The sequence below is a fragment of the Jaculus jaculus genome, chromosome 2 (genome assembly GCF_020740685.1).
Source record: "Jaculus jaculus isolate mJacJac1 chromosome 2, mJacJac1.mat.Y.cur, whole genome shotgun sequence".
In the NCBI taxonomy this organism is placed as follows: domain Eukaryota; kingdom Metazoa; phylum Chordata; class Mammalia; order Rodentia; family Dipodidae; genus Jaculus; species Jaculus jaculus.
Genome location: NC_059103.1, coordinates 4,493,055 through 4,594,815, shown reverse-complemented (window position 1 = coordinate 4,594,815; position 101,761 = coordinate 4,493,055). Strand labels below are relative to the sequence as shown.

The following is a 101,761-nucleotide window of genomic DNA, read 5'->3' as shown; positions in this document are numbered from 1 at the left end:
AAGCACAAAGGGGTGCTTGCACCTGGAGTTTGCCTGCAGTAGCTGGAGGCCTTGGTATGCCCATTCTCTCTCGCTGTCTCTCAAATAATAATTTTTTTTTTTTTTTTAAAGAGAGGCAGAGGTCAGTGGATCACCACGAGCTCAAGGCCACCCTGAGACTACACAGTAAATTCCAGGTCATCCAGGACCAGAGTGAAACCCTACCTCAAAAATAAATAAATAAATAAATAAATAAAAAGAAGAAAGAAAGAAAGAAAATCTCATTTCCTACTGCGCCAGACAAGGTAGCCGTGGCGACTTCCGGCCACACCAGCAGCTGGCCCACGTGTCCACTTCCGCCGGAAGCTGCGGCGCCGGTGACGTCACGGTGCCCCCTCGGGAGGGCCGGTGGGTGGTCAGACGGGCTCCCTGGGCGCTCGGGGCATGCGTGCGCGGGTGCGTCGGGGTGGGGGGCACCCCGACTCCATCCGGGCCGGGTCCAGCCGCGCATGCGCAGGAGCCCCGCGGTGGGCTTTGACTGGGGCTGCGTCAGCGACTGCGGTGGGGACTGCGACAGCGTCCACGGCGCGGCCCCTGCGCTGCTCGGCCCGCGGCGGGCACCCGTGCCCCGAGCGCCCATCCGGAGCTGCCGGCCGACTTCTCCGTGAATGCCACGGGGGTCGGGGGGGGGGGCGGTGCCGGATTCGCGAGGTGTCGCTGCAGACACGGTGTTGGGAAGGAGCATTGCGTAGGCAGGTGATCAGCTCTTCGCCTTTTCGCTTTCCGTGGGTGAGTAGTTTCTGGTTTGATGCACCTAGTTGGAGTTTTGGTCCAAGAAACCTACCTGCCAAAGGTCCATCTCCAGTTCCTTAACACGGTACGTCTTGACTCCGGTTCTCCCACTACCACCACCGCTACCCCACCCCGGGGTAGGCCCTGATGTCGTCGGCGACCTGCAGGGCTGCTTCGGAGGGCACAAAGCAGGATCCCAGGTATCCCAGGTGCAGAGTCGCCCCCCCCCCCACCCACCCACCCAGTGCCTGGTTCTGATGAGGTCGGCGGATTCCTTCAAGGTACTTTCTATTTTCAGCATCTGTGGGAGCAGGGGAGTCAGAGCATTTGTTGCTAGAAGTGGTGGTATACACCTGAAATCCCAACACTTGTGAGGCTGAGGTAACAGGAGTCTGAGTTCTGGGCTACATGTTGTCTCAAAACAAAAAGCGGGGGGTGGCTCGGAGGTTAAGTGTTCTCCCCTTGAAAACCTAAGGGCCTAAGGGGGCCTGAAACTGCCCAACTTGGAACCTCCAAATCCCCTGTGATGGGCGTGGCCACCCATAGACCCAGTCTCTCAAAGGGGAGCCGAGACCAGGGAATCACCCGGACTCAGGGCAAAACAGCAGCTGAAATGAGAATGGGTGGCAGAGCCATGGAGCTGGATACCCAACATTCTGTTTAGGCTACTTTAGGCGAGTCCCTGGGGCATTGCAAGGGTACATACATGTGCATACCCCCCCCCCACACACACACAGCGCATTACACTTACAAGCAAAACAAAATAAACAGATGAAGGCCTAGAAGATGGCTCAGCGATGAAAAATGCTTGCTTTGCAAGCCTGACAACCAGAGTTTGGATCCCTGGCACCCACTTGGAGCTGGTCACTAGGAGAGGGCGCGGCTGGAATCCCAACACACAGCAATGGCAGATAGACGCAGGGAGTCTTGAAGCTATGGACAGTGTTTGCAATAGCAAACATCAAGAGAGATACTGTCTCAAGTCCGCCGCACGCCTTTAATCCCAGGACTTGGGAGGCCGAGGTAGGAGGATGGCTGTGAGTTTGAGGTTATCCTGAGACTACATAGGGAATTCCAGGTCAGCCTGGGCCACAGTGAGACTCTACCTCGAAATTGAAGGAAGGAGGGGAAGGGAAGGGAGGGGGGGGGTAAGGGAAGGGAAAGAGGAAGAATGGAAAGGAGCAGAAGGAAGGAAAGGGAAGGGGAAGAAGGGAAGGAAGAAAGGAAGAAAGGGAGGAAGGAAAGAAAGGAAGAGTGAGAGATCCTGTCTCAAACAAGATGGAAGGTGAGGACCAGTGCCCCTGAAGTTGACCTCTGACCTCTGCACATGTGCTGTGCACACGTGCTCTCTCTCTCTCTCTCTCACACACACACACGCATACAAGTGACTGATGAAAGAATAACAACTTGTTGCTGTAGGGAAGGAACGAAGATGCCTTAGTAGGTGGAGGGGCCACAAAGGCAGACCGCAGTGTTTTTCTTGAAGACATACCAGTGAACATCCGGTGATCTGTGGGTGGACCTTGAACATGGGATGATCAAACCCAGGGCTCAGGTCCTTCAGGGAGGCTCACTGAAAGGCTGTTGGGCCTGGAGGCATGTGCCTGAGGGTCAGTGAATTCTGCTTTGGAAGCTGTTTCGACAGAGTTGGAGTCTGAAAATGCACCATGGACTGAATGCCACAATAGCACCTACTCATGCTCCTCTTGTTCCTTTGCAGCCCCAGGATGGAGTTCCTGATCCTCTTCCTGTTTTACCTGGTCTTCATACTGCTCTGTGTGGTTGTGATCTGCATTTGCTTTAATACCCATAGTTGGAAAGTCCTGATCCTCGGAGGAGCACAGGTAGCAGTGTTCCTTGGATGCCACTGAAGCTTGAATGCTGTGCTAGATACCCACAGGGTCAGGAGAACTCAGGGGGCCGGGGCAGAAAACTGGATAAAGTTTTGTCTGCATAGCGCCTGTGCAGTGTGCATGCGGTACATGCACGTATGTGTACACAGGCACATGTCTGGGGAGGCCGGAGGAGGATGTGAGGTCTTCTGACATGCTTCGGCCTCATTTCCCTGAGACAGACTCTCTCACTGAACCTGGAGTGTATTGTTTTTCCATTAGACTAGCCAGGGAGCACCAGTGAAAGCATTTGAGACAGCTTGGGCCACATAGCAAGACCCTGTTCCACACACACAGATTTCCTGACAGGGGAAAGAAGAGATGCTATTTAAATTCATTGGTTTGGTTCTGGGGAGGTAGCTCAGCAGTTAAAAGGCACCTGCTTAACAAAGCCTGATGGCCCAGGTTCAGTTCTCTAGTACCCACAGAAAGCCAGGTACAAAGTGGTGCGTGTAACTGGAGTTCACTTGCAGTGGAAGAGACTCTGGTGCACCTTACTGTCTTGCTGTTTCTCTCTCACAAATACATAAATATAAAAAATCAAATTCATGGCAGTTACAGCATATTCAGAACCTCTCTCCCAGATGGCTTGGTGGCTTAGGCACTTGCCTGCAAAGCTGAAGGACCAAGATTCGATTCCTCAGGATCCACATAAAGCCGGATGCATCAGGTGGCATATGTGTCTGAAGTTTGTTTGCAGTGGCTTGAGGCCCTGGTGTGCCCATTCTCTTTCTCTGCCTCTCTCTCTCTCTCTCTGTCTTTCAAATATCCCTGACTCTCAAATAAATAAATAAAAATATTTTAATTTTTTTTTTTTTTTTTTGGTTTTTCGAGGTAGGGTCTCACTCTAGTCCAGGCTGACCTAGAATTCACTATGTAGTCTCAGGGTGGCCTTGAACTCACAGTGATATTCCTACCTCTGCCTTCCAAGTGCTGGGATTAAAGGCATGCACCACCACGCCTGCCCCCCCCCCCTTTTTAAGAGAAGTTTTCATTTTATTTATTTGGGAGACATTAGAGAGAGGCAGATAGAGAATGGGCACGCCAGGGCCTCCAGCCACTACAAATGAACCCCAGGCACATGCACCACCTTGTGCATTTGGCTTTACGTGGGTACTGGGAAATCGAATCTTTGGTTTTGCTGGCAAGCTCCTTAACTGCTAAGCCATCTCTCCAGCCCTCTGTTATGTTTTTCTTACTGCTAAAAGTTATCTTGTCATTCTTAAGGGGTATGAATGTGAGCAGTGTCTGCCTGGACATGCTTGCCGGTTATAACTTGGGCTATATAAGCAGAAAGTTAAGCACTGGGTTGCTCATCTTTATTTGGGGGTGTCAAAGAACAGAATTGGGCCATGTAGCCCATGGAAGGAGATAGACTTGGGAGGAACTTGGGCCAATGCCCAGTGCTCCGGGAGTGGAGTCAGGGCCAGGGAAGGAGTAGCCTTCACTCTGGCATTCCTTAGCCCTCCGCCTCCCTCCTTTTCTCCAAAGACCGACAGGTACCATCTTTGCCATCAGGGTAGAAGTGAAAGTGAACATGGCTGTAGTCCCAGTGCTTAGGAGGCTGACAGGAAGGATCCCAGGAGTTCCAGACCAGACTGGGATACAGAATGAGATCATTTCTCAAAAAAAAAAAAAAAAAAAAAGATGGGGGCTGGAGAGATGACTTAGAGGTTAAGACACTTGCATGCCAAGCCAAAGGACCCAGGTTGGATTTCCCAGAGCTCAGGTAAAGCCAGAGGCGCAAGGTGGTGCACGTGTCTGGAGTTCATTTGTAGTGGCTGGAGACCCTGGCATGCATATTCTCTATCCACCTGACAAGGTGTCACAAGCGTCTAGAGTTCATGTGCAGTGGCTAGGGGCCCTGATATGCCCATTCGCCCTCCCTCCCTCTTTCCCTCTCTCTCATCTGCCTCTTTCTCTCTGTCTCTCTCAAATAGATATTTTTTAAAAAGTAATAAAAAAAAGATGGAAGAATTGTCTTCAAAGAAAGTCTTGAGTCTCTCTCACTTTGCTAATTTGCCCATATAAAGAACAAGACTTAGGGGCTGGAGAGATGGCTTAGCCATTTAGGCACGTGCCTGCAAAGCCAAGCCACCTCAGTTTGATTCCCTGGGACTTACGTAAGCCAGATGCACAAGGTGGTGCATGCATCTGGAGTCCGTTCGCAGTGGCTGGAGGCCCTGGTGCACCCATTCTCTCTCTCTCCATCTCCATCCATCCATCCATCCATCTCTCCTTCCCTGTTTGTCTTTCTCAAATAAATAAAAATATTAAAAAAGAAGAAATGAGGGGAACCAGAAATGAGACTGAGATTTCTTCTTTTCTTTCAGATATGTGCCTGTCTTGTTCCAGGACGCTTGCAGAGAGCTGTGCAGGGAGTTTATAACTACCTCCTCCACACACGGTACTCACACTTGATGTGCAACTCCTTGTTATCCCTGTTGCTGTTCTGTAGCTTCAGGAAGCTTGTGGTTTCCAGCATGCTAAGGGGACACATTCTAGAGGCTCCGCGAGTCCTGGGTGTGGAGCCTGTCTTTATGGAGTCTGCCACTTGTCTCTGGGGTTTTGACATGTCTGTTTAATTTATTTGTTTATTTACTTATTTGAGAGAGGAGAGAGAGAGAGAATAGGTATGCCACGGCCTCTACCTACTGCAAAGGAACTCCAGACACATGGGTTACCTTGTACATTGGGTCCTGGGGAACTGAACCTGGCTCCTTAGGCTTCTCAGGAAAGCACCTTAACCACTAAGCCACCTCTCCAGCCCTTGTTTTGTTTCTGAGGTAGGGTATCACTGTAGCCCTATAGCTCAGGCTGACCTGGAATTCACTGTGTCGTCTCAGGCTGGCCTCAAACTCACAGCGATCCTCCTACCTCTGCCTCCCGAGTGCTGGGATTCAAGGCACGCGCCCCCACGCCCGGCCCACATGTCTACTTTTATTTGTGTTTTGTTGTTATATTGGAGATTGAATTTAGGATTATATTATACTGGGCCACTGAGTTATGTCCCCAGCCCAATCTGTTAATTTTTTTTTTTTTATGAGAGTGAGAGAATTGGTGCACCAGGGCCTCTAGTCACCGCAGTCAAACTCCAGATGTGTGTGCCACCTCCTGCAAATCTGGCTTTACGTGGGTTCTGGGGAGTCAAACCTGGGTACTTAGGCTTTGCAGGCAAATTTTAATAATTGCTAAGTCATCTCTCCAGCCCCCCTTTATTTTCTTTTAAGATAGAGTCTTAGCATAACCCAGGCTCTCTCAAACCCTATTGTGTAGAGACTGGTCTCAAATGTATGACGTTCTCATGGCTGAGTGTCCTGAGTGCTGGGATTACGGCATGAGCCATTCTGCCTACCTCCAACGTGTGCATTTTTTAAAAAATATATTTTATTTATTTATTTGAGAGATTGAAGGAGAGAGAGAAAAATGACTTAGCAGTTAAGGTGCTTGCCTGTGAAGCCAAAAGACCCAGGTTCGATTCTCAAGTCCCCACGTAAGCCCAATGCACAAGGGAGCACATGCGCCTGGAGTTCGTTTGCAGTGGCTGGAGCCCCTGGCGTGCCCATTCTCTCTCTGTTTCTCTCTCTTTCTCTCTCTCTCTTTCTGCTTACAAATAAATAAACAAAATAAAAATAATCCTCAGAGGGGCTGGAGAGATGGCTTAGCAGTGAAGCGCTTGCCTGTGAAGCCTATGGACCCTGGTTTGAGGCTCGATTCCCCAGGACCCACATAAACCAGATGTACAAGGGGGCACACGTGTCTGGAAGCCCGGGCACACTCATTGTGTCTCTCTCTCACTCTCTCTCTGCCTCTTTCTCTCTGTGTTGCTCTCAAATAAATGAACAAAAATGATCCTCAAAGGAAGTGCTTGCTCTCGTTTACATTCCTCGCCTTTGTCTGATTTCTTCCTTGAGTAGCCTGTGAGTTAAGTGATGGGCGTGTGTGTGTCCTTCCCTCCAGCAACCGCATCTTCGTTGTCCTGCATCTGATCTTGCAAGTGTTGGTTTATGCTGAATATTCCTGGGAGATCTTTGGCTACTGCTACGACCAGGGGTTCACTGTATGCTCTCTCGTTATGCCCTACCTGTTGCTGACTGTGAATCTGGGCTTCTTCTTCCTGACTTGTATGGAAGACCCTGGTAAGTCCAGACTCTTCGCACAGACTAGTTAGTGATAGCTCAGTAGTCTGCAAAGTTGTTTACCCTCAAGATGACAGGAGCATCTGCATGTTATGTTTCCATTATTTGTCAGTTTTGAGTATATTCTAACTTTATTTTACTATTGGTCTTTAACTCATGGGTTATTTGAAAAGATTTTGTAACACACACTAGTTTAAAATTTCCTAATACACGTTTGTTTGTTTTGAAGTCGGGTCTGGCTGTATGTCTCAAGTTGACATTGAATTTGTTGTGTAGGTTAGGTTGGCCTTGAACTCATAAACCTCCTGCCCCTGCTTCCCAAGTGCTAGGATTAGAGGTGTGAGCCACTGTGCTGGTTCCACTCTACTATTTTACTTTATCTTTGTGAAATGTTCACTTAGTATATGTGTTAAGCTTTGGTTAAAATGATACTGCTCTCTTTGAAACTGTTTTGAGACTTGCATTATGCCTGGATATGTGATCTTTTTATATTTAATTAACTAATTTACTTATTTGCAAGCAGAGAGTGGTAGCGAGAAGAGAGAGATACAGAGAGAACTGGCACACCACGACCTCGATCCACTGCAAAAGAAGCCCAGACGCATGCGCCGCGTCATGCATTTGGCTTTACGTGGGTACTGGGGAATTGAACCTGGATCCTTAGGTTCTATAGGCCAGTGCCTTAACTGCTGAGCCATCTCTCCAGCCCCTAATTTTATGTTTTGAAATGCATTTATTATTTGTGAGCAGAGAGAGGAGGGAGGGAAAGAAGGAGGGAGGGGGAGAGGATGAGAGCATGCCAGGGGCTCTTGCCACTGCAAATGATACTTGCACCTGTGTGCATCTGGCTTTGTATGGGTATTGGGGAATAGAACCTGGGCCAGTAGGCTTTGCAAGCAAGAGCCTTTAACCCAGCCTGTGATCTTTTTTTTTTTTTTTTTTTACATGATCCATGTGAACCTGAAGAGTTTGTGTGAACCTGAAGAGTTTGTATTTTCTAGTTCTTGGGTTCAGAGAAACAAAAGTGCATGACCTCACATTTGTTAATTATAAAATATCCATACTAACTTGCTTGTTAACTGAGAATAGCTTTTTTTTTTTTTTTTTTTTTGGTAATTGCAGCTAAGAATGACCTCCTGCTTCTACCTCCCAAGTACTAGGGTGAGAAACTTGCACCCCTACATCTGTTTTATGTGGTGCTGGGGATTCGAACCCAGGGCTTCATGCATGCTGGGTAAGCACTCTACTAACTGAGCCACATCACCTCCCCTTGTTTATTTGTTTATTTATTTATTTATTTACTTATTTATATTTTTCAAGGCAGGTCTCACTCAAGCCCACACTGACCTGAACTCATTCTGTAGCCCTAGGCTGGCCACAAAGTTATGTCCCTACCTTAGTCTCCTGAGTACTGGGATTAAAGGTGTGAGTCACCATGCCTGATCTTTGCTATTTTTTTTTTTTTTTTTTTTGGTTTTTCAGGACAGGCTCTCACTGTGGTCCAGGCTGACCTGGAATTACCTGTGTAGTCTCAGGGTAGCAGTCCTCCTACCTCTGCCTCCCAAGTGTTGGGATTAAAGGCATGCACCACCATGCCCGGCTCTTTGCTATTTTTAATTAAGATATTAATTGCACAAAAGAATGTGTTTTATTGTTGTTATCTCAGTGATGGGAAGTTCAGACTTGTTGTGGTTTGCCAATATTTGCTTCACAACATCTATCTCTTACTTCTCTAGTGCTGTAGATTGTTTGGCAGGTGCTCTATCACTGAACTACATCTTCACCTTTCTTTTTAAATGTATTTTATTTATTTATTTGAGAGGGAGAAAGAGGCAGAGAGAGAGAGAGCGCTAGCAAATGGGCACGCCAGGGCCTCCAGCCACTGCAAACAACCTCCAGATGCATGCACCCCCTTGTGCATCTGGCTTACGTGGGTCCTGGAGAGTTGAACCAGGAACCTTTGGCTTTGCAGGCAAGCTTAACCACTAAGCCATCTCCCCAGTCATGCAACTTTCTTTACATGTTTTAAAGCAAAGCTACTTCATATGTATTTATTTATATATTTATTTATGTGTTCAATTTTAGAATTAGCTCAAGGTCAACCTTGTTTATGCAGCATATTTGAGGTCAGCTTGGGCTACATGAGGCCATGTCTCAGAGAAAGAAACAAAACCAGCCAAGCAAAGACACACATACACACAAAACATAGATATATGATTTATAAATATATAATTGATACATATTTATATGTAATTTATAAGTAAAATATCCCAAATAATAAAAATTTAAGTAGGTGAATTGTGCTTTTGGATTAGATCTCAATAATGCAGTAATGAAAAGTGAATTACATAAGATATAAAACATGGTCGTTTTAGTTGCCTTGTGTGTTGGTCCAGGTTTTAGAAATAGCCAGTCCAACCATAACATGTGTCCTTTCTTTTTCAGGTACCATAACAAAAGCAAATGAGTCAGTCCTTCTCCAAGCTTATGAATTTGATGAAGTGATGTTTTGGAGGAATGCGAAGTGCCCTACCTGTGACTTAAGGAAACCAGCTCGGTCCAAGCACTGCCGTGAGTGTGGCCTGCGGAGCTCTGTGGCAGTGCCTCAGCGCATACGGGGACTCTGTCATAAGTCTAAAAGCAGGTTGACAGACATGGTTGGCCCGTGCTGAACCTTTTTTGTTTCCCCCTTCTCAGTGCTGGGACTGACTGCAGTGTGTACCACCCATGCCCGGCTTTGTGGTATTTTCCTATAGTAGCTGACTGCTCTGGGCATAGCTGCCATCCCTTGCCCTGTGCCAGGGCATGTTGCCCATGAGACGCTTCTGTGGGTTTCTGTGTTTGCAGATTTCAGTCCTGACCAAGTCTTCTGCCCGAGTCTAGCACCACCTAACAAAATTAATATGTGAACCACATGTGTGATTTAGAACTTGCTAGTAACTACATTAGGAAAGAAACAGTCACATCTATCTCATTTAAGCCAACATACCTAAAGTAATTCTATTTTTGCCCTTGAGGTGCTGAGCATTAAATTCAGGGCCTCAAACATGCTGGCCAAGTGCTGTTCTGCTGACCTGCATCCCAGCAGCAAAATGTCATTTATGGGCTGGAGAGATGGCTCAGCGGTTAAAAGTGCTTGCCTACAAAGCGTGACAGCCTGGGTTCAATTCCCCAGTACCCATGTAAAGCCAGGTGCATATAGTGCATGCATCTGGAGTTCATTTGTGGTGGCAGGAGGATCTGGCGTGTGCTCTCGCTCTCTCTTGCTCTCTCTCGCTCTCTCTGCTTGCAAATAAATAATAAAAATATTTGAAAACAATGTCATTGACATGTAATTGATGTTAGACTATCCATGAGATAGTTCATGTTCTCTGTGTCATAGTGCCTTTGAAATCTTATGTGAGTTTTTATGTTTGTAGCACTTTTGATTCAGATATTAAATTCTCATTGGAAATCCTTTGCCTGTATTTAGATTTGTAAATTTTACCCATGGTAGAAAAGACTCAGACCCAAGCTATACGTAGACTTTACTTAAGTGTTATATGCATGTGGCATGTGTGTGTGTGTGTGTGTGTGTGTGTGTGTGTGTACTTGTGTTTAGTACAGAGGTTCTCGCCAGGGGTCTGCTTAAGTCACTTCCCACCGTCCTGCACTGAACCGGGAGCTCACTGGGCTGGCTGGACTGGCTAGCCAGCGGTCCTCCCAGCACCATGGCCTCAGGCACATGCTGCCAGGCCCCGCTTTGTACATGGGTTCTGGGGATCCATATTCAGGTCCTCATGCTTACACAGCAAGCACTTTATCCACTGACTCATCTCCCTAGCCTCCTGCATTTAGATAGTCTTCAAGGTTTTCCAACAGCTGAATAGAGAACCAAAACTTCTCCTGCACTGTGAACATTGATATTAACACAATTGGTGTAAAAGTTGACTAAAATGGAGGTTGGAGATTGTAGAACTCGTGCCTAGCCTGGGCAAGGCCCTGGATTCACCCCCAGCACCAGGAAAACAGGGAGAGTTCACTAAAATAGTGTGTCTGTCTGTGTCAAGTAAGTCCACTCAGCATTCACATTGAGTTCAGCTTGGCAGAAAACAAAACAAAAAAAAAGACTGTTAGCATCAACAAGGTGTTCAGATTTTTCTTGTTGCTGTATTTCAGTGCTAGTACCACATGGGGGGGGGGAGGTAGCTGCCCTCCTGCACACTGCACTTCTAAAAGCTTGGTGACAACTGCTCAGGGCTCCCTTTGCAGCAGTGTGCATGACCTCACAGTCCATCCTTCCTCTGCTGTGCATGGTGTGTGTGTGTATGTGTGAGAGGAAGAGAGAGACCTACTTCACAGTCCCTCCTTCCTCTGCCGTGTGTAGGGGGTGTGTGTGTGTTTGTGTGAAGGAGAGAGAGAGAGACAGACAGAGAGAGGGAGAGGGAGACCTATTTCGCAGTCCCTCCTTCCTCTGCAGCTGTGTGATGTCATGGTCTTGCCTTACTCTGCCAGTGTGTGGTGTGCATGTGACCTCACAGTCTGCCCTTCTGTAGGCGTGTGTGACCTCGCGGTCCCTCCTTCCTCCGCAGGTGTGTGTGACCGGTGTGTGCACCGCTTTGATCATCACTGCATCTGGGTGAACAACTGCATTGGGGCCTGGAACGCCAGGTACTTTCTCATCTACCTTTCCACCCTGACTGCTTCAGCCGCCACCATGGCCATTGTGTGCGCTGCGTTCCTGGCCCACCTGGTGGTGGTGTTGGATCTGTACCAGGAAACGTACATTGATGACTCTGGACACGTGCAGGCTTTTGACACAGTTTTTCTTATTCAGGTAATTTTGCAATGGGCTGTGGGCTTTAGCATTGGGGAAAATGTTTATTATCCCAGTAAAAACATGAAGCCACTTCATTTTAGTTGATAAGAAATTCACGTATAAAAGCCATGGACGCCGGGCGTGGTGGCATACGCCTTTAATCCCAGCACTTGGGAGGCAGAGGTAGGAGGATTGCCGTGAGTTCAAGGCCACCCTGAGACTACATAGTGAATTCCAGGTCAGCCTGGGCTAGAGTGAGACCCTACCTCAAAAAAAAAAAAAAAAAAAAAAAAGCCATGGAGATGTCCTTCTCAAGCAGGAGAAAGGCCCAGCTTCACCCCTGCAAGAGACAGTTTCACACTCCCACAAGCAAAACCATAAAACACAGTGCCTGAGGAACTGCAGAAAGTTCACCCTGCTGGGGATAAATGTTCTAAAATGACTCATAGTGGGCTGGAGAGATGGCTTAGTGGTTAGGGCTCTAGCCTGCAAAGCCAAAGGATCCAGGTTCGTTTCCCCACTACCCAGTAAAGCCAGATGAACAAGGTAGTGCGTGCATCTGGTTTGTCTGCAGTGGCTAGACGCCCTAGCATGCCCATTCTCCCTCTCTCTCTGTCTATTTGAACCTTCTCTCCAATAAATAAAAATATGTTAAAAAAAAGAAAAGAAATTCACGTAACAAGAACAAAAAACTCTACCCTACTTTTTTTTTTTAACTTTTTTTTTTCTTTTCAAGGCAGGGTCTCCACTGTAGACCAGGCTGAACAGTACTCTGCAGCTCTAGGCTGGCTGTCAATATTCCTCCCTCAGCCTCCCAAGGGCTGGGGCTAAAGGGGTGCACACCCCCACACTTGGCATTTTTAATGTTTCATTGACCACCTCACCTCCCCACATACTAAATACTATGATCATAATCCCCTCCTACCACCTTCCTTTGGCCCTCACTTAAAATTTCAGCCAGGCGTGGTGGCGTACGCCTTTAATCCCAGCGCTGGGCAGGCAGAGGTGGGGGATCGCTGTGAACTCGAGGCTACCCTAAGACTACATAGTGAATTCCAGGTCAGCCTGGGCCGGAGTGAGACCTTACCTCAAAAAATATGTATTATTTATTTATTGGCAAGTCAAGAAGAGAGACAGAGATTGACACACCAGGGCCTCCAGCAGCTGCAGACGGATTCCAGACAAATGCACTACTCTGTGCGTCTAGCTTTCCACGGGTACTGGGGAAACGGACTCGGGTCATTAGGCTCTGCAGGCAAGTGCCTTAAGTGCTGAGCCCCCACTTTTTTAAATTTAAATTTTCTTGTGTGTGTGTGTGCTAGGCAAATGCTCTTCTACTGAGCTACATCCCCAGATCCCTTAGCCCGTTTTGTAATCTGTGTGTGTGCATATATGTATGTATGTTAATATGCACACGTAGGTACGTAGAGGCCAGAGAACAGCCTAGAGTGTCATTCCTCAGGTACACCGTCCACCCCCTTTTTTTTTTTTTTTTTTTTTTGGTTTTTTGAGGTAGGGTCTCACTCTAACCCAGGATGACCTGGAATTCACTATGTAGTCTCAGGGTGGCCTCGAACTCACGGTGATCCTCCTACCTCTGCCTCCCAAGTGCTGGGATTAAAGGCGTGCGCCACCACGCCCAGCTCCATCCACCCCTTTTGAGACAGCATCTTTCCTTGGTCCAGAGCTCACCAATTAGGCTAGGTTAGCTGACTGGTGAACTCCGGGGATCTGCCCATCTACCTTACCCATGCTAGGATCCCGGGCATGTGCTGCCAGGCCTAGCATCTTACATGGGTGCTGGGGATTGGATTCTGGGCCTCTTGCAAGCATTTTTACCTATGGCGCCATCTGTACACCACTTGGGTTTTTTTTTTTTTTTTTTGAAACAAGATTTCAAGTAGCCCAAATTAATCTGGAATTCCTGGTCCTCCTCGCTTCCACTTCCCAAGCGCTGTAAATATTAGGTATGTGCCACCACACCCGGGAGCTTACTAAATTTCATTCACTGGGCACGGTGGCGCACGCCTTTAATCCCAGCACTCGGGAGGCAGAGGTAGGAGGATCGCTGTGAGTTTGAGGCCACCCTGAGACTACAGAGTGAATACCAAGTCAGTCTGGGTTCGGGCAAGATCCTACTTCAAAAAAACAAAAAAATATATAAAAAATTTGTGTGTGTGTGCATGTGTAGTGTATATATATGTGTGTCATTGTAGTACCTCATAGGTCTGCCTGAGGTGGCCGGAGTGGAACACTGGGTGTCCCGCTCCATCACTCTCCTGTCTGGTCTTCCTTTGAGCCAGAGTCTCCTTTTCCTGATTCCAGAGTTTGGGAGACTCGAACAGTTCTCAGGTCACTGCTCTGCCGTGGGGTTGGGATTACAGGTGCACATGGCCACGCCCGGCTGTTTATGTGACATGGGAGTCTCAGGCCCTCATGCTTGCGCAGGAAATGCCTATAACCGCTGCGACACCTCTGCAGCCCTATTTTGGCTGATTTTGAGTAATGTGAGCATTTACAAGTTCTGTGTGGACATCTGTTTTCATTTCTCTCCAAGTAGAACTGCTAGGTCAGATGGTGACTGATCACTTCCCAGCCAGTAGTCAAAACGCCTCCCATTTCCCTTCCCCACAAGCAGTGTTTGAGGGTCCCAGTTTCTCCACACCCTCACCAACACTTCCTAGTATGTGCTCTCTGTTTTGCTTTTGTTTTCTTGAGACAGCGGTTCTCTGTGTTGCCCAGGCTGGCCCACATTTCTCACTTCTCCTTTTCAGTCTCCTGAATGCTGGGAATACAGCTGTGTATCACCATGATCAGTTAGAATTTTTGGTATAAAAAGTGGAGACATCCTTCCTAATCACATCTGTCATTTTTTTTTTTTTTTTCCCCTGAGGTTATGTCTTGTTCTAGCCCAGGCATGGAATTCATTATGTAGTCTCAGGGTGGCCTCAAACTCACAACAGTCCTCCTACCTCTGCCTGCCAAGTGCTGGAATTAAAGGTGTGCACCACCGTGCAAAAGAACTCCAAATGCATGCGACACTTTGCGCATCTGGCTTTACACTGGTGCTGGGGAACTGAACCCACGTCAGCAGCTTTGTAAGCCAGCACCTCTAACCACTGAGCCATCTCTCCAGCCCCAACATCTGGCTTTTCTCTCATCAAAGGTTTTTATAGTCAGGTGTGGTGACACACACCTTTAATCCCAGCACTCAGGAGGAATGCCATGAGTTCGAGGTCACTCTGAGACTACATAGTAAATTCCAGGTCATTCTGGGCTAGGTGGCCCTACCTCGAGAAACCAAAATTTTTTTTGAATGTTTCTCTTTTCCTTGGAAAAATATTGAATTCTCTAAATTGCTTATTACAAAAATACATAAAATTTCAGTAATCTAGAGTACTGAGTAACATTTCAATAACACATTCCAAGGCCCAGGGTCTAATGGGGAAGAGGTGGTGGAAAGAATGTAAGAGCCAAAGAAAGGAAGGGTAGGACTCCTTACAACGTGCTCCCTCCAGACATAAAATGGCCTCAATATCCATGACCTCATAGTGCCTGACACTACCTACACAAGACCATCATAAGAGGAGGGAAAGATCATGACATCAAAATAAAAGAGAGGGGCTGTAGAGATGGCTTAGCGGTTAAGCGCTTGCCTGTGAAGCCTAAGGACCCCGGTTCGAGGCTCGGTTCCCCAGGTCCCACGTTAGCCAGATGCACAAGGGAGCGCACGCGTCTGGAGTTCGTTTGCAGAGGCTGGAAGCCCTGGTGCGCCCATTCTCTCTCTCTCCCTCTATCTGTCTTTCTGTGTCTGTCGCTCTCAAATAAATAAATAAAAAAAATTAAAAAAAATTAAAATAAAAGAGAGACTGATTGAGATGGGGAGGGGATATGATGAAAAATGGAGTTTCAAAGGGGAAAGTTGGGGGGAAGGAGGGTATTATCATGGGATTTTTTTTATAATCATGGAAAATGTTTAAAAAAATTGAGAAAAATAAATAAAAATTTCAGTAATCAAGGTATAATGTTTAAAGTGAAAAGTGAAGCCACGTGGGGGTACACACTTGTAATCTTGGCACTCAGGAGGAGGAGGTAGGACAGTCGGGAGTTCAGGGTCATCTTCAGCTGCAAAGCCAGTTCAAGGTCACAGTCTGAGCTACCTGAGACTTGTTTCAACAGACAAAACCAATAGAATGAAGAGAGTCCCCCAGCCCCTTCCATCCCACTTTACTTCCCAGAGGCCTCTTCTAGTGGGTGTGTATATCTGCCGGCAGTTTTTCTTGCACCTTCCCAGCCAGCTGCGTTGTTCTCCAGTAACAGCACAAGACCCTTCCCCTCTGCCTTCCTCACTGGCAAATACCACCATCTTCAGAATCAGCACTTAGAAATACACTTGATTTTGAATTGCTCTTTATTATTCCATGGTGTCGTCATCCCAGAATTTTAAATTTCTCTCTTGCTTGTGGATGGAGGTTCTTTCCTTTTCTTGTGGGGGGGGGGCAGGCCATGGGAGAGAAGGGAGAAAGACAGGGTCTCGCCCAAGCTGGCCTACACCCTGTGACCCTCCTGCCTTAGCATCCTGAATACTAGGGTTATAGGCCTGGCTCACCTGTGTCTTCTGAGACCAGAGGCTGTTAACATCACTGCCATGGTGAAACTCCTGGTACACGTATCTTTGTGCTTGGTTGTTTTAAAGAGGCATTGATTTGTCCATCTGGATTATGTTTGGATGCCTGAGCCGAGATCTACATCTACTCATCTTGAAAACAGCTAACTGGCAAAAAGCACCATGTCCTGAGCATGCTTTCTGTCCGAGAGAACACTTTGTTTATTCACAGGAAGTGCCTGCACATTAGGGTGCTTCCTGGGCCGGCATCACTGTTAACTATGGCTCCTATTTTGTTCTGTAAACAAAGCTGGTAATTTCTTTTCATTTAAATTTTTTGACAACTTCCATAATTATAGACAATAAGCCATGGTAATTCCCTTCCCCCATTCGCAACTCCACTCTCCATCATACCCTCTCCCCATCATACCCTCTCCCTGTCTCAATCAGCTTCTCTTTTATTTTGATGTCATCATCTTTTCCTCCTATTATGATGGTCTTCTGTAGGTAGTGCCAGGCAATGCGAGGTCATGGATATCCAGGCCATTTTGTGTCTGGACAGTTGCATTGTAAGGAGTCCTACCCTTACTTTGGTTCTTACATTCTTTCCGCCACCTCTTCCACAATGGGCCCTGAGCCTTGGAAGGTGGGATAGGGATATTGCAGTGCTGAGCACTCCTCTCACTTCTTCTAAGCACTATGTTGCCTTTTGGATTATCCCAGTGGTCACTGCCATCTGAAAACAGAAGCTTCTCTAACCAAAAGTGAGAGAGGCATTAACATATGGGTATGAACATTAAGAGAAGTGCTTACCGGGCAACTTGGTGAGCGTAATATATACATTTAGGCAGAAAGAAGCTGGTAATTCTGTATGTGGATTCATCCTTCGACCTCGTGAATGCTAGGCAGGTCACTGAGCTGTGCCTGGAGCCTACTGGTGGGATGTAGATGTAGGGTGGTTCACTACTGAGGTGGCCGCTCTGGCCTGTCCTTGGGCAGGATCGGGGCAAGTGGGTGCTGATGCTAATGTCACAGTGTATGTTCTAACATGGCGCCTTTTCTTTGCCCCCCCAGTACCTTTTCCTGAGCTTCCCCAGGATCGTCTTCCTGCTGGGCTTTGTTGTGGTGCTGAGTTTCCTCCTGGCAGGCTACCTGTGTTTCATGCTGTACCTAGTTGCCACCAATCAGACCACAAATGAGTGGTGTAGAGGTGACTGGGCCTGCTCTCAGCACTGCCCCCTTGTGACCCGGCTGCCACCAGCAGAGGCCCAAGTCTACCAGAACATTCACTCCCATGGGCTTTGGAGCAATCTCCGAGAAGTCTTTCTACCTGTCCTCCCCTGTTCCGAGAAAAAGACACAGTAGAACGGGAAGTGTTACTGCCTACTGAATATAGTAAACACTGAGTGTACATACAGACATTTCCTGTATGAGCATTGTTTGTTTTTGCTGTGTGTAGATCTGCTTTCGGTGGGTGGTGGGATGGGGGGGGCGGAGGGAACTAGGGTTACTGAGTGCTTGGTTTTTCCACTTAATTGTTCTCTGCTGGAACCAAGAACCTCTTGATCGAGAGAAGGCTTGTCCAAGGCTGGGTGGCAAGAAGACCCTGGTCTGTTGCTATACTCTGGCCACCTGGACAGTGAGGGCCTTATAGCCCTGTCCTCTGATGTGCAAGAGGGTCTCCAGACCTTGGGGTTGTGCTCAATTGCACCTCTTTTATGCCTTTCCCTAGTCTGCCTCTTTCCCCTTATGGATTCTCATCCGTTCAGGCAAGCCCTCCCCCCAGGCCTGGACCCCCACAGGCCTTCCTTTTACTTGGTACCTGTTCCTGAACTTGCAGCCTGGGGCCTTGCTTTCTCTGGCCTCTCTGGCCATATTCCTCTTCTATACCTGGTTTACAAATCCTAAAGCTAGGCTGGGGAAATGGCTTAGTGGTTAAGGCATTTGCCTGCAAAGCCTAAGGACCCTGGTTCAATTCCCCAGGACCCACGTAAGCCAGATCCACAAGGGAGTCCATGTGTCTGGAGTTCATTTGCAATGGCTAGAGGACCAGGTTTGCCCATTCTTTTTTTTCTGCCTCTTTTTTTCTCTCTCTCTCAAATAAATAAAATATTTTTAAAAATCCTAAAACTAAGCCAGGTGTGGTGGCACACACCTTTGCCAGCACTTGGGATGCAGAGGTGGGAGGATTGCCATGAGTTTGAGGCTACCCTGAGATTAATTCCAGGTCAGCCTGGACTAGAGCGAAACCATACCTCAAAAAACAAAAATCCTAAAACTGTGGCTGGAGAGAGGGCTCAGTAGTTAAGGCACTTGCCTGCAAAGCCTAACAACCCTGGTTTGGGTTCGATTCCCCAGTACCCACATAAAGCATGCTCGCTATCTTTAACAAATAGATAAAAATCCTAAAACTTGGGGCTGGGGTAATGACTCAGTAGTTTAAGGCACTTGCTTGTGAAGCCTGTACGCCCAGGTTCAATCCCCCCCCCCCCCGCCACCCATGTAAACCCAGATGGGCATGCATTTGCAATGGCAAGAGACCCTTGAGGACCCCCACACACATATGCGTGAACACATGCTTGCACAGGCGTGCAAATATATTTTGAAAGCCTCAAATTTCACTGCCAGCTAGTTCAGTGTAGATAGATGAAGTCCGTAAGAGTTGGCATAAAATAATGAGAGGTTTTTAGGATGTGAGGATTTTCAAGAACAGGAAGCAGGTGGGCAGGACTTTGCACGCTACTAACATTCCCACGGACCTCCTCGGCTGATTCTAGAAGCTTCTGGAGAGAATTTTAGAAACAGACTCCGCCAACAGGACGTGGGAGCCTTGGGTAAGAACGTTCTTCTTACCGGCCACCATCTGTCCTCGCAGTCCTCGGGTTCAGAATAGATCCAAACTCAATACCAGTCTTGCTGTGGCTGGCGGGAGACGCCGTGAAGACTTTACAAGTGGAGGCTCCAGATGCACAAGGTGGCACATGTGTGTCTGCAGTTCGCTTGCAGTGGCTGGAGGCCCTGGCGCACCCATCCTCTCTCTCTCTCTCTCTCAAACTAAATAAAGAAATAATAAAACAAGAAAGTGGAGGCTCCAGGAACGGGCACACGCCGGCGGGCGGAGCAAGCGGCTGGCACTCGTTCCGAGGAGGGCGGGGCCCATCGCCCGAGCGTCTCCCCGCCTAGACCGCGACGGCGCCGCGCCAGCAGGGGGCGCCCTCCAGGCAGCGCGCGGCGGCGGCCTTTGCTTGTCCCCTGCGGGCCGCCGTCGCCACCCGGGCCTTCCGCCGCCTTTCGGCTGAGCGGCGTCGGCTCCCGCAGCTCTGGGCAGCACAGTGTTCGCACTCCGGCCGTCGGCCGTCCGCCGGTGGCGGCCGCGATGGCCACGTGAGCGTGCCGGCAGGAGGTAGCGGCGGGCGGGCAGACGCCGCGGCCCAGCCGGCGTCCGGGAAGAGGCCGGGGCCGGGCTTCTTTGTCTCTCCAGGCGGCGGCGGCGGCGGCGGCGGCGGCGGGTCCCGGGACTCCCGGGCGGAAGTGGTGTCCCGGGCCGCCGCGGCCGCACGATGAGCGACATCCGCCACTCGCTGCTGCGCCGGGATGCGCTGAGCGCCGCCAAGGAGGTGCTGTACCACCTGGACATCTACTTCAGCAGCCAGCTGCAGAGCGCGCCGCTGCCCATCGTGGACAAGGGCCCCGTGGAGCTGCTGGAGGAGTTCGTGTTCCAGGTGCCCAAGGAGCGCGGCGCGCAGCCCAAGGTGCCTGCCGGCCCCGACCGTGCCCTCCCCGGCGGTGACAAGTGCGCGGCCAGCGGCCCGCCCCGTCCTCCCTGCCCCAGGCCCCTAACCTGCAGCCCGGTTTGCAGGCGTGTGACAGTCGCCCGTCAGTGTTCAAGGCAGAGACTGCCTGCTTAGCATCACTAAAGACCTGTTACCCAGAGTCCAGACCTTGTAGGTCATCCCTGGAGGTTACTCAATGATACCGGTTTTTCTAGTTTTTAGCAAACAGATGTGTTCTCCAGGGGGCCTGGGTTTCTGAAGGGTGAAGTACGCCCTGGGGAGTATAATACATTTCTTCCCCCCTCCCTTCCTTTTTTTTTTCTTTTTCTTTTTAATTAATTTATTTTTATTATTATTATTTATTATTATTTTTAACTAATTTATTTATTTGAAAGTGACAGACACAGAGAGAAAGACAGATAGAGGGAGAGAGAGAGAATGGGCGCGCCAGGGCTTCCAGCCTCTGCAAACGAACTCTAGATGCGTGTACCCCCTTGTGCATCTGGCTAACGTGGGACCTGGGGAACCGAGCCTCGAACCGGGGTCCTTAGGCTTCACAGGCAAGCGCTTAACCGCTAAGTCATCTCTCCAGCCCTCTTTTTTCTTTTTTTGAGACAGGGTCTCATTGTATCCGAGGCTGGCCTCGAACTCAAAATCCTCCTGCCTCCGTCTCTTTAAGTGCTGAGAATGCAGGCGCGCACCACACACACAAGCGGTCTGCTTGCACCCTGTTTTACTGTGTGAACTAACAAGCATGTGAAAGCTGCATTTCTCACAGCTTCTCCTGGGTTTGTTTTGCAGAGACTGAATTCGCTTCAGGAGCTGCAGCTTCTTGAGATCATGTGCAATTATTTCCAGGAGCAAAGCAAGGACTCTGTGCGGCAGGTTATTTTCTCAGCCCTTTTCAGCCCCCAAGGGAACAAAGCAGATGACAGCCGGATGAGCTTGTTGGGAAAACTGGTCTCCATGGCTGTGGCCGTGTGTCGAATCCCAGTGTTGGAATGTGCAGCCTCTTGGCTCCAGGTACTTACTGCTATGGAAATAACCTTCCTCTCTAGAGTCTCTGAAGGCAAGGTCGTCATTTAACTAGGTTTCAGGAAAGGTCTTTGACACATGCATTATAGCCTTGGTAGTGCCCCAAGCACTGATAACAGTACCCAGTCTCAGTTTTACATAGTATAGCAATTTTTTGTTAGTTTAAGTTAGGGTCTTGTAGCAAGGCATGGTGGCACATGCCTGTAATTCCAGCACTTGGGGAGGCAGAGGTAGGGGGATCGCCATGAGTTTGAGGCCACCCTGAGATTACATAGTGAATTCCAGGTCAGCCTGGGCTAGAGTGAGACCCTACCTTGAAAAACCAAAGAAAATAAAAATAAAATAAATAAAATAAAAAAGATAGGATCTTGTTATGTAGCTCAGGCTGGCCTTGAACTTGTGATCCTCTTGCCTCTGCCTCCTGAGTAGTGAGATTTTGCATGTGAGCCACCGTAACCAGCTTGTGGTCTTGTTTGTCTGTAATATTTGACTAGGTCTGGGTCTGGTGGGCTTGTCATTGCAGCTACACAGCAGATGGAGGCAGGAAGATTGTAAATTCAAAGGCTGGCTGGACTGCAGAGCTAGTTCAAGACTAGCTCTGGCAACTTAGTGAGACCCTGTCTCAAATTGAAAAGTAAAAAGAGGGCTGAAGGGCTGGAGAGATGGCTCAGCACTTAAAGGCACTCATTTGCAAAGCCTGCCTGCTGGCCCTGGTTCAGTTTTCCAGTACCCACCCAGGTAAAACCAGATGCATAGGGTGTTGCATACATCTGGAGTTCATTTGCAAGATTTCAATATGTCCTGGCCTCCTCATCTCTTCCTCCCCTCCCTCTCTCTTTTTCTGCTTGCAAAATAAACAAATAAAATATTTTTATAAAAAAGAAGGGTGGGGGTCTGGAGAGATGGATTAGTGGTAAGCGCTTGCCTCTGAGGCCTAAGGACTCCGGTTTGAGGCTCGATTCCCCAGGACCTATATTAGCCGGATGCACAAGGGAGCCCACATGTCAGGAGTTCGTTTGCAGTGGCTGGAAGCCCTGGTGGGCCCATTTTCTCTCTCTGTCTCTCTTCCTCTTTCTCTGTTGCTCTCAAATAAATAAATAAAGGCCAGTCTGTTGTGCATGCATTAAAAAAAAAAAAAAAAAAAAAGAAGAAGGTTGGCCCAGCATGGTAGCGCACGTCTTTAATTCCAGCACTTGGTAGGAGGTTTGCTATGAGTTTAAGGCCAACCCAAACTACATAGTGAATTCTTGAGCTAAAGTGAGACCCTACCTCAAAAAACCAAAAAAAAAAAAAAAAAAAAAAAGAGAAAGAAAAGAAAAAAAAAAAGAAGAAAAAGGCTCAAAGTTATAGCATGTATTCAGTGCCAGTAATATGAAAAAAAAAATGGCAGCAAAAGCATATTGCTGTGTGTGGCACACTGGAAATTGTTAGTGAAATCTGAACCTTAAGTCTCCCTAGCCTAATTTCTAGGGCATCCGGATTGACTGTTTTGCATTGGACTCCAGGATTACCTCTATTCTTCGACAATCTAGTGAAATCAAGTTTAGCAGAGTAAGTTTTCATTACCTCATGTGATGTCATGCTGGCATTTGGCAGAATGAAAGCAAGTGTCAACACAGGAAAAATGGTGGCTTGGTTCAGGATTTACTGCACTGGGGTGAAGGGCTTCCTCTTCCTTCTGAGGCAAGGCAGAGAAATTAGTGCTCTCTGTGGCTGCTACAGTGTGATGGGCTGCCTGGAAGGCCCTACAAGCATAAGTGGCGCCTTGGGACTACAATATCCTGAGCAAGTGATGTGGCCAGAGCTGTAGCAGGCAGAAGGCAGGTGAGGGCAGCGATGGAGAGAGTAGCGTGGTAAGGGGATTGTGGAAGGTACTGTCCTCATCGGTGTTCTTTGTTTTTCTTTGAGAGAGGGTCTTATGTAGCCCAGGCTGGCCTGGAACTTAATATGTAGCCTTGATTTTCTGATCCTCCTTTCTCTTGTCTCCTGAGTGCTGGGGTTACAGGCATACTGTACCACGCCCAGTTTGTATGGTGCTATGGATGGAACTGAGCTAAGAAAGCATACTACCAACTGTCCCTTTTTATTTTATTATTACTATTGTTTCTTATTTATTTATTTATTTATTGAGGTAAGCCCAACAGACTGGCCTTACTTTTATGTGAGAGAGTGAGAACTAGAGAGCGAGCGAGCGAGAGAGAGAGAGAGAGGGAGAGAGAGAGAGAGTGAATTGGCATGCCATGGCTTCTAGCTACTACAAATGAACTCAAGATGCGTGCACCACCTTGTGCACATGCGTGACCTTGTGCACATGCGTGACCTTGTGCACATGTGTGACCTTGTGCGCTTGTGTCACTTTGTGTGTCTGGCTTCCAGGGGACCTGGAGAGTGGAACATGGGTTCTTCGGCTTTGCAGGCAAGCACCTTAACTGCTAAGCCATCTCTCCAGCTGGTTTTATTTTATTTTGGGTTTTTTGGGGGTAGGATCTTGTTGTAGCCCAGGCTGATCTGGAATTCACTTTGTAGTCTCAGGGTGGCCTTGAACTCACAGCCATCCTCCTACCTCTGCCAACCAGGTGCTGGGATTAAAGGCATGTACCACTACACCTGGCTCCTTTTTTTTTTTTTTTTTGAGATAGGATCTTATAGCCCAAGCTGGTCTGTTAGTCACTGTGTAGTGCAGACAGGCCTCAAAGTCACAAGTCTCCTGTCTCATACACTCTGGTCCTAGGATTATAAGTATAGGCCACTGTAGCAGACAGCTTCAGGTTCGCTGAGATGAACTTCCAGACAGGGCAGTTGTGGAGGAAGGGATATTTATTGAAGCTTACAGATCCAGGGGAAGTTCCATAAATGGCAGAAGCAGCTGGCCTGCTGACAGAGAAAAGCACAAGCCAAAAGCCACACAGCACAGCACACTTCAGGAACTCCTGCAAGGCACACTTTGCATATCTTTAGGTTGAAATCTGAAAACTACCACCACACCTTAAGAGCCACCCAGTGAGATTGCCTCTAGCCAGGTGACTGCAAATGCAATCTACAAACAAACAAACAAACAAACTGAATATATTGGGGGCCATCTATTCAAACCACCACAGCCACCATGCCCAACCTATAACAAAGATAACAAATGTTTCTCTCATGTGATAGTCTACAAACTGTTATAAGTCTCTTCAAAGTGGTAGTAACTATTAGTTTCTGGCTGTGCTATCACACTTAAAATCCTGCAGGGTCACAATGACCTTTCCAAAGTAAGCTTCACAGGTAGGATTGGCAGGCATTGCATGTAAATATTGCAGGTTTGCAGGCCCCCAGGTCTCTATCATCAGCTGCCCTTGTAGTGCAAGAGCCGTCTTAAGCAGTAGGGTCTTCTCAGTGGATGTGTTCTGCAGAGGTGGGGCCGGGGGTGGATTTGGTCTGTGAACATCAGGTAATTAGCACCTGTTTCAAACATGATGTTGCCAGACTTCCCTCTAGAAGCAGGTCTGTCAGTTTGGTGGTCTTGCACTGTTTGTATGTACTTGCTACCTGCTGCCTCAGGACGCCTGTTATACTGATTATGGCTTCTCTCTAGCGGACGCCTGTGGTCTACTGTGTGAGACTCGCCAAGGCCCTTGTGGATGACTACTGTTGTTTGGTGCCAGGCTCTGTTCAGACACTGAAGCAGATATTCACTGCTAGCCCACGGTTCTGCTGCCAGTTCATAACATCTGTCACCGCACTGTATGACCTTTCATCAGGTAAACATGAAATGGGTTTCATTCACTCATTTATTTATTCACTCATTTTTACAGTGCTAGGAATTGAATCCAGGGCCTTGTATATGCTAGGCAAACACTCTACCTCTGAGGTACATCCTAAGCATCAGTTTTATTTTCCAGTGAATGCCTTGGCCATTTTTTTCTCTGCAGTGTACTTCTTTTGGGGGGGGGGGTTGAGGGTTGAGGTACGATCTCACTCTCGCCCAGGCTGTCCTAGAACTCACAGTGTAGTCCCAGGCTGGCTTCAAACTCATAGAGATCCTTTTACCTCTGCCTCCCAGTGCTGGGATTAGAGGCATGCACTACCACACCCAGCCTGCAATGTGCTTTTTAGTTTGGGTCCTAACCCTAAAGGTGTGGAACCTAGATCTATTCAATTTGCTTTTTTTTAGGCACTCCCTTGGGTGTCTCTAATTGCCTGAATGTGAATGATGCAACTGGTAAGCAGCCTAGAGCTTGATGAGATGGGTCCTTCTCTATAGACCTATGACCTGCCTCTCTGTGTGTGTGTATGTGTGTGTACATGTTCATACATGGGTGGGACATGTATATACATGTAAGACCAGAGATCAATGTCAAGTGTCTTCCTCAGTCACTCTTCTTTTGTTTATTTTTCTTTATTTATTTGAGAGAGAGAAAATGAGTGCACCAGGGCCTCCAGCTACTGCAAGTGAGCTCCAGATGCATGCGCCACCTTATGCATCTGGCTTATGTGGGTCCTGGGGAACCGAGCCTGGAGCAGGGGTCCTTAGGCTTCATAGGCAAGCACTTAGCCGCTAAGCCATCTCTCCAGCCCTCCACCTTAATTGTTTTTAGTTTCTCAAGGTAGGGTGTCACTCTAGCCCAGGCTGTCCTGGAATTCACTATGTAGTTTCAGGTTGACCTCGAACTCACAGCAATCCTCCTACCTGTGCTTCCCAAGTACTGGGATTAAAGGTGTGCAGGACCACGCCTGGCCTTCTACCTTAATTTTTGGTACAGGTTCTCTTTCAACCTAGAATTGACCAATTTGGCTAAAACTAGCCAAACAGTGATCCCTTGGGATCCTTCTCTCTCTGCCTTCATAACACTGGGATTACAGGCAAAGCCCACCACACCTAGCTTTTACTGGGTGCTGGAAATCTGAGCTCAGGTCCTCAAACTTACGTGATAAGCACTTCCACCTCTGAGTCGTCTCGCCAGCCCCTTTATGTTTTGGTCGAGACCAGCTCTTGCCGTGTAGTAAGCTCTAGCTTGGAACTTAACTGAACTCAGCTTCCGATTCATGATCCTTGTGCTCCTGCCTTCTGAGTACTGGGATTACAGTTGTGTACCACCTGCCTCGCTTTTATTTATTTTACCTCATTGTTTTATTTTATGTTTTTGGTTTTCTGAGGTAGGGTTTCACTCTAGCCCAGGCTGACCTGGAATTCACTATGTAGTCTCAGGGTGCCCTCTAACTCACGGCGGTCCTCCTACCTCTGCCTCCCAAGTGCTCACTTTTATTTTGAAAAATTCAGTGATGTTACATGACTAGTAAACAGATACTCATACAACTTCTCACCTAGGTTCAAGCATTAACACTTTGGTGTAAATTATGTACACACTCAGTCACCCCCAGCTGTTGGGAATCTGTTGCTTATATCGTGAGCAGGTGCTTAGCCGTGTGTCACCTAATGGGAGTGTTCTTCTACACAGTCCTTACACCATGGTCAGTGTGAAACTTCATCTGTGATAATTATGCCATGGTCACACTTGAGAGATCCAGTGTCAGTGTGATATTTGTGATAAAGCCTGTAGCTTTCCTTAATTGTCTCAGCCTTGTTGTTGTGGGCTTTTTGTTGTGGTTTTGTTTTGTGGCAGCACTGGGATTGGACCTAATGCTCTGCCTATGCTAGGTAAGCACTGTACCATCGATCTACATTCTAAGCTCTTTTTGCTTTTTTGAGACATGGGCTTGCCATATAGGTCTGGCTGGCTTGGAACTCAGTGTGTAGACCAAGCCAGTCTTGGAAATGATGATCCTCCTGCCTCTGCCTCCTGAGTGGTAGGATTACAGATGTAAGCCACCATACCCAGTCCTAAGCTCTTTTAAATATTTTTTTACTTTGAGGCAAAATCTGTCTGAGTTTCCTAGGCAGGGTTTGAATTTGAGATTTGAGATCCTTCTGTCTGTATTTTTTTTTTTTCAATTTTCAATTTTTTGAGGTAGGGTCTCAGTCTAGCTGAGGCTGACCTGGAATTCACTATGTCGTCTCAGGGTGGTCTCGAACTCACAGCAATCCTCTTACCTCTGCCTCCCAAGTGCTGGAATTAAAGGTGTGCACCACCATGCCCACTGTGTAGCCCAGGCTGGCATCAGACTTATAGTGTTCTGCCTCTGCCTCCCGGGTGTCAGGATTATAAGTATGTGCCACCACATCCAGCTTCAGTATTGGTTTTATTTATTTATTTATATATATATTTAGATATTTTGGCATATGTGTATGGGAGAGTGAGTGTTGTGTTTGCACATGTGTGTGCAAATGTGTGCTGTCTGTGTAACACACCTGTAGAGGCCAGAGGAGAATGTTGGGTGAGCTCTTTTTTCTCATCTACCTGTTTCATTGAGGTGGAGTCTCTTGCTGCACTTGGAGCTGCCAGTCAGTGAACCCCAGTGCTTCCCCAGGCTCTGTCTCCCACAGACTAGGCGTACAGTGGTATACCAATAGAGGCCCTTGGCGTGGCCAAGAGGATGTTTGGCTTCCAGTAGGTGAAGCTCACGTCCCCTTTTCCTGTCAGCAGCAGAGCTGTCTGGCCAGACTCCCAGTAAAGACAAACAGCATAGAAGGTGACTGGTTGGGGTCAAACTGGGGGAGAGGGCACAGAGCCTCTGGTACTCACTTTCTCTCATGGGGGGATTCCAAGGGTTGGGACTGGGCAGCTCGTTTTGTACTCTAAGTTCTTCCACATCTGTGTCCCTGTATGACCCCTCCAGTGCTGTGGGGCTCCCACCACACAAGGACCATGCTTACTGCTTTTCCGTGCGAGAAAGGAGAGCGGCTTTCTTTGCAGACCAGGCTCTGAGCCCAGCTTGCTCTTCTGTTTGAACTTTAAGTTCTTCCCTCTCTGCCCTCTACCCTTGCTCTCCCTGAGTAGTTTCTTTTGGGGGGGGTTAGTAAGTGTGATCGGTGTGTTTGGTGTGCACACGTGTGTGTGGGTATGCGTCCTGTGTGCACCTGTGCAGATGCCAGAGGAAGACGTCACGTATCCTCTCTGCCACTCTTCCACTTCATTTCCCTGAGACTCTTAACACTGAACCTGGAGCCCCCTGGTTTCTGGCTGGACTCGCTGACCAGGCAGCTCCAGCCCTTCAGCGCTGGGGTGCAGGCACGCGCCGCTCCGTGCTGGGGATGGCGCTCGAGCCCGCATGGCGGTGCGGTGCGGCGCGGCGTGCACCCTCACCCACGGAGCCGCCTCCGCAGCCCCGGCAAATAGCTTCTTCTCCTGGTCGGATGGCTGGAACAGAAGTTTGAGAGACTTCTGCAACATTTTCTATTTTCTGTTCAGTTCAGTATAGATCTCCACCGGCACTAGGATTGTATTCGAGTCTCCTTTTATTTGTAAGCTTTTTTCTTGCTTTTACACTTTTTTGTGCTCCTGAAACCTCATGCAGAAACAGTGTGGATACGCAGCTGTTCTCTACATTCTCCTGCTAATTCCACACTCTCCTGCTAATTCCACACTTTCCTTGGTGGGGCTGGTCTTGTGGCACAGAGGTACGCTTTCCTTCTCCTTGGCTTGCTCAGCAAAGCTGCTTCCTAAGAGCTGTCATTAGCTGGACGCTGTGCCCACATTTCCTCCTCCAGCAGCAAAGATTTGACTGCATCCAGATATCAGGGCTATAGTTCCTTCAGGCCATTATTTACTCAAGCCAGCAGGACGCAGATTGGACTTAACATTGACCATGAAGTTAACCCAGGGAAACACTGTAGCTAGTTTCTGAGACAGGGTTTGCATGCTGGTGACTCCTCTAGCCGCTCAGCACGGCGGGGCCAGACCTGGGGACCATCTTCACAGTGGTGAGTGATGTTGCCCTTGGGCACTTCTGGTAGTGAGAGCATTCTGTGGCAATCTGTGCCTTCCACCCAGAAGAAGAAAGCAAGCCACAGCCCCCTGTCACGGGACTGGTGTGGAGGGCCCAGCCAGGTCTGTGGAGACTGAGGGTTCAGTCAGTGAGTGTACATGCCACGTACATTCCCAGGGCACACCCGACTGGACTCATGCACACATTGCCTTCAGGCTGCTTCAGACATCTCTGCTGAGACCTAGGTGTATGCAGGAATCACAGATGTGAGCCTGTTGTTACCCAGACAGAAACTCCTGGGATCTGAGGGGCCAGGTGTCTATTACAGACCAGAGGGGTAGTGATTAAGACCAGACAGTGGGTTGTAACAATCTCTGGGGAGACCAGCTTCCAGAGAAAAAGAGCTGGAAACTGTATCCCAGCACAGGGAGCCCCATGCTGGCTTCCCATACTCTCCTACCTTGTTTTCACTGGAAAGGGACCTTGTCACCCGTAGCTTCCTGTGGTCTGTGAGATGCCCTCCTGGCATGCTGATCCCAGGGTGGGCAGTTTAGCCTGGTGGCCCCAAAGCCAGGCTGCTGCGGTCAGATCTGACCCCACCCCACCCTTCTGGTGAACCTAGGAACCTACTTAACATCACGGTGCCTCCGTTCCTCATCCTTCCTGTAGGACTAACCAGTGGAATTGTCAGGATTGTGAAAGGACTGACCAGTCCAACCAGAATTAGTGTCACTTGTGTCCTGATTTTCCAGGTCAAGCTGTTACTTAGACAAGGGCTCCGGCTCTGGGGCTCCGGTGGCCCTTGGCACTGACACAGGATAGACAGCACCTCAGCTGCTCTCTGAGGGCTGCAGTAGCTGTCACAGAACCTTGGAGGGAAAACTGAATGTGGGAAAGAACCTACCTCCAGGCAAGGATGAAGTGTGCTGCTAGTTTAGAACTTATTTAAATTGACAGCTGGGGGATATCTTCAAAGCATAATGGAATTTAGGGGAATTGTTGACTAACCACATATGCTCAGTCTTGACCTTGATCAGAAGGTCTTGGGCACTGGAGATACGACAGTGACTCACGGGGTGGGTATTCTAGGAAAAGGACCAATGTCTTGAGTGCCAGACTTAAATGTGAACTTAGGGACCATCCCTATCCTTTTTCTTATCCTGTCCCCAAGACCACAACCACTTCTGATTGCATGATCTCTTGTTTGCAGATGATCTCATCCCACCTTTGGACTTGCTTGAAATGATTGTCAACTGGATTTTTGAGGACCCGAGGTTGATTCTCATCACTTTTTTAAATACTCCAATTGCAGCCAATCTGCCAATAGGATTTTTAGAGCTCACGCCCCTCATGGGGCTGATACGCTGGTGCGTGAAGGCCCCTCTGGCTTACAAAAGGAAGAAGCCCTGCCTAACCAACGGCCATGTCAGTCACAAGGTTGCCAAGGACACAGGCGTGGGCCTGGACAGAGACTCGCACCTCCTGTACTCAAAACTCCACCTCAGCGTCCTGCAGGTCCTCATGACGCTCCAGATACACCTGACTGAGAAGAATCTGTATGGGCGCCTGGGGCTGATCCTGTTTGACCATATGGTCCCACTGGTCGAGGAGATCAACAGGCTAGCAGATGAACTGAACCCCCTCAATGCCTCCCAGGAGATCGAGCTCTCACTGGACCGTCTGGCCCAGGCCTTGCAGGTGGCCATGGCCTCGGGAGCCCTGCTGTGCACTAGAGGTGGGTGTCTTGCCTGCCAGGCCTCCTGGGAGAGCCACGTCCCTCTGACCCAGAGGGAAAGAGCAGGACCTCCTCAGACAGGCACCACATGTGCCCCTTTCTTTCCTCCGTTCCTCCTCATAAACACAAGGAAGGGGGATGGAGTTCCTGGATGTCCCACAGTCGCCCATCAGGGTCCTAATATCCCATAGACAGGACATCTAGTATCACCTGGTTCTCTGGGCCTAGGACTGTGGGCTCCCCAAGGACATGGGGAATCTTTCCTCTTGAGAAACCTTTTTTCCTGAAGTATTTTGGTTTGTTGGAGACAGCATCTCATAGCCCAGGATGGCCTAGAACTTACTGTGTGCCCAGGCTGGACTCAATTCCACGCCTCAGCCTCAAGTGCTGGGATGAAAGGAATGAGCTATAATGTAGCTGTGTTTGATTTTTCACAACTGACTGTTGCATGTGTCCCAAGCTGATGGTTGCTAGTGATGCGTTTCCCATCTTGCTCTCCCAGAATGCCTTGGGTGTTTGATCACTCAGCCAGAGCCCTGCCTTCCCATTTTTTCCTGGGCACTTTGCAAATTGTCACCAAGGCTTCCCCCTTTCCTCAGTGGCTTCTTCCATTTGGAGCTTGCAGGTTAAAGGGAAAACTGACGAGCAGGAGAGCCCAGTTTCTGTGGGTGTTGGGAGAGGAAGTATCAGGCGCTGTTGCCATCTGGCTGGCGCCTTTGAAAAAAGCTTAGGTGGACAGGTCCCCTGTCTTCAGTGTGTGCTTTAATCTCGTGTCTCCTTGATTGCAGATGACCTGAGAACGCTGTGCTCGAGGCTGCCCCATAACAAGTAGGTGCCCTCAGGCTCCTGGCTGGGCCAGCATTGCTGGGGAAGTGGGGGGTGGATGGTCAAGGAAGGCACACAGACCCCTTTGTCCCGGCTCCTTACGGGCAGATGGTACACAGGGCGCAGAGCTGTGGTGGTAGTCATGTAGCCTTACAAGCAGGTCTGGGTGGAGCATGAACACGACAAAGTGGCCTCTTGCCAGAGTCAGGGAGAATCCAAAGCACGTGCTAAGTGTCACTCGGAACTGCTAATCAGCGTGCCCCTCAGTCCTGAGGGAGGGCGGTGTGCTGACTCTCTGCTCTTGACACTGAGCTCTTCACTGTACACCATCACTTGGCTTTCACCACAGGGACCTGGTTTCTCAGTGTGCTGTCCTTTGCTGTGACATTTTGGCAGTCTCTTCGCCTGACTTTGAGTCTTGGTCTCTGAGAAAACAGTGGAGGGGTCACAGTGAAGGGACATGAAGTGCTTGTAAGTTTCTCATCATTGTCCCTGCCCCATGGGTTCCTGCGTAACCTCACTCACTGTATGAACAGAACAGGCTGGGGAGATGGCTCAGGGGACAAGGGTGCTTGCTGTGCACACGAGGGCCCGAGAGAGCCTAAGTTTGACTCTCCAGCACCCATGTAAAATGCCAGCTATGGCCCTGCATGCCTGATACTCAACCCTTTGTGGGGCAGGGACAGGAGAATCACTGGGGCTTTCTGGTCAGCCAGTCGGACACAAACAATGGCAGCTTCAGGCTCAGTGAGAGTCTGGGTTTCAAGACAGTAGTGCAGAAGAGACACTGCCATTCTCCCTTGGCCTCCCAAGGCGGGAGCACGCGGTGCTTATACCCGCACGCACACTGTGCATCCACAGCCACCACTACGCAGACAACAAGAACAGGGCACGAAGGGTGTCTCGCGGATTCTATAGTGACATATGTGTGGCCTCAGGCAAATTCCCTGCCACTTTACTTTTCTTATCTGAAAAATAAAACTATAGCTAACATCTCAGCTCCCCCTCACCTCTCCCCATGTCCAGGGAGTTCTGTGAGGATTAAGTGAGGGCAGACACACAAAACCTCAGAACAGAGTTTGCTCACACGCTTCTTCCTTAACCTGGGAGTTTCATGTCTGTGGTCTGCCCATAGAAAAGGATCTGCAAGTGGCTCTCTTGGGCCCTCATGTGCACAGCAAGCACCCTAACTCCCTGAGCCATCTTTCCAGCCTGTTCTTTTCATACAGTGAGGGAGCTTATGCAGGAACCCATGGGGGCAGGAACAATGACGATTTCCATGTCTGTGATCTGTCCTTAGAAAAGAAACAGGCGTTTCGTGCAAGTGCATGGTATTGGGAAGCCAAGCAGCCTTTCTTCCCAGGCCCAGGGGACTGGTGACTTGGCTGCTATACAGCACAAGGGGAGAACAGTGGGTAGCTGCTAAAAATAGCGATTGTGAGCAGTACAGAAAGTGATGTTTACAGCCAAAGACAGGCCTGCTGTGCCTGTGGGACAGGACTTCAGCAACAGGTCAGGCTGGCAACATTGCGGGTGTTCCCTCTTCACGTGTTGCTTGACAAGGAGGCTCTGGGACCCAGGAGTGGTTTGGCAGGTAGTAGGGAAAGGGAGTGTGACAGACAAGCTCTATCAGGAGGGTCACCACCACCCAGGGCCTGGTCCCCAGCTCCTGGCCAGGAAATCTGGGCAGGAGCAGAACACATGCACCACTGGAGGCCCAAGGTCGGCTGGGTGCTGCTTCATGGCGACCTGAGGATGGGCGACCTGTGCGGTGGTCAGGGACCCTGCCACCCAGCCCCACGCAGGCTCGCGCAGCACGCAGGCTCTGAGGCTGCCACGTCCTGAGGAGCTCCAGCTGCTCCTTGGCACTTTTCCTTCTGGGTGCTGAGAAAATTCCTTGGGATTTCACTGGGAATATTTTGAATTCTGATGGCTTCTTTTGTGTTGACTTTTCAATAGATTAGAAATTTCTGAAAAAGATAAATCTCAGGCAGGGTATGCAGGTTTAAACTTGTGCCCTCAGGTTAGCCTCTGTGGCACTCCTTAGGCTTATTTTTTAAAAAGTTGGAAATAGTCTGGTCATATAGCACAGTCTGGCTTGGGACTCAGGAGCCTGACTCAGCCTCCCAGAGTGCTAGGGATATAGGCATTCACCATCATGCCTGCCTGGCTTGTAAAATTTTGAATTCCTTCCTTCCTCCCTCCCTTCCTCCCTCCTTTCCTTCCTCCCTGTTTTTGTATTTCGAGTTAGGTTCTTGCTTTAGCCCAAGCTGTCCTGGAATTAGGCTCAGGCTGGCTTTGAACTCTTAACAGTGATCCTCCTACCTCAACCTTCCTAGTGCTGGGATTAAAAGCACGTACCACCGTGCCTACTGAATTTCTTAGAGCTATACAACCATAGCAATGTAAACGAAAAAGCCTTGTTTTTGTTGAAGCCCTTCTGTGAACTGTGGGGTGCCTTGTCAGTCTTTGACACCACCACGCTTTCCCTCAGGAAAGATCTGGACAAGTGGCCAGAGAGCATCAAGCTGATACTGAGTACTGCATGTCACACAGGCATTGTATAGCTTGTGGAACAGGAGGTTGGGGGTGAAGAAGGGAGATCTGCATTGGACCCCCAGCTCCATGGGCTGAGGAGCCACAGGTGTCATGTTGGGAGTGCTCTGTGCTCCGTGAGCCCGGTGTGGAGGTCATGTTCGGAGTGCTCAGTGCTCTGTGAGCCCAGGGTGGAGGTCACGTTGGGAGTGTCCACGTGCTCCGTGAGCCCAGGGTGGAGGTCACCTTGGGAGTGTCCACGTGCTCCGTGAGACCAGGGTGGAGGTCTTAGCACATTTCATGCTTGGGTTGTGGCTTTATTCTGCTGGGCTCTCTTCTCACTCTGGGCCTTGGCTAAACCTGGCTAGCCTGGGTCACCTCTCTGCCCTTCTCAAGCCTATTCCTCCTCCTGCGGTAGGTCCACATAGTGCGTGCCTCTTCCAGTGCCTCTCCTGACCCATGGCAGCATTAGGCTCCACCACATCCAGACCCAGGTACCAGGGGAAGAGCAGGCCCCAGGCCCTGCTGCGGCTTGACATTGTGTGCCAGCGCTCCTAACCTCTCTCCTTGTGTTTGCAGCCTTCTCCAGCTGGTGATCTCGGGCCCAGTACAGCAGTCACCCCACACGGCGCTCCCCCCTGGGTTCTACCCTCACATCCACACCCCCCCACTTGGCTATGGGGCCGTACCAGCCCACCCGGCCGCCCATCCTGCCCTGCCCACACACCCCGGGCACACCTTCATCTCAGGCGTGACCTTTCCATTCAGGCCCATCCGCTAGGCCCACCCCTTCGAGCCTCCACGTGGCAATGTGCCTTTGCACCTGAGTTGAGGAGCCCTCAGAAAGCAGTGCTGGCCCCGTGGGAGAGGACCCTCGGAGGCCGCGTGTGCCCCACCGGCAGGCAGAACCATCTTGGTACGGAAGTCAAAGTCACTGTCATCGAGAGCCTCCTACCTGGTCAGGTTACAAATCCAGATCGGATGGACGGAAGGGGAGTGTGAGCCCTGTGCGTGGAGTGTTGCGGGTGGTTTTAGCGACACCAGCCCCGTGACTGACGTGAAGTCACTCAAGCACACAGACGCGCACACTCTGAGCCTGCGCCTGGGGTGCTGGTGGGGAAGCTGGCCGCCAGTCCACCTGCCTGGCCTCGCTGGAACGAGTGTGTCTGCTGCTAGCTCGGGCTCTGCGGCTCCGTGAGCTCAGCGCAGGACAGCGGGACCACGCTTGCTCGCAGCACTGGGCACTGCTCAGGGACACTGTTGGGAATCCCCATCATCTCGGAAGAAATTCATGTGTTTGATTGGGGGGGTCTCTAAATTTCCCTTTCATATGTTCAAATAAATTTTTCTAAACAGTTTTACAGACTTTGTGGTTGTTTTGTTCTGTTTTTCAATGCTTGGATTCCAGCGCAGGGCCTTGCACAATTTAAGCAGGTGTTCTACTACTGAGCTACCTCTACTGTGGAATGTATGTAACAACTATAATAAATATGTACTATGGGGACTTTCCCCAGCAGTGATGAACATGCTATGGGCGAGCAATACGTTTTTTGTTGGTTTGGTTGGTTTTTTGAGGTAGGGTCTGTCTCTAGCCCAGGCTGACCTGGAACTCTAGTTCCAGGATGACCTCAAACTCATGGTGATCTTCCTACCTCTGCCTCCCTAGTTCTGGGATTAAAGGCATGCGCCACCACACCTGGCTACCACCCACATGGGTGCTAGGGACCTGAACTCAGGTCCTCAAGCATGTGAAGCAAGCGCTTTACCCACTGAGCCATCACTCAGCCCTGGTACTTCTTATGACAGAAGCTTTAGACAATGGCTCTGCCCTGAGCCAGTCTTCTCCCCCAGAGCACCCTAAGGCTGTTTGCTTCCGGCTGGTCATCTCTTCTCTTGAGTGCCAAATAGAGCCATCCAAAATTTCTTGATCTCCCTTAATATGTTATTGGAAGGAATCGGCTTTGAGTTCTCATGACTTTGTGGAGTAAGCAAAGTTCCGGGACTCTGTCACTATGGCTCTCCCTGCTGCGAGTGAGACGTGACAGACGGTAAGAACAAATAGCAGAAGATGAAAGCTGACGTGTAGGGAAGACACAGTGCCATCATAGGTTTACTCTATTCTTGGTGGCCTGGCGAAGTTGTGTATCTGTGTGATGCATGACATGTCTGTGTGTTTACGCTAGGGTGTCGGCATAGGAGTATGTTTAAAATCAAGATTAAGAGATCCCAAACATCAGGAATGTGAACTAAGGCAATTGGTTGCACGTAGGGGATACCCTTGATTGGCAGGGACAAGAGCCAGCTGCTTTCCCTGGGCCCCTGGAGTGTCAGCTGCAACTGAGTGGAGGAACTGCCTTCATCATAAAGTGCTTATTTATGAGACAGAGAGAGAGTGGGCATGCCAGGGCCTCTAGCCACTGCAGACGAACTCCAGAGGCATGAGCCACTATGTGAATATGGCTTACGTGGGTCCTGGGGGAGTCAAATGTGGGACCTTAGGCTTCATAGGCAAGTGCCTTAACTGCTAAACCATCTCTCCAGCCCTATTTTATTTAAGTGTGAAATTAGTGTGTGTGGTTTTTTTTAAATTGCCTTAAAGAAGCAGGTAATCCCAGCAGGAGTTCAGGGTCATCTTTTGCTGCATAGTGAGTTTGAAGCTAGCCTAGAGTACATGAGACCCTAGCTTAAAAACAAACAACAAAAACAGCCGGTGTGCTGGCACACTTGGAAAGCAGAGGTAGGATTGCTGTGAGTTTGAGGGTTCAAGGCCCCCCTGACTACATAGTGAATTCCAGGTCAGCCTGTACTACTGGGACTAGAGTAAGACCCTACCTTGAAAAAAAAAAAAATGAAGTCCATAAGACAAAATTTACTTTAAAGATCCATGAATCGTAAAGGTTGCTTTCTTTGAGATTGATTAAAGGATTTTATTTATTTATTTTTGGATTTTAAAGGTAGGATGTCACTGTTGCCCAGGCTGACCTGGAATTCACCTACGTAGTATCAAGCTGGTCTTGAACGCACAACAATCCTACCTCTGTGCACCTTCAACTCGGGAGGCAAAGGTAGGAGGATCACTGTGAGTTTGAGGCCAGCCTGAGACTACATAGTGAATTCCAGATCAGCCCAGGCTACAGAAAGAACCTATCTCGAAAAACCAAAAAAAACCAACCCTGTTCACATTAATACTCAGTACCTCTTCCTCCCACCCCAGCCCTGGGAACCCCTGATTGCTTTCTTTCTGTGGATTTTCCTTTTCTGGAGATTTCATGTAAATGGAACCATATAGTGTGCACACTTGTGTCTGATTTCTTTCATTTAGTACATAGTCAAAAAATTTTTTTTTTTCTTTCCGAGGTAGGATCTCGCTCTAGCTCAGGCTGACCTGGAATTCACTCTGTTGTCTCAGGCTGGTCTCAAACTCACAACTATCCTCCTACCTCTGCCTCCCAAGTGCTAGGATTAAACGTGTGCACCACCACACCTGGCACATTTTCAAGTTTTATCCACAGTGTAGCACATGTTTATTTCTTTTTATGGCTAAATCCACTGTATTGTAGAATGTGAAATCCCAAGAACTGGGATTTGAGAGCTGGCTCAGTGGTTAAGATGCTCACCTGTGAAGCCTAAGGACCCAGGTTCAACTCACCAGGACCCACGTAAGCCAGATGCACATGGTGGCACATGCATCTGGAGTTCATTTGCAGTGGCTAAAGGCCCTGGTGCACCCATTCTCTCTTTTAAATAAATAAATAAAAACAAAGAAAAAAAAAAGAATTGATCTTTTGAGACTCATGGATGTGTCCCAGCAAGAAATGGAAGCAGAGCTAGGCATCAACATTTTGTTCTGGGTGATGGAGAAGGAGAAAAAAAAAAGGATACAAGAAGGAGTAGTTAGGAAAGTGTTCAATGGAAGGGGAAGGGGAAGGGCAAGTGTTGGGAAGGCAAAAGACAATGGGGGGTGGGGATCATGATCAATATATATTATGTAAATGTGTGGAACGTGTCAATAAAAATTTTAATCAGGCTGGAAAGATGGCTTAGCAGTTAAGGTGCTTGCCTGCAAAGCTTAAAGACTCAGGTTCAACTCTCCAGGTCCCATGTAAGCCATATGCACAAGGTGGCAAATATATGTAAAATTTGTTTGTAATGGTTGAAGGCCCTGGCATGTCCATTCTCTCTCTCTCAAATAAATAAAATATAATAAATAATAAAAATTTAAGAAAGAGGGCTGGAGAGATGTCTTAGTGGTTAAGGTGTTTGCCTGCAAAGCCAAAGGATCCTGGTTCGACCCTCCAGGACCCGTATAAGCCAGTTGCACAAAAGGAGGGCACATGTGTCTGGAGTTCATTTGTAGTGGCTGGAGGACCTGGTATGTCAATTCTCTCTCTCTCTCTCTCTCTCTCTCTCTCTCTCTGCCTCTTTCTCTCAAATAAATAAGTAAAATATATATATATTAAATTTAAGAAAGAAAGCAGGCCTGGGGATGTATCTCAGTTGAAAGCCTATTTAGTGTGTGCAAAACTCTGGGTTCTACCCTTACCACCACATAAAATTGGCATGGTACTGCATACCTTTTATCCCGGCACTCAGGTGGAGGCAAGAAGATCAGAAGTTCAAAGTCATCTATACTACATAGTGAGGTTTGACTCCAGCCTAGGCTTCAGGAGACCCTGAAGAGAAAGAGAGAGGGGGGAAAGAAGAGAGGGAGGGAGACAGGGAAAGGAGAAAGAGGAGAAGAAGAGGAGAAAAGGGAATCGAGCCTTGAACCAGGGTCCTTAGGCTTCACAGGCAAGCGCTTAACCACAAAGCCATCTCTCCAGCCCTGTGTTTTATTTTTAAAAATATTTTATTTATTTATTTTCAAGGAGAGTGAGTGAGTGTGCAAGTGAGCCACTGCAAATGAACTCCAGATGCGCACATCACTTTGTGCATCTGGCTTTATATAGGTACTGGGGAATTGAACCCCAGGGTGTTATGCTTTGCAGGTAAGTGCCTTAACCACAGAGCCGTCTCTCCAGCCCCTGTGTTTTATTTTGAAATTTTTGTGTATGTATTTATTTATTTAAGAGAGAGAGAGAAGGAAAGAAAGAGAGAGAAAGGGAGAAAATGGGCATGCCAGAGCCTCCTGCCTCTGCAAACAAACTCCAGACACATGTGCCACTTTGTGCATCCAGCTTTACATAGCTACTGGGGAATCGAACCAGGGCTGTCAGACTTTGCAAGCACGTTCCTTTAACTGCTGAACCATCTCCCCAGCCACCACCCCCATGGTGGTTTTAAATCTGGTCAAATTGACTGTGAAGATCAGCCCTCACAAGGGCTGATCTGGTTTTCTTGTTTCCTGTGGTGACACTGCAGATCTTTAACACACTCGTGGTCATTTTTTCTGCATTCAGGACGGGCTGAAGCAGATGGAGGCTCCACTACCTTGTAGCTCCATATGGGATGCCCTCCTTCCAGTGCCACGATAGTAGGAGGTGGTGAGGGAGGTGGCATCTGACTTCTGTGTGCTTTGACCTACAAGTATCACAGGTCACTTCTCTCCAGAGTTCACTGGTCAAATTGATCAGTTAACTCTGATTTCATGGTTATGAGAGATAATAGGAGAGCACCTGGAATATTTACTGAGCACTAAGTCTCTATGGGAATGAACTAATCAAGAGAGAGAGAAGACATGGTGCCACTATGAACCTGGTCAGAAGCCTGTGGCTGGGGTGGTCATAGGTCCCAGTGTGGGGGTGGGGAAACCTATTACTGTTGTTATGCTAAATGGACAGGTTGTCAAACTGCCTCCTAAGTATTTACCTTTATACCCATAGATTAGTGCTGCTCTCAGCTGTGATCACGGGAGTCTGGTTTTTGCAGTGAGCAAAGGTTCATGCAGACAGGTCTAGCTTGTGAAAAGTGCTGAGAACAGTGACTGTTGTGTACTCTGCACTAAATGGGACATCACCCCCCTCCAAGACTCAGGGAACTTCACAGGCATGAGGGTGGGTGGACGTAAGAGCCAGAGGACGGGGAGAAGCGCTGTGGAACAGTCTTCTGGACAGGACATGGCTGTTACACTCATGTCCTCACAGCAGCTGAAGTTTCCTGCTCAAGACTGACCCCTTCAACATCCCATCATGGATATACAAGGGGCTCACAAGACTCCCAGCTCCTCTCAGAGGCGCTATTGACAGTTAATGGTGGCTGGGGTAGGGATAGTCACATGTCATCAGTGGTGTAGCCACTCATAAGTTGCTTGTACTCCTGTTAAATACCCCCCCCATGCTCATGCAAGCAACCCTAACTTAACTTGGGAGGTTACAAAAAGAAATATAGGGCTGGAGAGATGGCTTAACGGTTATGCGCTTGCCTGTGAAGCCTAAGGACCTGGGTTCAAGGCTCAATTCCCCAGGACCCACATTAGCCAGATGCACAAGGGGCTGCATGCCTCTGGAGTTCATTTGCAGTAGCTGGAAGCCCTGGCGTGCCCATTCTCTCTCTCACTCTCTCTTTCTCTGCCTCTTTCTCTCTCCTTTAATCCCAGCACTGGGGAGGCAGAGGTAGGAGGATCGCTGTGAGTTTGGGGCCACCCTGAGACTACATAGTGAATTCCAGGTCAGCCTGAGCCAGTGAGACCCTACATAAAAAAAAAAAAAAAGAAAAAGAAAAAAAGAAGGAAAGAAATATGAAAGTAGGAACGGGATTAGTTGGGAAGAAAATGAGGTTAAATGGGAGGGGGAGGGGAATATTACAGGGTAATGGGAGTGCATATGATCAAAATACATTATACACATTTATGAAATTGTCAAAATAAAAAAGAAGACACACCATGAGGAAAAAAGATGGCATTAGTGTGAGAAAATGTGATTGAGACAGGAAAGAAAGTTCTAGAATGACAGCAGTGAGAAAGCCCAAACTGACAGTGCAGTCTGCCCAAAGTGGATACAGAAAAAGAAGCCTCTGGAAGGCCGACTGCAAGATGCAATGTGGAACTAATAGGTAGTGCAGCAGGGTCAGCACTTGCCCAGCATGCACGTGGCCCTGGGCTTGCCCCCCAGCACCACATAAACTGGGTGCACTGGCTCATGCCCATCAGGAGATGGAAACAAGAGGATCAGAAGGTCAAGTTCATCTTTGGATGCGTAGTGAGTTTGAGGCAGGCTTGGTCTACGTGAGACGCTGTCTCAAATCCGTACCCCCTCAAACAGATTTCTGATCAGTTTGACTATGTGAAGTTTGACAATGTGAAGTTGAGACAAGAGGCATTTTTACAGCCAAAGAAAGACGTGAGAAGACTTACTAAGAGATTAAAGAATGAATCAAAGCAAAGAGAGAGAGAAAGAGAGAGAGGGAGGGAGGGAGAGAGAGAAAATTAAAGAGGGGAGTGATTGACATCAGACAGCTCTACAGAAGGAAATTAATGAAAAGACTTCACTAGGCTCAGCTGCAGAGGATGTTACTATGGGAACAGTAAACAGATTCAATCTGCATTGCAATCAAACTGTGACCACTCAAATGAACAGGTTAGGTGTACAGCCTCCCATGAAACTGCCATCATTTTAGACACCAGCTGCAAATTCCAAGGTCCCCAGGTCATTCACAGTTATGACCTACGCCTACAAACTTCAAATTTCCCATGATCTTTCTCAAGTTTAATAATTCATTAGGTCAACTCAAAGTATGCAGAAAAACACTTTGTCCCCACCTCGGTGTTAGGGGTCAAATATAGAACCTTGGACAAGCTTGGCAAGCACTCTGTAACTAAGCTTCATCTTTATTTACTCGTGTGTGTGTGTGTATAGTATGTGTGGTGTATGCGTGTGCAGATGTGCATGCCCCATGTCCATGCATGCAGAGGCCAGAGAATGTTGGCTGCTCAAATCCATTGCTCATCTGAATGTTTCTAGCCCTTACATTTTTCAAGGAAGGTCTCTCTATGTAGCCTAGACTGGCCTTAAACTTTCCATCCTCCTGCCTCAGCTTCTCTAAGTGCTGGGATAACAGGTGTTTGCCACCACGCATGGATCATGACTACAGTTTTGTTATAAGGGATACAAACATCAGGACCCAGGTTCTGGTATCCAGAGGTTTTTTTTGTGTGTGTGTTTCCATGTGGGGGTGGTGAGAATACATGTGGGTATATGTGTTTGCATATGTGTGTACATGTCTGTGTGTGTGCTTTCACTGTGTGCACATGAAGGCTAGATTGCCATCCTGAGGAACAATGTCCACTTCTTTTGTATACACAGTCTCTCACTGGCCTGCAGGCCACCAATTAAGCTAGACTGGGTGGCCAGTGAGCTTTAAGGAGCCCCCTGTCTCTGTCTCCCAGTGCTGGGATTACAGGTGCCACACAACCACACCTGGCATTTTACATGGCCACTAGGACTTGAACTCTGATCCTCATGCTTATAAGGCAAGCACTTTACCCACTGAACTGTCTCCTCAGCTCGAAAGTTTTTATTGGGATGTCATTACCATGGCATGGTTGTGTGAGTTATTGGCCATGTGGTGAAATGGAACCTCAGATATTTAGAGCAGATGGGTAACCCTCAGCTCACACTCTGACACCAGCCATATGAATGGCATCTTACTGGAGTGTGGCTATGTGGATGTCATCTCATTAGAGTATGATCACGTGGATGTCATCTTGTGGGGGTGTGGCCACACGGATGGCATCTCGTGGGGGTGTGGTCACACGGATGGCATCTCATGGGACTATGGCTGCACGGATGGCATCTCACGGGAGTGTGATCAGCCCGTGCTCTAGCTGTCTAGGCCTATTCTGGGTCTTCTTAGTAGCATAAACTCATGCTAAAGGTGTTCCTAATCCCAGCACTCAGGAGCCTGAGACAGGAAGATTGTCAAGAGTTCGAGGCCAGCCTGAGCTACCATGTGAAACCACCCCTCCTGTTTCAAACAAAACAAAACAAAACAGAGACTTTCGGGTAAGATGGCAGCATAGGAGCCATGCCAAACCAGCATGGGGAGGGATTTAAGCAAAACCCCAGCAAAATACACTCTTCTTCTGAAAAGTGAAGGAGTATAGGTTATTCTTAGACATAGCGGAGAAGCCAGGGAGACCACGATCCACTAGAAAGAAGGAAAACAGCTAGAGTCCCACTGAGGCACTTGCAGCTCACGATCCTCACTCCGCACCGCCAGGAGTGCCACCCTGCCAGGCATGCCAGGCGGCAGCAGCAGCAGAGACCAAGCAACAGATTTTTCAACTCCATCAGCCTTCTTGCAAAGTTAAGAAATCTGAAGGAAAGACAGCTGGGATTAGCTAAACAGCTACTGAAAGTGTGAGCAACTCCAGAAGTCCGAACTCTCCCATCCCCCGCCCCCATCAGAACCGCGCACCTCCAGCACTCAGCCCCCAGGGGCAGCACAGCCAGCAGAGCTGATCAGAGGTACAGCTGCCCAGCACAACACTGAGGGATCGAGGCGGGCACTCAGCATTGCTGAGATTGGAAGCCACCCCAAAAGAGAAACTTCTCTTTTCAGATGGCAACGACCACAGGGATGACCCAATAGGCAACATAGTGCTGAGAAGAAGGGACAGAGGAGTGTTCGGCACTGAAACATCTCACACCCTCCGAGGCTCAGGGTCCATTGCGGAAGAGGTGGTGGAAAGAATGTAAGATCCAAAGGAAGGGCACCACTCCTTACATGAAACTGTCTGGACAGAATTTGGCTCGCAGTGCCTAGCAATACCCACACAAGACCCTTATAATAGGAGAAAAAGATGATGACATCAAATTAAAAGAGAAACTAATGGAGAGAGGGAGGGGATATGATGGTGAGCAGAGTTATGAAGGGGAAAGTCGGGGAGGGGAGGGAAATACAATGGTTTGTTGTCTGTAAGTATAGAAGTTGTATATATGTAAAAAAAAAAAAAAGAGAGAGAGAGAGAGAGAGTGGGCTGGAGAGATGGCTTAGTGGTTAAGCACTTGCCTGTGAAGCCTAAGAACCCTGGTTTGAGGCTTGATTCCCCAGGACCCATGTTAGCCAGATGCACAAGGGGCACATGCGTCTGGAGTTTGTTTGCAGTAGCTGGAGGCCCTGCTATGCCCATTCTCTCTATCTGCCCCTCTCTCTCTCTCTCCCTCTCTCTGTCACTCTTAAATAAATAAATTAAAAAAAAAAAAAAGAGAGAGAGAGAAAAAAAAGGATACTCCTGCCATTTACCCCATCAAGATGTCAAGGACTTAGAAATTCTGTCAAAGAACCCAGGGCAAAGACAGACAAATTCTTTATTATGCAACAGCAGGTAGAGATAGAGGAGTATGCATGTGAATATGTGATTGAGTTATATCTTCATCTTCTAAGATATACTATTTAATATATTTTATTTATTTATTTATTTATTTATTTATTTATTTATTTATTTATTTATTTATTTATTTATTAGAGAGGGAGAGAATGGGCGTGCCAGGGCCTCCAGTCACTGCAAATGAACTCCAGACACATGTGCCACTTTGTGCATCTGGTTTACGTGGGTCCTGGAGAGTTGAACGGGCGTCCTTTGGCTTTGCAGGCAAGCACCTTTACTGCTAAGCCATCTCTCCAGCCTTAAGATATACTATTTAATATGTAAACAAAAAGTCAAATAGTAACATCATAAACATGTTATTTAAAACCATGAAAATAAATTCAGAAAAAATGGGAGTGGAGGGCTGGAGAGATGGGTTAGCGGTTAAGCGCTTGCCTGTGAAGCCTGAGGGCCCCGGTTCGAGGCTCGGTTCCCCAGGTCCCACGTTAGCCAGATGCGCAAGGGGGCGCAGGCGTCTGGAGTTTGTTGGCAGTGGCTGGAAGCCCTGGCGCGCCCATTCTCTCTCTCCCTCCCTCCCTCTCTCTCTCTCTCTCTCTCTCTCTGCCTCTTTCTCTCGCTCTGTCACTCTCAAATAAATAAGAATGAACAAAAAAAAAAAAAATGGGAATGGACTCAGAAGCAAAGAGAAATTCCTGTGGCAGAGCTGGACAGATGGATCAGTGGTTTAGGCACTTTCCAGCAAAACCTAATGACCTGGTATTCAGTTCCCCAGTACACACATAAAGCTAGGTTCACAAAGTAGCACATGCGTCTGGAGTTCATTTGCAGTGGTTGGAGGTCCTGGCACACCCATTCTCTCTGTCTGTCTCCTCTCTATCTCTCTCTCTGCTTGCAAGTAAATAATTTATTTTATTTTATTTATTTATTTATTTTTATTTATTTATTTGAGAGCGACAGACACAGAGAGAAAGACAGATAGAGGGAGAGAGAGGGAATGGGCGTGCCAGGGACTCAAGCCACTGCAAACGAATTCTAGATGTATGAACCCCTTGTGCATCTGTCTTACATGGGTCCTGGGGACTAGAACCTAGGTCCTTGGACTTTGCAGGCAAATCCCTTAACCACTAAGCCATCTTCTCCAGGCCCCAATGTTTTAAAAAAGGAAATTTCTGTGGCAGTGCAGATCTGGAGTCACAGCACTGGACAGGTGGAGACAGGAAGATCCCTGGAGTTCTCTGGCCATCTGTCTAACTTAATTGATGAGCTTAGGACACTTAGAGATTCTCTCTCAAAAGGAGATGAACAGTGTTCCTGAGGATGCCCCCACAGTTATCCTCTACCCTCCACACATATGTGCACACATATGCATGAACACCCGACATGCATACGAACACATGCAGGAACCACACACATATAAACACAAAAACTTAAAGGGACATAAATGAAGAGAAATGGTGGCTGTGGACAGGAGAAATACAAATACTCCTAGAAAAACTGTTGCTTCCAGAAGCCCCTTTACTATACATGGTAAGCACGCAACAGGCCTGGAGAAAGAGCAGAGCAAAGCCAAGGAGAATCATCACCTCCTGAGCCAAATCCAGCTGCTGAGCCAGCAGAACCAGATGCTTCTGGAACAGAACATGGAGAGCAAGGAGCAGTACCACGAGGAGCAGAAGCAGTACATAGACAAATTAAATGCCTTACGGAGGCATAAAGAAAAACTGGAGGAAAAAATCATGGACCAGTACAAGTTCTATGATCCTGCTCCAAAGAAGAAGAACCACCGGATTGGAGCCAAAGCCCTTGTCAAACTCATCAAGCCAAAGAAAGAAGGTTCTAGAGAGCGGTTAAAATCAACCACAGACAGCCCCCCCTGGCAGCTGGAGTCCCTCGATCCTTCCTCACCATCCGCCTCCCAGGCTCTCAGGTCACAGCTGGAAAACCCGAGGAGCGCGACGCCTACAACGGGCCTCTGGGGAAAGGCCCTGGGGATCTAAAACCAAAGCGAGGGTCCCAGTATGGAGGCAGTGTTGACCGCATGGACACCTCTGCTGACCCAGCTGTGAAGTCCTGGCCCTCGGAACCTGGTTCCCGGACTTTGCCCACCTCAGCCGTCACAGCAGTTCCCTCCGGCCCCACCCCACCCCAGTCTCCCGGCACCCAGGCCGAACCAAAGGCTCTAATTCCACTGATAACCTCTGTGAGCCGTCCGCCGAGCTTGAGGGCGCACAGCCCAGGCAGCAGGTGTCCCGGCCCGACAGCTTGGAGAGCAGCAGAAACGCGTCCAGCAGCAGCTCGCCCCTGAGCCTCAAGGGCTCCTCGGACCAGCTGCACAGCAGCGCAGACCTGATCCCCAGCAGAGACCCCACCACGCTGTCTCGGGATGCCAGTGCCCCAGGACGCAGTGCCTTCGGCCGCCATGAGTACCCCTCACCCCGGAATGGGCCGCTCCCCCAGGAGGGTTCCCAGAAGAGGGGCGCGGCCCTGCCCCATGGGGTGCGGTCCTGCTCCACTTCTCCTAGCAGTGAGATGGTCACCTTGGAGGAATTCCTGGAAGAGAGTAACCGCAGCTCCCCGACCCATGACACTCCCAGCTCCTGTGACAACCTTCTCAGTGACTACTTCCGGAAGGCTCACGACCCCCTGGCTGTGGGAGGCCAGTCCGGACCACCTACTAGGAAAGATGGAGTCAAGATGCCCACCAGCTTTGTGGCCCCCACCATCAAGATGGCAGCCAACACCTCCGAGGGACGACAGCTGAAGCCTGGGCATTATGTAAAGCCAAACTTCAGACCAGCTGAGGCAGAGATCCCACCCGGGGTCCCCCCAAGGCAGATCCAGCCTCCCCAGAGCCTGTCCCTGGGCAGACCCAGGCAAGCGACAGTGACTTGCCACATGCCTGTCAACCGCAGCGCATCTCTGAGCCGGGCCTTCAGCTTGGCCTCAGCTGACCTCCTCCGGGCCAGTGGGCCAGAAGCTTACAGACCAGAGTCCCCTCAGAAGCCAGGGGGTGCCCCTGAGGCCACAGGGGTCAGAGAGACAGGCAGCCACAGCCTGCAAGGCCCTGCGCCTCCCAACTCCCACAGCCTAGCCCGGGAGAGGACCCCCCTCATGGGTAAGGCTGACAGTACCTCTCCAGGCCCAGGTGCCCGCAGCCGGCCACCGGACACCAGGCGCTTCTCTCTGGCCCCCCAAAAGAGGAGAGGCTGGCCCTCCTGCAGCAGTGGGCTACTGCCCCAGCCCTTGCGACTGCAGGTGGCGCGAGTGGCAGCTCCCAGCTTCAGCACCTCTCACCTGCTGTGTCCCCAGCTGTCAGGACGAAACCCAAAATGCCACCACACCCAGGGGAGGTAGCCACCGTTGCCCCTGTCCGCCCGGGGCTCAGCGTCTCAGAGGGAGATGGGAGCTCGGGACAGGGCTGCGGTGAGGGGCTCCTAGCCAAGAGCCCTGGCAGACCTCCCGACTCTGCTCCGCATGTCAGCCGGGGCCCTGATGACTTTGGTCGAGGGGGCAGCCGCTCAAAGAGCACGCCAGCGTCCCCCGAGCCCAGTGGGGACCAGCAGACGCTGTGGTATGAGTATGGCTGTGTGTGACTTGTGTCGTGCCTCCGCAGCTGCGGAACCCTAAACTACTGGCGCGCCTTCTCGCTCTGGTTGCCTTTTTTCCCCCCTCGCCTGCGGTACCGGGAAAGGGTGTAGAATGAGGAATGGGGGTTCCCACACGGTTCTCCTGTTTGTCGACGGAAACACTGTGCCAAGCCCTAAGAGGATGATCCTCCTGGATATGCAACTCATCTTCTGTATCTCTGCAGCTTCCAGGAGCTGCCTCATGAACGAACCCACTTAACCCCAAAGCAGACACTATTTGACTAGGCCCTGATACAATACTGGTTTGCAACCTTTTGACCTCCGTTAAAGCGTGTGTTTATGCGTGTGCGTGTGCGTGTGCGTGTGCGTGCACGTGCACGTGGGCCGGGCTCACAAAACTAAGCCCCGACGGGTCTGGGAAGTCCACTGCCTCTTAGAGGCCATCACTCCTAGAAGCGCAGGCTGGCCGGATTGCAGAGATCCGGCAGGCTGTGGGTGGATCTTGCTGTTAGGTCCAGGAGTGCCGCCGTCCCATTCCAGAGGGCCAAGCACCTCCCTTTACCCAGGGCCGGGAGCCTTCGGTTCTGGGGACTGCGGTGGCACCTTGGGCCTTTGTCGTCTTCCCGCGGCTGGCTCCCAGGCTCTGCCAGGTGGGCTCTGGAGGCTGCCCGGGGACTAGCCTTTCTAGTTATCCCTGGCTCACGTTTCTACAAACACTGGATCTGCTCGGCAGAGCGAGGCCCCCACCCCTGTGCCAGCAAATGACTATTGCAAGCGTGCACAGTGCACAGGGGAGAGGGGGAGCGAGGCTGAGGAGCAGGCCTGTCCTGTGCCGTGGCAGCACCACCCAGCTTCCAGTGGGATGTTGTTTCTGGATAACTTTTGGGGGTAGAAACCAAATTTCTTTTAATATATACATTCACATATGAATATATATGTATATACCTTGGGGGTTCTATTTATGTTCCACTGGAAGTTTCTCTCTCTCTCTCAGGAATCTTATAGTCTGCTCTGTAGTGTATTTGGTCAGATTCCTGACAACATTAGTTTCTTGATGTAATGGTGCTTTTTCTGGGATGGACTAAACCTACCGGCACATTCTTACAGATTTTTTTTTGTTGTTGTTATTGTTGTTGTTTTGTTTTCCTCTCTCCTTTTGATTTAATGCGCTGAGAAGGAGATGGGGAGGCCTTCGGATGTTGACAAACAGGAGCGTTTGGAGGTTGGGTTAAACAGCCATTCATTCTGGGACACAGGGACAGGGCTTGAAATAAAACTGAATGGAACACACACACAAAAAAAAAAATGGTCAGAGTAGGGGTGGACCAAGAGGCAGCCCAGCACAAGTGTCCAAAGCCCTGATACAGGAGGACAGGAGAGTTTAGGCCACGGTGCATTAGAGGAAGCTGTCTGGGTTGTGGTTCTCAGCCCCCTGGGGCCGCTGCACATCAGTTTCCCAGGGGCATCCAGGCAACTGCGGGGCACGGTCTTGAGTGGCCGTGAGTGCGACATCCAGAAACACCCAGGAGACTGTGTCAGAGGACAGCTCGTTTATTTGTTGGGGAATGGGCTTATAAGCATTCATGTAGTGGTGGGAAAAGGTATGGTATGGGTCACAGGGGGATTGGCTATGTGAAGGCTGCTGGCTGATACCTCATTAACATATAGGGTTAGGGTAAGTGGGGGTACAAGTCACATGTCCATGGGGAAACTAAACCTAAACCCTTTAAGTCTTATCAGGATGTCCAGGTGCTTCAGGCAGGGGGTGGGGGAAGGGCCTCACTCCTGCCAGTCTCAAGGCAAGATTATGGGGGTCTAGGTATGCTGCAACCGCCTGTGGCCTGGGGCCCTTAGTTGTGCCTGATAGCTTAGGCCTGCTTAACCCTCAGTGGTCTGGGGCCCTCAACTGCCCGACACCGGATGGGGTAATAGAACCAAGGCTGAGGCTGCCTGGGAGAGGAGGGGCTGGCAGATGAAAAAGAAGTGGGGTCACATGCTTTGAAGATTAGAGAGCCCAGTGAATGTATCAGTGCTGATGGGAGAAAGCAAGCAGAGAGAAGGAGAGGTTAGAAAATTCCAAGACTGGGGAGGGGGTCCTTGAGGACTGTATTAGGGTTCTCTAGAGGAACAGAGTTCACAGAATGGATGTCTATCATATAGGGAATTATTAGGTAAGTTTACACGATGTGGACAGAGTTGATAGAATGGATATCTATCATATAGGGAATTATTAGACTGGTTTACATGATGTGGACAGAGTGGGTCCAACAATGGCGATCTAGCTGCTCAGTCTACAGGGCTGGATATGCTGAAGGCCTGTAGAATTTCTGGAAGGTGGCTTGTGTTCCATCCACAATGGAAGGCTGAAGAAGCTGAGTTCTGGTGCCCGTGAAAGATGTTATCAACAGGGTAGGTGCATCCACCAGCCAGGAGCAGGGCAGGCAGGTAGAGACACTGGTTTCCCTGGGACTTTTTTTAAAAAACGTATTTTTATTTTATTTTATTTATTTGTAAGTAGAGAGAGTGAATGGGCATGCCAGGACCTCCAGCCATTGCAAATGAACTCCAGATGCATGTAACACTTTGTGCATCTGGCTTCACGTGGGTACTGTGGAACTGAACTCAGGTCGTTGGGTTTTGCAGGCAAGCACCTTAACCACTGTGCCATCTCTTCAGCCTCCTCCCCCCACCCCAGGACCTTTTCATGTACAGGCTGCCCTGGGAAGGGCTGCCCACTCCGGGGACAGAATTTCTTCCTCAGTTAATCTTTCCAGGAAATGCTCTCACAGAGCTGCCCAAGAGGTGTGCCTTCTACTTGATTCCTGATCCAGTCGAGTTGACAATAGATATTAACTGTCACAGGACCGAGGTCTGTGGGAATTGGTCCCCAGCCTCCCAGGAGAGGGAAGCGCACACCTTGTCTACCTGCATGGACTTTGGCCTCATATTGTTGAATGGAAGTTCATCTCCACTTCACAGATGGAAGGTAATACCATGCCTCAGGTCCCTGCTTAGACGATGTCCTCATGACCCCAGATTCTTCTGCCTCCCAAGGCGGGTCCTTATCACTGCACTTGTGTCCCAGTGAGTCAGCTGTGGCCTTCTGAATCCCTTGTCCCTGCAGGGGGCTGCCGGTCCAACAATAAAAGCTCCAGGGTTTTTCAAGTAGGGCTGAAGGGCAAGCCTGAGAGAGCAGGAGGAAGCTGAGAGACAGGAAGAAAAGCCCAGCTGTGATCCTGTGAAGGGCTCCTGTCACCCTCCCCCGCCCTCGTCCAGGGAGGCATTCCCACTCCACCCCAGGGCAGCTCTCTTATTCTAGATCTTTGGGCTTCTTTAAGAGAACTATTTTTTTTTATTAATTTATTCATTTAAGAAAGAGAGAGACAGACAGAATGGGTACGCCAGGGCCACTGCAAAGGAACCCCAGATGCATGTGCCACTTTGTGCATATGGCTTATGTGGGTCCTGGGGAATTGAACCTGGGTCCTTTGGCTTTGTAGGCAAGCACCTTAATCGCTAAGCCATCTCTTCAGCTCAAGAGAACTTTTTTTTTTTTTTTGCGTATATGTAGTGTGCAAGCATGTATGTTCGTGTGTTTGTGTGTAGGTTCACGTACACATATACAAGCGTGTGGAGGCCAGAGGTTAACACGGGGTGTCTTCTGACATCACTCTACAGCTTTTTTAAACATTATGACTTATGTGTGTGTGCACACATCATGGTACATGTATGAAGCTCAGGCCATCTCATGGTACATGTATGAAGCTCAGGCCATCTGTCCTCTCCTTCCAAACCTTCTTTTGAGACAGGGAATCCCTTGCTTTTGCTTTCGCACGTGTGCCAGTCTAGCTGATCCATGAGCTTCTGGATTCTTCTGGCTCCCAGAAGCAAGGGTTGCTTTGTGTCCAGCTTTACATGGGTGCTGGGGAATTGAACATAGGCTGATAGGCTTGCAAGCTAGCGCCTTTGGCAGCTGAGCTATCTCCCTAGCCCTTCCCATTTATTTATTTATTTGTGACAGGATATCATCTTTTACTGAACCCGGAGCTCAAAATTTGCCTCCTTTAGCTAGCCAGTAAGTGCTAGGGGTCCACTTGTGTCTACATTCTCCGGGTTGGGACGACAGGCGCATGCCACCACACACATTTTTTAGGAGAGTGCTGGAAGTCCAAACTCAGGTCACCATGCTTGCATGCCAAGAACCTTACCAACCCCGTCACCAACCCAGCTCCTTCAAAGGAACTTGAACATCACTTTTTTTTCTTTCTGTTTTTGTTGAGGTAGGGTCTCGCTCTAGCCCAGGCTGAGCTGGAATTCACTATGTAGTCTCAGGATGGCCTTCAACTCACAGTGATCCTCCTACCTCAGCCTCCCAAATGCTGGGATTGGAGATGTACGCCACCACGCCCGGCTGAACATCCCTTTACATGTGAATTAAGAGAGGCCTGTGCTCTGGGAGTCAAGCTAAGTGAGGGGTTGGAAGGAATGGTTAGGTCAGGTCTCCCGAGAAGGAAAGCCCCCGGCCAAGGTAGGAAGTAACTTGGCATGTCCAGAAAGGAAGAGGGCGGGGGGGGCAGGCCACTGGAGAGGCCATGGTCCAGAAAAGTGGAGACAGAGTGAAAGGGGAGGGAGAGCCTGAACCCTTGGCTTTGTGGCGACTGGAAGGGAGCAAGGATGCAGAGAAACCCTGGGCAGCTGTCCTAGTTCATGAGGGTGGCACTGATGGCCCTGGCACAAACTTTTCACCTGTCTGTCCCGGCCGGCTTAGGGGTCCGGGGTGTGTCTGCTGACCTCTTTATTAACTGCTCATCATTTAACTGAGTGCCAATTAGCCACCACTGCCACACTGAAACCGTGCCTACGCTTCAGAGAGGGGGACAGAGACGTGCCAGGGCTGAGCATGCCCACCCTGCTGCGCGCAAGCAGCGACAAGCAGACGCGCGCGCTGGGGATGCAGAGCTGCGCGCATCACCGGCCCCGGGCGCCGCTGCTCCTCCCGGTCCTCCCGCCTCCTCGGGATCGGGCGAGCGGCCGGGCCCCGAAGGGTTAAGCCCACCGAGCTGGCGGCGGCCTAGAGCGGCGGCGGCGGCGACAGCAGCGGGCGGGCGGGCGGGCGGCGGGGGCCGGGGCGCGGGGGCGCGGCCGGCGGGCGGGCGGGCGGCAGGGGCGGGGGACAGGATGCGGATGCCGGGGGGACTTCCTGTGCCGGCCCCCCGCGCCCCCGCCCCGGCCCGGCCGCTGCCCGCACGGACGGACGCACGCACGGGCGGGCGGGCGAGCGATCGGGTGGGGGGGACCCGGCCCGGCCCTGGCGCCCGCCCCCCGCCCCCCGCCCTGGCGCAGGCCGCCCGTGGGCACCGGGCACCTGTGGCCCGCCGCCGCCGCCGCGGACCCGTGTCGCCCGGTCCCCATCGGGCCGACCTCGGGCGCGGGCCCCGGGGCCCTGCTGCGCGCGATGGGCCCCCCAGCCCAGCCCTGAGCCTCCCGTCTAGGTCCCTTGCAGCAGTCTCCACCAACTTCTACCTGGGAAGTCCACTCTGCCCCTTTTTCTTGGCCCAGGGACACCTCGGCAACCCTGACACCGAAGACCCTCCGGAGTGCCCAGAAAGGTCCCCCGGGGTGGCCAGTGCCTCCCGGGCTCTTTCTGGATGGAGGCGCCTCCGGAAGGAGCCGGCTGAACGCCCAGCCTTGGCCTTCACCTAGCTGTCTCTGCTGACCACACCTCCCCCAGCGCAGAGGCTGCCACAGGCGGGAAATGCTGTACCAGGTGAGGCCCAGGCTGAGCCCTGGTGGACTCTGGGACTCCTGTCTCAGGACTGGCTTCCAAAGGCCATGGGAGGGCCTCGATGTGGGGTTCCTTCTGCAGCGTGGACGGGCCTTCTGGCGGCCCTTGAACATGGGTTACGCTGCTTGGACGACTGTCTTCCTTGGGAGATGGTTGGCACCTGACACGTGTGGCCTTGGAAGGCGTAGGGGAGCCTCCGGAGCCGACCCTGGAGACCAACAGGATTGTCTGTGCTCTGGAAGGGGACAGGGGGATACGACATAGCTCATATCTCTTTTATCCAAGAACACCCCTGGGTGTTCCTGGGATGGGGACTTGAGCTCAGGTGCGTCTCCCACCTGTTCTGTGCAGGAATTGGCTTCAGCAGTTCCCATCTTCCCTCTGAACTGCTTTTTAAAATATTTTATTTATTTCAGAGAGAGAGAGAGAGAGAGCAGGTAGAGAGAGGGAATGGGCGCACCAGGGCCTCCAGCCACTGCAAACGAACTCTAGATTCTGCTCCACCATGTGCAGCTGGCTCACGTGGGTCCTGGGGAATCAAACCTGGGTCCTTAGGCTTCGCAGGCCTTAACTGCTAAGCCATCTCTCCAGCCCCATCCCACCCTCCCTGTGAATAGCTGTCTTCTTTCCTCTCAGCACAGCCTGCTCCCGGGGATCCTGGTGTGACCTCCAGGATGGAGCTGGGCCCGGCCACAGAGACCTTCGTGTTGGAGCTTCGATGTCTTGAGGATGGAGGCCCAGGACCTGACACGCTCTCGGGTGAGGACTGGGGTTGCAAGGATTTCTTGAGCTCCAAACTGGCACAGCCAAGGCCAAGGCAGAATAGCTCCTGTGTGACTGGCAGCCCACCACCCACTCACCCCTACCAGCCTTCGCTCCCTCAAGCACTACCCAAAGTTTGCCGATCTTCTGAAGTGGCTGTCTGGTGAGGTCCCACTGGCGAGGAGTGCCTGAGCATTACAAACAGCCTCAGCCTTGACTCCCACACCTGGGTGGGCTCCAGTCTGCTTTTCAGGTGTCCCCTGCAGGCCGGTGGACTTCACTTTCCTCCCACCTGTGGCTGACTAGAGCTGAGGGGCGGAAGGGTCCTCCTCTGTGTCTGCTGCCACAGACACTGGCTCTGTGGCTCCCCCCCCCCCAAAGGTAGCTCTGCCTTCTCTTGTCCACTTTTCCTCCACATCTGCTCCTCTCTCTCTCTCTCTTGCTGGTACTTCCTATGGTACTGCCTGTTGCCCTGAGTGCGCCCTCTGAGACCCACACTAAGGGAATATTCTAGGGCAGCCAGCTCACAAAAGCCACTTTCCTAACCTGTGCTGTTCATTTATTTAAAACATTTTTATTTATTAGAGAGAGAGATTGAGAGAGAGAGAGAAAATATGCATGAATGAGAATGAATAGGCTCAGTAGGACTGCATACAAACTCTAGTCGCATGTGCCACTTTGGGCATCTGGTTTTACACGGGTACTGGACCCAGGTCGGCAAGCTTTGTAAGCAAGCGCCTTTAACTGCTGAGCCATCTCCTAGCTGTATTCTGTGCTTTTATTCTTTTTTTTTTTTTTTTTTTTGAGGCAAGCCCAACAAGCTGGCCTTTTTTATTTTATGAGAGAGAGAGAGAGAGAGGAAATGTTGCTGCACCAGGGCCTCCAGCCGCAGCAGTTAAACGCCAAACACATACGCCCCCTTGTGTGCATGTGCGACCTTGCATGCTTGTGTCACTGCTCCTGGCTTCTGGCGGGACTTGGAGAGTCGAACATGAGTCCTTAGGCTTCACAGCCAAACATTTTAACTGCTAAGCCATCTCTCCAGCCTTTGTGTGTGTGTGTGTGTGTGTGTGTGTGTGTGTGTGTGTGTGTGTGTGTTTAATTTATTTGAGAGATGAGCAGAGGGGGAAGGAGGGGCCACTGCAAACGAACTCCAGACGCATGTGCTACCTGGCGCAGCTGGCTTACATGGGTCTCGGAGAATCAAACCTGGGTCCTTTGGCTTTGCAGGCAAGTGCCTTAACCACTAAGCCATCTCTCCAGCCCCATTCTGTGTTTTTTTTTTTTTATTTTTTATTTTTCGAGGTAGGGTCTCACTCTAGCCCAGGCTGACCTGGAATTCACTATGGAGTCTCAGGGTGGCCTCGAACTCACAGCGATCCTCCTACCTCTGCCTCCCAAGTGCTGGGATTAAAGGTGTGCGCCATCACGCCCGGCCCCATTTTGTGTTTTTTAAGAGTGCCAAGTGACAGCCTGGAACAGGCTTGAACAATTTGGAAAGGACCAGGGAAACTGGAACATGCTTGTAACCCCATCATTCATAAAAGTGAGGTGGGCCAACTGCAGCCTGGACTATATAGTCAGTTTGAGGCCAATCTGGGCTACACAATGAGACCCTGTCTTTAAAAAAGAAAATCAGGGGGCTGGAGAGATGGCTTAGCGGTTAAGCGCTTGCCTGTGAAGCCTAAGGACCCCGGTTTGAGGCTCGGTTCCCCAGGTCCCACGTTAGCCAGATGCACAAGGGGGCGCAGGCGTCTGGAGTTCATTTGCAGAGGCTGGAAGCCCTGGCGCGCCCATTCTCTCTCTCTCCCTCTATCTGTCTTTCTCTCTGTGTCTGTCGCTCTCAAATAAATAAATTAAAAAAAAAAAAAGAAAATCAGGGATATTGGAGGGGACAGATGGGTGATCTGTGGATTAACCTAGTATACTTCCCACAAATTTAACTCTAGAGAATATACAGGTTAGGCAACACCTAACTATATGGCTATTTAAAAACAGTTTTTAAATTTTATTTGTGTGTGTGTGTGTGTGTGCGCGCGCTCCCACACGTGTGCACAAGCCTAGGTCTCTTGCTCCTGCAAATGAATGCCAGATGCTTGCACCACCTTTTGTATCTGGCTTTTCCTGGGGGCTGAGGAATGCAAGTGGGACAAGCAGGTGCTTACAACTGCTGAGCCATTTCCACATGACGACATGGCTACCAAAATGTCTGTCTTTTTTTTTTTTAACTGCTCACCCCAGGAAGTCAGAGTGGCCAGGTCTTCAAGCTAGAAATAGGATTCACACAGAGGTGGGATGTGTCCCATTTGCTCTCTGTTGCTCTCAGAGAAGCTAGGAATGGAGGTAGAAGAAGAGATGAAGAAGAGGTGTCTGGGAGACATTGAACTTACTATAGAGACAGGTTTTCTTAGCACCTTTCACCTGCTATCTCAACTCCCCACTCAGCAACTCATTAAAATCATTTGGGCTCATTGACTAATGCCTAGAAATATTTTCTGAAATATAATCACATAAATCCTTTAAGTAATTTCCCTCCCTCCCTCTCTCTCTCTCTCTCTCTCTCTCTCTCTCTCTCTCTCTCTCTGTGTGTGTGTGTGTGTGTACAGATGTGCATGCCCCTGTGCACGTGCGTGGAGGACAGAGGAGGATTTCTGATGTCCTTTGCTGCTCGCACAGTATTTCCTTGAGACAGAGTCTCTCATTGAAACTGAAGCTCACCATTTTCTGGTTAGACTGGCTGACCAGTGAAGCCCTAAAATCCCCATTTCCATACCCCTCAACACTGGGGTTGCAGGCTTATGTGGCTCTACCTGGCTCTTATGTGTGTACAGAGTGTTGAACTCAGCTCCTCTTGTTTGTGCAGCATTTGCTCTTAACCACTGAGCCATCTTCACAGCTCCCTGCTTTTTAAAATTAATTAATTAATTTTGAGACAGGGTCTCACTAGGTAGCCCAGGCTGCCCTCACTCTCACCATCCTCTTGCTTTAGCCCCCTAAGTGCTGTGAGAGGCATGTGTCATGACATGACACTTAGTTTATCCTGTTTTTTTAAATATTTGTTTTATTTATTTATTTGACAGAGAGAGAAAGAGAATGGAGACACCAGGGCCTCCAGCCATTGCAAACACACTCCAGACGCGCACGCCCCCTTGTGCATCTGGCTAATGTGGGTCCTGGGGAATTGAACCTGGGTCCTTTGGCTTTGCAGGCAAATGCCTTAATAGCTAAGCCATCCCTCCAGCCCTATCCTGTTTTCATTAAATTAATATTATTTCTGGAAAGTGGCCAGAGCCACTTTTCATGCTTGGCTTAAATAGGAATTGAACCTGGACCAGCAGGCTTTGAAAGCAAGCACCACTGCACCATTTTCCCAGTCCCCAGGCAGGAAAAAAAAAAAAAAAAATCAATGAAATCACTGCTTTCTATGACAAAATTGAAAAGACAATGCTGTCAGAACAAGAGATGTTACATGAGACTAGGAAATGGAGAAAGCTCCTTATATAGCATTAGGAAAGCTGGGCATGCGGGCATGCTGATGATCTTCGGCAATCAGGAGGCTGAGGCAGGAGGATCCCCGTGAACATGAGGCCAGCCTGGACTAGAGCAAAACCCTGCCTGGACAAGCAAACAAAGAATCAGAAGCTGGCCAGGGTGTCTTGGACATGTCATCCCAGCACTAGGAAAGTGGAGGCAGGAAGATCAGTTCAAGACCAGTCTTGGCTACATAGAGAGTTTGTGAAAATGCCTCTGCTCTTTGAGTGTTTCACATGGAGTCAATTCTATCCTGGCTGTTTCCAATCTGAGGACATTTTTCCAGCATCTACCATGTTCTAGGGAACACGCAAGGCCCTTGGACAGCTATTGACTGGTAGCAGTAGGTAATTTTTTATACAGGGTCTCATGTAGCCAAGGCTGATCTTGAACTCCTAATCCTCCTACCTTTACTTTTCAAGTGCTGGGATTACAAGTGTGCAACACCATACCTGGCTTCTCACAGTTAAGATTCTGAATTGCAGACTCCCTACCTGAACTCAGGTGGTCTCTCTTGCACTGTGGTGATTCTAGAAACTGCTTGTAAACTCTTCTACACACTTAAAAAAAAATTGCTTCATTTTATACAGACAGAATGAGTTTCATTGATTTAAAGTATGGCCATCAGTAAGGTCCATGTTCAGCATAGGATTGATGGCTTGGTGACTGGAATGGCTGGTTTCCAGTGGCTGGCATGAAGCACCAAAGATCTCTCAGGGAGTGGTGTTGGCAGCCCAAAGCACCTGTGTCAATATCTAAGCATGCAGATTGTGCAGAGGGAGGCCCAGTGAGGGTTCAGGGAGCTGCTGAGGTCCAGAGTGAGGTGACCAGCAGGCAGTTCCTTGGGCATGATTTCTTAAGTTTCTCCCCTCCCCTCCCCCTTTACCCCTGCCTAGCAATTGCATTTCTCCCATGGTCACTTGATGTAATGCTTTCCACCCTGCTTAGAGCTCATTGAGTGTACTCAGTGGGCAGGTCTTGGGGGGCTGGTCTGGACCGCTGCCTATAGATCCTTGTCTCCTGGTCCCGGCCATTTCTACCACAGGTGGCAGCGGTGGGAGTGAGAGCCAGGAGGAGGAAGAGGCTCCTGAGGGGAGTAGCAGCCCACAGCCACCAGCGGTCACAGCTCCAGCGGGGGTCAGTAACATCACTGAAGAAACCCAGCCGCGACAGCGGGACTTACAACCGTCTCAGTCAGAGCAGCAGCCAGAGGTGCAACCACAGCCTCAGCTCGAGCAGTCACAGCAGTCGCAGCCACAGGAGCAGCTGCTGGGACCTCAGCCAGGATTGCAGCAGCAGCAGGGTGAGCCACAGCACTTTTCTCAGCCACAGCAAGAGCTACAGGACAACCTCCCATGCATACAGCACCAGGAACCGACACCTCAAGGGCAGCTCGTGCAACAGAAGAGACAAGGACAGGGACAGCAAGGGCAAGAGCGGCAGCAGGAACAGATACAACGGCCGGGACAGGAGCAACAACTCGTGCAGCAGCAGCAGCAGCAGCAGCAAGGGCAACAGACATTACGGCAGCACGACCAGTTACAGCAGCAGCAAGTGCCAGGACAGCTGGTGCAACCACAGCAAGTGCAAGGCCAGCTAGTGCAACCGCAGCAAGTGCAAGGCCAGCTAGTGCAACCGCAGCAAGTGCAAGGCCAGCTAGTGCAACCGCAGCAAGTGCAAGGCCAGCTAGTGCAACCGCAGCAAGTGCAAGGCCAGCTGGTGCAACCGCAGCAAGTGCCAGGACAGCTGGTGCAACCGCAGCAAGTTCAAGGCCAGCTGGTGCAACCGCAGCAAGTGCCAGGACAGCTAGTGCAACCGCAGCAAGTGCAAGGCCAGCTGGTGCAACCGCAGCAAGTGCAAGGCCAGCTGGTGCAACCGCAGCAAGTGCAAGGCCAGCTGGTGCAACCGCAGCAAGTGCCAGGACAGCTAGTGCAACCGCAGCAAGTGCAAGGCCAGCTGGTGCAACAGCAGCAAGTGCCAGGACAGCTAGTGCAACCGCAGCAAGTGCCAGGACAGCTGGTGCAACCGCAGCAAGTGCAAGGCCAGCTGGTGCAACCGCAGCAAGTGCCAGGACAGCTGGTGCAACCGCAGCAAGTGCCAGGACAGCTGGTGCAACCGCAGCAAGTGCAAGGCCAGCTGGTGCAACAGCATCCGCAAGTGCAAGGCCAGCTGTTGCTGCAGCAACAAGTGCAAGTAGTGGAGCACCCGCAAGTGCAAGCCCAGCTAGTGCAACAGCAGCAACAGGTGGAAGGGCAGCTGTTGCTGCCGCAGCAAGTGCAAGGTCAACTGTTGCAGCAGCAAGTGCAGGAACAGCTAGTGCAGCAGCCACAACAAGTGCAGGTGCAGCTAGTGCAGCAGCAAGTGCAAGGCCAACTGTTGCTGCAGCAGCAAGTGCCGGGGCATCTAGTGCAACCGCAGCAAGTGCAAGCACAGCTGTTGCTGCAGCAGCAAGTGCAAGGCCAGCTGGTGCAACCGCAGCAAGTGCAAGCACAACTGTTGCAGCAGCATCAAGTGCAAGGCCAGCTGTTGCTGCTGCAGCAAGTTCAAGGACAACAGACATTGCAGCAGCAGGTGCCAGGGCAACTGTTGCAACAGCAGCAGCAAGTGCCAGGACAACTGTTGCAAGAACAGATACAGCAGCAGCAGCAACCACTCCAGCAGCAGCAGCCACTACAGGAGCAGCTGCAGCTGCAGCAGTTGCAGCAACATGCACAAGAACAACAACTGTTGCAACAGGGGCAGCCACAGCAGCAGGAACAGTTACAACAACAACAGCCTCTTCAGCAGCAGCAACTGTTGCAGCAGCAGGGACATCTGGAGCAGCAGCAGCTGCAGCTGCAACAACAGCAGCTACTCCTGCTGCAGCAGCAGGAACAGTTACAGCAGCAGCTGTTGCAGCAGCAGCAGCAGGCCCAGATCCAACAGCAGCTCTTGCTGCAGCAGCAGGAACAGTTACAGCAGCAGCCTCCACCCCTGGAGCCGGAGGAGGAGGAAGAGGTGGAGTTGGAGCTCATGCCAGTGGACATGGAGACGGAGCAGGAGCTGGAGCAGCAGCGGCAGGAGCTGGAGAGGCAGCAGGAGCAGCGGCAGCTGCAGCTCAAACTGCAGGAGCAGCTGCATCAGCTGGAGCAGCAGCTGGAGCAGCAGCAGCAGCTGGAGCAGCAGCAGCAGCTGGAGCAGCAGCAGCAGCTGGAGCAGCAGGAGGTGCAGCTGGAGCTGACCCCCGTGCAGCCCGAGCTGCAGCTGGAGCTGGTGCCTGCACCCGCGGGCAGCGGGGAGGCGGTCCCTGGGGCTCCCGCGGCCGTCGTGGTGGCCCCGCCGGGCTACGTGGTGTTGCAAGAACTCATGGTTGTGCCGGCCGTGGCCACGTCCACCGTGGTGGCCATCCCGGGCCCGGCGGGCAGCGCGGCGCTGACACCGGCCCGGCAGCGGAGGCGGCGACGCGCCAGGGACCGGCCGACCATCTGCGGGGAGTGCGGCAAGGGCTTCAGCCGCAGCACCGACCTGGTGCGGCACCAGGCCACGCACACGGGCGAGCGGCCGCACCGCTGCGGTGAGTGCGGCAAGGGCTTCTCGCAGCACTCCAACCTGGTGACGCACCAGCGCATCCACACGGGCGAGAAGCCCTACGCCTGCTCCTACTGCTCCAAGCGCTTCAGCGAGAGCTCGGCGCTCGTGCAGCACCAGCGCACGCACACCGGCGAGCGGCCCTACGCCTGCGGGGACTGCGGCAAGCGCTTCAGCGTCTCCTCCAACCTGCTGCGCCACCGGCGCACGCACTCGGGAGAGCGGCCGTACGTGTGCGAGGACTGCGGGGAGCGCTTCCGCCACAAGGTGCAGATCCGCCGCCACGAGCGCCAGCTGCACGGGGCCGGCCGCTCGCGGGGCCTCGGCCTGCTGCGCTCCGCGCGGCCTGCGCAAGCCTCCGGGACAGCCGCCGCGGACAAGGCCTGATGCACGGTGCACGCGTGGGCCTAGGGACCGGAAGACAGACAGCCTGGCCGCGGTGGGGCCTGACGCTTTGACCCAAGCTCGTGGTCTTGGCCCCACTTTGCAGTCTCGGGGACATCCTGAAATATCCTTAGGAGCAGAAGGCTTTTACATCTCTTCCTACACTACCCCCCACCCTAAAAACCAAATTCACACATCCACCCTGGCAAAAAGCCACCCACAAGAGAGCAGTTCCACGCGAAGAAATGTATGGATGAGAGGGGCCATTCGACTTTTTCTTTTCTTTCTTTCGGCCCCTGGGAAAACTGGACTCAGCATTTACTTGTAACCAACAGCTAGTGCTGTTTGATGTGGAGCCAACACTTCGGGAGTAAAACGCACAGGGTGAGACACAGTGGGGAAAGAATGGATCTTGCTGGATATTTCAAGAACGGGAAAAGAAAACTTTACCTGCCCTGCCCAGAGAACTCGACCAAGGCAACGGCTTGTCCTGAGTTACATTTGCCTTGAAAAGACTTGCTAGGATGAGCGCCCATTAGGGCGGAAGTAGTTCTGATGAAAAAGGCCTGTGTTCGTAGACACAGGGTCAGTGTCCACCGGGTCAATGTGCAAATACATGCCAGGAAGCCCTACTCTGGGTGGAAGGTGAAATCTTCCCTCCCTGGCATGGAAGCAGGTTGTAGGCCTGTGTTACAATGTTGCCAAATCGTCTGCAACCCTTCACTGCCTCCAGGAATGACAGCCGGCGGCTGAAGCAGAGTGCATTCTGGGAGAGCGCTCTGTAAGTTCTGGAAGTGAGAAAGAGCCTGGAAAGAATTTCCGGGTAGGGTCCTCCCCGCCCCCTCCCCCGCCCCCCCCGCCCCCTCCCCCCCCGCCCCCAGCTCAGGCTGCTTAGATGCAGGCACACGAGATGGGCACCATGTGACCCAGGATCAGGGGGGCTCCTGGGACTAGGCTTTGGGGAAGGGTGCCCTGAGCAGACCCTGCCTCCTGGCTGGGGTGTGTGGGAAGAAGAATGTTGGAGACAAGGATTGAGGGCGACAGGAAGGTTATAAACCGTGTTTACCAAATCATATGGGGCAGGAACGGTGTAAGAGCAGCAATAATTGCTAACGTCTCATGGGAAGGCAGGCAGGTGGAGGAGGCCACTGGCCACCTTTGGGCCTCAGCCACTACCCTGCTTCACCCAACCTGACCTCCCAACTGTGGCTGCTTAGTTCCTGTCCCCTCCCCTCCCTTCTCCTTTACTAACACAACCTGCCACATTTTACACGCGTGTTGGTAAGTGAGAAACAAAACATGAAAAATAAATTAAAACAAAATACAGCATGTCCCGTGTTGTTTTATCTTGGCATTTTGCCTCTTGTCACAGAAAGACTTTTTTTTTTTTTTTTTTTTTTGTCGAGGTAGGATCTCACTCTGGCCCAGGCTGACCTGAAATTCACTATGTAGTCTCACGGTGGCCTCGAGCTCACGGTGATCCTCCTGCCTCAGCCTCCTGAGTGCTGGAATTAAAGGCGTGTGTCCCCACGCCAGGCTGAAGAAACTTTGTCTTAAAAAAAAATAACCTCACTATGTAGCCCAGGCTGTCCTTGAACTCACAGCGATCCTCCTGCCTCAGTCTTCCGAGTGCTGGGATTGTAGGCGTGTATATACTGCTATGCTGCGCTCGAAGCAGCCCTTTGTGTGTTGTTGCACGAGTGTATATTTTTGTTCAAATCTGCATGCAAGCCGGGTGTGGTGGCGCACGCCTTTAATCCCAGCACTCGGGAGGCAGAGGTAGGAGGATCGCCTTGAGTTCGAGGCCACCCTGAGACTACATAGAGAATTCCAGGTCAGCCTGAGCTAAAGTGAGACCCTACCTCATAAAACCAAAAAGATTAAAAAAAAAAAAAAAAAACTGCATGCAGCTGGGCGTGGTGGCACACGCCTTTAATCCCAGCACTTGGGGGAGGCAGAGGTAGGAGGATCACCATGAGTTCGAAGGCACCTTGAGACTACATAGTGAATTCCAGGTCAGCCTGGGCTAGAGTGAGACCCTACCTTGAAACCCACCCCAAAAACCACACTATGTGCAAGTGTCCACTCGTGTGTGCACACATGTGTGGAGGACAAAGGTCAGTGATGAGTGTCTTATCACTTCCCACGCTACTCTTTCTTTCTTTCTTTCTTTTTTTGAGGTAGGGTTTTACTCTAGCTCTGGCTGATCTGGAATTCATTACATAGTCTCAGGGTGGTCTTGAATTCACGGTGATCCTCCTACCTCTGCCTCCCGAGTGCTGGGATTAAAGGCATGCACCACCATGCCTGGCTTCCATGCTACTTTTTTTTTTTTGTTTATTTTTATTTATTTATTTGACAGATACAGACAGAAAGACAGAGAGAGAGAGAGAGAGAGAGAGAGAGAGAGAGAGAGAGAGAGAGAATGGGCACATCAGAATCAGCCACTGCAAACGAACTCCAGATATACGCACCACCTTTGTACATCTGGCTTATGTGGGCACTGGGGAATTGAGCTCGAACGGGGGTCCTTAGGCTTTACAGGCAAGTGCTTAACCGCTAAGCCATCTCTCCAGCTCCCATGCTGCTTTTTTTTGAGACAGAGTGTCTTACTGAACACTCATCACTTGGGCTAGACAAGTTAATCAGTAAGCCCCAGGAAATCCTCCTGTCTCTTCCTCTCCTGCACTGAGATTACAGGCATGCACTGCCATGCCTGGCATTTTATTGTGGGAGCTGGGGACCTGAACTCAGGTTCTCATGCTTGTGCAGCAAGCACTTGACCCAACGAGCCATCTCCCCAGCCCCAGAACAACCCCTTGGAAGGGTTGCAGGTGTGTGGATCCAGGTCCAAGGCCATGCATATGGTGTCATTGAATAAATTTTAAAGGTTTAGAATTTTAGTACTCAGAGCTTTGTGGGGAGAGCTGGTTGGACTTTATTCTTCATCTTCCTGTCTCAACAAGGCCTCTCCCCACTGGCTTTAGCCACATCAAGTGAATCTGTGGCTTGAGCTCACCATGGCTAGTACCATTCTTCCACTCTCAAGTACAGCAGGTGTTCAGATCCCGGTTCTGACCCTCAGTGCGGGTGGCAGGAGAAGTCTGCTCAAGTCACACTTGTTGAGAAGTGTGAAAGCAAAAGGCAGAGACCACAGCATTGAAAAAAAAAAGTGTTTATTGTTATTTTTTCCAGGCATTTTATATTTTTCCAGCACACACCTACACTGCTTGCACATGGGAGGCTGAAACAGAAGGAGCATTGAGAGTTTGAGGCCAGCCTGGTCTACATAGTGAAACTGCCCCAAAATAGAAAAATAAACAAAACAGAAGTTGTACTCGGGAAGACAGGTGTTTACAACTTCAAGCAAGATGTAGCTGAACAATGGGAAAAAAATACATTTAGACTTTTTTTTTTTTTTTTTTTGCATGTGTGTATGTGCATGTGAAGGCCAAATGCAAGCCTTGGGAGTCATCCTTAGAAATGCCATCACCAGGCTGGAGAGATGGCTTAGTGGTTAAGCGCTTGCCTGTGAAGCCTTAAGGACACTGGTTCGAGGCTCGACTCCCCAGGACCCACGTTAGCCAGATGTACAAGGGGGCCCATGCGTCTGGAGTTCGTTTGCAGTACCTGGAGGCCATGGCGCGCCCATTCTGTCTCTCTCTCTCTCTCTTTCTTTCTCTCTGCCTCTTTTCCTCTGTGTCTGTTGCTCTCAAATAAATAAACAAAAAATTAAATTAAATTAAAAAAGAAATGCCATCACCTCTTTTTGACCTGGAATTCACCAATAAGAATAGACTGGCCAGCGAGCTCTAGGGACCTCCCTTACTGCCTACCACACCTGGCATTTTGCATGGGTACTGGGGATTGAACCCAGGTTTATACACACACACATGCACACACACACACACACACACACACACACACACACAAGCATACAGAGAAGACAGACAGAGAATGGGTACACCAGGACCTTTAGCTGCTGCAAACGAGCTCCAGATGCATGTGCCACTTTGTGCTTCTGGCTTTTACGTGGGAACTGGGGAATTGAACCCGGGGCTGGGGAGAGGGCTTAGCAGTTAAGGTGCTTGCCTGTAAAGCCGAAGGACACAGGTTCAATCCCTCAGGACCCACGTAAGCCAGATGCATAAGATGGTACATATGTCTGGAGTTCATTTGCAGCAGCTGGAGGCCCTGGTGTGTCCATAATCTTTCTCTGCCTCTCTCTCTCTCTCTGTCTCTCTCTCACACACAAATAAATAAAAATAACATTTCTTAAAATAAAAAACGGGGCTGGAATGGGTGCTTAGTTGGTAGTGTGTGTCTAGTGTGTAGCTGGTGTTCAATCCCCAGCCCTGCATAAAGCCGAGGGTAGTGGTGCAGGCTGCAGGCCTGACACTTGGGAGGCGAAGGCAGGAAGAAGTTCAGGGGCATCCTCGGCTACATATCAAGTGCAAGGCCAGCTCAGGTTCCAAAGAAAGAAAGAGAAGGATGGGGAGGGGAGGACAGAGGAAGAGAGGGGAGCAGAGGAGAAGGAATGAAAGAGGAGGGGAGAGAAGAAGAGAAGGAAGAGGAGGCTTATAAACCAGTTACAGTATGCTGGGCATGATGACTCATGTCTGTAATCCCAAGCATGAGTCGGAGGCAGGAGGGAGGATGAGGATCAAATTTGAGGCCAGTTTGGGCTACATGAGATCCTTTCTAAAAATATGTTAAATGCTAAAACCAGGTTTGTTTGTTTTTTTCCCCTTCCGAGGTAGGGTTTCACTCTAGCCCAGGCTGACCTGCAATTCACTATGTAGCCTCAGGGTGGCCTTCAATTTATTGTGTTCTTCCTACCCATGCCTCCCAAGTGCTGGAATTAAAGATGTGTGCCACCATGCCCTAGAAAAACCACATTTAATTCAGGGTCTATTGCAACAGCGGTAAAGACCTCAGGATAGAACCAGCTCTGTTTGGAACACAGCCTAGACAAATGGAGGTTTGTTGTCAAGGATCTGGGGGTGCAGCAGGCACCAATGCATGGAAAAACAGGGGATTCTGGTTAAACAGATCAATGATGCCTGTGGAGATCAGACATCAGGGATTGTAGGAGAGGAGGAAATTGATCAGATATTGAGGGTGGAGCTTCTGGCTGAACTGACTTGACTAGATTTTATTTTATTTTATTTTATTTTGCTACAACTGGGCTACGCAAAGGTGGGCCTGAAGCACAAAGGTTGAGGACAAGTTGAGGAGCATCTCAGAGGAGCCTGAAGTCCTGGCCAGAGAGACAGTCTTCGTTCCCAGAATCTCCTTGGGCATCTCCCATATGCAGACAAGATATGCCTAGTGTCTGAGAGCTCCTGCTTCTTTGCTGGGACCTGAGCTTGGTCCAGCTCTGTCTGATTTCATCTCTGTCTTTTCCCTGGGAAATTCTCTGTCAGCCCCCAGCCCTGGTGATCCTTCCTTCCCAGCCCACCTTACAGTCATCTAGTTGGAAAGCTATGATGGATTTGGGCGTGTGTGGGGGGAATCTTTGGGAAGGATGCACAGAAAGTAAGGATCATCCTGTTAGATCAGTGTGCCGGTAGAAGCCTTGTCTTTCAGGGTCGTGGCAGGGATCATAGACCCAAGCTATGTGGCTCCACATGGGTGTCCCAAGGGGATCCATTTCCCCTTGAACAACTCCCATTTCCTCAGTTTAACTCTGTCTCCTTGTCACCACCTACCTGGACACAACAGCATTTAGATGGGCTCCTTGGCGCCCACTTGTGCTCCATTCTGTGCCTCCACCATCCTTGTCAATCACGACTATCTCCTGTTCTCCCACCTCGAGATCCCCCAGGTCATCCCTGCTCTCATATCTTAGGCTCTCAGCCAGACTGGGCTCCCTGCCTCACCGTGGCCTAGTTTCTGGCCACCTGTCAGGCTGAGATACTGTGCTACCTGGATGGGTGACTAGGATTAAAATGGGATTTGGTGATTTTTTTTTTTTTAAATAGAAAACAGGTTTATTTAGCTCACAGTTTGGCAAGCTGGACGTTCAAGCAGCGTAGCACAGGCTGTGAGAGGCGCCTGACTGCATCACACCATGGGAGCAAGTGTGTGTGCCCCCTGCACCTCGTCTCTGCTTTCTCTCACCTTCTTGCCTGTGGTTCTTGGGGTACACTTCACAGTCAGAGGTTTGGCATTTGCTTGGTTCCCTACACCAGTTACTTTCTTTTACTGGGGCAAAATACCTGACCAGAAGCAGCTTATTGAAGAAAAGGGTTTATTTTGGCTTACATTTTTTTTGTTCATTTTTCTTTGTTTGTTTGAGAACGACAGACAGAGAGATAAAGAGGCAGAGAGAGAGAGAAGGGGCACGCCAGGGCCTTCATCCACTGCAAATGAACTCCAGGTGCATACACCCCCTTGTGCATCTGGCTAACATGGGTCCTGGGGAATCGAGTCTTGAACCAGGGTCCTTAGGCTTCACAGGCAAGCGCTTAACCACTAAGCCATCTCTCCAGCCCTTGGCTTACATTTTTGAGAGGAAGTTTCTTTTCTTTTTTTAACTTTTTTTTTTTTTTTTTTTGAGGTAGGATCTCACTCTAACCCAGGCTGACCTGGAACTCACTATGTGGTCTCAGGGTGGCCTCGAACTCATGGTGATCCTTCTATCTCTGCTTCCCGAGTGCTGGGATTAAAGGCATGTGCCGCCATGGCTGGACATCTTTTTTTAAAAAACAAATTATTGAAGACCTCTGTACATATAGACAATGTACCATGATGATAATCCTCTGAATCCTTTCTTCTTTCCCAAATAGTCTCCTATTTTGAGGTCATCATTTTTTTCTCCAATTATGAAGATCTTGTGTAGGTAATGTAAGCCACTGTGAGGTAACAAATACCACAACCCTTCTGTGTCTGGCAGATGGAATTGCAAAGTCCTCCTCTTTGGCTCTTATATTTTTCTACACTTCTTCCGCAATGGTCCCTGAGACAGATGTGTGATACAGACATCTCATTTAGTGCTGAACACTCCATTGTCACTTCTTCTCAGCACTTTGGTGAATTTTAAATTTTTTTCTTTATTTTTATTTATTTATTTGAGAGCGACAGGCACAGAGAGAAAGAGGCAGATAAAGAGAGAGAATGGGTGCGCCAGGGCCTTCATCCACTGCAAATGAACTCCAGACACGTGCGCCCCCCTTGTGCATCTGGCTAACATGGGTCCTGGGGAATCGAGCCTCGAACGGGGGTTCTTAGACTTCACAGGCAAGTGCTTAAACGCTAAGCCATCTCTCCAGCCCTTCTTAAAAAAATTTTTTTTGTTGTTAGTTTTGAGTCTTCTCAAGGGGAAGTTCCTATCATGGGGGCAGGGAGGAAGCGTGGCAGGCGCAGACGGCCATCGTCACTTCAGCAGAGAGGAAGTAGAAAACCTAGAGTGCCGGTGGGACTCGGCTCCCACTTTAGTAGCTCATGGTCCGACCCCAGTGACATACCTCCTGCAGCCTGGATCTACTTTCCAGGGGCTCAGCAAACTTTAGAAACAACCACCTGAGGATCAATATTCAAACACATGAGTCTTTGGGGAGCAGTTTCCATTCAAGTCACCATATTCCCTAAAGGGATGGCTCCTCCCCTCACTACTATGCCCTACCCCCCAATACACACTTTGGACTGGCTGTGCAGGACCTTAAGCCCAGTCTTCAGGGGCAGTGGCTTTACAGTGTGGGCATCTGTTTTTGCTTTCTCCAGCTCCTTGGGAGTGCAGAAGCCCAGACAGACCTTGTCCCTGGACAGGCTGCCACCTCCCTCTCCTCTCTGTGCTTCACCTCTGCATAGAGCTGGTGACAGATGGACCAGTCTATGACATGGACAGGTTCAACTTCCTCTCTTCTTTCTCCAAAGTACATTGTCTGCTTTCAGTTTTCCGTAGGCTGAGATTGTCCTATTCCCTTCCTTGGGTTTCCAGTCTTTCAGGTGCTCTGCAGGGAAGCAGGTGATTGGCAAGCCTTGGGGGTATATCTACACTCTAGCTCGTGTCAAAAAATACAATAGAGCTGGGCGTGGTGGCACATGCTTTTAATCCAAGCACTCAGGAGACAGACAGGAAGATCACCATGAGTTCAAGGCCACCCTGCAAGACTACACAGTGAATTCCAGGCCAGCCTGAGCTAGAGTGAGGCCCTACCTGGAAAAAAAAAAAAATACCATGGGAGCTGGGGAACCACAATACTCGATAACCACAGTACTCAGGAGGCAGAGGTAGGAGGGTCACCATGAGCTCAAGGCCACTCTGAGACTACACAGTGAATTCCAGGTCACCCTGAGCTAGAGTAAGACTCTACCTCAAAAAGAAAGAAAAAAAAAAAAAAAAAAGAAAAGAAAATAGCATGGCGGAGGCTGGGAGATTGCTTAATGGTTAAAGGCACTTGCTTACAAAGCCTGCTGGCTTGTGTTCAGTTTTCCAGTACCTACATAAAGCCATCATACACAAAGTGGCTTATGCACCTAGAGTTTGTCTGTAGTGGCAAGAGGCCCTGGGGTGGGGGGCTCTCCCGCCTCTTTGCAAATAAATAAGTAAAAATGGTTTTCAAAATAGCATTGGCCATGTGTGTGGGTGTGTGTGTGTGTGTGTGGGGGACACATCTGGAATCCCAGCACTTTGGGAGGTTGAGGGAGAAGATCTCAAGCTCAAAGCCTGTCTGGGATACAAAGCAACACTCTTTTGACTTGAGTGTCTCAACAATCAAACAAAACAACAAAAAAAGTGACATTAGGATACACACACACACACACACACACACACACACACACTTACTCTCAACATGATGTAATGTAGCCAGGGGTTCCTCAGGAAACTCTGTACCATGCTGTTTAAACTTCCACCACCCTAACTGTGAACTAAATAAGCCTGTTTTCTTTTTAGAAAAATAAAAATAAGGGTGGCCTCAAATCCTACTTCAGTTCCAGTTATCCATTATAAGCAACGACAACATCTTGTCTACATTTGTGGGGGACATCAATCCCAAAGATTGAACTCAGGGCCTTGCATATGATAGGCATGCTCCTTACTGGGGGATTCTAGGCAGGAGCTCTACCACTGAGCCACACCCCCAGCCCCTCACTGGGGGATTCTAGGCAGGAGCTCTACCACTGAGCCTTGCCCCCAGCCCCTCACTGGGGGATTCTAGGTAGGAGCTCTACCACTGAGCCACACCCCCAGCCCCTCACTGGGGGATTCTAGGCAGGAGCTCTACCACTGAGCCACACCCCCAGCCCCTCACTGGGGGATTCTAGGCAGGAGCTCTACCACTGAGCCACACCCCCAGCCCCTCACTGGGGGATTCTAGGCAGGTGCTGTACCACCAAGCTATGCTCCCGGCCCCTCATTGGGGGGATTCTAGGTAGGAGCTCTACCACTGAGCCACGCCCCCAGACCCTCACTGGGGGATTCTGGGCAGGTGTTCTACTACTGAGCCACGCCCCCAGCCCCTCACTGGGGATTCTAGGCAGGAGCTCTACCTCTGAGCCATACCCCAGCCCCTCACTGGGGGATTCTAGGCAGGTGCTCTACCACCAAGCTATGCCTCCGGCCCCTCATTGGGGGGATTCTAGGCAGGCACCTAAGATGAGAGACAGACAATTTCTGTGCATGCTGTCCAGGGATAGTGTTGATAGCCCTGAAGAAGGCAGGCTGAGGTCTTGATATCTGAGAATCACAGGTAGAGGGAGCCAAAGATCAGGACTTGCCTGGGACTGCGAGGTCCTTGAGCGCCCAAGCATCAAGACCACGTGGTAGTTTCTGGAACTAGCGCACACAAGAGCTTTACAAAGATGCTGTAGAACAGGGGGAGAAGGGAAGGCCAGGGCTAGAAACTTGGTATCACCAGGGTTGGTTCCTACAAGCATTTTGTGACAACCAGTTAGGTGGCCAGCGAGTCCAGGGAGTTCAGGGTATGAGTGGCCCAAACCTGGTACATTTAGGATCATTGAGCACAGCTGTGTGGAGGCACAAAGATGACGCTGGGCACAGAGGAGGGCTGGCTACCAAACTCAGACAGTCTGAAGCCACTAGCAAGGTTACTTCCCAACTTTCAATCCAAGCCTGGGCGTGTCAGACCCGAGGGAAGGGGACAGAGGGACGAATGACAGATGCATTGGCTATGTTTTTCTTTTTCTTTCTTTCTTTTTTTTTTTTGAGATTGTCTTACTCTGTGGCCCAATCTGTCCTCAAACTCAATTTGACCTTCTTACTCCAGTCTCTTGAGGGTTGAGATCCTAGGCATAAGCCGCTTTTGAGACCGTCTCACTGTTGCCTAGGCTATCCTAGAATTTACTATATAGCCTAGGCTGGCCTCAAACTTAAAGAAAAATTATTTACTTGAGAGATAGTGAGTGAGCATGGATGCACCAGGACCTCTTGTCACTGCGAACAAATTCCAGATGTATGTGCCATTTTGTGCATCTGCTTTATGTGGGTACTAGGGAATCGAATCCAAACAAGCAGGATTTGCAAGTAAGTGCCTTTAACAGTCTCTCTAGCTCTGGCTTCAAACTTTTTTTTTTCAAGTTTTGGATTTTTTTTTTGTTTGTTTCTTTTTATTTATTTGAGAGCGACAGACAGGGAGAGAAAGAGGCAGAGAGAGAGAGAGAGAGAGAGAGAGAGAGAGAGAGAGAGAAAGGGAAAGAGAAAGAGAGAGAATGGGCACGCCAGGGCCTCCAGCCACTGCAAACGAACTCCAGACGAGTGCGCCCCCTTGTGCATCTGGCTAACATGGGTCCCGGGGAATCAAGCCTGGAAACAGGGTCCTGAGGCTTCACAGGCAAGCGCTTAACCGCTAAGCCATCTCTCCAAGTCTTGGCTTCAAACTGTTGATCCTCCTGCCTAAGCCTCCGGCAAGTCCTGGGATTGCATGCATGAGCTGCCCTCCTGGATTGAGGAATTTTTTTATTTCTTTGACAGTAAAATAAACATTGATCAAGCAACATAGGTTTAATTCTTTCTTTCTTTTTTGTTTTCTGAGGTAAGGTCTCACTTTTGCCCAGGCTGACCTGGAATTCACTATGTAGTTTCAGGGTGACCTCAAACTCACAGCAATCCTCCTACCTCTACCTCCCGAATGCTGGGATTAAAGGCGTGCGCCACCGCGTCCGGCTGCATAGGTTTAATTCTCACAGAAGGGCATGTGGCCCGTCTAAGTACACCTTGTTGAAGAAGTAACAAGGGTGGAGGCAGGAACTCTGATTTTGACCCACTCCAAAAAGGGCTGAAGATGTGGCTCAGTGATACAGCCCCTGATTAGAATCCTCCAGTGAGGGGCTGGAGGTGTGTCTCAATGGTGGAGAACCTGCCTAGAATTCCCCAGTGAGAGGCTGGGGGCGTGGCTCAGTGGTAGAGCACCTGCCTAGAATCCCCCAGTGAGGGGTTGGGGGCATGGCTCAGTGATAGAGCTCCTGCCTAAACTCCCCCAGTGAGGGGCTGGGAAGTGGCTCAGTGGTGGAGCTCCTGCCTAGAATCCCCCAGTGAGGGGCTGGGAAGTGGCTCAGTGGTGGAGCTCCTGCCTAGAATCCCCCAGTGAGGGGCTGGGAAGTGGCTCAGTGGTGGAGCTCCTGCCTAGAATCCCCCAGTAAGGGGCTGGGAAGTGGCTCAGTGGTGGAGCTCCTGCCTAAACTCCCCCAGTGAGGGGCTGGGAAGTGGCTCAGTGGTAGAGCTCCTGTCTAGAATCCCCCAGTGAGGGGCTGGGGGCGTGGCTCAGTGGTGGAGCTCCTGCCTAGAATCCCCCAGTGAGGGGCTGGGAAGTGGCTCAGTGGTAGAGCTCCTGCCTAGAATCCCCCAGTGAGGGGCTGGGGGCATGGCTCAGTGGCAGAGCTCCTGCCTAGAATCCCCAGTGAGGGGCTGGGGTGTGGCTCAGTGGTAGAGCTCCTGCCTAGAATCCCCAGTGAGGGGCTGGGGTGTGATTCAATGGTAAAGCTCCTGCCTAGAAGGCCCAGTGAGGGGCTAGGTTGTGGCTCACTGATACAGCCCTGAGCAATGTCCTAGGTCCTACCCCAAATAACATTAAATATATATATTTTTAAATTTTCTTTGGTGGTGTAGTTACCAGTAAATTGTCCATTCTCCAGTAAGTCAGTCTCTCACCCCCCACACACACATAAGCAACCTTAATTAAACTGTGTCCCTCCAAAAGAAAAAAGAGACAAGAAAGCAGGAGGTCGAGTTGGGAAGAAGGGGTTCAGTGGGAATGGAAGGGGCATGAGAGAGGGTAATGGGGAGAACATGTTTAAATAAGATACTTTTTTTTTTTTTCCCTGAGGTAGTCTCACTCTAGCCTAGGAATTCACTATATAGTCTCAGGCTGGCCTAGAATTCACAGCGATCCTCCTACCTTTGCCTCCTAACTGCTGGGATTAAAGGCGTGCGCTACCACGCCTAAGATACATTTTATACATATATGAAATTGTCAACAAATTAATAAAAATTTTAGGGCTGGAGAGATGGCTTAGCGGTTAAGCGCTTGCCTGTGAAGCCTAAGGACCCCGGTTCGAGGCTCGGTTCCCCAGGTCCCACGTTAGCCAGATACACAAGGGGGCGCACGCGTCTGGAGTTCGTTTGCAGAGGCTGGAAGCCCTGGCGCGCCCATTCTCTCTCTCTCCCTCTATCTGTCTTTCTCTCTGTGTCTGTCACTCTCAAATAAATAAATTAATTAATTAAAAAAATTTTTAAACAGGGCATCTCAAATTTCAAGTACTATTCAAAAATATTTAAAATTAAAGCAAACAATTTTGAGCGTTCAGTGCATCATAGCGAATGGCCATTTTCAGCTGTACAGTGGGGCTGACAGGACTTTGGGGAGAGCAAGTTTTTGGGGTGTTGTACCCTTCTGCGAATGAAGATTTGAGTGCTTTAAGAGCCTCCAAGAAATTCAGTTAGGGTTTCAGGCTTTGGAATGGAGACAGTTCATTTCAGTCAGGAATGAAGTCCTCCGTGAACCCTCACGCAGCTGCTCTATTTGCAGATCTAACGCTGGGCTCACCACACACATGTACAAGAACATATGGTGGGTGCTGGGAAGAAGACACATCATTCCAGGGTGAAAAATGGGCTCAGATCTCTGAATATCCGAGCTCACCGTCAGGCCACAGTTGTATCCCTTAGGGGTGAATGCAGTCGGGCTTTTGGAGAGGTGTGAGTGGTTGCTGAATCCACAGACTTCAACTTCCCTTACTACCCACCCCTCCCAGGGCCTTCTCTGGGCTAAGAAGACCTTTCCCTACCTATGGTCCTGACCACAAAAGCCTCTGCAACCCTTGGTCCTGACTGCATCCGATTGCCACGGCCCACTCGGTCCTGGGCCCACTCGGTCCTGGGTCACAGCCGACCTTCTTGCCTTTGCCGGTGTTGGCCCTGCGCGCACTAGCGGCGCTACAAAGAAGCTCGATGATGGAGCAGCGGACCCAAATGCTATCTATCATCCATGCCACACTCCTAACCCCACCAGGGCCAGACGCTCCGGCTGGCTGGTACCCATCAGGGGTCACCACGTCCTTCCACCATGGGTCCTTGGAGGGTGCGTGACATTCATCACGGTAGGAGGCGGCTCGGGTCCGGGGCTGAGGGATGCTCGCAGGGGTTAGACCTCCTGCGCCTCTCCGAGGGTGGTCTGCGGTCTCCAGGGATGCGGCGTCGCGGGTACCCGCGAGCATCCGGGTCGCTCCTTTCCAAACACAAGCCCCGCAGCTCCAGGGGGCTCGCAGCGCAGCTACCCAGCTCGGTACCCAGCGGCTCCGCGACGCCGCGCCCGCGAGCCCGCATGACCGGAAGTGCTCCCCCGGAGGGGCGGGCGAGGCGGGGCCGGAGGGCGGCACTTCCGGTGCCCACGCGCCGCCGCCGCCGCGCAGCTCGCGGCCGTCACTTTGTGTAGCGCCGGGTGTTGTCCCCCCCTCCCGCTCCGAGTGGCCGCAGGCCCGGGACCCTGGTGTCCCCGCTCCGGCTCGGCCGGCCGGGCGCGCGCGCGGTGAGTGGCCTGCGCGCGCGCGGCAGGTGCGGGCGGGCGGGCTGGACGCGCGCCGGGGGCGGGGTGGGCCGTGCTCGACACCCGGCGCTTGAAGGCCTCGGGTGGTCGTGGGATGGTCACCGCGCCCGGGGGACCGCGCCGGGCCACGCTGCAGCTGCATCTTCCATGGCAACGCGCGGGACCCGCAGACCCTCCTGGCCCCGGGGCCTGGGCATCAGGGCTTGGCGAGATCCTTAGGGCTTGGGCCAGGGAGGGGGGACGAAACACACGCCACCCCCTGGCAGATGTCAGAGCCACCTCCTCCAGCTCAGGAGCGGGAGCTTCGTTGTGGTCGTTCCCCGCCCTCCCCCACCCCGCCCCCACGCCCGACACACCCATCCTGGAGGGACGGACCCAGAGGTGGCCTCTGCAGGACGTGGTGCATGCCCCTCTGGAGGAAGGTTGGGAGGATGGCAGCTTGTGCTGGAGCCCCCACCGCTGGCTTTGCGTTCTGGGGGCGAGGGGCTATGTCTGAGCCTGCCTCGTCTGCAGATTCGCTGGTTGGGCTGGTCCTGCCAAGTGTTGCCTGGAGATGCCCCATGTGGACACAGGTGGGAGAGGAGCTGGCTGGGGTTTGGGAGGGGATGGAGTAGGTACCAGTGAGGATCCACCCAGTAGCTCAGGCTGGGTGGTTTAGCTTGATGACTATTGGCAAGCCTTGTCTTGGGGATCTGACTGGCCTGGTTGAGGGGACTGGCCCTAGAGATTTGGGATGGCTCTTTCGTCCTAGCACCAACTCAGAATGTTAGGGGCTGCCGAAACTTGGGAGCAAACAGTGAGGGGTCTTGATGGCCAGGGAAGGACATCTTCCTGGTGGATAGAGACCTGAAGGGCCTTGAGGTCAGTGAGAGCCACTGGGAGGGAGGTGACTAGATGAGAGTGGTTATGCGTGCAGGTGCACATGCGTACAAACGCAGACATGCATCCCCAACGTCGGTTCTCCTGGATCTGAGACTTCTGTGGAGTCTCTAAATTTTCAGACTTGGCCACTTCTTTCTGTCTTTGCCCCCTCCCTCCTCTTGGACGACGTCTGGTGGCCCTCAATTCTGTAGTCTGCAGTGCCAGGCTCTAGGGTTCAGGGTCCTAGTGGAAATGAAGGTTGGGTGACCCAGGATTTTATATGATAAGGGTATACACACCTAAACCCCAGTGGATTCTGACTTGGGATCAGAAGGCCAAGGGGAAGCCAGCAGCTTATTTCTAGGGGTGACGACACTGGGGGCCCTCCAGGGTCCAATCTGAAGGAATACAAACTGACTCACCCCCCACCCCCAGATCTGTTTTTCAGAGCATTCTGCCCTCAGTCCTGGACTAGGGCATCTGGCCTGTCTGCTAGAGGACCATTAGCCTTAAAGGAGCTGCTGGTGGACTTTTAATGACAAGGGCCTTTACTCTCCACTGCCTCTGGGCTGGGTTCTGATTTGATGGACTTCTCCCTTTCCCCAGCTGCGGCGGGCCTGTTCTAGAACATGGCACTGAATGTAGGTGGTGCTAGGGAAGAGAACAGGGCACTGTGGGCACAGCAGCAGTGCAGGATGGCTGCCTTTGTAACCTTGTCCAGGAAGGGGAAGAGAAGTTTCAGGGAGGGAGAATGGCATATGTGAAAAGGTCCTGAGGTGGTGAGCTGAGGTCTCTTTGGTAAAGCTGTGAGCTTTCTTCTTTTTTTTTCGGGTCCTGGCAGACAACAGCCTGGCCTGGAGGAGTCTGAAGTTGCTGGCCCAGGTGATGGCTTGGCTAGGAGTTGGCTCTGTGGGTATCCGGGCTCAACTTGAACTTACAGCTTGAGGCCTGAGTGAGCCAAGTCACTGTAGGTCTGACATGGGTGGTGAAGCGTAATACCTTGTGTGCTGGAGGTGGCTACCTCCTAGGATAGCATGCACAAGGCACATGTGTTTTTATCCCCCACCCCCCTGGCATCTCCCCACACCAAAGAGCCCTGTGGTTTAGGTCTTTGGAGGCAGTGCTTCTGAAGCTAGAATGGGGAGCCTGTGAGAGGGGAACAGAATGGTGAGGACAGAGATGGCTTCTAGATGCAAGTATGTCCCAGCTTGTGAGCCTGAATATTCTTGCACAGATGATCACAGCGCCCTGGCTGTTTAAAGTGTGGGTTTTTCAATGTTTTGAAGGTGCTGACTGGAAGACAAAACACACAGTTATTCATTCCCAGAATCAAGTAATTGTCTATTTAAGAAGCCTTTCTTTTCCCTTTTTATTTCATTATTTTTAAGACAGGTTCTTATTGTATACTTCAGGCTGTTCTTGAGCTCACAGTGACACACCTGCTCCTGTATCTCAAAGATACAAGCGTTCCTAGTTGGGATAAACATCAGAGGATGGAGAGCCTTTATTCATAATCTGATCCTAGCGACCAGTAGTGGCTGTCCAGACCATGAGGACAAACTGCTCAGTGTTCAAGGGGACCTGGTTCTCACTGGTGCAGAGAGTGAGTGGGGAGAAGACATTCATACCCGAAGACTGAGTGTCACTCACCTGAACCAATGCTTCTCAACCTTGGCTGTATTTTGGAGTGAGTTTAGAATGATTTTTTTTAAAGTATCTAAACTTGGGTCCTGTACCCTAAAATTCTGACGTTGGCACTGGGATATGTCCTGACCATAATTTTTATTTTTTTTCAGGTGATATCAGGTGAGAACACTTGTTCTAAAATTCACCTGTAATCTCATCTATAAATTAAAAAATTCTTGCTCCCTCCCTTCACTACCTTACAAGGATATTGAGAGTGAAAGAAAACAAAAATAATGGGAAAGTGCTTGTGCTATGTATGAAAAAATGTTGTTAAAAGGAAAAACATTTGTTCTATTTCAACTGCACCTATAATGAGGAAAAAAATGTGCAATTGAATTTCCTGTGTTACCTTGGGAAACCGGGAGTACTTGCTTCTTTAATGAAGCATGCAGGTGTGAACACAAACATTAATTATGATTACTCTTAATTTCTACTAGGGTCTTCTGTCATACTTGAGATCGAGTTTTAATTATCTGGTTTTACATAGGAAAGAAGAAATATTAAGGCTTAAATTCTGTAATGTTCATGGACTCATAATTCATTAAAAATTTTCATACAAGGAAAAAAAAAAGTGTGGGTTTTTAAAGCAGCTTCCTGAACAGAAACAGGACAAGGTGCAGGCTGAGCGAGCTTCTCATGTGTGTCTTCTGGAACACCAGGTCCAGTGGTCTGACTTTTGTCATGACTCTGGGCATCTTTGCCCAGGCTGCCTCAGTCTGGTTTTTGGCTTCCTGAAGCGCATTGTCCTCTGGTTGCATTGGGATGGGTCCAGTGTCTGTTGTGACCTGACGCATTACAGGATCTCTTTAGGAACTCATGCCTTCACCCTCAGGCTGCTGAGGTGGCCTGGCCTGAAATGGGTCCCCTGCAGATCTGAGACACTGATGGGACAGATGCAGAGAGGCAGGCCACTGAAAGGAGACATAGTAAGAATGAATTTATTAAAATGTACCAGTTCAGGGGTTGGGGTTCTAGCTCATTGACACCCTTCTTGCCTAGCAGGCATGAGGCCCTGAGTTCAATCCCCAGTACTACCACCAAAAAGAAGAAGAAAAAAAAAGTGGAAATAAAAACTTAATAGTCCTGCCCTTAGAACTCCGTGAGGACTGACTGGTGCAGTGTGCACAGCTGGGCTTAAGGAGCAGCTGCAGCCTCAGCCCCCAAGCCCTCAGCTCCCAGCCTTGGACTCTGAACCAAGTACACTGTGGCTGCGACATCCTTGAGGGAGTAGGACGTGACCCTCTGAGTCTCTGGCATTTTAGCTGTAAGGATCCTGTGATCTTCAGACTTGAGAACCTGTCACAGAGCATTTAATGTCCCCTGAGCTAACCTAGTGAGTGCATCCCCATGACTTCAGCCTTTCCCAACATCCTCCCCACCACTGCAGCAAAAGGCGAGGGCAGGAGGCAGGGTGACACTTACTCATGGCCTCATGTCTCCCTTACCTTGCAGGAGGGGGCCTGAGAGCTTGCTGGGTGCTCCCTCTTCTTCTGAAAAGATCAGCGTGGCACCCTTCTGGCCCCGTACGTGCCCCATGAGCTTCGCAAGTGCTGGCAGCCCGGCTGTGCTTGGGCCTGGCCTGGTTCATGTGCACTGAGGGCTGGTAAGCTGCTCTTGTTCTCTCATTGGACAGGCTACCCCACCCACCCCGTAGTTTACACTCACACTCTCATCTTCAGTCAGATGGACCCCCCCCCCCCAACCCCGGGCTGTGCTGTTGGAATCCATGCTTCTCCAAAGGTCAGGATAAAGCCTGACTCGGGGAAGGGCTGCTGCTTACACCAGGTTGGTGAGAAAGAGTGGAAGCTGTTTCCCAGGGTCTCACGGGAAGGGCCCCTCAGGTGGCTTTTCTGCATGTGTAGTGTGCAGCCGAGGGTGGCAGACAGGTCGCTGTCCTCTCTCAGCCCCCGTGGCCTCACCTGCACAGTCCCTGTGTGTTTCAGGTCTCACGGAGGTGCAGGCTCACTCTCAGGGCTGATGGCTGCCCTTCACACAACTCCAGACTCTCCACCCACCCAGCTGGATCGGGCAGAGGATGGGTCAGAATGTGATGCAGACCCCGAAGAGGAGGAGGAGGAGGAGGAGAAAGGGCAAGAGGAGGCCGAGGGGCAAGGTGATGATGAGGAGGCGGTAGGTGAAGAGGAAGAAGAGGCCACACAGGTTCAGGAGGTGGCAGAGGTCGAGGTGGAGGCAGAGGAAGATGACAGCCACATCAAAGATGATGGTGATGATGATGATGATAATGACATTGAAGAGGTATTGGCAGACGAGCCAAGTATCGCTTTGAGGACCCAGAAGCAACTTAGCCATGGTCATGGCGCTCAGTCCCCAGTTCTTCCGGGAAGGGGTAAGAACAAGGAGGAAGTCGGGCTGGAGGAGGCCAGCTGGAGAGCTGGGGTCCTACAGTTGGAACTGGATCTGGGATAACAGGGCCCAAGTTCTCAAGTGTGGAGCAGCTGGGAACCCCACCATGTTTGCCAGTAGTGCAGAAGGTGACTGGGCAGCTGGACCAGGTGCACTGGCTCTTAAGAGATCTTTCCCTCAGCCCTGCAGGCCTCACGGGTGTCAGCCACCTCTCAAGATGAGGGACTGGAGGAAGAGGAGGAGGAGGAGGAGGAGGGGGATTTCCTGACAGCTGAGTCTCAGGTGAGCTGTCCGCTAGCATCTGTAGCTCAGGTCACCAGGAAGTATTTCCCCAGTGGCCTTTACACCTTTAGTCCCATGCCTTCTGGGTTAATGGCTCTTCAGTGGGGGTGAGACTGTGTCCCAGGCCCAGGGGAGGTAGCTCCACTCTTCTGAGTCCCATCTCTTCCCAGGCCACTACATGCTGTCCTGATAGTTTTGGCCACCATTCTCTCAACTGCCCAGTGATTTCACAGGTCTAGGAGTCCCCCCCACCCAGGTTAGGCTGTCCCTCATGTAGAGTGACTGTCCCTTTCTCACGGTCTGTTTTCCTGCTATCCAGTCAGATCCAGCACCAGTGCCCATATGCGATTTAGTTGATACCACTTGTTCACCCTGGAGAGGACTGGCTGATGTGGCCATCATATTTGCTGGGACTGGACTGTGTGGTGTAGGAATTGCTGTGGGGCTTGGTCCCCTGCACCAAGCTGATGGCCCACCCTTCTCCAAGCCTGCGGTCCTTTTGTTTTGAGATAAGGCTTCCATGTGGCCCCAGGCTAGTGTTAAACTCACTGTGTAGTGGAGAGTGGCTTTCAGCTAGTGATTCTCTTGCCTCCACCTCCCGAGTGCTGGGACGACAGGCATGTGCCACTACTCCTGACCCTTGTCTCTGGGGACTTATCAGTAATGGGGTGCTTTCTGGTCCGTGTCCTATTGAGATCCATGTTGTGGGGTCCCAGTCTATTCTGAATGTATTGTGCATGGTTGTTGGAGGCGGGCATTCCCTTACTCTAACTTGGGGCAGCATCCAGAGTTCTGTGCTTCCCAGGGCCTTGTGACCTTTGAAGACGTGGCTGTGTACTTCTCCCTGGAGGAGTGGGAGAGTCTAGATGCAGACCAGCAAGGCCTCTACCAGGAAGTGATGCTGGAGAACTATGGGATCCTGGTCTCCTTGGGTAAGGAAGGGCCTTTGTCTTCTTGAGGCAGTCTGCTGGATGGTTGTTGGGTGCTAGGCTGTGTAAGGGGGTGCTCCTTGGGCTCCAGGGTTTTAGAACAGGTTGATTCTGGGACAAGGGCACCCCCAGGGACCCAGTCCCTGAGAGGTGGGTCTAAGCCAGGTGGGCACATGCTGTATGAAGCTGCTGGTCTGCTCTGGGCTGTGTAGCCCCCGCAGCCTTGATGGGGAGGAGTAGGGGCAGGTGCCCTGCAGGTAAATGTGAGTCAGGCTCTGCAAGCTGGGTGTGGAGGACAAAGCTTTCAGGGGAAGGATGTGGGATCCTCCAGAGCAGACTGGTCTTGGGAAGGCAGATAGCAACGTGAGCAGGGACAACGTGGGGCCTGCTGCGATAACCACCCTGTAGCTGCCATCACCCCATCTTCTGCACAGGATACCCAATCCCCAAGCCGGATCTGATTTTCCATCTGGAACAAGGGGAAGAACCCTGGGTCCCTGACAGTCCCCATCCTGGGGAAGGAGACATCGTCACTGGCGTCTACACAGGTGAGGGGAGGAGTCTTGAGGGTTTCTACTAGCCTGGTTGCTCAGAGCTGTGGTCTGACTTCAGACTTTACCAAGCCAAGTGCTCTGTCTTGATGGTGTCAGGGCTAGTGGTCTGGGGAGTGCAGTGGCTCTGTGGAATCAGGGTGGCCACTATGTGCTGGACTTCGCCTCTGTGTCTTTGTGGTCCAGCTCCACAGAGGCCTACAGGCTGAAGTCTTCCTTCTTCCCTCTGAAGACAGCCTGCAGCTGAGTGGCCATAATTGCTGAGTTTGGTAGGTTGGAGGCTAACTGTCCCAAGGCTGGCAGTCTGTACTTCTAGATTAGTCTCTCAAGACAAGTTTTCTTTCCTCTGCTTATAAATTCAGGCCACATGTAGCTTGTGGGCTCTGGTCACCACCCCCCACACTCATGTGTGCCTCCCAAGAGCGCCTGCTGGTCCTTTAGCTTATTTCCAGGCCTACAGCTCTTCATTCCTCTCTCAGCTTCCAACCCCACCCCTTCCTTTCTTTGGACCCAATCTTGGTCACAGAATCCTTGCTTCTTACAAATGTCTCATGTGCTTGCTGGAGAGATCTCTGTCCCTGGCTGAACCCCGTGTCCTGCCAGCCTCCAGTCTGTACCAGAGCAGAGAATGTAGCTGGAGAGACACATGCCCTGGGTGACAGGAGACCTCACATGGGTACAGTCTGGCCCCAAGTATCAGTGTGGGGCTGGTCTTTGCTGGTAATTGTAGACATTATGTGGATGTAGTCTGGCCCCAAGTATCCATGCAGGGACAGAGATGGCTCAGCAGTTAAGGAACTTGCTTGCGAAGCCTAGGGACCCATGTTCAATTCTCCAGATTCCACGTAAGCCAGACACACAAAGGTGAGGCAAGTGCAAGGTTGCACATGCCCACTAGGTAGTGAAAGTGTCTGAAGTGTGACTGCAGTGGCTGAGGCCCTGGCATGCCAACTCTCTCTCTCCCTCTAAAAAGTAAAAAAGGGGGGGGGGAAAGGCAGAGAGAGGTATGGGCACACTGAGAGACTCTAGTGACCAGCCAGGACACACGGCCAGGCACTCTGGAGTCCCAAAGAAGATGAACCTAGACGTGCAGACTGCCAGCCTGTAGGCAGATACAGCAACTCCTGTTTCCCAGTTGGCTCCGCGGGGCATATACGAGCACAGGAGAGAGCAACAACAGGGGCGGCATCTCAGCTGGGACAATGTGTGAGCCCCGTACCCCAGCAGGCAGAGGCTAGAATACCATTGTGGGCACTGGGGGGCCCCTGCAGGGCCTTGCCATTCCATTTTACTCATCCATGCTCTGGAGAGGAGCTTTGGATGTCACTGAGCCCTTCTTTTCTAGTTCTGGTCCAGGGGACAAGGAGCTAGGGTCCTGTTTTTCTCTAAGCAGGTCCCTGGACTTGGTGCAGGTACTTAGGAAGAAGTGAGAGGACACCGTGACAGGGGGGCAGGCTGCTTAGTGCCCGGAGCAAAAAAAACTAGTGGTTTTCTAGGTGCTGGAGGCTCGGAATGGGTGTCTTCCCAAGTTGCATGTGATGAGAGCCTTAGTGTTGGGTCTGCAGGTCACCTCTGAAGGGACCGAGGCCAGAGAGTTGTTGGCCTTTCAGCAGCCTTTCGTCACTGATGGCGGCAGCCCAGTGCCTGTCCTCAAAGGAGGGCCGTCTGCCTCTAGGGCCTGTTAGCCTGGCTTAGCCCTGACTAGAAGGACAGATGCCGGTGTAGAGGCTGGGTGCCTTCCCGAGCTGGAGCTCAGACATCTCCCTGGCAGCCTTCAGTGGGAATGTCCACTAACATTCTCATGTCTCTCCTCGCGTGGGTGCTGTCCCAAACAAGGAGCGGGGCTGTTCCATCTTGAGTTTCTGTGTCCGGATGGACATGGTGTGGGGTGCGGAGCCAGCAGGAGCTGGATCTTACTCAGGGGACAGGCCACCTGACTTAATCAAGAGATTTCAGAGGGGACTGGCCTGCTTGGGCACATAGGGTCCCACCCTGGCCCACAGTCCTTAGGGAACCAAGCAGATTGAGGGTATGATCCTTGGGAGACACCCCCCCCCCCATGGTGAGCTAGTGATGTGGTTTGTACCATCCCAGTATTAAACTTTGAAGGGGCAAACCTCTTAAGACCCAGACTGTCAGCCAATACTTAGGACAAAGAGGCCATGTGACCAGAAGGTGGCAGTTGTGAACTGGAGGTGGAAGCAATTGTGCAGCCACAACCCAGAGTCCTGAGGATTTTAATTCAATCCCTTGGCACTAACATGCCAGAGTGGCCTTGTTTGGACTCCCTCTCCACAGGCTCCTGTCACCTGTCCCTTATGGTGGGTGTGATGCTTATTTCACCAGGGTCTTAGTGTCCTTAGTTCAAGACACAGGCTGTAAAGATATCCTAGTGGCCAAGCTGTGTAAATTTCTGTCTTCCAAGCAGCTGGCTTTGAGTCTCTGACTTCTGTCACCCAGGGTCAGGTCCTTGGAGTAAGCGTTAGATGCAAGGGATGTGAAAGCCAGCTCCCGTCTCTGGAGCTCACTTCACGATGAAGCAGCTGTCTGGCCCTCCAGCTGTTAAGAAACGCAGCACACCCTTTGGGTGTGAGTGTCCCATCCACCCCAAGGTGGCACCTCAGTTATACTGGTAACAGAAGCTTCTAGCCTGAGCACCAGCACGCCCTGCCCGTGGTGTGGCTTTACTTAGAACCGTTAGGCTCCAGAACGAGCCACATTGGCAGCAGGATGCAACAGAACAAAAAAAAAAAAAAAAAAAAAAAAAAGAAGGCCTCCCAGAGGCCCAGTGACTTCCTGAGGTCTTATCTTGGAGTGCAGCCAGTTCTGGCTTCTTCAGAGTTGGGGGGCCTTCCTCCCCATCAGTCAGTGGTGGCCTCCCTTCACATTATCGTGTGTTTAAATTAGGTCTCTCACCTTGGTTGTTGTTGGAAAGTGACCGTCCCAACTTAATATTTTTAAATTTTTAATTTTATTTGAGAAAGGGAGATGAGAGAGGGAGAGAATGGGCACACCAGGGCCTTCAGCCACTGCAAATGAACTCCAGATGCATGTGGCACCTTGTGCATATGGCTTATCTGGCTCTTGGGAAATAGAACCTGGGTTCTTCGGCTTTGCAGGCAAACATCTTAACTGCTAAGCCATCTCTTCAGCCCAGCCATGCCAATTTAAATGTTGCAGCAAAAGTCTCTTTTAGGACCATGTACTGAGTTATGTGTGGTGGTGTGGGGGCCCACCTCTCAAGCCAGAAGGTATTCCCGCCGCTCTCAAGCTCTGAGAGGGTGTTGAGGAACTACAGACTTGGCCCACTCTCCTAGCTCCTGGCAAGACTGAGTCTGACAGTCACAGATTGACCTGTTCAGAACTAAGAGGCTGTTCCAGCATTTCTGGGTCCTCAGCAGGGTCTATTGAAACCTGCCAGCTCCTCAGCAGAGCCCAAGGACAAGTCTGATCTGGTCAGCCTAGACCCCCGTCCCTCATCAGCTCCTCCCTGCTTCAGGGTTCGCCAGCCTTCCTGGGTTTGGGAGTGGTGGCTGAACAAAGGGCTTCAGTCAGGAGTGAGGCCTTCTCTGTGGCACTCAAAATGGCCCAGCCACTTCTCGTCACTCAGATGGCCATCTTGGCAGCTAGGAGTGAGCTTGGCTTAACAAGGAACTTTTTATTTTCATCCAAAGCTTATGCTTACTACAAATGGATACTAGCCACAGAAATTTAGACAGTATTTTGAACTACGAAAAAATAATCCATTCCCTTGTCCTTGTATATGGTCCTCCTGAGCCTTTTGCCCAGCTGCAGTTAGGCCCATGTGGTTCCGCCTGGCTTCATATCACTTGGCACTGTGCTGTGCTCTTCCCTGTGAGACCAGGTCACACACGGAATGTCCTACAGAACAAGGGTTGGCTTCCGAGACTTCCTGGGCTCTGACTATTCCTTGTGGGTCTGCCTCAATGGTCCAGGCCCACCCAGCTGACACAGGCCAGAGCCTCAGCCTTAAGAATCAGGTTAGGTGGGAGATGTTACTTTCTCCAGCCGTGGGAACTCAGACCCTCCAGTTGCTGGGACCCGCAGTGGCACAGTGAGAGAGCAGGTGTGCAAGTGTCCTGAATACCTGTGGCTGCTGTGGTCCGGGTGATTTCCCTCAGTCTCCTGTGTGACTCAGTGCCATCTCCAAGCACAGTAGTTCCCTCCTGGGTGATTGGTGGTGGTCAGCCACCAAACACTCATTTCATAAACAAGAAGGCTTCATAGACCTCACTCCAGAGCCATGCTCTGCACTGCCCACGCAGAAGGAAGAGTGAGGGGTGTAGCTCTGTGGAGGAGGGATGAGTGTCTGAAACGCTTGGGTGCTCAGAGCATCCAGTCTCGGCTGGCTTGGGGTTTCCCAAATACTGAGTTTGGAAAATCCAAGCCCAAGGGCAACTTCTCAGGAGGGACTCAGGTACCTCTGCATATGCACAGTTGAGGCAGCCTCTTAAGAGTGAGGGCAGAGCCCGCTGGCCTTCCCTTTCCTGCTCGGTCTGGGAGCGGGAGAAGATGGGGAGAGGGAGAGATATTACCTGGTTGTTGGCACCTGGGGCTGCACGTCTTCAGGTCTCATCTGTGCCTCTCCTCCAGCCTTCAGCTTCACGGAAACCTGCAGACTGACTCGTCTGCTTTGCAGTCTCCCATCCTCTGCAGGGTGGAAACCTTGGAGGGTGCTAGAGGAGTAGAAGGGCCCTAGCCTTCCTGGCTAGCTGTGCATGCCAGGCCTCCACAGGCTCCTAACTGGAGGAGGCTCTGGCTTCGCTGCCCCTTTAGCTGGTTGTGACTGGCTGGGACACAGACAACCTTCCACTGTATTGAAGGTCCGTCCGAGTGGAAGGAGTCAAGGTCCTGCAAGGGCCGTTATGAAGGCTGCCCAGAGGCTCCTGGCACATCCTCTTACCTTTGTTGTCTCCTTCAGGAGCCTGGTTCTGGACAGATGACATGGAGGACCACGAGGAAGATGATGATGAGGACTTTCTGGCAGAGATGGCCGAGGAGGAGAACGAACCGCCAGGACTTTGGTCTGCTGCGTATGGAGTGGGAGATGTGCCTGGTACCTGGGGTCCTGATGACCCGGACTTGGTGCAGACTCCGGAGGGATGGGGACCGGACCCAGGAGGTCCTGGAGTCCTGGCCCAGGAGGCCGAAGCCAAGCCGTACCTGTCTGGCCAGGAGCCAGGCGAGAACCTGCTGGCACCCTGGGCATTTCCCGCGGTGGCAGCCCCTATGGGGCAGCCCGAGACCACTTGTGACGTGTGTGGGAAAGTGTTCCCGCATCGGTCGCGGCTGGCCAAGCATCAGCGTTACCACGCGGCCATCAAGCCCTTCGGCTGCGACGAGTGTGGCAAAGGCTTCGTGTACCGCTCGCACCTGGCCATCCACCAGCGGACACACACCGGCGAGAAGCCCTTCCCGTGCCCGGACTGCGGCAAGCGCTTCGTCTACAAGTCGCACCTGGTCACGCACCGGCGCATCCATACGGGCGAGCGGCCCTACCGCTGCGCCTTCTGCGGCGCGGGCTTCGGCCGCCGCTCCTACCTGGTGACGCACCAGCGCACGCACACCGGCGAGCGGCCCTACCCGTGCCCGCACTGCGGCCGCAGCTTCAGCCAGAGCTCGGCGCTCGCGCGGCACCAGGCGGTGCACACGGCCGACCGGCCCCATTGCTGCCCGGACTGCGGCCAGGCCTTCCGCCTGCGCGCCGACTACCAGCGCCATAGGCGCGGGGGAGGCTGCTCGGAGCCTGGCGGCGACGGCCCACGGGGAGATCCTCACGAGGTGCTGGTCGCGGCGGGGCCGGAGGAGCCCGAGGCCCCTGAGGCTGGCGAGGCGGACCGAGTCGTCGAAGCGCCGCCGAGAGAGGAAGTGGCAGTGGCAGCAGAGGCTCCCGTGCCAGAGAGCAAGGAGGACCCCGAGCCCGACCGACGGTTGCGCGAGATGGGCAACGGCCTGCGGGACGGCGGTGGAGGGCCCTCTCCGCATCCTCTCGGCTTCCACTTTCCCGTGCATCCCAAGCCCTGGCTGCCTCCGGATGGCTTTCCAATCTTGGGGCTCCCGGAGTTTCCCGAGCGGCTGCCGGTCGACGGGCGTCCCTTGCCAGGACCTTTGCTGGGCCCACTGTCCCTGGTGGAGGGCGCGGGGCTGGCCTGCGACCCTTTCCGCGGCGCCGGCAGCGCCCGGGGCGGAGGCGGTAGCCTGCGCGCGTTCGCGCCCGCCGTGGGCGGTCTGCTAGCCGAGCCCGCGCCCGCCTTGGGGGGTCTGGTGGCCGAGCCCGCGCCTGCCGCCCTGGCCGAGGAGGAGAGCCCGTGGATCTGCTCGGACTGCGGCAAGACGTTCGGGCGCCGCGCCGCGCTGGCCAAGCACCAGCGCTACCACGCGGGCGAGCGGCCGCACCGCTGCGCCGACTGCGGCAAGAGCTTCGTGTACAGCTCGCACCTGGCGCGCCACCGGCGCACGCACACGGGCGAACGGCCTTTCCCATGCCCGGAGTGCGGCGCGCGCTTCGCCCGCGGCTCGCACCTGGCGGCGCACGTGCGCGGCCACACCGGCGAGAAGCCCTTCGTGTGCGGCGTGTGCGGCGCGGGCTTCAGCCGCCGCGCGCACCTGACGGCGCACGGGCGCGCGCACACCGGCGAGCGGCCCTACGCGTGCGGGGAGTGCGGCCGGCGCTTCGGGCAGAGCGCGGCGCTGACGCGGCACCAGTGGGCGCACGCCGAGGAGAAGCCCCACCGCTGTCCCGACTGCGGCAAGGGCTTCGGCCACAGCTCGGACTTCAAACGGCACCGGCGCACGCACACGGGCGAGAAGCCCTTCCGCTGCAGCGACTGCGGCCGCGGCTTCGCGCAGCGCTCCAACCTGGCCAAGCACCGGCGCGGCCACACGGGCGAGCGGCCCTTCCCGTGCCCCGAGTGTGGCAAGTGCTTCTCGCAGCGCTCGGTGCTCGTGACGCACCAGCGCACGCACACGGGCGAGCGGCCGTACGCCTGCGCCAACTGCGGCCGCCGCTTCTCGCAGAGCTCGCACCTGCTCACGCACATGAAGACGCACCGCGGCGCGCAGGCGCAGCCCGGGCCCGCCGCCTCGCCCGCGCCCAAGGCCGCCGCGCCCGCCCCGGGGCTCCCGCCGAGCTCCAGCGCCGCCTCCGGGCAGAGCGAGCGCGGCAGCACGCTGCTGGAGTTCGCGGGCGGCACGAGCTTCGGTTCGGAGTCGGCCGCGTTCGCGGGGCCCTCGGGCGCCTACGAGGAGAGCATCCCGTGAGAGGCCGACCGCTGCGCGCTCGGGCTGAGGGCCCCCGTCCTGGGTGCGGTGCCTTCCCCTCGGCCCCGGGGCGCGCTGCCCCGCGCCGCGCCCTCGGGCCTCGCCCGCCCTGCCCCAGAGCGCTCTGGAGAGGAGAGCAGACCGTCGCGCGGAAGTGGCCAGGGTACCGGCCTCCACCGAGGTCGCGCCACCCGCGGGCCTATGCTGCGAAGCAGAGCGGTAGGATGGCGAGCGGAGCTATTTATTTTACTCAGATTGCGATTTGGGTGGCCCGGATGAGCAAGCGATTTAGGGGTTGGTCGCCGGGCTTTGGGAGGGAGGGGGGGCGGTCTGGGCTGGAGCATCCCTCGGCCAGCGCTGGCGGCTTCTCCCCGTCTTCGTGGGGAGATTCAGGGACCTTAGGAGTTCGTTCGAGTGTGCGCAGTAAGTTTAAGAACCCTGCTCGCTGTCAGGAGAAAGAAACCTTTTGGGTTTCCAGCGGGGTTGGAGGTGCGAACTGGAAAGCTTTTCTTGTGTCAACTGTGGGTATTTATTTCCGTCTCTTGTGTGGCCTGAGAAGTGTGAGAGGAGGGGGAGGGGTGATGGGAAAGCAAGACACCAAAAGGATGACTAGGGACTTAGAAGTCTCACTCTGGAGTCCTCATTCCATCCCCTGAGCGCTGAGATCTGTCGGACACCAGCACCAGCGTAGGGTTTGATACTGGCTTGCTCTCAAATCTGTTAGTGGCAAGCTCAGACATCACGGGGGGTACCCGGTGCAGGCTCTGTAGGAGATCCGGTCCTCGCTTTCAATATGCCAGCTGCCGGATCTCCTGGAGTAGAGTGAGTGGGGAACCCTGCCTTTTGGAGCCCACTGCTCTTATAGCCTTTTGAAACACTAGGGCTGGTCCAAGGGTCACCCCCTTGCATTCCATAACTAGGGCACTGCATCCGCTGCCCATCCACCTAACTCTTTTTCGGTAACTGCCTTACACCAGAAGCAGGTAGTGTTTCTGTTTAGATCTGCACCCCACAGATGGGGTCCATGACACTCGGAGGGCCTGGTGGCATGCACAGTGGCCCTTGTTGTCTGGAACTGGGCCTACACCACCCATATATGCGATGTCCCAGCCTGCTGGACCCCCGACCCTCCAGTTCAGGCTGTTGGGAGCCTCATGCAGCTCTGCTGAACGTGAAGAACTTCCTCCTCCCACGTTTTCTCACCAGTGTGAGAGGAGGCAGAGAATTGAGGTTCTGAAACAACTGCATTCCCTTTTAGATCTAGATCCTTCAGTTTAGTGTAGTGCAGCCTCGGGGGCTGAGAGTCAGTGGCCAGGCTAATAGGGGCTAGGTGGGGTCGTCCGTGGTGGGAGGAAAGCCTGGATGGTGGCAGGAGAATAGACTGTGGAGTGGGAGGAAGACTTGTGGCCCCGAGGTGGTTCAGCAGTGGCCTCCACTGCGTAACGCTCCCTTTGCTGTCTTCTACGATGCGAACTAGAAATGGCCACAGCAGGGTGGGCTGGAAGGGCACCATCCCCTGTCTTCTTGGGTCCCAGCTGCTTCTGCCCTGACCCTCCGCTGTTGGCAGAAGGACCTACCTTTAATAAAGATGGAGGAATGAGCTTTGTGACTGGACTCAGTGCTGTTGCTACTCCTTGGTGCCCAGCAGTGAGGCTTGCTCTGCAAGGCCTCAGGCTGTCTCCTTTGCCAACAGGTTTTGGTTTTCTTCCAAGAAACTAAGGTTAGCCCACAGTATCACACATTAGGAACATGTGTATAGCACATAACTGTGTTTGGGATGATTTTGGCCAATCTACAAGGTTTAAAGAGAGGTTCCCTTTCTGGGGAAAGCCTGGGGAATCTAGACCCATACCTTGGCCTTGCCTCGGAACCCCCAGTGCCACATCAGGGTTACCTGAGACAAGCACACCCTCCTGAACACCTTCCTTTAAAATGATGTTTTTAGTGTTGCCACAATCAGGTCTGTCAAAATACACGTTATCCAGGCATGGTGACACAATGCCTTTAATTAAGCCACCCAACCATATGCAGCTGGTGGGAGGAAAGGGTTTATTTTGGCTTACAGTCTTGAGGGGATGCTTCACCATGGTAGGGGAAAGCATGGCATGAGCAGAGGCTGGACATCACCTCTGCCACAGCAGGTGGAAAACAGCAGCAGACAGCGAACTTGGCTTTAGCAAGGGGGTGCTGGCTATAACGCCTCTAAGCCCACTCCAAGCAACACACCACTTCCAGCAAGGCTCCTCCTCCTAAATGGTACTAACCATCTAAAACACTTGAGTTTATGGGTGGGGGACACCACATTTAAGCCAACGAGATGGCCTTGCAGATCTTTGAGACTGGTAAGAAAGGTCGAGTGATTCCTTCATTTCCATTATTTCCAACCCCATATGTTTTTTAAAAAAACTTAATGGAGAGGGAGAGCCCCAATCCTGTGATCAAAGTAGATACTTTATTACCAAGGAGGAAAGGAGCCCCAGTGACCTGTGAAATGTGGCCCACTGATGGTGGCACTTGGAGAGTCACATGGCTTAAGCAAGCCCTTCCTTCACTTTCCTGTTTTCTTGTTCCTGTAATGATTCTTTATCTTCTGACGTTTTCACTTCGTCTTTTCACTGTCTTCTGTCTTTTCTTTCCTTAATTGACTGCATATGGAATAAAGTATTTTTAAATTTTTGGTTATATCCATTAAAGCTTTATGGTGCTTGTTTATTGTTTTTTTTTTTTTTTTAGATTATAAAGTACATGTTTATTGTAAAAAACAAACCCATCAGTACAAACCCATCAAGTTCATCTTTCTCATCTCCTGATGAGCCCCACCTCATATACCACCAGCTGGGCACACAGAATGCATCTCTTTGTGGAAGTGGTTTAAATTAGGAACAAAGTTTTTATATACATCATCTAGCAATGTGTTCTTTTTGTGTGTGTGTGTGGAGGTAGAGGACAACCTTGGGTGTCAACCTCAGGAATGCATTTGATCTCTTTTTGACAGCCTTTCATTGGCCTGTAGCTCACCAAGTATGCAGCACTGGCTGACTAGTGAGCTCCAGGGTTCTTCTGTCTCTGCCTCTCCTGCACTGGGATTATAGGCATGTTGCACTACCCCTGGCCGTTTTAGGTGGGTACTGGGGATCTAACAGGGCTTGTGCTTGTGAGTCAAGCACTTTACTGTCTGAGCTATCCTCAGCCTGAAACTTTCTTTTTTGCCACCTAAAAAATGTGTGGAACTGGGAAAGGTGGTACATGGCAGTCATCCTAACACTTGGGAGGCAGAGATAGAAGAATCTCAATTCTGTGCCAGCTATGAAGCAAAATGCTAGTTTAAAAAATGCTAGGGAGGGTGCTGGGCGTGGCGGTGCATGCCTTTCATCCTAGCACTTGGGAGGCAGAGGTAGGAGGATCACCATGAGTTCAAGGCCACCCTGAGACTACATAGTGAATTCCAGGTCAGCTCGAGCTAGAGTGAAACCCTACCTCAAAAAACCAAAATAAATAAATAAAAATAAAATGCTAGGGAGGGTGGAGAGATAGCTTAACAGTTATGGCACTTGCCTATAAAGTCTAAGAACTCAGGTTCCAACCTCCAGGTCCAAAGTAGCCATATGTATTGACTCAAGCACGCAATGTCCCACATACGCCACAAGGGGGCAAATACATACAGAATTTGTTCCCAGGGGCTGAAGGCCCTGGCACGCCCATTCTCTCTCTCAAAATATTAAAAAAAAATTATGGGGGTGCTGGGGGTAGTGGTGCACACCTTTAATCCCAGCACTTGGGAGGCAGAGGGAGGATCACTGTGAGTTTGAGGCCAACCTGAGACTACATAATGAATTCCATGTCAGCCTGGACTAGAGTGAAACCCTACCTCAAATCAAACACACACACCCCCCAAAAACTTAAAACGTTAGGGCCAAATTTGCTCCATCCATCTCTCTCTCTAGTCCCCTAAGGCCATGCATATCAATGTGAATGTGTCTCTTAACAGGAAGGATTATTTATTTATTTGCATGGAGAGAGAGGGGGGGGGAGAGAGAGAGAGAGAGAGAGGGAGGGAGGGAGGGGGTGCGTGCGTGCGCATGAGAGAGCGCATGTGTACACGTACAGGTTTGCCAGGGCCTGCCTCCAGCTGTTGCAAATGAACTTCAGATGCATATGCCACTTTATGCATTTAGATTTACATGGGTACTGGGGAATCAAACCTGGACCAGTAGGCTTTGCAAGCCAGCACCTTTAACTGCTGAGCCATCTGCCCAGCCCCAAGGATTTTTTTTTTTAATTTATTTGAGAGCGATAGACACAGAGAGAAAGACAGATAGAGGGAGAGAGACAGAATGGGCGCGCCAGGGCTTCCAGCCTCTGCAAACGAACTCCAGACGCGTGTGCCCCCTTGTGCATCTGGCTAACGTGGGACCTGGGGAACCGAGCCTCGAACCGGGGTCCTTAGGCTTCACAGGCAAGCGCTTAACCGCTAAGCCATCTCTCCAGCCCCCCAAGGATTTTTAAAGAAACAAAGTAAGCTGCTATAGTTTTGGGGGGATAGGGTCTTAATATGCAGCCTGGGTTGGCCTCAGACTTGCAGTCCTCCTGCCTCAGCCTTCTGAATGCTGGGGCTATAGATGTGCCCCACTACTCCTGGCTCACATCTAACTTTACTAAGTGTCATCAAGATGTATGTAGCAGAGTTCAGATTTCTTTCTTTGTGTGTGTGTGTGTGTGTGTGTGCGCGCGCGCGCACGTGTGTATGACATATGCATGTGTGTGCCCATGTACATGTGTGGAGACCAGAGGAAGATGTTGGTGTCCAGTTGCCCTTCTACCTTAGTTCCATCAGACAGAGTCTCTCACGGAATCTGGAGCACCTCTTTTTTTTTTAGGCTGGCTGACCAGTGAGCCCCCACCATCCTCCTGTCAACACCCCACTCTCAGAGCTGGGGTTCCAGGCATGGGAACCTGCCTTTTTACTCAGGTTCTCATGCTTGCCCAACAAGCTTTCTTACATCCTTATGATAGCTTCACAAGGATGTATGTGCCACACATGCACACTCTTGTCTTTTAATCCATGAGTATCCCTAATCATTTCTCTCACCTGAATTCATTGGAGACACTTGGCCCTTTATCCTGTAGTGGTTTCCTATAAATCTAGACTTTAGTGAATGCAGACTTGTGGTTTCATTTCCCTATGTTGTCTGGAAATTTTGTAAGTTGAGAGACTTGATCATATTAAGTTCCTTTAAATTCTTCCTCCCAACTGCTTCATTCAATGTGACATGCATCTATTTTATCAGGAACAGTGTGTGTATATGGATGTCTATTGTGACATTAACACTGTTGTTGACTATGATAGATCAGCAGTTAACTGGAGATTACAACATGGCAATATCCTGTTACTTCTTTAACCCTCTTCTACATGTTAACTGAGACTAGCTGATAACCCTCACCAGCCATTTGGTACCTTGAAGACAGTTTGCATAGGAAAGGTGGATAAATGCTTCATTTTTTTCAGTTTTCAAAGTAATCTGTTTATTTTTTAGGACCCTTCAAAGATGTCCAGAGAATTGATTTGTTTTTAAAAGATCTTTTCTAACCCAGCATCCAATTGTCTTATCTTTGGCCAGTGGAGTATTGTATTAGTCAGGGTTCTCTAGGGGAACAGAGCTGGTAAAATGAATTGTATTGAAAGGGGACTTACTGGATTAGCTTATAGCAGTCCAACAATAGAAGTTCGCAGGTCAAAGAATCCAGTAGCTGCTCAGTCCACAGGACTGGATGCCTCAGCACTGAAGGCCTGGAGGCTTCTTTGAGATCTGTGGGTCCTCAGTCCGTGTTGGTTTTCAGTCCATGCTGAAGACAGCAAGCAGCACCAGCAGGCAGGTGGGAGGAATGGATTTGTTTTCTCTCAGGGCTTCCTTAAATGAATCCCGTCTCTGAGAGGGGCTACCCACTCTGGGGGCAGGACTTCCTCTTGCAGTTAATCCTTCCTGGAAGCAACCTTAAGAGACCTATCCAAGAGGAATGTCTGTGGATTCCTAAACAGATCAAGTTGCTAACAAAACTTAAACATCACAAGCATCGAGTCCTTTTTTCTGTTGGTTTTCTTTTACCCAGGCTGGCCCCATCACAGCCCTCTTGCCCCGCCCACTTTGGTGCTAGCATTTCACATATGAACCACCATGCCACAATAATGCCTGTACTTTCTCATCAAGTTTCCACCCATGAAGTTAGAACAAGCTGGTCATTGTGGGACATGCAAGCCTGCAGTCTAGCACTTAGCAGGCCAACTCAGTCAGGTCATGAGTTGAAGGCAAGCCTGCAATATATAATGGAAGCTGTGAAAGACTGAGTTACTTGGAGAGAAGGGAGTTTGAGCTGAGTGGTGGCCAGGGTGGGGTTGTGTGAGAAAGGTTATATTGTTGTTGGGAAGCTGATTGGAAGTTGTTTCTTCCTTCTCTCGTTGGGCCTTTTACCCATGTTCATCATTGGACATGTACTGCCACCTTGGTGTGTGTGTGTGTGTGTACATGTGAGCATGCACCAGAGGTCAACCTTAGGTGATTTCCCTAAACGCTCTTTGCCTTATTATATGCATGTAGAGTCTTCTCACTGGACCCAGAGCTCACCAGTTCAGCTACTCTACCAGGTTAATCTCAGCATCCCGAGTGCTGAGATGACAGGTGCTCAGTGTGCCCACCATTGACGTGGGTGCTGCGAGCTCAGGAAGCACGTTATGGACTTAGCTATCTCCTCAGCTCTGCTATTGAATCTGGACTGTTTTACAGGGTGCATAAGAGAGGTGGCCAGGGTGGGCTTGCCAGGTATTTACCTTTTGTCTCTTTCAAAAGAAGGAAAACAGGTGAGGGGCTCAAATGAGAAATGATTTATCCAGAATGGATAAGCTATAGATAGAAATCAGAATCCTTGGACTGGGGAGATGACTCAGCAGTTAGGAGTGTGTTGCAGCTACCTTCTCATTACTGGGACAAAGCACCCCACCAAAAGCAGCTGATGGAGGAAAATATTCTTTTTTTGCTTACAGTCTCAACGGGGAAGCTTCATGATGGCAGGGGAAAGCACGGCATGAGCACAGACTGGACATCACATCTGCCACAGCAGGTGGAAACAGCAGCAGAGAATGAGCCAAACTAACACTGGCAAGCTAGGGGTGTAAAAACGTATGGTCTACCCCCAGCAACACACTTTTCCAGCAAGGCTCCACCTCCTAACTTGCCACCAGCTGGGGAGCAAACATTCAAAACACATGAGTTTATGGAAGACACCTAATTCAAATCACCTCATTCTGCCCCTGGCCCCTGGAAGCTCATAACTGTCCTTGATGTAAAATGCAATGGATTCAGTCCAACTTTAAAAGTCCCCATAATTTTTACCAATCCCAATACAAACGTCCCTTTAGCCCAAGGTCTCTTAATTGTGAGATGTAAAATTAAAAACACATAATCACTGCACTGAAAAAGATGGCATAGCAAGAAAAGACTGCACCAGATTAAGATCTAGAACAAACATGGAAAACATCCTGTAGCTCCCAAATTCAACATCCCAGCCAGTGACAAAGTCTCTGGGTTTTCAGTTCTGTTCCTTCCTCCAGCTGGGTTGCTCAGAGCTCAGGGAGCAAGCCATCCTGGCATGGCAGTTCACCTTAGCAGCCATCCACAGTCCTGGCCTCTCAATAAAAGTCACAGGGTCTCCACTGGAGCCCACAGTTCATCCTCATGGCACTATTGGGCCTTCCATGGCTTATTGGACCTAGAGACTCCAATAAGCCTGCTTCATAGCACCCAGAGGCCATTTCCAAAAACCTATTGGGATCTTTATAGCACCCAGAGGCTATTTCCAAAATCCTATCAGGATGCAAATCCAATGAACCTTTCTTTTATGCTTAGATTTGAATATACCAGGTGGGCTACCAAATTTGTTAATCCAGAGGGGAATAAAGCTGATTTTGAAGAGCAGGTTCCCTACTTTCTATATATTTTATTTTTATTTATTTATTTGAGAGGGAAAGAGAAAGAGAGGGAGAGAAAGAGAGAGAGCACGTGCAAGCACAAGGGTGAGCATGAAAGGGCATCCAGCCCCTGCAGACGAACTCCAGACGCATACAGCACTGTGTGCAACTGGGTGCTGGGGAACTGAACCTGGGTCCTTTTATGCTTTTCAGGCAAGTGCTTTAAACTGATGATCTGTCTCTCCAGCCCAGGTTCCCCACTTTCAAAAGAGTCAGTAATCCTTCTGCTGTCCCAGTGCAGAACAGCAGGCCCAGTCACAGTGGTGGTAATATTTCAGACAATTACTGCTGAATGGGGCTGATGTCTTCAGCCTAAACTTTCATTTTTCCCCCCATATCCTTTTGCTCATATCAGTCCATTTCTTCTAAACTCATCACTACTCAAATTATTAGGACAGAGGCAGAGTGTAACAAGCCTCCTACACAAACTGCCGACAGCACAGTTCAAACACAGCTCGTTTTTCCCCTCGTAAGCAAGCCGAGTCCCCACTGCCCACAGTACTTTCTACATTTAGGTCTTTCAAACTCTGACCAGATTGGTCCGTCCAGCTCTGCTCAGACCACAGCAAGGCATCTCTTAGAGCAGTTTTCAGTTCTTCCACATTCCTCCTGCAGATGAGTTCCAAAAAGCACAAAGTTGCACAGGTTTCTAGCAACAATAACTCCACTCCTCTGGTGCCAATTTTACTGATTCTGTGTTATCTTTTCATTGCTTGGCAATGCACCTGACCAAGAGGATAGAATATATTTTGGCTTACAGTCTTGAGGGAAAGCTCCACAATGGCAGGGGAAAGCATGGTATGAGCAGAGGTTGGACATCACCTTTACCAAAGCAGGTGGACAACAGCAGCAGGAAAGTGAGCTGAACTAACACTGACAAGCTAGGGGCGAATAAACCTCAAAGTCCACCCCCAGCAAAATATCTCCTCCAGCACATCTCTACCTCCTAAGCTGCCACCAGCTGGGAACCAAGCTTTCAGAACAGGAGTTTATGGGGGACATCTGACCGAAACCATACAAATGTTTGAGGGCTTTTCAGGCCAAAGACTGCTGAGTTCAGCCCTCCAGACCCCATGTAAAAACCTGGGCATGGCCATGGCACATCTGTAACCCCAGTTCATGAGAAGAAGAGACTGGGAGAAAATTGCTGGGGCTCCCTGACTGATGGAAGCTCTGGGCTGAGGAATGGATCTTGTCTAAAGGAAATACGTGGTTGAGTGATCAGAGAAGGACACTCATGGTTCTTCTTTGGCCTCTGTACTCTTGTGCATGGCACGTGCACCTGCACAAACACCAGCTTATACCACATATCACATACCCCCCCCCACACACAATCAGTCCTTCTAAATGCTTGAGATTAAAATAGTGTCTTACCATATTCAGCTTTACATATGGTTTTCAAAAGTCACAAGAAGAGAATGAACAGTTCCTGCAGGGCTGTTCAGGCTGGGAAACAGTGTCTGTGGAGAGCTTTGGTGAAATAGCTTCTGTTGACCTGGCTCCATTCTGTGAACTTCTCTGTTATGTTTTGCTCTTAGTTCACCACTGTTTCTAGCATCTAATTTTTTCTTCACACACACACACATACACATGCACACGTAAACTTTTAATTTTTTTTTTGTTTGTTTTGAGGTAGGGTGTTACTGTAGCCCACACTGACCTGGAATCCACTATGTAGTACTAGGCTGGCCTCGAACTAATAGTAGTCGTCCTACTTCCACTTCCCAAGTGCTGGGATCAAAGGCATGTATGATCATGCCAGGCTGGTGGCTTTTTTTTTTTTTTTTTTTTTTTTTTTTAGTTTTATGTATTTATTTGTTGTGGGTATCATGCTCCTCCAGAACAGGTTCGTCTTTGCACAGGTAAAGCCTGGAGACATGGGAAACCATGCACCTTGGGTGTGAACTCTTAGGAGTCACTGACTTCTTCAAAGACTTTCTGAGTCAGCTTCTCGTGATATGTCTTATGCTGAAAATGAAACATTTTTCAGTTCTGCCTAGACTCCCAATTACTTTTACTGCCTTAATTTACTAATAAAAGTAGCAGGCAGGGCTGGAGAGATGGCTTAGCAGTTAAGGTGTCTGCCAGCAAAGCCAATGGACCCAGGTTCAATTCCCCAGTACCCATGTAAAGCCAGTTTCAAAGGTGGCATATGTATCTGGAGTTAGTTTGCAGTGGCTCGAAACCCTGGTGCATCCATTCTATCTGCCTGTTCTCTAATAAAAAATTATTTTTTAAGCTGGACGTAAAGCCAAGATGGGACTTCACTCCAGTGGAGCTCCGTGGCCTTCCTTCAAACTGTATCTTGTGTATTGAGTGATCATTCTCTGTTCTCCCAGGTGCCACGGGAAGGTATCAACAATTTGTATGTGTGTGCATTCCAGGGTGCATGTGTGGAGGTCAAAAGACAACTTAGACATGTCTGTGCTCCATATTCTTTGAGTCTCTTGCTGTTGCAATGAGCTTTGGATTCTCCTGCCTTTGCATCCCATTGTACTAGGCATGTTGGGATCACAGATGCATGCACCACTGTGCTTTATGTAGGCACTGGAGAATTGAACCCCAGCTTGTGGGTTTTGTAAAGAAAGCACTTTAACCGCCGAACCAGGTCCCAGCCCCAAAGGTCATTTAAAAGCAAATACAGCATGGAGAGATAGGCACTTGCCTGTGAAACCTAAGGTTCTAGGTTCAATTACCACATAAGCCAGATGCACAAGGTGGTGCATGCCTCTGGAGTTTGTTTGCTGTGGCTAGAGGCTCTAGTGTACCCATCCTTTATCTGCTGCTTTCTCTCTAATAAATGATTAATTTAAAAAAGCAAAATACATGTGTATCAGTGCAGGTCTTCCGCTCCTCCACTTTAGGGGAAGTTTTTTTTTGTAAACATTTTATTTATTTGAGACAGAGAGAGGGAGAGAGATATAGAGTGAGAATGGCCACACCAGGGCCTCCAGCCACTGCAAATGAACTCCAGACACATGCACCACCATGTGCATCTGGCTTACTTGGGACCTGGAGAATCTAACCTGGGCCCTTAGGCTTCACAGGCATATGCCTTAACTGCTAAGCCATCTCTGAAGCCCTTTTGAAATAATAGTAAAAAAAGTATATCTATTTTTTTTTTAGTGGGAGTTTATATTTTTCTCTACCAAGGGGGAATACATACTTGGGATTTTGAACCTAAAAAGAAATTCATAAATACCATAAGTCACACAAAGCATGCAATAATATTTTACAGCATTTTTCTTATTTCTACAAGTCCAGAACCAAAGTGGTCTGATAAGGAAAAACCAGACAAAAACGCATAGCAAATACTTGTGGTGTAGTTCCCTTCTCAACAGCAGTACACTGACTGAGAAGAAGGTCTGGCATAAGTCAAGACCCATCTTGGTTTCTTCCAAGAAAAATTACCTGTGATCATAATTCCTTTGTAATGACTCTCAGGTTTGTTTCAGAATCAAGTGTTAAAGATAAAAGTTACTTATGTAAAAACTGATGAAATTAATGCCTCTGGGGAGTTGCCTTGTAAACATAAGCAATAAAAACTCAGCCTTGATAGAAATCTGGTGAGTGTAACCAAGGCAGATGGTGGAGGGGAGGTGACCCTAAGTTACAACAAGGAACTCACTGAGCAACAGGAAGTCTGGATGCAGCAGTCACATTTGGAGGATACTGGGGGTTGACATGCCTCTCCTGAAAAGACAGTGGCCATCTCATGCCAAATGGTACAAACATAAGAAGCCCAATACTGTGAGGAACCTGCAGGATACATCAGTATGAGAAATCAGCCCCCAGGGTCACTCAGGAGTCCCAGGCAAGGACAGATCACCTGCTGGAAGGTAATGAAAGTGAGAAGTCAGCCATGTTTTCGAGCATCAGAAAGGTAAATAGGAGAGAAAACCCACACAGCCAATAAAAAGGAGATTTCAACAGGTGGCTTTACCTCATTGGAGCTTCTGGGAGTCATGTAGGAGAAAGCTTCA

General features: G+C 50.7%; 4 protein-coding genes across 13 annotated transcripts; all 4 read left to right on the top strand.

Annotated features, from left to right (window-relative positions):
* Positions 1-404: 404 nt before the first annotated feature.
* On the top strand, positions 405-17,625 carry Zdhhc4 (zinc finger DHHC-type palmitoyltransferase 4). 7 transcript variants are annotated; one of them, XM_045144124.1, is made up of 8 exons: positions 776-971; positions 1,070-1,152; positions 2,492-2,615; positions 4,997-5,070; positions 6,624-6,802; positions 9,248-9,373; positions 11,374-11,618; positions 17,281-17,625. In XM_045144124.1, the coding sequence occupies exons 3-8, from the start codon at positions 2,499-2,501 to the stop codon at positions 17,569-17,571; spliced, it is 1,032 nt and encodes a 343-aa protein (XP_045000059.1). In that variant the 5' UTR covers positions 776-971; positions 1,070-1,152; positions 2,492-2,498; the 3' UTR covers positions 17,572-17,625. The 7 variants fall into 7 exon arrangements, with proteins under 7 accessions (XP_045000058.1, XP_045000060.1, XP_045000062.1 ...); XM_045144125.1 differs by lacking the exons at positions 776-971; positions 1,070-1,152 and adding an exon at positions 632-768; XM_045144127.1 differs by lacking the exon at positions 1,070-1,152 and having other exon boundaries at positions 771-856.
* A 2,112-nt stretch (positions 17,626-19,737) lies between these two features.
* Positions 19,738-35,273, top strand: C2H7orf26 (chromosome 2 C7orf26 homolog). Of its 2 annotated transcripts, none has more exons than XM_045144699.1 (6): positions 19,738-19,928; positions 20,781-21,002; positions 24,589-24,754; positions 30,031-30,555; positions 31,344-31,383; positions 34,495-35,273. In XM_045144699.1, exons 1-6 carry the CDS (start codon positions 19,767-19,769, stop codon positions 34,694-34,696), a joined length of 1,317 nt encoding a protein of 438 aa, XP_045000634.1. In that variant the 5' UTR covers positions 19,738-19,766; the 3' UTR covers positions 34,697-35,273. The 2 variants fall into 2 exon arrangements, with proteins under 2 accessions (XP_045000634.1, XP_045000633.1); XM_045144698.1 differs by having other exon boundaries at positions 19,739-19,958.
* A 17,901-nt stretch (positions 35,274-53,174) lies between these two features.
* Znf853 (zinc finger protein 853) lies at positions 53,175-62,650 on the top strand. Of its 3 annotated transcripts, XM_045143731.1 has the most exons (4): positions 53,175-53,536; positions 54,196-54,313; positions 58,893-60,268; positions 60,299-62,650. In XM_045143731.1, exons 1-4 carry the CDS (start codon positions 53,525-53,527, stop codon positions 61,799-61,801), a joined length of 3,009 nt encoding a protein of 1,002 aa, XP_044999666.1. In that variant the 5' UTR covers positions 53,175-53,524; the 3' UTR covers positions 61,802-62,650. The 3 variants fall into 3 exon arrangements, with proteins under 3 accessions (XP_044999666.1, XP_044999665.1, XP_044999667.1); XM_045143730.1 differs by having other exon boundaries at positions 58,893-62,650; XM_045143732.1 differs by having other exon boundaries at positions 54,191-54,313; positions 58,893-62,650.
* Positions 62,651-75,727: 13,077 nt separating this feature from the next.
* Positions 75,728-89,758, top strand: Znf316 (zinc finger protein 316). Its single transcript, XM_045142812.1, has 8 exons — positions 75,728-75,786; positions 78,054-78,352; positions 79,804-79,954; positions 80,295-80,698; positions 80,897-80,997; positions 81,803-81,929; positions 82,361-82,474; positions 87,420-89,758. The coding sequence occupies exons 3-8, from the start codon at positions 79,938-79,940 to the stop codon at positions 89,756-89,758; spliced, it is 3,102 nt and encodes a 1,033-aa protein (XP_044998747.1). The 5' UTR covers positions 75,728-75,786; positions 78,054-78,352; positions 79,804-79,937.
* Positions 89,759-101,761: the final 12,003 nt, after the last annotated feature.

Coding starts and splice junctions, on each gene's coding strand:
- C2H7orf26 (XM_045144698.1), top strand. CDS start 19,767: ATGAGCGACATCCGCCACTCGCTGCTGCGCCGGGATGCGCTGAGCGCC. Junction 19,959..20,780: donor AGCGCGGCGCGCAGCCCAAG/GTGCCTGCCGGC, acceptor TTTGTTTTGCAG/AGACTGAATTCGCTTCAGGA. Junction 21,003..24,588: donor GTGCAGCCTCTTGGCTCCAG/GTACTTACTGCT, acceptor GCTTCTCTCTAG/CGGACGCCTGTGGTCTACTG.
- Zdhhc4 (XM_045144123.1), top strand. CDS start 424: ATGCGTGCGCGGGTGCGTCGGGGTGGGGGGCACCCCGACTCCATCCGG. Junction 769..4,996: donor CGCCTTTTCGCTTTCCGTGG/GTGAGTAGTTTC, acceptor CTTTTCTTTCAG/ATATGTGCCTGTCTTGTTCC. Junction 11,619..17,280: donor ACACAGTTTTTCTTATTCAG/GTAATTTTGCAA, acceptor TTGCCCCCCCAG/TACCTTTTCCTGAGCTTCCC.
- Znf316 (XM_045142812.1), top strand. Junction 80,699..80,896: donor CCCAGTTCTTCCGGGAAGGG/GTAAGAACAAGG, acceptor TCTTTCCCTCAG/CCCTGCAGGCCTCACGGGTG. Junction 82,475..87,419: donor CGTCACTGGCGTCTACACAG/GTGAGGGGAGGA, acceptor TGTCTCCTTCAG/GAGCCTGGTTCTGGACAGAT.
- Znf853 (XM_045143730.1), top strand. Junction 54,314..58,892: donor AGGACCTGACACGCTCTCGG/GTGAGGACTGGG, acceptor TTTCTACCACAG/GTGGCAGCGGTGGGAGTGAG.